This window comes from Rana temporaria, chromosome 7, assembly GCF_905171775.1.
Source record: "Rana temporaria chromosome 7, aRanTem1.1, whole genome shotgun sequence".
Classification (NCBI taxonomy): domain Eukaryota; kingdom Metazoa; phylum Chordata; class Amphibia; order Anura; family Ranidae; genus Rana; species Rana temporaria.
This window is the reverse complement of record NC_053495.1, coordinates 172,390,130-172,534,308: the sequence shown is the minus strand read 5'-3', so window position 1 is coordinate 172,534,308 and position 144,179 is coordinate 172,390,130. Positions and strand designations below refer to the sequence as shown.

Genomic DNA, 144,179 nt, shown 5'->3' with positions numbered 1-144,179 from the left:
TATATGTGTGACTTCAAAGTAGTTCATGCACTACTTCAGTTCGATTTTCATGCAGCTTGAGGGCCATAGACTTCAATGTTAATCCTCAGAAGTTGCATGAAAGTTGTATGTTTTACATGCAACAGTGGGTCTGACTTTGCAGAGGGACAAGAAGTCACATCTAAGCCGCATCCTTGCTAAAGTGCATCACAGTTGCACGCCAAAGTCGCGCAAGTGTGAATAGAGCCGATAGGACAAAGCATTCACTGATATTGTGAGAAGAGGGTGATAGACACACAAGATCCTCAAAATATGACCCGTTTTCTATTAAAATAGGAACTTATTATAGAAAATTGAAGCCTATCAGCACTGTATGGAGCATCAGTATACTGCGCTGTTGCAGCAGCAGGATGGGAACTTCCTGTTCACGTAACAAAATCGAGTTGAGCGCTGCTCAGCCATTCATGTGACGCTTTGTACTTTCTAAATACATACTGTCTCTGTAGTGGCCAGATGTTATGATCTCTGCCTTAGCCAATTAGAGCTTTTTATTCCTTTTAGAAATTGCAAAGCTTCCTGTGAATGGCTGAGCAGCGCTCAGCCTGACTTAATTTTGTTACAGGAGAGGGACGAGAAGTATACCGTGTGTAGGAAAAACTTCATACAGTGTGGACAGCCGCTGCGTTTGTTTGGACTATCTGGTTCTGTGACTCTTTCTTCTGGACCCTATGTCGCTACAGTATACAATAGTGAGCTAGGGATCAGGAAGGAACCGCATTGTGCTGCGGGGAACGCAGAGATCAAATACTCCCAAGTGTTGAATGTGAAAGTTCTTGAGTATCTCTTGAACAGAGCAAAGATCCAATGAACAAGTAGTACAAAGTTTCCCCTTTTACAGCTTTTTAACCAGTCTTTAACCCATACTTTTTGCCGGTCTTTTTAACACTTTATTAAAACTTGATATGCCCTATAATTATGCTTCTGTACTGAGTTTTTGCATTTGTCAAACAATCCCTGCTGTTTTTGCTTATCTTAGGGCACAGCCCGCAGAAAGAAGAAGGTTGTACACAGAACAGCAACAGCAGATGACAAGAAACTTCAGAGTTCTCTCAAGAAACTGGCCGTAAATAATATTGCTGGAATTGAAGAGGTAATGCTGTTTGGGATCAAGTGGAAGTCTGCTTCTGTTCTGCCCAATAAGCAAATATTTCACACTATTTCTATCCTCTGGTGTGGTGGCTACAGTTTTAAATGGCAAATAATATTTTTTATTCAAGTGACCTGACACAGACATCTTAACCAATTAAGCCCCAAGCCTCTTTCTGAGATTTGGTGTTTACAAGTTAAAAACCATTTATTTTTATTTTTTTGCTAGAAAATTACTTAGAACCACCAAACATATGTATTTTTTTTCTAACACCCTATAGAATATAATAAAATGGCGGTCGTTGCAATACTTTTTGTCACACCATATTTGCGCAGCGGTCTTAAAAGCGCACTTCTTTGGGGGGGAAGAAAAATCACCTTTTTTAATAAAAAAAAAACAGTAAAGTTGGCCCAATATTTTTATATATATATATATATATATATATATATATATATATATATATAATATATATATATATATATATATATATATATTGAAAGATAATGCTACGCTGAGTAAATTTATACTCAATATGTTACGCTCGTGGAATGGCAACAGACTTTTACCCTTAAAAATCTCCATAGGCAGCGTTTAATAAATTCTACAGGTTGCATGTTTTGAGTTAGAAGAGGTCTAGGGCTAGAATAATTGATCTCGCTCTAACGATCGCGGCAATACCTCACGTATAGTTTGACACTGTTTTAAAAAAATATTACATTTGGGTCACTTTTATTCCTATTACAAGGAATGCAAACTTCCCTAGAAAAAAGCATGACGGGTCCTCTTAATTATGAGATCTGGGGTCAAAAAGACTTCAGATCTCATATTTGGACTAAAATGCAATAAAGAAAAATGTCCCTTTTAAGAGCCATGGGCGGAAGTGACGTCGCTTCTGCCCTTTAGTGATATGGAGACGGGTGGGGGCCATCTTTCCTTCACTTGTCTCCATACACAGCAAGGGCGAAGACCCGATCGCCTCTGCCGCTACCGACGGCTCCGGTAAGCGTTGGAGAGCGACGGGAGGGGGTTCCTCTCACGCCACCGATAAAAGTGATTTTGCGGTGTATACGCCACAGAGACCACTTTTATCTTTTGACGGACCGCCCGCTGAAGAAGAGGATACCGGGGTTATGGTAGCTAGCTGCTGCCATAACAAAGGTATTCCTCTTCAAATAGCCAATGTATTTCAGTGGCGGGTAAGTGGTTAAAAAGACAAAATATTTATAAAATTGTGCATGAACTGAGTTGGATTAAAGGGAAACTATAGGTGTATAACTGTTTTTTTTTTTTTTGCAGGTAAACATGATTAAAGATGATGGCACGGTTATCCACTTTAACAATCCCAAGGTCCAAGCATCCCTCTCCGCCAACACATTTGCCATTACCGGCCATGCGGAATCCAAGCAGATCACAGAAATGCTCCCAGGGATCCTAAGTCAGCTGGGTGCTGACAGCCTCACAAGTCTCCGCAAGCTAGCTGAACAGTTCCCTCGGCAGGGTAAGGGACCTTCTTTGTCATCAATTCAGTCATTTCTTTACTGGGCTGTACTGGCATGTCTTTTATAGTGTATCCAAAAAGGGTTTAATTTTTTATGTTTTAGATAGAGTACGGAAAAGTTGTTATAACCCATGTCAAGTATTTTTTTCTGCCCGTCTCAATCGGGAGATAAGGATAGTAAATCTCTCCAAAGTTGGACATCTTTCCTAACTGTAGTCACCAGAGCAAGTGTCCGATTGGATAATGTCCCCACAAATCCTGTTGAGGTTGCAACATATTAACCACTTGCTGAACGCCCTATAGCAAGTTTACTGCTACAGGGACAGCAGCTGTGTGCCGAATCGCGTATACATGCGATTCCGGACTTCCACCTGCAGGGGGTGCTCTGCTTCGATAATTCACAGCAGAAGCCGATCTGTGGGTGTCGGGCACTCAATGTCTTCCAGCACCCGCCAATCGTCTGTAAAGTACACAGAACGAGGATCTGCCTATGTAAACAATCCCTGCTCTGACAGGGGATAAGGAATACATTCTGTGTTCCTGCAAAAGCACACATAATAAACACAAATGCTAGCTAGGCACACATTTAACCCCTTGATGAATATTATTTCAGGTACTTATATAGCGCTGTCAATTTACGCAGTGCTTTACATATACATTGTACATTCACATCAGTCCCTACCCTCGAGGGGGTTACAATCTAAGGTCCTTAACTCACATTCATAAACTGGGGCCAATTTTAGACAAGCCAATTAACCTACCAGCATATCTTTGGAGTGTGGGAGGAAACTCACAAAGGCACAGGGAGAACATGCAAACTCCAGCAGGTAGTGCCGTGGTTGGGATTCGAACCAGGGAACCTTTTTACTGCTAGGCAAAATGGTGCCCCCTAGATGTTTAACTCCTTCACAGCCAGTGTCATTCATTTAGTGACCAGTGTCATTGGTTCCCACAACGTATCATAATGTCCACAGTAATATAACAGTCTCACTATAAGTCTCTGATTACTAGTATTAAAAATAAATACATTTCCATAAATATATCCCGTAGATTGTAGATGCTATGTTTGTGTAAAGCAATCAATATACGCTTATTGGGATTTTTTTTTTAACAAAAACATAGCAAGTATACATATTGGCCTAAATTTATGAAGAAATTTGATTTGAAAAAAAAAAAATGACATTTTATTTTGGTACAGCATTGCATGACCGTGCCTTTGTCAGTTAAAATAATAAAGTGCTGTGTTGCAAAAAAATGCCCTGGTCATGAAGGGGGAGGTAAATCTTCCCCAGGTCAAGTAGTTACATTTGAACAGTGGTTACCAGGCCAGATAAAGCATTTGAATCCTGACACAGACATCAATAAAACACTGACTGGCGATCCACCTTTTCTGGCTCGATCGAACCAAAAAGGTAGATTTGGATACCCTTTGAAAAAAAAAAAAAAAATGATCACGTGATGTAAACAAAAGCCGGTAATCTTCTTCTTTTTTTTTTTTTTCTCACGTTTACAGCGTGAGAAGAAAAAAAAGCCGATCACCGGCTCATGTGTAAGGGACATCAGTCCCGAGGAGGAAGGAGGCAGTTCTGGATTTATATAGCGCCAACGGTACACAGCGCTTTACAATGTGAGGGCAGACAGTACAGTTAGTACAGGAGGAATCTAAAAGCTAATAGGGAGGAAAGTATACTGTATCTTCTGTACCAAAACAGTATAAATATAAGCTGAGTGATCATGTTCTGGTATAAGTGGAGTCATGATTAGTTCTCTTTAAAGCTTGGCATGCTCAATATTTTTTTAGTAAAATGCTGCAGACAGAATCAGCCACCAGCTTATGTGTAGTCTCTCATTGCGTTGGGTTTTCATATCGTTTTATACTGCAGCGCTTTTGCTGTAGCCATAAGGGCTGCCTAAGGGGTAATTTGGTGACTTGGTGGTTTAAAAATAGCCAACAGCTGCAATGTACACCCATGCTTGCCACTAAAACTATATGCTTCTATAAATGTGTTCTAAGTTGGGGACAGCTGTCTACAACCTGCATGCTTCAAATTGGTCATTGCGTTTCTTGTCAGTTGATATTTTCTAACTTATCCAGTTTTATTTTAACTGTTAGTCACTAGGTGGCATTATAACAATTTTCCTCTGTTTGTTTTAGTATTGGATAGTAAGGCACCTAAACAAGAGGACATAGAAGAGGAAGATGACGATGTCCCTGGTAAGTCATTTGTAAAGTCGCTAAACTCCAATCTTCCATCATTGTGTTGCTCCTCCCCCTCTCTTCCTGTCTGTCTCCAATGTTTCCATTAACATTCCAGTGTGGAATTCCAAGGACAGCTAGCAGGTGTGGCTTACCAGTGGCTGAATTTGTCCTAGACTGTTCTTGTGTACATCAAGGGCTGCTGAAATAGTAAAGCTTTTATGTATATGTTGTAATTCATGCTTTAGAGGCAGAAATTCTGGGGGCTTGCAAAGTTTTTTGCATTACTATTGGGGATTCCTGCCTTTCACAGCACTATGTAGAAATACAGTGGGATCCTCTTATTTATTTGGATTAACCACTTAAGCCCCGGACCAAAATGCTGCCTAAAGACCCAAGGGGTTTTTACAGTTTGGGACTGCGTCGCTTTAACAGACAATTGCGTGGTCGTGCGACGTGGCTCCCAAACAAAATTGACGTCTTTTTTTTCCCTGCAAATAGAGCTTTCTTTTGGTGGTATTTGATCACCTCTGCGGTTTTTATTTTTTGCGCTATAAACAAAAATAGAGCGACAATTTTGAAAAAAATGCAATATTTTTTACTTTTTGCTATAATAAATATCCCCCAAAAACATATAACATTTTTTTTTCCCTCAGTTTAGGCCGATACATATTCTTCTACCTATTTTTGGTAAAAAAAAATCGCAATAATCGTTTATCGGTTGGTTTGCGCAACATTTATAGTGTTTACAAAATAGGGGATAGTTTTTTTTTTTTTTTTTTTGCATTTTTTTTTTTTACTACTAATGGCGGCGATCAGCGATTTTTTTCGTGACTGCGACATTATGGCGGACACTTCGGACAATTTTGACACATTTTTGGGACAATTGTCATTTTCACAGCAAAAAATGCATTTAAATTGCATTCTTTATTGTGAAAATGACAGTTGCAGTTTGGGAGTTAAACACAGGGGGCGCTGTAACATTTAGGGATCACTGTGTATGTGTTTACTAGTGTAGGGGGGTGTGGCTGTAGGAATGACGTCATCGATCGTGTCTTCCATATAAAGGGGGTGACGCGATCGATGCGCCGGCACGGGGAAGCCGTGTTTACACACGGCTCTCCCCGTTCTTCAGCTCCGGGGAGCGATCGCGACGGAGCGGCTATAAACGAATAGCCGCGCCGTCGTCCCGGATCGCTCCTGAAGCCACGGGGACACACGGCTCTCCCCGTTCTTCAGCTCCGGGGAGCGATCGCGACGGAGCGGCTATAAACGAATAGCCGCGCCGTCGTCCCGGATCGCTCCTGAAGCCACGGGGACCGCCGCATGTACCGGGGGGGGGGGGGGGTCCCGATCGGACCCCCGACCCACGTCAAGCAGAGGACGTATATATACGTTGATGTGCCTGCCTGTGCCATTCTGCTGACGTATATGTACATGAGGCAGTCCTTAAGTGGTTAATGAATGGTAATGAGGGGAATTTTTTTTTTTTTTAGACCCCTTTCACACTGGAGGCGTTTTCAGGCGCTTTAGAGCTAAAAATAGCACATGTAAAGCGCCTGAAAAAAAGCCTCAGCTGCAATCCCAGTGTGAAAGTCCGAGTGCTTTCACACTTGGACCATGCACTTGCAGGGTGTAAAAAAAAAAAAAGTCCTGTCAGCAGCTTCTTTGCATCCCTTTTCGGAGCAGTGATTACATCGCTCCTAAAGTGCCCCAGCCCATCTAAATCAATGGGCAGCGCCACGGAAACCTTTTTAGCCGCTAGCGGGGGTTAAAAGCGCTCCGCTAACGACCGAAATGTGCCGCAGAAGCGACGGTAAAGCGCCGCTAAAAATGGCGTTGCCCTGGCACTTTCAGTGTGAAAGCACTCTGTGTAGTTTTGTATTCAATAAATATTTTTTAGATTGCTCCTAGTTCAGCTACCTAAATAATGCCCCTAATATCATTCCTTGGTTCTCTCTATAGCATAAACCAGACTCTGAGCTGTACAGGGTGTGTGTGTAATATATATATATATATATATATATAATATTTTTTTTTTACTTTTTAATTAATATCATGAATATGAATTGGTCTGCCATTATCGGCATCTTTTTGAAGCAGTATTAAAAATCCTGCTTGCTGCATTTTTGAACCATATTTGGCAAACCGCACCAAAAACACACCTCCCCATTGAAAACGTAACAAAAATGCACTGTCCCCCCCCCCCTCTTTCGCCACATAGGTAAAACCCCTATATTCAGCTGATGATTTTTGGCAGCTGAAATTTCGGTGCTTCACTCGTTTTCAGGCATTGGAGTTGCCAAAGGGGTTTTTTTTTTTTTTTTTTTGGAGGTCAACACAATTCACATATACAGCATGTATTTTGACTGCTCTTTAGCTGGAGTTTTTATTTTATTTAATTCAAAAAGCTGCATATTGCCGGTTACACCAAGTTCATTTGTAGTATTTTATTTCATAGGATCGGGTTTAATTGTTTACACTTTTCAGGTGTATGGTGGCTGTTCTAATTTCTTTTTCTAATTTTCTATTTCCAGAACTTGTAGAGAATTTTGATGAAGCATCGAAGAACGAAGCAAATTGAGAAATGTAAATCCTTGGAAGTTGACATGGACTTGATTTTAACAAAAAGCGAAACAAAATCAGCTGTGTGGTTCCAAAGTTTTACCATGGAACATCATGTGTTAATAGTTCCATAATATAAATATTTTGTATTTTAACAGTGCTACTGCAGCATTTTTCTTGCTGTTTATTTTGCGTTTTGCACTTCCCTCCCAGGACTTTTGGACAAAGGTGGGGAAAAAAAAAAAAAAAGTAATCGCAACGTTTTGTGTCTGCTCCACATAGCTGCTTGGTGAGCCTTAAAAGCTCTAGTAACACTTATATTGTTTCCCTATTCCTGTAGACCTAAAGGAAAACTTCTTAAAATTGTTTTTCCCTAAATCAATCTGTTTCCTTTTTTCAACATTTTAAATGCCAAGTTCACCGAGCACTAGTTGTATTTCTTGGGAGGATGTCCATAGGTTAAGTTACCCACAAACCTCTTGTGTGTTTGAGTACTTAGGTTTCCACAAGATCACTGCATTTGTATACACAGCTCCATACACTGTGACCCATTTTAAGTATTTTCCAAGGTGTGACCGTTTGATTGTAATACTGGTCCTGGTGGGTGAGAGGGGAAATCTTAAAATTCAAGTCCAAAATTCAACTTCTGGCCCATAGACAGCCTTGGCCACAAGAGTTTAGGATTTTCTGAAGGTGTTACGTCAGCCACCATCTGGTCTGGTAATCTATTTGGTATACTTATTGCTGGTTATTGCTCTCTTGTTGATTACTTGATTTTCCTCCTTTATTACTTTTATTCTTCTCCCTGTCCTTGAGCCTCTCAGGCTTTTTGGCAACCTTGTTCCTTGCAGAACATTATTCCCAGCCCCCAGACTTTTGAATATATCCGCGCTTTGGCTACCTTCTACTTCCCTGGTCCACTTATGGTTTCAAAGCGTGGTCATTGGGGGCAACAGAAACTACAGAAAGATGTACAGGGGACATGCTATTGTGAGACCATGATGAATGACGGATCCAATAATGCATCCATGCTTTTACTACTGTTATGGATTGTGACATAAAGGGCTATGCTTTTGTGGACAGTTTTCAGTAGCCTAAAAAAAATCTGTTTTATTTGGCTGAATAATGTTTTTTAAAGTAATTTAAAAATTATCTTGTTTTGGAACTGTGCAGTGTCTATTCAGCTTTACCATGATTAAATGCCTACCCAGGGGGTTTAAAATTCCCAGCTAGGTAAATGCCACTGTAAAACGGTGGGTCGTAAATGAAACCTGCTACTAAGCATTCAAAAATATCCCATGTAATGCTGATTAATTTAGATGTATGTTTCTTATGATTGCCCTATGGTGTAGAATCCTGTGATTTTTTGGCAGATAAGGATTATCTGGAGACTTTCAGTTTACTGAATCGTTAACTCCTGTAGCATTTACACTAAGGTCCTGTGTAGACCAGTCGTGCACACACTATTAATTGTACTTTGTCAGGTGCTCAATACAAAATAATTTCAGGCAGTCCCCGAGTTCCAAACCTCCAACTCGCATTCGACACGTACTTAAAGCGGTGGTTCACCCTAAAATCCACTTTCTGTCACTAGATCCAGCATACTGCTGACATCTGCAGTATGCTGGATTTTTTTTTTTTGTACTTATCGTTTTATCCGTATGTCTGCTCCGGCTCCGAGTGGCGTATCCTTCGGGGTATAGGCGTTCCTAAGTAAAGCGCAGTTGATTGACGGGCTTGGATAGTGCGTCACACCTTCCGGAAATAGCCGACGTGACTCTCGGCAATTTACGGCGCCTGCGCAGTCAGCTCTACATGGCAGGCGCCGTATAGTGCCGTAAGCAGCCGAGAGTCACGTCGGCTATTTCCGGAAGGTGTGACGTGCTATCCAAGCCCGTCAATCAACTGCGCTTTACTTAGGAACGCCCATTCCCCGACGGATTCCCTGCTCGAGCCGGAGCAGACATACGGATAAAACGATAAGTACAAAAAAAAGAGAAAAAAATCCAGCATACTGCAGATGTCAGCAGTATGCTGGATCTAGTGACAGAAAGTGGATTTTAGGGTGAACCACCGCTTTAAGAACATAGGCAGCGTGATGTCACGCTGGTCCTGGAAACTGTCTGGTGCCCTTCTTCTGGCTCACCGCATGCTGCCATCTACTGTCCAGTAGATCTGTGAGCAATCCCACATCACTGCATGGCCAGTTAACTCTTCCCTATGCTATCTAAAGTTAAAAAAAAATTTGGGCTGAAATTACTTAAATACCTGTTCCAACTTAGACCAATTGAACTTATAGCGAAGTGCCAGCTGTCTCTGTGTGTTTAAAAGTCAACAGCTACAAAAAGTGTAGTCAAAATTACCCCCCAAAAAAACGACATGCCAAATATGGCATGTCAGGAGTCCTTGAAACTAAACTTTCGGGTGGAACACCGCTTTAAGAACAAACCTACAGATCCTACCTTGTTTGTAACCCAGGGATTGCTTGTAGTAAAGAAAATTTGTCAAGAAAAAGCAGGAGACATGCCCCAATAGTTTAACAGACTTCAATCACACCAACAACTTCCTCTGCAACCAATATGGGCCATATAATCACGTTCAAGACAGGTGTTACATGCAGTACCCAGCTGAAATATATAGATACAGGTTCATGAAATGAGAGACTAGACTTCATGCTCAGTGTCACTGACCATATTCTCAAAAATAGAGTAGAAACTTCATGTGTTATGGTATATGTCCCAGACTTAAAGTAGAAGTCCACCCTAACACTAAAGTGTCTGCATCTACAGACATCCATGATCTAACACTAACCTATTCAACCCTGTAAAGATGGAATCCATATACATACTTTTTTTTGTTTATTTTTTTAAGCCGATCCCAAGTTGAGCGATAATCTGCGTCTTCACTGTGGAGGCGGGTGCAGAGGACACAGCGGACAATGGAACACTATGGGTGACGTCACTCCCCATTCATTTCTCAGCTGTTGTTGGCTGTGTCCTCTACAGAGATCGAATTGACTTAAAAAAGTATGTATGCTGAGATCTTTACAGGGCTAGATAGGTTAGTGTTAGACCGTGGATGTCGGTAGATGCAGGGAATTTGGTTTTAAGGTGGACTTGCAAAATTAAGACACATAAGTTGCTACTTGTAATGCCACCAGAGCCACTGGCCATTAAAAGCCACAGAGGCATTTATGACGTAGTTGAATATGGTAGTCTAGGGGAAAGCAGACACACAAACACCAGGTCACAAATGTCCCCTGTTAACAAGCTGGGATTGTGTATAGATGGTAATGTTGTGCTGTAACATTTCAGCTGGTAATGTCATAATGGTGCTGAGTACACTGCTGGGTATTCCAGTGGAACCAATCTTGCACAATAAATACATCGACTGTGATAACATGGTAAATGTCCTTAAAAGTATATGCATTTGTGGGCAAATAGTGTCATGTGGTCTTCTTACCCAGTGTGCTATAGTCCTGGCAAGGTCAACGCCATTTGGGCTGTAGGGAGCGTGGAAAGACATCCGTTGCAGCTGATAAAGGATTTCAAATACCAGTGCTATGGAGCAGCCTTTATCAAACAGGGTGCACAAAATGCCTAAAAATGATATACTAGCCCTTGACTAAAGGCTGCTTTTTAGTTGTAGTGAGTCACAGATTTTCATTGTGCACTTCTGGCTGCCAGGCGTCTTAACGACCAATGGCATCAGTTGATAAGGAGGATTCAGTCGCCTGCATAGCATTCTTGTTTGACCCTCCCTTGCCCCTTTCCATCAGCGTTGGGGGTCACATTAGCTGAGCGGTAGAGAGAAAAACATTGGAATACTAGCGAGTACAAGTTTTGTATTTGCTTTGAAAGAATAAATAGCCTGTAAAGTCCTACAGTACTTGTGGGTGTAGATGCATTATGTAAAACTATTTGAATAGTTTTTACATTTTAGAATGGGTACCTCAAGCCCATAATTTTTAAAGGGTGCCTTGAGCTTGTCTATAATTTTTAAAGGGTGGTTTGATTGAAAAAGAGTTGAGAAACAATGGTATGGAGTATGACTCGCTAGAGACTGTAAGTGGACACCTACATATTTATTTATATATATATATATATTTTAGCGGGATTGCGGCGAAAAAATCGGAGACCTACCGTAGCTGACACTTTATACTTTTTTTGCGAACCAGTGATCAGTGCTAAAAAATATGCACTGACGTTAATACAGTGTCACTGGCAGGGAAGGGGTTAACATCAGGGCTGATCAAAGGGTTAACAGTGTTCTCTCAGTGTGTTTCTATTTGTGTGTGTGTATGGGCTCACTGCATGGATACGCTTATCTGTGTTTCTGATTAGCAGAAACACTAGATCAGTGTCCATGCCATTCTTTCTCGATTGCAGGTGGCCAGCAGACTTTGCAACTGCCGGGTCTGCTGATTGGCCACAGGGGGAGCCAATCGGTGCGCGCAATTGCCCCCTGTTGGCCATTGACAAAATCGCTTACAGGTATGCAATTTCGCATAATAGAGCCACCTTGCTACAATATATGTATGGCAGGTGGTTGGGAATTGGTTAAATCTATGGCATATACTTCCTCCTAAAGGAGAATTGGATAATGGCAAATAACTGGTCTGGCCCAGAATAACCCCCTCCACTATCAGCTTAATTTCCTTAGTCGTTCTGATAAAGACTAATATACAAAATTAAAATAGTGCCAACGGTCTGTGCAGAACTTTACGGTATAAAGAGAGAAAGTACAGTTAATACAATGAAATACAAGAGGGCCCTGCTCATATGAGCTTACAATCTAATTGCTATTATGCAAGTTTATGGTTTCAGGTTCTACCTTTTCCTGTCACAAGGCACTCTACTAGATCTTTGTGTTTTTCTTGGTCTTTTTGTCATCAAGCAACTGTTTCAAGATCCACAAGGCTGCCACCAAGTCTTCTGTTCTCCAAGTTCTTTTAGTGGAACATTCCAGCCTCCTCTAAGAACGGCTTCACATGTAAGATTCTATAGGTGACTGAGTGACAGGCAGTCCAGAGTTCTATGTTGTTTTCTTAGCCGTTTAGCATTTGCTGTTTCCCAACCCTCATTTGGGTTGCTTTTGAATGTCCCAAAGGTTAAAGACTTATTGTGTTCCTCAGTGGATGAGAAAGAAGATTTTTGTACTAAATACAATTCTTTTAATGGATTCCATTGAGACACACAGGTCCCATACTCCCTTGTGTGTGATCATGCTCTCAGTACTGCTTTACTGTAAATCATCTGAGGCATGCTTGATGATAGGTGGGGTTATATGGGGCTGAACTACATATTTTTTATGTTTGCCAGTGTCCATTCAATTTTGCCTGTATGTGGCAGTATAACCCAAGGGTTAAAGACTTTTTATGTCACGAACGGGACTCCAAAAAAAAAAAGGATTTTTTGATGAGTCCTGTTATATTTGAACAAGTGTAGAACACAAGCTGAGTATTTATAAATTCTGTGTTAAGCGCTTATACCTGCAGGTGATTGGACGCTGCCGAAGCTTTTGAGGACATGCATCTTCTGGGTGTCTTCCCTATGACTACCCTACTCCGTGAGTCCTTGGTTTTTAGCTAGTGTCCTATGGTGATGGACCTCTTCTTCCTTTATAGATAAATAACTCTTAGGCCCTGTACACACGATCAGACATGTCCGATGAAAACGGTCCGCGGACCGTTTTCATCGGACAAGTCTGCTGGGAGCTTTTGGTCTGATGTGTGTACACACCATCAGACCAAATTCCCCGCGGACAGAAAACGCGGTGACGTGGCTGCGACGTGCGTGAACCAGGAAGTTCAATGCTTCCACGCATGCGTCGAATCACTTCGCCGCATGCAGGGGATTTCGGTCTGATGGTTAGGTGTACTAACCGACGGACAGGTTTCCACCAGACAAGTTTCTTAGCATGCTAAGAAACTTTTGTCCGCTGGAAAACTGTCCGCTAGGCCAGGGCTCAAAATGTCAAGTCCTGAGCTACTAGCAAGGCTTCAAGAGTTACTCGCCACCAGTTTCCCCACCTAATTCATACACTGCCCTGCGCCTAATTGCACCCGTAAACACTCCCTCATAGATTATCTCATGGAATGACAATGTTTTATGCAGAATCAAGTTACAAAATTAAATATTACCAACAACAACTTTAACAAAATGGGACAGGGCACTGGGGGCAGACCAGAGGGACAGGGCACTAGAACTGGGTCTCTTCCCCATTCTCTTGCTGTCTCCTCTGCAACTCCCATCCATCCTCTCTCTCTCCCATTCATCTCATCATCAGGAGCCTGTGTGTGCGGCTCCATGCTTGCATGTCCCCACTTCCCCTTTTATTCAGGCTGGCAGTGAGGAGAGGAGGTGCAGCACAGCGGGGAGTACAATCCAGCGCTGAGATCCACACAACTGCACAGCCATTGACACCATAGCACAGCGCACAGCACACATTGAGACCAGTCTGTTCACAGTGCTCAGGCTAAACTGTTGGACACTTACATAGAGCACAAGGAGAAGAAAACTGCACAAACTAGAAGGCTGCCGCTCTCATGTCAGGGCAACTTTCAGTGAGCGCTGCACCGGAGTGGTAATTTTTGCAATCCTCCACCTCACTCATTACTTTCTGCTCTCCAGCTACATTGGTCGGGGGGAGGGGGCCAGGCTCAGAGAGGTCATACTGTTGGGTCCCATGGCTTAATGAGAATTGTAAGGAGAGCACCTGTGTACTGCTCTGCCTGTGCGCGGCTCACCAGACTACTTTTCCCGAGCATGCACCTTTCCTCTTCGGCCGCCAATCTCATCGAGACTCTAAGTGTAGGCACAGATTGGTCATGCAGCCCTGTCATCACTCGCCCCCAGCTTAAATCCACTCGCCAAATGCTAGTGGGCGAGTGGAAATTTTGAGGGCTGCGCTAGGCCCTACACACGGTCGGACATTTCCGCGGACCAGTTTCAGCGGACATGTTCGGTCGTGTGTACAAGGCCTTAGCGTAACATGTTTAGCTTTCTTTCTAAATAGCCCACAGGGGCTTACCCTTACCTATAGCCATGATGAGAACCAGGCAAAAGCGAGCCACAGCAAAAACTCATAGGAAATTTTTTTCTGCTGAATGCCCACACAACTGCAGTGTGACGATTCTTCCCTTCCACTCGAGCAGGACCCGATTTTTAACACCAGTCTCTGCAGCTGACTCTAGTTTAATTTCAGACACACAGCAAGCAGGTTAGATGAAAAAGGACGATGTTTTGGCAACTATGTCACAGCTTCCCCAAACGGCCATTTCTGTCGAGGGTTCCAAAATGCCAGAATCCATCCCCAGTTCCACTGTCACTGCCCCATGTTTATATGCTCACTTGTACTGTGCTGAAAATCCTCACCATTGTCTCACTTGAATCCCCTTCCATCTCACCATGCCCCGTTGGGTACAAGGAGACTGACTAATTCCAAAAAGACATTCACTGTCCATGAACAAATTGAATAAACAGTTTATGACAATTGGGTTAATCCAGATAAAATATCACTCCGAAAATCATTGCTGGCTCTATTCAGTGAAACAGGTTAACTAAAAAGTTGTCTGTTCAGTAGAAGAGCCTGCAATCTCAGTCATAAACCTCTATACCAACAGAAGAAGTTCTTTCATTTATTGATTCTGCAAATAGGAAGTATGAGAAAATCTGTAAGGTGAACTTACACTGGATTCTGGTCCCCTTGTACCAGAGTCCTGTGATTCCCCTGCTGTCAGACAAATGGGATGCTGCTTCACCAGTCCTGGAATTTGAAATTCTCCTGGCTTTCCTCTATTCGCAGCGATGATAGGACAGGCTAGACTTATTCTGATTGGTCAGTGCTGTCTATGTGACCAATTAGAATGCCTCTTGTCCGTATACTCTGAAGGGTACGGATAGGAGATTAAAGTGGATGTAAACCCACTCTCATCCTTTCTAAAGTACTGCCGTAGTGCTGATCTATAAGGATATACATGTATCCTTAGCTGTCAAATGTTTCCTCTCTGTCTATTATAAGAACTGAAAAACTGCAGATTCTGTGGGTGAATCTGTTGTCTGGAGCTCTGTGGGTGGAGTTGTGATGTCAGTAGACTCCCTGCCCTCCTCTACACTCCCCTTGTCAACATGCATTTTTTCCTGTGTATTCCTTACACTAAATTCTGCTATGATCACTAACATCTAGTCAAAATCCAGAAAAGTAACCACATGACTTCAGAAAAGCAGTGGGCGTGGGAATTAAAAAATAATGCCTGTCTCCAGGCTAGTGCATGAGATATGTAAATAACCTGTCACTCACAGCAAGGGGGCAGAACGGACTAAGGTTTTTCTCTGTAAGTCCGTTTTGTTTCACTGAACAATAAGAGGATTGCTCATAGCTGTATTAACTCTGTGTGGAAAGACTGGGTACAGATGATAGGAAATCTTATACTCTACATTGTGACATCAAAAAAATAAAAATACATTTTTGGGTTTACATCCACTTTAAGCCATGAGGATTTCAACTCCCCTTACTGGTGTAGTGGCGTCCCAGTGTCTGACAGTGGGAGATCGTGGGACTCCAGTACAGCGGGGCAGGGGGTTCAGTGTAAGTTCACCTTACAGATTTTCTGTAAAGGTGAACATGCACGTTAAAGGCTCTTTTTATACTTGCAGAACCCAGCTCTACAAACAGCTATTGCTGTGATTTTTGTCTGTTACATTGCAGCAATATGGATTAGGGCAATGAACAACCAATGTGATCCTTTTTCCCTGGACCGTGCCTCAACTGACCAATTACAGCAATTGCCTCCTGCTCTGCTCTTTTGTATGAATGCCTCATTTGTGCCTTACACAAATTTACAGAAGGGCTCTAATCTCCATTTACATGCACAAAGTCTTGTGGTTCAAGGCCTGGTCAGCTGAAGCTGCCTGTAAAAGACTCCTCACAAATGTCCGTTGAGGAAGGGCATCTTTTGTGAAAACGTAATGACGAAACGCGTCTGGGAGGACGTGCAAGTGACGTCACCACGCTAAGGAGGAAGGGCTCCACTCGTTGCTGGCCGGCATTTGTTTTATAATGCTTGATTTTATCTACTTTTCTGTAAGTACCTTTTTATCTCTTAAAATAAAAACGAGTTTTACGGAATTACACTATGGTGCGCCCTTTCTCTACCTATGTCATCTGGATGAGCCTGTGATCGTGCCTGATGTCTCTTTCCTGAAACCTGTAACTCTGTGAAATCATTAATTAAAAGGCCGCGGCTGGGCTATAGCCGACTGCATAACAAGCCTGCCCTCTGGTGAGCGGCTTTTAAACTCGGTGGTGGGTCTTCACTTTCGTGTGGAAACTGCTAAGAGATCACGGTGGTGTTGTCTTCAGGACCATTTATTTGTTTTTGGGACTCAATATATTTATATGTATATTTGAGCCTGTGGGGACTTGGGTTACCACCACTTTTTGTGTTTTATTGTTTTTTGGTGGCGCAGCTTTATCTTTTATGTATCTTTTGTGAGGCACTTGCCAAATTTATCAAGTGTCGCAGAAAGTAGAATTCAAACAACTGCCCCTCCCCTCCCAGGATCCTTTACCTCTTTAAAACGCAGAACACCTCATTGCTCTACACAGGTTTCAACTTCAGAATCTAAGTTCAGCCCTCTTATTTCAGCGTAATACTTGACCCACAAGCTCAATAAGTTTTCCTAATGAAGGGACACCCTTATGCCACGTACACACGACCGTTTTTCATGACGAGAATTTTTTTTTTTTAAATTGGTCGTTAAAACCGGTCGTGTGTAGGGTCCAGAGCAATTTTCTCAACGAGAAAAATGGGCATTAAAAATATAGAACCTGCTCTATTTTTTCACGTTGTTTTTCTCATCGTGAAAAATGTCCGTGTGTAGACTTTACTGACGGGGAAAAAACGCACATGCTCAGAATAGAACTTCCCCTTTAGTGTCGTTGTACGTCACTGCGCTTTGCTCGAGCATTTTTAATCCCGATCGTGTGTATGCAAGGCAAGCTTGAGAGGAATCATGGTTGTGTGTACCCTGCGGCATCATCCTTAAAGGGGTTGTAAAGGTTCGACTTTTATTTTTTAAATAGGTTCCTTTAAGCTAGTGCATTTGTTGGTTCACTAACCTTTTCTTTCGATTTCCCTTCTAAATGTTTTTTTTCTTTGTTTAAATTTCTCACTTCCTGTTTGTCCTCAGTAAGCTTTCCACCATCAGCTTCCTGAACACCTTACTGAGGAGAAACGGGAAGTGAGAAATTCAGACAAAGAAAAAAAACATTTAGAAGGGAAATTTAAGGAAAAGGTAAGTGAACCAACAATGCACTAGCTTAAAGGAACCTATTTTGAAAATAAAAAACAAACCTTTACAACCCCTTTAAGAGTGGGGGGCATCTCTAACAGTCCACAGGCCATAGATGTCCCAGGCTTATGGGTTCAGTTGATTATAAAGGGGCACAAAATTGAGTTTAAAACTGTACCTTCAATGCTATCTACTCTCAAATCAACCAAAGTTTTCCCAAGGATAGTCAGATTTACAAAATACCCTGGACCAGCACGTGTCCTGGGGAAAAATACTGCCACTGCCCCAAAAGACAGATTCTATTCAAACCAGTTTACAGTAGCAAAGCCCAACAGGGGTTTTGTCTTATTCCGGACCTAAAATCTCTCAACAAATACTTTTAAATGCCAAAATTTAGCATGGAATCCGTAAGGTCAGTTTTTGCCTCTATGAGACAAGGGCATAACTGGTGGCTGTAGAAATCCAAGATGCCGATCTGCATATTCCCATGTATTCACCTCACCAGTGCTTTTATCACTTTCCAGTAAGACGTAATCCCGTCACACTGTCTTTTGCTCCGAGAGTTATCACAAGGGTCTTGGCATGTCGTCTTCTTGCCCTTCTAAGAACTCATAGCATGCAGGTCACGGGTTATCTAGATCGGTGTTGCTGAACTCCAGCCCCAACAGGTCATATTTTGAGGCTTTCCATTATTTTGCACAGGTGATATGATCTGTTTCACTGCCTTAGTAATTACCACAGTCATTTTATCTGAGGGAAATACTGAAAACATGACCTGTTGGGGAACCTTGAGGACTGGAGTTGAGAAACATTGATCTAGATGACCTTCTGAAGGTCGCCTCTCCCTTCCAGCTATCCAGAAATGTCCACAGGACAATTCAGATGCTTCAAACATCCGTTTGGGTGATCAAGTTCCAAAATTCTGCTCTACAGCCTTCTTTTTGCCTGGACACTTGGTTCTGATCCTGGATACAGACCAAGCAAAGGTTTTCCTTCCATAGAAGAAAGTGCTTTTTTTCTTCGATATTCTCCATGAGCGATCTAGGCCTCATGAAGGTCCTAGGAACACGGTCATATGTAGAAGTCAAGCGCCCCCTTATCATCTTGAAGCTAAGTGCAATAATGACGGCTCTGCAATATTGGACCTCCCATATGCAAAGACACCCAATCAGGGTGCAATCAGACAATGCCAAGGCTGTGGCCTGCATCAACCACAAAGGAGGCAACAGGAGTTATGAAGCCTTGGAGGAAGCAAGTCAGATAATCTCATGGATAGATACTCGCTCTACAAATCTCTGCTGTCCATGGAGTGAACAATTGGAAGGTGGATTACTTCAGCCTGGACCAAGGGGAATGGGCCCTTTGCCAAAACATCTTTAACCTGAAGCCACTGCAATACAATTGTATGCATTTTACCCGTGGTCTTAGTTCAGGCTAATTTATGCTCCCCCTTCCAGTATTCCATCTTGTCTGCTTCAGAAAATAGAGCAAGAGAAGAAGCCTGTAGTTCTCATTCCACCAAACTGCTAAGAGATGACCCCTGGCCTTTCCCAAACATGCCAGACCTGCTGTTTCAGGACCCTCTATTCTATTCCGTTACTAGCTTTAATGCCATGGTTGTTGAAGCCCAAATCTTAAAGGGACAAGGGGGCCTCTGAGTCCATCATTCCTACCTTTCTAAAAGCAGGAAAAGCCACTCCCATAAAAATCAGTTTTTATACCTTGAAATCCTACTTTGCCTGGGTATGAGCACAGATACTTATATCTTAGCACTTACTGTACTTCAAGTTCTAGTCTTACTTTATCCTCCGTCAACAGGCCTGGTGCTTGTGCTATTAAAGTATGCATTGGAGTTCCAGAAGATGTACACACTCTTTGGCAATAGGCCTGCCGGGCAGAGAGAACTTACATTAGTCAGCATCTGAGGTCTATATCATTATTGCAGAATGCACCCTGCCTGTAACTAGATGCAAGAACCCCAGCGCTTAGGGGAATGGGGAGGTAGCCCCATTTAAAAGCAATGAGTGACTGCCAACTCCTGCAGCTAACCATGCCCATTTGCATGTAATCACTAATGCAGTGATCAAATACGAGTGATCACATTCCTTGGGACCCAAGGAACACCCTTTTAACTCATCAGGTTTATGACATGTCTCTAACTTAGGGGTCTGTTGCATAGGGTGATATGCTCCTACTTTTCTTCCTGATTTTACTCTGATGTGGCTGCCTTTTCCCTATGCGTGATGGAACATTGCCTGAAGTAGTTACATTTGCGCTGAGCAATCATGAACGCACAACCGCTGCCACAATCTGACTTCAGTCGTCAGGAGAAGAGTCAAGTGGTGGGGTCCATAAAATACTGTCAGAATCTCACCACACCATGAAATATTTTTTTTTAAGTTTTCTAAACGGTAGGTTTTAACGTGAGCCTTTTACCTTTCTTTTTAATGTTGTACCTTCATTGGTTTAAAATACAGAAGGCAAGGTTCAGACTTGTGTATTAGACAATAGCAGAGTTGCACTATTTAAGTGATTAAACCATAAGTAACATTTAAAAAAAGTCCATAAATAAATGAAGGTAGTGAAGAATTTCTTAATCCTAGACACCATCCACCACCTAGAATTTGTGACCTCTAGAAGCACCAACACAGATAAAAGGCCTTGCTTACCAGCTCGCACAGACCTCCTATTATGGAAGGCCTTTGGTATCATCCGATTTCTAACGCACACACTGCACTTTGCATTAGAAATTAGCTTCAGTTCAGTATTCTCTGCATTGTGAATAATGATCACCTTGTTTTCTCCTTTTTGATTGGTTAAAACGGTGTAGCATGCATATCACTATGCCGTGTAAGATGCTCGCCGCTGACGCTACTGCGCATGCGCTGCTTTTAGACCAAAGAAACCGAGCGCAGAGCTGCTCCACACAACTATAGCTGACTCGGATTAACTCCTCACACGCCGCAGCAGCTGCGGGATATGGCGAGGGCTCACAACAGAGACACAGGCTCAGTGTTGCCAACCGTCCATATTTTTACGGACAGTCTGTAAAAACGGGCACTTTTTCCCTCCGTTCTGAAATGTCCGTGGTTGCGGGAATGTGCCAGTAAAAAAAGCAGAGATCGGTTCGGCTTGGAACTGCGCATAGAGATTGGAGGCAGGGGGTGTTAGTGGCAGGGGGTGATTGGAGGCAGGGGGTGTTGGTGGCACCGCAGAGGGGGATGGTGGCATCGCAGAGGGTGGGGATGGAGACAGGGGTTGTTGGTGGCACTGCAGAGGGGGATGGAGGCAGGGGGAGATTAAAGTCAATTGCAATTGGAGGCAGGGGGAGATTGTGGCACCACAGAGGGGGGTGAAGGCAGGGGGTGTTGGTGGCAGAGGGGGGTGAAGGCAGGGGGTGTTGGTGGCAGAGGGGGGTGAAGGCAAGGGGTGTTGGTGGCAGAGGGGGATGGAGGCAGGGGGTGATGTGACTAACTAATTGGCCCTTATTATATCGAAAACAACAACATTTTTTTTTTTTACCTTAACTACTTAAGGACAGCCTCCTGCTATTATACGTTGGCAGAATGGCACGGCTGGGCACATGTACGTATAGGTACGTCCTGTACTAGTACCCAGCCGTGGGTCGCGGGCGCGCTCCCATGACCGGGTCCGAAGCTCCGGGATTCCGGGACCCGCGGACCCGATCGCTGCTGGAGTCCTGCGATCGGTCCCTGGAGCTGAAGAACAGAGAGAGCCGTGTGTAAACACGGCTTCCCCGTTCTTCACTGTGGCGGCAGCATCGATAGTGTCATCCCTTTTATAGGGGGACACAAATCGATGACGTCACACCTACAGCCACACCCCCCTACAGTTGTAAACAAACTTCAGGTCACACATAACCCCAACAGCGCCCCCTGTGGTTAACTCCCAAACTGCAATTGTGATTTTCACAATAAACAATGCATTTTAAATGCTTTTTTTGCTGTGAAAGTGACAATGGTCCCAAAAATGTGTCAAAATTGTCCGAAGTGTCCGCCATGATGTTGCAGTCACGAAAAAAATTGCTGATCGCCGCCATTAGTAGTAAAAAAAAATAATTTATAAAAATGCAATAAAACTATCCCCTATTTTGTAAACGCTATAAATTTTGCGCGAACCAACCAATAAACGCTTATTGCGATTTTTTTTTTTACCAAAAATAGGTAGAAGAATACGTATCGGCCTAAACTGAGGAAAAAATTTTTTTTGATATATATTTTTGGGGGATATTTATTATAGCAAAAAGTAAAAAATATTGAATTTTTTTCAAAATTGACGCTCTATTTTTGTTTATAGCGCAAAAAATAAAAACCGCAGAGGTGATCAAATACCACCAAAAGAAAGCTCTATTTGTGGGAAAAAAAAGGACGCCAATTATGTTTGGGAGCCACGTCGCACGACCGCGCAATTGTCAGTTAACGTGACGCAATGCCGAATCGCAAAAAGGGGCAAGGTTCTTTAGCTGCATTTTGGTCCGGGTCTTAACCACTTCCTTACTGGGCACATATACCCCTTCCTGACCAGGTGAAATTTCAGCTTCCGGCACTGCGTCGCTTTAACTGACAATTGCGCGGTCATGCGACGTGGCTCCCAAACAAAATTGACAACCTTTTTTCCCCACAAATAGAGCTTTATTTTGGTGGTATTTGATCACCTCTGCGGTTTTTATTTTTTGCGCTATAAACAAAAATAGACCGACAATTTTGAAAAAAAAACAATATTTTTTACTTGTTACTATAATAAATTGCCCAATTTAAAAAAAAAAAAAAAACATTTCTCAGTCTAGGCGATACGTATTATTCTACATATTTTTGTTAAAAAAAAAAAAAAAAATCGCAAGAAGCGTCTGGTTTGCGCAAAAGTTATTGCGCTTACAAAATAGGGGACAGAATTATTATTTTTTATTATTATTTTTTACTACTAATGGCGGCGATCAGCATTTTTTTTCGTGACTGCGACATTATGGCGGAGACATCGGACACTTTTGACACATTTTTGGCGCCATTCACATTTATACAGCGATCAGTGCAATAAATATGCACTAATTACTGTATAAATGTGACTGGCATTGAAGGGGTTAACACTAGGGGGTGAGGAAGGGGTTAATGTGTACCCTGAATTGTGTTCTAACTGTGTGGGGGGAGGGGGGTGACTGGGGGAGGTGACCGATCTATGTCCCTATGTATAAGGGACACAGATCGGTCTCCTCTCCCTGACAGGACGTGGAGCTCTGTGTTTACACACAGAGCTCCACGTCTTGTCCCTGTAGCCGCCGATCGCGAGTCCCTGGCGGACATCGCGGCCGCCAGGCACTCGCATCGGCATCTCAGCGATGCGGCGAGCGCGCCCGCGCCGCTGGCTGCGCGCGCAGGCCGTAAAAACACGGCCACCCAGAGATGTAGAGCCACCCTGCGGCCGTACAAAGTCGTACGGCCGTCGGGAAGTGGTTAAGTGATTAATATCTACCTTAACATGCGGAGGTCGGGTCCGGTACATGCGGAGGTCGGGTCCGCTCGGGGAGCGATCCGGGACGACGGCGCGACTATTTGTTTTTAGCCGCTCCGTCGCGATCGCTCCCCGGAGCTGAAGAACGGGGAGAGCCGTATGTAAACACGGCTTCCCCGTGCTTCACTGTGGCGGCTTCATCGATCGGGTGATCCCCTTTATAGGGGAGATCCGATCGATGATGTCATTCCTACAGCCACACCCCCCTACACTAGTAAACACACACACAGTGATCCCTAAATGTTACAGCCCCACCTGTGTTTAACTCCCAAACTGCAACTGTCATTTTCACAATAAAGAATGCAATTTAAATGCATTTTTTGCTGTGAAAATGACAATGGTCCCAAAAATGTGTCAAAATTGTCCGAAGTGTCCGCCATAATGTCGCAGTCACGAAAAAAATCGCTGATCGCCGCCATTAGTAGTAAAAAAAATAAAAAAAAATAAAAATGCAAAAAAACTATCCCCTATTTTGTAAACGCTATAAATTCTGTGCAAACCAACCGATAAACGATTATTGCGATTTTTTTTACCAAAAATAGGTAGAAGAATACGTATCGGCCTAAACTGAGGGAAAAATAAAAATTATATATGTTTTTGGGGGATATTTATTAAAGCAAAAAGTAAAAAATATTGCATTTTTTTTCAAAATTGTCGCTCTATTTTTGTTTATAGCGCAAAAAATAAAAACCGCAGAGGTGATCAAATACCACCAAAAGAAAGCTCTATTTGTGGGGAAAAAAGGACGCCAATTTTGTTTGGGAGCCACGTCGCACGACCGCGCAATTGTCTGTTAAAGCGACGCAGTCCCAAACTGTAAAAACCCCTTGTCTCTTTAGGCAGCAATATGGTCCGGGGCTTAAGTGGGTAAATCACATTGCTATTTGCCTAGCGTACTTGTTTGTAGCCTAAATACTGAAATTTGCACCTAAAAATGTAATTTAGTAACTTTTGTGAAATGCCAGTAAAAACGTGGCTGCTCCAGTAAATTTCAAGTGTCGTGTAGGCAAAGCTACAATTAGAATCTACAGTGTCTTAAAGCGGAGGTTCACCCTAAAACAATTCTATACCATCCCATCCAGCATACTTCAGCGTCAGCTACAGTATGTTTTTTTTTTTATCGCTGTACTTACCGATTAATCGTTCATTTTCTTTCCTTCCTCCCGCGGGGAATAGGCGTTCCTATGAAGAGGCGTAGATGATTGACGTGCGTCTAAGGCGCGTCGCGCTTTCCGAAAATAGCCGTCCTAGGACTCGGCTATATACGGCGCCTGCGCAGTCAGCTCCTAGTCTGTGCGCAGGCGCCGTATAGCGCCATGAAGAGCCGAGTCCTAGTCTGGCTATTTTCGTAAAGCGTGACGTGCCTTAGCCGCACGTCAATCATCTACGCCTCTTCATAGGAACGCCTATTCCCCGCGGGAGGAAGAAAAGAAAATGAACGATTAAACGGTAAGTACAGCAAAAAAATAAATAAAAAACAGCATACTGTAGCTGACGCAAGTATGCTGCATGTAATGGTACATAGGTGTTTTTTAGGGTGAACCTCCGCTTTAAGGGAACTGGAAAGTGTCTGTATGTTACTTGAATAAAAGGTTCTTATACCCCCTCAGCGAGTTATGCACCCCTTTTCCTTAAAGCGGTGGTTCACCCTAAATAACAAGTTTCTACCTTGCCATTCAGCATACTAGCGTCAGCTAAAGTATGCCTTTATTTTATTTTTTTTGCGCCGTACTCACAGTTTAATCCCCTAGTTAAATTTCAGACACCCGCGGGGAATGGGCGTTCCTATGCAGAGGGGAACATGATTGACGGCCGGCTATGGCGCGTCACACTTTCCGAGAAAACCCGGAGTAGGACTCGGCTCTTCGCTGCGCTATACGGCGCCTGCGCACAGACTAGGAGCTGACTGCGCAGGCGCCGTGAAGAGCAAAGTCCTATTTCGGCTATTTTCGGGAAGCGTGACGCGCCATAGCCGGCCGTCAATCATCTTCCCCTCTGCCTAGGAACGCCTACTGAAACTTAACTAAGGGATTAAACTGTGAGTACGGCGCCGAAAAAAATAAATAAAGGCATACTGTAGCTAGTATGCTGGATAGCATGGTAGAAAAAAAAATATTTTTTTTAGGGTGAACCCCCGCTTTAGGCACCGTTGCTGGGTTTTCATACCAAAGTACATAAATGGACAGACAAGGCAAAATGTACAAACTGTAAATACGCTACCAAAGCATCATGTGCTATTTATATTGCCATGAGCCTTGACTGGCAAGATAGAATGATGCTCATATGGCAGTACTGTACCTCGTCGATTGTTGTGTGATTTTTGATGGCAGCTGAAAGTCTAAAATTATGAAGCTGCAAGCATACAACTGCTGCCACAAGAGGGAGTGCTACCTAAAAAATGCTCCATGTAGAATTCTTGGTTTAATTTATCATTGAACACACTTTATAATGCCAGATTGTCTGTGAGGAAGGCATTAAAGTAGAATTCTGGGCTTTACCTAACTAGACCTAAAACCACTCCTAACACCTATTCTGATTAACTTGTGTAAGAAGGATCTGTATCTGGGTCCTCTTTGTTGCCTCCCAGGTTCAGAGCTATTGGTCTTGCCTTAACACTATCCCTGTCTCACTGGGAGCTATCTCAATTATTTAGGTTGTTGGGCATCATTCACACTGATGTTTTAAAAGGCAGGCAGTGTCTGGCGTACAGATCACTGCGTTTTCCTAGGGCCAGGGAGCTGCAGATGGCACCAACAGCTGACCATAGAGGTAATTGACTGTACAGATTTAAATGTCAATGCTTTTTTTTCATCAGCATTCACCCACACTTGTGCATAAAACAGTTGTCAATTGGTAAATTATAGAAGACCTCAAGAGGGATGCACAGTAGCATAGGTGTGCGCAGCCTATTGCATTAGGGTGTGCACACCAAAGCTCAAACACACATGCGTGTGTAATATACCGTATATGGCAGTGGGCAAGTCAGTAGGGCTTTGTCAGCAGGGCAGAGATTGGTGTCTAACTTTTGAGACAGAGAAAGGGACTGAGGACAGAGATTCCCCAGTCCCTTTCTCTGCAGCCAGGCAGCAGGGGGAATCTGCACAGTACAGGGTGATTAGGGTGTGCCCAGGCACACCTTACACTCTATGTGCGCACGCCTATGCACAGTAGTACCACATTTTTACACCTCAATGCCCCAACATTTTGGTCCTGCTGTATTTTTTAAAGCCTATCGCAATGCACACTGAAGAAGTTGGGAGTACAATATACCCCAACATTTGTGTCGGTGGACGCCATAATAGTCCCAACATTGGTGTCAGTGGATGCAATAATAATGACATTCAACCCCCACCCCCCCCCCCCAAGCTTAACACATGTGAAACTGGAGCTCTGTGTGTTATTGTGGCGTTCTGTAACCCTAAGGCCTTGTACACACGGTCGGACCAAACCGATGTGACTGGTCCGTCGGACCGTTTTCATTGGTTCACCGCTGAAGTGGCCTGATGGCCTGATGTGTGTACACACCATCAGTTCAAAAACCGATCAGGTCAGAACCCGGTGACGTAAAACACACAACATGCTGAAAAAAACGAAGTTCAATGCTTCCAAGCATGCGTCGACTTGATTCTGAGCATGCGCGGGTTTTGAACCGATGCTTTTCTGTACTAACCATCGGTTTGGTCCGATCGGGCAGCGGTCCATTGGTTCGGTTTTGAAGCATGTTTTACAATTTTGGACCGAAGGAAAACAGACCGATGGCCTATACACACGGTCGGTTTGGTCCGATGAAACTGAACTTCGGTTCATTCTCATCGGTTCGGTCCGACCGTGTGTACGGGGCCTTAGTGTGAATCTCAGGACTTTCACTCTTTGGGATGCATTCTCTCCTTCACTCAATGGACAAGACAGAAAATAGGAATTTTGTACTCATCTTCTCTGAGTCCATTAAGGGACACAGGTCCCACCCCTCTGTTTTTATAGTCTCACTCTCAGTACTGAGGCATGTTAGTCACGAGAGAGGTTATCCTGGGCCAGCCTACAGTTTTTTTTGTGTGGGGTTCAGCTTTAAATTATAATGAGAAATGTACTGCCGTGCATGCTTGTTTCAGTTCAGTAGCTCTTTTTTTTTTTTAATCAGGTAATTTTTATTGAAATATTTTTGTAATTTACAAGACTGAGACAGAGAAAACATTCCCACTAAACATGTGGAGAAACAAAACAGACATTTTGAGAAAAAGAAAATTAAACAAAAAATTCAAATAAGATATGCATCTTCCAGATTTTACAAAAATGTTCATGTGAGACTTTCCAATATAGCAGTGGGTTGACAATGACAATCCACATGTGTCTTATTGGTAACAATTTAAAGCAATACCCTATACTCAATTTTTCGACCCTACCAGGTTGGCATGTGCAACCATTTATCCTAATCCAGGGACCTACACTAATTCTACCTGATCTACCTGACCATGGCTTGGTATCAAGAGATGCCCACATTTTCCACTTCTCATTAAGTGATTGAACAGTACTGACTGGCACATTCAAGGCTTTTGATATCTTTTTATATCCTCTTCCATCTTTGTAAAGTTTCATTACCTTGATACACAGGTATTTTGACTGTTCTTTTCTACCTCATTGTCTAGCCTGCTTAGTGCATTCATGTGAGAGCTAACAAACTCATTGACTATTTATACACAGACACTAATTGTGATTTAAAAAGCCACAAATGTGGGGAAAATATAACCTTTAATTTACATTTTAACCTGTGTGTGTGCCACCTTCTGTGTCTGTACCAAGGCCAAACTTTCCAGGGAATGTAAACTTTTTATCAGGGCCATTTGGGTGATTTCTGTTACCATTATGACTTAAAAAAGATCCAAAAAACTATGTGATAATAAATGGCTTCATGTGATTGCTATCCTTAAAGTGGAGTTCCACCCATTTTTTTATGTTTGTCTGTGCTGCATGCTCTAATCTCATAGTGTTATCATAATGGACAATTTTTATTTAATTTGTTGCTTGTAAATACATTTATTTTGTAGTCCTTCATTACTTCCTCCTCCTTATTTGCCTAGGCCATTTGCAAGGGTTTCTGGGATAGGCAGGATTTCCCAGTAGTCCTTGCAAACCTGACTGAAACCTATTACATTGCTTGTGCACTGAGCATGTGCGAGATATGCAAAGCTGAAATCCAGGAAGTCATACAGTCTGGCTTCATGATGCCCACGCTTAAGATGGCCACGGTCTATTTCTAGATTATAAACTATCTAAATGCTCTAACAACCTAACAAAACGGACCTTAGTTTACAGACTAACTTTACTAGAATACATTAAGCTTGTGTATTACAGGGGTATTTATATTTAAAAAGTGAAATTGTGGGTGGAACTCCCCTTTAAAGTGGATGTAAACCCCCCATACACCCAGTGAAGTGAACAGCCTCAGATGATACACAGAGATGAACCAACTCTCCCTACATAAGTTTTACATGTATATCTGCTGTCTTCACATGTATATACTGTTTAGAAAGTTGAGATCTTGTTAGGAGATTTTCTCTTTCTGGTTAACACAGAGTGTGATGTCTGGGCATACAGCCAAGATAGCTAATATTGCTGGCTGGAGGAAAGGCACACACCCCCTCTCATCATAGACAGAGACTCTCAGAGATGTTTTGTAATAGGACCTTCTCCCTGCTAATCTATTTTAGCAACCTCCCTGGACAATACACACAGTTTGGTCGGAAATTCTGACCGTGTGTATGTTCCATCGGACTTTTGCTGTCGGAATTTTTGCCAGCAAAAGATTGAGAGCTGGTTTTCAAATTTTCAGACGGAAAAAAATCTGATCAGAAATTCTGATCGCCTGTGGCAATTCCGACGTGCAAAATTCTGACGCATGCTAGGAAACAATTTGACGCATGCTCGGATACAATGATATTTATTTTGCACGGCTTGTCGTAGTGTTGTACGTCACCACGTTCAACGACGGTCGAATATTCAGAGAACTTTTGTGTAACCGTGTGTATGCAAGCCAAGCTTGAGCGGAATTTTGTCGGAAAAAAAATCCAAGGTTTTTTCCGCTGGAAAATCCGATCGTGTGTACGGGGCATTAGCTCATTGAAGAGAGATAACAAAATACTGCAGATATATGTGCCCAGATCAAATTTCATGAATCGGGTTTACATCCACTTTAAAGCGGTTGTAAACCCATTTTTTTTTAAATAAAAACCTGCAAGACAAGGGCATAATGATGATGTCACTCCCGCTCATGCGCGTGTTCCCGGCACTTTCCGACATATTTCCATTCAAGACCCAGCGCGGTCAGTGCTCCTGCTCCGTTGTCTAGGGCGCGCATGCGCCGTAGACATCGGTGTCTGATTCTCTGCAAATATCTCCTTAACCATGTAGGTTAAGGAGATATTGCAAACACCTACAGGTAAGCCTTAGTGTAGGCTTACCTGTAGGTGAAAGTATGATCTAAAGCCCTGTACACGCGATCGGATATCTGATGGAATCTAATCCGATGGATTTTTCCGTCGGATATCGCCCAGAGGCGATTCAGTTCGCATGTGCAGCGCTATATAAGTTTCTCACTCACACACTTTCATCAGTCTTGCCTACGCACCGGTCAAAAATCCGTCTGTGTCCAAACGCGGTGACGTAAAACGCTTAGACATGCTGAGAAAAATGAAGTTCAATGCTTGCAATGATTCTGAGCATGCGTGGATTTTTGACCGATGGACTTCCCCCACAGACGATCATTTTTTTCTATCGTTTTTTTACCCATATTAAAAATGTAAAACATGTTCTATTTTTTTTCACCGATGGAAAACAAACAAACAGTCTGTTTTCATCGGACAAACCGATCGTGTGTACAGGGCTAGAGGTTTTACAACCACTTTAAATAAAATACAGTTTTTTTGGCATGATCAGTCATATTTTCAATATTAATGCCAAAATGTCACAATTTCTGCCAGGGTATATAAGCTTATGAGCATGACTGTACATATATTTCAGTGGCTCATTAACTGCTTAAGGACCACCTCCTGCACATTTACGTTGGCAGAATGGCACGGCTGGGCACATGCACATACAGGTACATCCTCTGCTAGTCGCGGGCGCGCTCCCGCGACCCGGTCCGAAGCTCCGTGGCCGCGGGACCCGATCGCCGCAGGAGTCCCGCGATCGGTCTCCGGAGCTGAAGAACGGGGAGAGCTGTGTGTAAACACAGCTTCCCCGTTCTTCACTGTGGCGCCGTCATCGATCGTGTGTTCCCTTTTATAGGGATACACAATCGATGACGTCACACCTACAGCCACACCCCCCCTACAGTTAGAAACACATATTAGGTCATACATAACTCCCTCAGCGCCCCCTTGTGGTTAACTCCCAAACTGCAATTGTCATTTTCACAGTAAACAATGCATTTTAAATGCATTTTTTGCTGTGAAAATGACAATGGTCCCAAAAATGTGTCAAAATTGTCCGAAGTGTCCGCCATAATGTCTCAGTCACGAAAAAAAATCGCTGATCGCCGCCATTAGCAGTAAAAAAATAATAATTAATAAAAATGCAATAAAACTATCCCCTATTTTGTAAACGTTATAAATGTTGCGCAAACCAACCGATAAACGCTTATTGCGATTTTTTTTACTAAAAATATGTAGAAGAATATGTATTGGCCTAAACTGAGGAAAATTATTTTTTTTATATATTTTTGGGGGATATTTATTATAGCAAAAAGTAAAAAATATTGCATTTTTTTCAAAATTGTCGCTCTATTACCACCAAAAGAAAGCTCTATTTGTCGGAAAAAAAGGATGCCAATTTTGTTTGGAAGCCACGTCGCACTACCGCGCAATTGTCTGTTAAAGCGACGTAGTGCCGAATTGCAAAACCTGGCCTGGTCCTTTAGCTGCCTAAAGGTCCGGGTCTTAAAGTGGAAGTTCACCCGGAAAAAAAAATCAACAGTAGATTGGGCCTAATTACGGGAAGCAGAATCTGGTGTTTTATTTAAAATCAATGCAGTACTTACCTTTTTTGAGATAGATGTTCTCCCGCCGCTTCCGGGTATGGTCTTTGGGACTGGGCGTTCCTATTTGTTAGACAGCCTTCCGACGGTCGCATACAGCGCGTCACGAGTTGCCAAACGTTGGTGCGGCGCTATACGGTGCCTGCGCACCGACGTTCGGCTACTTTCGGAAACTGGCGACGCGCTGTATGCGACGGTCGGAAGGCTGTCAATCAAATAGGAACGCCCAGTCCCGCAGCCCATACCCAGAAGCGGCGGGAGAACATCTATCTCAAAAAAGGTAAGTACTGCATTGATTTTAAACAAAACACCCGATTCTGCTTCCTGTAATTAGGCCCAATCTAAGGTTAAAAATTGAGTTTTTGGGTGAACCTCCACTTTAAGTGGTTAAAGCTAGAGGGTTACCATCACAGCCAGGCAACTAACATCTTCAGAAAAAATGGTCAGCAGTAGTTTCGTACGATACGCTCTAAAAACAGATTTATTTTTAAATGTAAAATGTCACAAAGCATGACACTTGTATGACGATGTCACGATAAAAACAACCATGCCCTGAACTGTGTTGCATTCTAGTACTTAGAAATAATTTATGATGCGTGAGTCAGGTAATGACTTTCAACCAGGATGACACATGCGTCGGGTAATGGCTTTCAATCAGAACCTTCTCTTTGCTTAGTGGAAGTTTGTCCTCATCATCTAATGAAAAAAAACTCCACAAATGAGCTCATATCCATGCAATGCTGACTTCTATGCAGTGCTACCTAACAAAGTACCTTCTCTCAGTCTGCTTGCATAATGGCAGACTGGGAACATATGTTAGAGATGTAATATTTCACACAACACTGAAATTTAACATTCACTTACTGGAAATTAACAGGCTGTTCCTCCTCACGGTGAATAATAAGTACATGAAAGAGCAGTTACATAGAAATACTGTAAGTACAATGGTATTTTTTCTTATGATAACTCAACTTTGTCTGACTAGCGTGACTCCCTAGGGCGTTTAAATGTACTGCTGCCTGTTCTCTATAACTTACAGTGTATTTCAAGGCAGCGTGGAAACAAAGTAACCATTTTGTACATCTCCCCTAGCTAGGATAAACACAGAAACGATGTGCATTTCATTACTTCTAGGTTTGGCACTCACTTTCCCCCGGCCTCTATGGTTAGGGAAGAAGCTAATTGAGCACGATCTGTGTACCATTAGCCCGTCAGGAAAAAAACGTTGATTTTCCCGACGGGATTCCTGGCAAGCTTGCCGTGCATATAAACGGCCATTCAAAAGAACCACCGTTCTTTTCAATGGCAAGAATGCAGTGACGTCATTGACTCCAACGAGCCGACGTTCGTCACATTCGATGCCGTCGCCGCCATCTTGCTACACCCTACACTACCCTTGTATGCTACCACGCATGCGTCGAAGTCTCATCGAGCATGCGCGGGTTTAGCTGGGGACAGGTAAGCATACTGACTTACGGTTTTCTCAGCAGGAAACACTCTGCCGAGAATCCCGACGAGAAAATAGAGAGCAGGTTCTCTATTTTTCTCGTCGGGATTCCTCTGAGTTTTCTCGACAAGAAAGCATACACACGCACGGTTTTCACGGCAAAAAGCTCTCCCTGCAGCTTTCTTGCAGAGAAAACCAGTCGTGTGTACGAGGCTTAAGACTATTTCCGACATTTGGTGTTTACAAGATTAAATCTGTATTTTTTTTTGCAAGAAAATTACTTAGAACCCCCAAACATTATATATATTTTTTTAGCAGAGAATCTAGAGAATAAAATGGCAATTGCTGCAATATTTTATGTCCCACGGTATTTGTGCAGCGTTTTTTTTAAACGCAACTTTTTGGGGAAAAATAAATTGTCATGAATTTAAAAAAAACTAAAGCAAAGTTAGCCCATGTTTTTTGTATAAAGTGAAAGATGATGTTATGCCGAGTAAATAGATACCCAACATGTCACGCTTTAAAATTGCACACAATCTTGGAATAGCGACATACTGCCGTACCTAAAAATCTCCATAGGCGACGCTTTAAAAAAAATTAAATAACGGTTACCAGGTAAGAGTTACAGAGGAGGTCCAGTGCTAGAATTATTGCTCTTGCTCTGACGATTGTGGCGATACCTTACATGTGTGATTTGAACACCGTTTACATATGCGGGCGCGAATTCCGTATGCGTTTTCTTTGCTGCGCGAGCTCGCTGGGACGGGGGCGCTTTAATTTTTTCCTTATTTATTTATTTTTTACATTGTGTTTAAAAAAAAACTATTTTGATCACTTTTATTGCTGTCACAAGGAATGTAAACATCCCTTGTGACAGTAATAGGTGGTGACAGGTACTCTTTATTGAGAAATCGGTGGTCTAAAAGACCCCAAATCCCTCCTTTGCACGGCAATTCTGAATACTGTATTTTTTTTTAAAACCGGCGCCATTGGCAGCCGAGTAAACCGGAAGTGACGTTGTGACGTCGCTTCCGTGTTTACAGAGAGAAGACTGGCACAAAGCCGTTTCCAGCTTCGTACCAGTCTGTCTCTAGCCGGCAGAAGTGGCGGATCGAGGATCGGGTCTCCTGGTGGGACGGGAGGCCCGGTAAGAGTGGCGGGAGGGGGCTGTCCCCTCCCATTCCTCTGGGATAACAACTGAGCGGCTTTTAGCTGCATCGGTTGTTATCCCTGGAAAGCCGACCACTCACTTTAAAAAACGGTAACAGGATGATGCCCGCAGCTGGATATAACCACCTAAAACCGAGGCCGCATATATGTGTATGCTTGGCAGGAAGGGGTTAATGTAACGGAAGTGAGACATCAGGGATCTAATAGACCCCAAAGTCTTATTACAGGCAACCGGTGTCATGGATATGCAATAAAGTCTGGCAGCTTACCTGATCTCCATGTGTTCATTAGAGGCCTGACCCTCCTTCTGACTGTCTTTTATCACTTTCCTCCCTGTATTGCTCCACCTTAGGCCATCCCAGGAAGCCTATATTAACCACTGCACTGCTAGTCTGCTTTGCTGTTCAACCGTGTTAGCTTTAGTTCCTGTCTGCAGTGTGCTACGATTTCCTTCCTGTGTACCGTTTTTGGCTCGTCCATGACTTCTGCTGTTTGCCTGTGATCCTGACCTTTTGCCTGTCCCTCGGTTACCCTTGTCTGCCTGTTGCCCTGACCTCGGCTTACCCATCACTACCGCTTGTCCTGCTTGCTGCTTCCCCTCTCTCCCTGCGAAGCGTGACCTAGGGGATCCCAGGGGTCGCGACCTGGATCCAGCTGCGGCGAAGGCCATCCTCACCACTAGAGGCTCTGGTGAATTCAAAGCTGGGTCTTAGACTCCACGCCCTGGGCGATCTTGGGTTCACGCTTCCTCTCTAATCGCAGCAGTCGGCCATAGGGTTCACTACCCTGTGGTGCACCCCTGACCCCAACGGGGTGCACTTGTCACCTGGCCACAGGTGACCTGACAACCGGTTTTAGCAAAAAGCTATGTTGAGTGCCGCAAGAGCTGAACACAAGCTTGTGGAACCACAGGAACCAGCCGACCTACAGCAGTAAAAGTTTTTTTGGAGTTCCATCCTCGTTCCTCACTTTGTGGGTGTTGGTTCTTTTTACTTGTAACACCTGCCGGAAAGAAAAGAGCTATCACGGTTCTCCCGGTCCATTCCTGTTATTTGGATTGCCATTTACCCAGTGAGAGGTTACCAGCGAATGATTGTCGGGTTCCAGTGAGGTCAAGCTTGTGACCCTTCAGAATCGCCAGACCAGTCAAGCTGTTTCGTTTGGGAGCCTTCATGCCTGTATGATCTACTGTCGCTGACAGTTAGATCCGGGTAAGAGTATTCCATTCATTTCATCTACTTCTTAGAGCGGGAAGGAATGTTGGTTCCATGATGATGTACGCAGCATCTATCTTCATTTTATATTGATGGACACTGTTTCACATCACCTATATATTCACTTTTATGGACTTTTGTTCAATTTGTTTCAGTTACTCAGTTGCCTTTGAGTTTTTTTCAGTGATCACTGACTGTCCATTCACATAACTGAAACATTATAAACTGTGTTTACAACGTTTCAGTTTATGAATGGAGAGGAGCCGCTGTCTTCTCTCCATTCTTTTTTAGTGCAGCTGAGAAAGGGACTGAGAAATCTGTGTCCTTAGTCCCTTTCCCTGTCTCAAAGTGGAGATGTCAGGGGTCTGATTTTTCACCAAAGCCCTCCAACAGGGCTGATAAAAAAAAAAGAAAGAAAAAGAATTGCAATAAATAATAAAAAAATGAATTGTAAAAAATAAAAAATAAAAGAAAAAACACACTGACACTGTCCACCTCCCCCCCTTAAAAAAAGAAAGCATTGTAAAAAATAAATAAATAATAATAATAAATTGTAAAAAATTCAAATAAAAATTGTAAAAAAAAAAAATACTGACACATGAGATTTAATAAAGGATCTGTAATCGGTATTGGCGAGTGTAACGGAATGACCCGTGACAAACAGAGACTTTGGAAGGATGAGGGGTACTCCTGTGCCAGCGTCACTAATAACTGACTGAGAAATATTAATTAGAAATGACAGGACAGGGGACATTACTGAAAGCTCATATTACAGGATCTTGAGATATTGCAAAGTGTTGGTTTATTCTGACCCTACCGGTCAATAGAATGACTCTTTCAATGCTTAGCCCAGGCTATTGAGTTGTTAAATGAGGCTGGCTCCTGAAAGGCCTTTCATTGTGTGATAACACTGTTTAAAGCCTATTGATGATCAGGTGTGAATACCTTTCTGTTGGAGACAGACCGTCTGTCTAAAGATGTGGATTGAGGGGAAATCATTGTGTGATGGTGTTTTGTTTGAATTCTATTAATAAAGGAATGTGACTTCTCAGGTGTAGGGATTAGGTCATGTTAATTATAGAGCGGCGCCAAAATGTCTGGAATGTTTAGTAATTAGCCCATCTGAAGGTGTATTGAAGCCCCCCCAGTGTGTGATGTGTGGGTGGAGAGTTTGATTGTTCCTTTCATGCTTGAACTGTATAAAACCCTAGAGCGTACCATTAAAGATGTATTTTATTTGAAACCAGAACCCAGAGTTGTGTGTATCGGTTATTATGGGAAATGGGATGGATCGGGTCCTGTTGGTTGGAGTGTCAGATAAGCTGTTGTGGTTGATGGAAGGTCGTAAACGGTGGTGACCGTTACAGAGAGTACTTGAAAAAAACTATCGGTACTTGTACTCGGTCTTAAAAAAGTGGTATCGGGGCAACCCTAGTACAGAGATTTGCTGTTTTATGGGCGCACACAATTACGGCTTGACATGTTTGGCATCTATTTAGTATCATAACCTTACCTTATATATTTTACTAAAACTAGGTAATATATTGTGTTTTTGTGCTCTAAAAATAAATGATTTTTTTTTACAGAAAACTTGCTCTTGATAAACCCTTGCACTAATATTGTAGACATGAATAGCTAGATTCAGAGAGGGTGTCCTAACTTTGCGGCGGCGTAGCGTATCGCGTTTACACTACGCCGCCGTAAGTTAGCGAGGCAAGTACATGATTCACAAAGTACTTGCCTGCTAAGTTACGGCAGCGTAGCGTAAATCGGGCGGGCGTAATGGCGCCTAATTCAAATTTAGCTGAGGGGTGTGTTTTATGTTAATGGGGCTTGACCTGACGTGATTGACGTTTTTTTGGAACGGCGCATGCGCCGTCCGCCTACATATCCCAGTGTGCATTGCGGCAACGTACGCCGCATGGGCCAATTGGTTTTGACGTGGACGTAAATTACGTAAATCCCTATTCACGGACGACTTACGCAAACGACGTAAATTTTTCGAATTTCGACGCGGGAACGGCGGCCATACTTTAACATTACTATTCCACCTATTTGATGGAATAACTTTAGGCCTGCTAATGTGTTACGTAAATGGCGTATCTGTACTGCGTCGGCCGGATGTACGTTCGTGAATAGGCGTATCTAGTGATTTACATATTCTACGCCGACCGCAATGGAAGCGCCACCTAGCGGCCAGCCTAAATATTGCACCCTAAGATAGGACGGCGCAGGCCGTCGTATCTTAGATAGGTTTAAGTGTATCTCTGTTTGAGAATACACTTAAACTTAGGTCGGCGCAGATTCTGAGTTAGGTCGGCTTATCTACTGATACGCCGGCCTAACTCTATGTGAATCTAGCTAGAAGATTTTAAACTATTACCTTTTATTCTCCAGACTCTCTGCTTTCAGAAATCCTCGAATGTTTAGGATTTTTTACTTGTTAGCGGCGCAGTAGTCCACTTTTTAGGGGGTTAAAAAAAGGCGCTGAGGAGGCCATAGAACGCCTGTCAAATGCTCTCTGAAGAGCGATCTGAACGCGTCCCCTTCTCAATCCAAAGCGAAAAGTTTTGCCTCTACATATACTTCTATATTTTGTGGTCACTGACCAATGGCAGCCATGCAGTTGAGGAAAGTCAGAGAAATATACTGCATCCTGGTTCATGCCCAGTAATTGAATGGACTGCAGCCTCAGGGTCACCATGGCAACCAGAGTGTTTGGCAGCAATGGTCTCTGTGCCAGTCCTCTCTGCGCACCACGTGCCCCATCCCTCCTCTCTGCGGGCCGCCTGCACTGCTCCCTCCTCTCCGCCAGGGGGCGCCGGTGTCCTCCCGGCTGGTGCGCGTCCTCTCTCGTTCCCCCGCCTCTCCTCTCGTCGGGCCGGACATGGCAGTGACAGCGGAGCTGGGGGTACACGGAGCCGGGCCGCGCAGCAGGCAGGAACCGGACGGCGGGGAGAACAGGTGGCCGGTGGCCTTCCCTCCTTTGCAGCGCGGACTGTACTGAGGAGCCGTGTCGGCAGGCCGGGGAGAGCGGAGGACGGAGGGAGCCTGTGCCGCCCGCCCGGCATGAGGAGCCCCCTGGTAAGTAGACTGCAACAAGGGCACCGCCGGGCCACATACCGAGTCCGTCCCCTAGAGGGCAGCACAGCGCCCAGGTGACGTCACTGACCTCCCCGGGACAGATGGGACTCGCCTGCTGCAGGGGGACCACTAGTCCCAGCATGGACTGCCAGCTCAGCGTCCCTAGAGGGCACCATTGCGTCACCATTACTATATAGAGCGGGATGCCATCTGCAGGGGACTACAAATCCCAGCATGTCCTGATAGGAAAATATTAATTAGAGGGTGCAGAGTGTCTATGGGTAATCATTGACCTCTATAGTGAGTGCTGACAGTGGGGACTACAGATCTCAGCATGCCCTGTGCAGAATAACACTGATAGATGGTGCAGAGTGTATATGGGTAATCATTGACCTCTATAGTGAGTGCTGATGGCGGGAACTACAGATCTCAGCATGCCCTGTGCAGAATAACACTGATAGAGGATGCAGAGTGTCTATGGGTAATCATTGACCTCTAGAATGAGTGCTGACGGCGGGAACTACAGATCCCAGCATGCCCTGTGCAGAATAACACTGATAGAGGGTGCAGAGTGTCTATGTGTAATCAGGAGCCTCTATAGTGAGTGCTGACAGTGGGGACTACAGATCTCAGCATGCCCTGTGTAGAATAACACTGATAGAGGATGCAGAGTGTCTATGGGTAATCATTGACCTCTAGAATGAGTGCTGACGGCGGGAACTACAGATCCCAGCATGCCCTGTGCAGAATAACACTGATAGAGGAGGCAGAGTGTCTATGGGAAATCATTGACCTCTATAGTGAGTGCTGACAGTCGGGACTACAGATCCCAGCATGCCCTGTGCAGAATAACACCGATAAAAGGGTGCAGAGTGTCTATGGGTAATCATTGACCTCTATGGTGAGTGCTGACAGCGGGAACTACAGATCTCAGCATGCCCTGTGCAGAATAACACTGGTAGAGGGTGCAGAGTGTCTATGGGTAATCATTGACCTCTAGAATGAGTGCCGCAATCAGAGGAACTAAAAATCCCAGCATGCACTGCAAGAAATAGTGCCAATGGACCATGCCACTGTGTCTATGGGTAACCAGGGAGCTTAGTAGTAGGATGAACTACAAGTCCCAACATGCACTGCAAAATATAACACCGATAGAGGGTGCCACAGTGTCTGTGGGTAATCCCTGACCTCTATAACGAGTGCTGCAATCGAAGGAACTACAAATCCCAGCAAGGAATAATACTGCCACAGTGTCTATGGGTAATCAGTGAGTGCTGCCAACAGAGGAACTACAAGTCCCAGCATGCACGGCAAGGTATAACACTGATAGAGGTTGCCTATGGGTAACCAGTGGCCTCTATAGTGAGTGCTGGCATCAGGGGAACTACAAGTCCCAGCATACACTGTTCAGTATAATACTGATGAATAGTGTTAGTGTCTATGGGTGACCAAGGGAGCTCAGCATTTAGGTGAACTACAAGTCCCAGCATGCACTACAAGGAATAACACTGATAGGGGTGCCTATGGGTGACCAGTGACCTCTATAGAGAGTGCTGGCACCAAGGGAACTACAAGTCCCAGCATGCACGGCAAGGAAAAACACTGATAGGGGTGCCTATGGGTGACCAGTGACCTCTATAGTGAGTGCTGGGAACTACAAGTCCTAGCATGCACATTTAGGACTAATACCAAAGGAGGGGTGTCACAGTGTCTATGGATAACCAGGCAGCTCTATGGTGAGTGCTCAGGAGGGAGTTATGCAGGTCTTGATCTGTCCCATGTGTGTGTGTGTGTGATCCTCCCGGTCCCATTTATAATCATCTTCCCTCGGTGCTCTGAGCTGTACACACCTGTCCTAGCAGATCTGGGCTGAGTATTGCCCCAGTGCTGTGTTTATACCTGGACTGGTATAATACCCGCTTCATGTGAAGGTTGGCAGAGCATAACCCCTGTGTGAGCAGAGCAACATCTGCAGCTTCTTCAATGCCATTTACTTTATATTTCTAAGGACTATGTATCCCATGGTCTATTGCTGCCTGCAAGCAGTGATTCCTGTACTGACTCCGCCTCCTGAAACTCTTCCTCTCAGCACCTCTGTAGTTTAGATGGCAGGCTCTGTGAAATGTGGACAGGACATAGTGACCGAGTGTCTCAGGATTTAGGAAGTAAATGTGTGGGTCACAAAGTAACCCTACAAACTTTTAGGCCGTTCAAATAATAGGAGTAGGCTGCAAATAAGTGAGATACAACGTATATTGCAAATAAATGTATGATTTGAAAATCTGACCATAGATACATTAAGGCTCCATGCACACTGCGCTTAAAAAAACGTCTGTTCTCTTTGGAGTAAAAAACTTTCATATAGAGCATTTTTTCTGCCAGTGAGCTCCAATCAGAAACGCAAATGAGAAGGTTTTTTTTTCCTGCCTCTAAACGTTGATCTCAAAATATGCCTGTAAACGTCCCAATGTACATGGACACATAGGATAACATTGAGCTGCTTCTACAGGCAGAACACAAAACTCCTGTAGAAGAGTGTGCATGGAGCCTTATATCGACAACCCCTATGCAATCCGTTTTTTATTATTTTAGCACATCTAAAAACTACAACTACAAAACTGCAGGTAAAGGACCCAGGCAGTTTTTGCGATTTCGGCACTGCGTCGCTTTAACTGACAATTGCGTGGTCGTGCGACGTGGCTCCCAAACAAAATTGGCGTCCTTTTTTCCCCACAAATGGAGCTTTCTTTTGGTGGTATTTGATCACCTCTGCGGTTTTAGTTTTTTGCGCTATAAACAAAAATAGAGCGACAATTTTGAAAGAAATTCAATATTTTTTCCTTTTTGCTGTAATAAATATCCCCCCAAAAATATATAAAAAACTTTTTTTCCTCAGTTTAGGCCGATACGTATTCTTCTACCTATTTTTTGGTAAAAAAAAAATCGCAATAAGCATTTATCGATTGGTTTGCGCAAAATTTATAGTGTTTACAAAATGGGATAGTTTTATTGCATTTTTATTAAAAACATTTTTTTTTACTACTAATGGCGACGATCAGCGATTTTTTTTTTTTTTTTTTTAGTGACTACGACATTATGGCGGACACATCGGACAATTTTGACACATTTTTGGGACAATTGTCATTTTCACAGCAAAAAATTCTATAAAAATGCATTGTTTACTGTGAAAGACAATTGCAGTTTGGGAGTTAAACACTAGGGGGCACTGAAGGGGTTAAGTGTGACCTCATATGTGTTTCTAACTGTAGGGGGGCGAGGCTGGACGTGTGATATCATTGATCGTGTTTCCCTATATCAGGGAACACACGATCAATGACGGCTCCACAGTGAAGAACGGGGAAGATGTGTTTACACACGGCTCTCCTCGTTCTTCAGTTCCGGGGACCGATCACTGGACTCCAGCAACGATCGGGTCCCGCGGCCGCGGTCACAGAGCTTCGGACTGGGTCGCGGGCGCGCGCCCCACGGCTGGGCACTTAAAGAGGACGTACAGGTACGTTCCTGTGCCCAGCTGTGCCATTCTGCCGACGTATATGTGCAGGAGGCGGTCCTTAAGTGGTTAAATTATGGCTAGAATGTTGAGATATTACACTTTTAGGTTATCATTGCTATCATGTTAATGAGACTCTCGACGTCTTATTGTCATGGTGAAAATTGTCATCAGGGCTAAAAAACTGAATATGGAATTTCTGTTGGGTGAACTTGTTTTGTTAAATTGAAACTCCGGCTAAAGACAATCTTTAGCCCTTTGCACTGTAATAACGAATAAACACTAATACAGTGTGAGGCCTCTGCTTTGTTATGTAATACTCTTAGCCCCCTTCCACACAGGGACCGATCCATGGCAGCGGTCCGCCAGCTCAGCGGGAGATCTCTCTGTTGATATCCTCTCAGTCGGTGGATGACAGGTCCCTCTCTGCTCACTGAGTGGGGTGGAGCTTGTCGAGCGCCGCTGCTTGTCTATGGAGAGATCGGACGAAAATGGACAGCATGTCCGTTTTCATCAGATCTCACTCGATTCGATCCGCCAGGATGGATGGCGACGTATCGCCATCCGTCTCATTTTATCGGATTGGATGTCAGCGTTCACGGTCACCGCTGACATCCGACGCTCCATAGACAAGCATGGATCTCCTGTTCAGGTCCGCTTGAAAGAAACGACAGGTGGACCTGAACGGTCCACCCGTGTGAAAGGGGTCTTACTTTCAGTACGCTCGGCACTAAATGTTTGGTGCTGAAACTTCCAGCCCCGTCTGGAGTACTCGGATCACATCCAGCCACTCACTCACTCTGCAGTTTATCAATACTGAAAACAGCTTACCTTCTTTTCAGGGTATGCAAGGTGCTGTGTGTCTGGAGGAGAGCTTGTGGTGTTCATCTGCACCTCCTCCAATCTCAGAATGCCCTGCATACTTTTAAAAGAATGCAAGATGTTATCTGAATGGATGGGCTGCAAAGCGCGTGACTTGCAATTCTGGTTGGAGCACTCAGATTATGGTAAGTTTTGGCGCTGACTGTACTGCACAGGGAGGATAAAAGTAATAATATTACATAACACAGCAGCAGCCGCATATTGTACATACCGTATTTATCGGGGTATATCGCGCTCCCGCGTATAGCGCGCACCCCTAAAGTTGCCCCGAATTCCTGTGAAAAAAAGTTTTTTTGTACTTACAGTTTTGGTGTCTTGCGCGGCGTCCATCGGCGGCCTCGTCGGGTCCCGCGTCCGTCTGCGGCTTCGGGTGTCCTCTTCGTCGGGTCTGGCGTCCTCGCGTCCTCCCCGCTCGTTTCCCGCGCCGAGTTTGAATACTGCGCCGACATATACAGAGCGCAGTAGACTCGTGTATTGTCGGCAATGCTCGGCTACTCTCACGCTGACGTCCTGTACGTCCAGGACGTCAGCGCGGGAGGAGCCGAGACTGCCCGACAATACACGAGTGTACTGCGCTCGGTATATGTCGGCGCAGTATTCAAACTCGGCGCGGGAAAGCGGGTATCAGCGTATACCGCGCACCCACGATTTTGCCCTGATTTTCAGGGCAAAAAAGTGCGCGGTATACGCCGATAAATACGGTACTTCTTTAGCGTTCATTTATTTTTACAGTGATTTTTTTTTTTTTTTTTTTAATCCAAAGTTTAGCTTCAATAACTAAGAGAGGATTTAACCACTTGCCGACCTCCTCATGTAAATATACGTCAGCAGAATGGCACGGACAGGCACATGTACGTACCGGTACGTCCTCTGCTTGACGTGGGTCGGGGGTCCGATCGGGACCCCCCTGGTACATGCGGCGGTCGGCAAGCCTCGGGGAGCGATCCGGGACGACGGCGTGCCTATCGTTTATAGCCGCCCCGTCGCGATCGCTCCCCGGAGCTGAAGAACGGGGAGAGCCGTATGTAAACACGGCTTCTCCGTGCTTCACTATGGCGGCGCATCGATCGAGTGATCCCTTTTATTAGGGAGACTCGATCGATGACGTCAGTCCTACAGCCACACCCCCCTACAGTTGTAAACACACACAAAGTGAACCCTAAATGTTACAGCGCCCCCTGTGTTTAACTCCCAAACTGCAACTGTCATTTTCACAATAAACAATGCAATTTAAATGCATTTTTTGCTGTGAAAATGACAATGGTCCCAAAAATGTGTCAAAATTGTCCGAAGTGTCCGCCATAATGTCGCAGTCACGAAAAAAAACGCTGATCGCCGCCATTGGTAGTAAAAAAAAAAAAAAAAATGCAATAATTTTTTTTTTACCAAAAATAGGTAGAAGAAAACGTATCGGCCTAAACTGAGAAAAAAATTTTTATATATGTTTTTGGGGGATATTTATTATAGCAAAAAGTAAAAAATGTTGCTTTTTTTTCAAAATTGTCGCTCTATTTTTGTTTATAGCGCAAAAAATAAAAACCGCAGAGGTGATCAAATACCACCAAAAGAAAGCTCTACTTGTGGGGAAAAAAGGACGCCAATTTTGTTTGGGAGCCACGTCGCACGACCGCGCAATTGTCTGTTAAAGCGACGCAGTCCCGAACTGTAAAAACCCCTTGGGTCTTTAGGCAGCATATTGGTCCGGGGCTTAAGTGGTTAACTCAGTTTCAAGTGATTTTCTATAGGGGTGCACCGAAATGAGAATTCAGGATGCACTTGGCCGAAAACTGAAATGGACAGTTTAAAATAAAAAAAATATATATTTAATATATAATTGTAATATATTAGATAATTTAAATTCATGGTATTAATAAAAATAATATGAATTTATTTTCTGCCACCATAATTGCCTTTTCGGTCGATATGCCACTTTCACATTGAGCAGTTTTTGAAATGCTTTTGCGTTAAACATAGTGCAAGAAAAGTTCAAGAAAAATGCATCTCTTTAAATAGACACAAATGGAGCTTTCTTTTGGTGGTATTTGATCACCTCTGCGGTTTTTATTTTTTGCGCTATAAACAAAAATAGAGCGACAATTAAAAAAAAATTCAATATTTTTTACTTTTTGCTATAATATCAAAAAATGACATTTAAAATGTTTTTTTTCCCTCAGTTTAGGCCGATACGGCAATAAGCGGTTGGTTTGCGCAAAACTTATAGCGTTTGCAAAATAGGGGATAGTTTTATGTCATTTTTATTAATAATTTTTTTTTACTAGTAACAGTGATTTTTTTTTTTTTTGGCGGACACATCGGACACTTTTGACACATTTTTGAGAGCAATAACTCTGGAACCCTCATCTACGGTTACCTCTAAACTGTAGATGAGGTCAGCAAAGGCTTTTAAAGTGCCGTGTATGGACAATTTTATTTTTTAAAGCTATATGGACAATTTTGAGTACCAGATTTTGTCACTTTTTCACTGGCACGCGCAGTTTTATTGCTTGACTTGTTTGTATTTACTCATCAGTACCCAACCTCATCTTTTATATATTGCCAAAAAATTGGGTAATACTGTATATTAAAGTGGATATAAAGTGTTTCTGTTCACTAAATTTTATTGTATTTTTCACTGAAAATATGTGCATTTGGTAAACATGCACTAATATAACGTCACATAAAAAAGAGCAAAATGCAACCATTATATTCTCCAGGGTCTTGCTTTCAGAAATATTTGGGAGTTTTAACACATTTTCAGGCCTAAAATATGCATTTAATGCCTGAAATCGGTTCTGGTAGATAAGGGCCAGATTCAGGTACATTTATGTTGCTCTGCGGCGGCGTAACGTATCTGATTTACGTTACACCGCCGCAAGTTTACAGCGTAAGTGTATTGACTGATTCACAAAGCTCTTACCTATAAACTTGCGGCGGTGTAACGTAAATCCGCTCGGTGCAAGCCCGCCTAATTCAAATGGACACCATTTAAATTAGGCGCGTTCCCGCGCCAAACGTACTGCGCATGCTCCGTCGGGAAAATTACCCGACGTGCATTGCGCTAAATGACGTCGCACGGACGTCATTTGTTTAGACGTTAACGTAAATGGCGTCCAGCGCCATTCACGGACGACTTACGCAAACAACGTGATTTTTTTAATTTCGACGCGGGAACGACGGCCATACTTAACATTGGTTAGTCCACCTAGAGGGCATCCCTAGTTTTACGTGGCGTATCTCAACGGAAACTACGTAAAGTTAGAGCGACGGGTAACGCGGACGTTCGTGAATCGCCGTAACGAGTCATTTGCATATTCTACGCCAACCACTATGGAATCGCCACCTAGCGGCTGGCCTAGAATTGCATCCTAAGATCCGACGGTGTAATTCAATTACACCTGTCGGATCTTAGGACGGTCTATGCGGAACTGATTCTATGAATCAGCCGCATAGATACGACAAGCGTATCTCAGAGATACGACGGCGTATCAGGAGATACACACGTCGTATCTCTTTTGTGAATCTGGCCCTAATGCCCTGTACACACCATCACTTTATGTGATGAAAAAAAAACGACATTTTCTGTGAAGTAAAAAATTACGTTTTTGAAACTTCAATTTTCAAAGACGAAGTTGCCTACACACCATAGTTTTTCTCACAATGTTCTAGCAAAGCGAGGTTACGTTCTCACCACTTTTTCCATTGAAGCTTGCTTCATAAGTAGCTTCTGGGCATGCGTGGATGAAAAAACGTTGTTTTAAACGACGTTTTTTGCTACACACGGTCAATTTCTGTGAAGTAAAAAACGACGTTTTGAAAAACGACACATAAAATTGAAGCATGCTTCAATTTTTTTTGGTCGTTTTTTACAAGACATAAAAGGACGTTTTCCCCCACACACGGTCAATTAAAGTGACGTTTTTAAAAACGTCATTTTTTTTCATCACATAAAGTGATGGTGTGTACGGGGCATTAGTGTCTAAAATATAACTAAATGCAAAATCTTTTTTTTTTTTTTTGGACAGCGTTAGGTTTTTATTGCTTTCTGTGTCCCTTTAGGGAGATTCACCCTCTCTATGTGTCCCGTTATCAATGGGTGTAAAAGAAAATCCCACATTTTGGGTTGTTACCAGAACGCTAATAAAGGGGAAATATTCCCTTCTACCCCGGGGAAAACAAGGGCTTCCCTCACTTTAGAGGGATTTCCTCCCACTTCCCGTTTTAGTTATAGGACAGGAAGTGAAGGGAAATCTCTCCAATGGGACACAGATTACACAAAATAAACTGTCAGGTGTGATAACCCTCTCTTACTGTATCCACAATTATATATATATATAAAAAGATTACCTATAGTTCTACTTTAATGTAGGTTGTAGTATGTGTGAGAAGCATTCTGGGTGAGTGTGAAAATTTCCCTTGTGCAGAGTTACAATATATTGGAATGGATTGATTCCCTTTTCCCAGTGGTGATGTTAATGTACCACTGGTCTCATGATACGGAGTGGTGCCTTTTATTGCGGCAGAATTGATTTCTTATTAGCTGCAGTAAAAATAAAATGGAGGTTTTAAAACGTCACATCATAAATTGACATTATTGCTATAAATTATACTGTTTAGGTTTAGAACTTTTTCACTTATATTCAATAATATATCAATATTGATTGCCTTTTCAGATTTCTGCTTCTGTCATTTTGTCATCACTGACAAATAGTACCAGAATGATTTTGAATTAAAGGCTTAGTCCACCATTGTCGCCGTGTTTCATTCCTCACCCTCAAATTGCCCCCCACTTAGCCAAATCCCAGGGGGGGGGGGGGTTCTGTCTGAAGTGTCCTGCACAAATTCCCACCACAAAAGGTGCATGCAGTATTTTATGTAACAATTGTGTTACCATGAATTGTGTTGTGCTGCAACACAGGTGTGTTGGCAAGGTGTGCTTGGGTGCTATTAAAAATGAATGGCACACCAATGCACAAAACATGCATTACTGCAGTTTAACTGCTTTAGAGGAATACTTTGGGGTATTATTTTGGGTTCACAGGTTCCATTCCAAATTTAGTTTGTGTTCCAGACTTTTCAGTAGTATGAGGGCCACATTGTATATTTTACAAATATTTGCAAGTCTAAAAAATAAAAATCAGTTTTATAAATGAATTAATATTTAAATGAATGAATAAGTTTTACTTGGGGCTTTTTTGTAATCGCTATGATGTGACTCAAACTCCCTCAGGCACCCCCTTGCATCAAGGTCCCCATCAGAGTCCTTTGAGCCCCCCCTTCATCAGGTTAACCATCAGAGCCCCCCCCCCCCTTAAATCAGGCTCTCCATCAGAGTTTACCCCTCTTACATCATGGTACCCCCTTACCTTACACAGTGTGGGCTAGATTCAGCATTGATTTACGCCGGCGTATCTATAGATACACCGCGTAAATTCAAAGTTGCGCCGGCGTATCTTTTTTCTGTATTCAGAAAGCAAGATACGCCGACATTCGCCTAAGATACGACTGGCGTAAGTCTCTTACACCGTCGTATCCTAGGGTGCATATTTACACTGGCCGCTAGGTGGCGCTTCCGTCGTTTTCGGCGTAGAATATGCAAATGACCTAGATACGCCGATTCACAAATTTACATACGCCCGGCGCTATTTTTTTACGTCGTTTACGTTAGGCTTTTTCGGCGTAACGTTGCTCCTGCTATTATGAGGCGTACGCAATGTTAAGTATAGACGTCGTTCCCGCGTCTAATTTTGCATTTTTTACGTCGTTTGCGTAAGTCGTTCGCGAATAGGGCTGGACGTAATTTACGTTCACGACGAAACCAATGACGTCTTTGCGGCGTACTTTGGAGCAATGCACACTGGGAAAAAACGTCGGGTCACCACCCATTTGCATAAAACACGCCCCCCTCATACTCATTTGCATTAGGCGAGCTTACGCCGGCCCCATTTACGCTACGCCGCCGCAACTTACGGAGCAAGTGCTTTGTGATGTGTCTGCATCATAGAGCTGCACGATTTTTTCTAAAATGAGAATCCACAATTTTTTTTGCTTAGAAGATAGATCACGATTCTCGCGATGTAACATCATCTTTTACATTAAAACAAACAAAAAAATGGGCTAACTACTATTTTTTTTTTTTTATTCATTGAAGTGTATTTTTTCCCCAAAAAATTGCATTTGAAAGATGGCTGGGCAAATACAGTGTGACATAAAAAATTGCAGCAATTGCCATTTTATTCCCTAGGGTCTCTGCTAAAATATATATATTGTTCGGGGGTTCCAAGTAATTTTCTAGCAAAAAATATTGATTTTTAACTTGAGAAACAAGTGTCAGGAAAAGATTTGGACTTTAAGTGGTTAAACTTCTTGCATTTGCACACATAACTTTGCTCTATGAAGGAAGTTAGTTACAATGTTTCATGTTACAAACTTGGCAGACTGCCCAGATTTTTTCTTTACACAAAGAAGTTTATCTCTTTGATCTAAGAAGGAAGCATTAGTTACAATGTTTCCTGTTAAGAACTTGGCAGGAACTGTCCAGATATTTTCTTTTGACAGCTGAGTGAGCAGATAAAGTCTCTCCACTTGTTATATGAAAGAATCGGCAACCTCTGCATTGGAGATCGTCAGGGGGGTTGAATCAAAATCACAATTTTTTTCACAATTTTTTTTTAACGATTCATTGTGAAGCTCTACTGTAGCAGCGGGGGGTCTGCCTGGATGAAGTGCTGTTCTTCTTTGATGCAAACACTTTAGAGTATGTAAACCAAACATTTCATATTCCTGATATGTGCTTGCTGTACCATGTACTTGTATGAAGCAGTAACCCATTCTTTGTATCGCTTCCTTCGTGTGAAATTCCTGGTGTTCCTGCCAGTCCCTCTGCTTTCCTATTAAAAACTGACCACACTAGACATGATAACACACCATGTTCAGTTCTCTAGTTATGCTGGAAACCCAGTGTGCTCTCCTTCAATGATCAGACTGACACCCCTTCCTTTCCCTGCACAGTCTTTCACTGGGAAGTTCAGTGTGGTGATATTTCGTCTGCCCACCCCCCCAGATGATAACAGATAGTATGTGATCACTTATAGAATAGGGAAAAAAGTATATACAGTGGAACCTTGGATTATGGGCATAATCCGTTCCAGGAATCCAAAGCACTCGCATATCAAAGCGAGTTTCCCCATAGAAGTCAATGGAAACAAAGATAATTTGTTCCGCATTGACTTCTATGGCATGCAATACCGCATGTGGCCAGAGGTGGGGGGGCGCCAGGGAGTCTCGGAAATACTCGGAAACAGCTTGGCTGATCTTGGAAAGACTTGGAAACACTCAGGAATGGAGTATTTCCGAGTGATTCCGAGTATTTCCCAACGGCTCCGAACCGTTCCGAGTGCCTCCGGCGCCCCCGGACCTCTGGCAAAATGCGGTACTGCAAATCCCATTAGCTGGAATTCTGCTTGTTTTGCGAGACACTTGGAAACCGAGTCAGGATTTTAAAAAAAGTTGCTTGTCTTTCAAAATGCTCGTTAACCCGCATTACTTGTAAACCAAGGTTCCACTGTATAATTTTTTTAATATCTATACACAAATATTTTGCCTTTCGTTTCTATTTTAAACTGGATGGGTTGTTTTATAAGGAAGGTGATTGTTTACTATAGCTTTATCCACTTTTCGCCAAAAAACGGCTACAGCGCAGTCATTGCAGTGTGCATCGGGTGCGCTCTCTGACCGCTGTGTCAGCTGATCACAGATCGGGGTAAAGGGCCATCACAGTGGCCCTTTACCATGTGATCAGCTGTGTCCAATCACACATTAACAGACTTACCGGTTATCAAAAATCCTTTCCTTTCACACTGTCTGTGGGAGGAAAGAAAAGCAGTTAACCCGCAAGCCTGTCAGCACATCGTTTACACTGATTATCAGTGAAGAAGAAAAATTACTTATTTTCAAAATGTTAGAACAGAAACTTTTTTTTCTTTTCAAAATGTTTGGTCTTTTTTTGTTTGTTTATCAAAAATGACACATTACCAGGAGAAAGCTCTGTCTAAAAAAAAAAAAAAATGGGAGAAGGGGGTAAAAGTGCCCAGCATTGAAGTGGTTAACCACTTAAGGCCCGGACCAATATGCTGCTAAATGACCCAAGGGGTTTTTACAATTCGGCACTGCGTCGCTTTAACAGACAATTGCGCGGTCGTGCGACGTGGCTCCCAAACAAAATTGGCGTCCTTTTTTCCCCACAAATAGAGCTTTCTTTTGGTGGTATTTGATCACCTCTGCGGTTTTTATTTTTTGCGCTATAAACAAAACTAGATCGACAATTTTGAAAAAAATGCAATATTTTTTACTTTTTGCTATAATAAATATCCCCCAAAAACATATATACATTTTTTTTCCCTCAGTTTAGGCCGATACGTATTCTTCTATCTATTTTTGGTAAAAAAAATCGCAATAAGCGTTTATCGATTGGTTTGCGCAAAATTTATAGCGTTTACAAAATAGGGGATAGTTTTATTATTATTTTTTTTTTTACTACTAATGGTGGCGATCAGCGATTTTTTTCGTGACTGCGACATTATGGCGGACAATTTTGACACATTTTTGGGACCATTGTCATTTTCACAGCAAAAAATGCATTTAAATTGCATTGTTTATTGTGAAAATTACAGTTGCAGTTTGGGAGTTAACCACAGGGGGCGCTGTCGGAGTTAGGGTTCACCTAGTGTGTGTTTTCAACTGTAGGGGGGTGTGGCTGTAGGACTGACGTCATCGATCGAGTCTCCCTATAAAAGGGATCACTCGATCGATGCAGCTGCCACAGTGAAGCACGAGGAAGCCGTGTTTACATACGGCTCTCCCCGTTCTTCCGCTCCGGGGAGCGATCGCGAGGGGGCGGCTAGAAACGAATAGCCGCACCCTCGTCCCGGATCGCTCCTGAAGCCACGGGAACCGCCGCATGTACCGGGGGGGGTCCCGATCGGACCCCCGACCAGGCAGGGACGTACAGGTACGCCAATGTGCCTGTCCGTGCCATTCTGCCAACGTAAATGTACATGCGGCAGTCCGGAAGTGGTTAATGTGCACTGGCAGTCCTAGCAACCAATGTCAGTACAGTGACAACACACCCGGGGAACCGACACAGGAGACCAGAAGAGGGTGGTGGAGAAGGGGGTTGTGAATTGCTGGGGAGAGAAGGAGAAAAGGAGGCCATAGGCTGACCTGTGTGAGAGACCACTGATGCCAGCTGCGGGCAGGATACAAGAAATTAAAAAGCTATGGGTTGGGTGCATTTATTACCTGCTGGGTCACTGGTATCTCAATTTTGCCCCAAACGTTCTCTTTAGCGGCATCTGCCATAATAATTCTATATGAAAACAATATCTACTTTACATTGTCTGCACACTTTGACATTTTTCTGAGTGGTCTTCAGCTAACTTGTCACTAAATACCAGTGGCTTATTAACTTCGTAAGCCTAAAATCATTGGGATAAAACACAGGATGCCATTATAGGGTGGAGAACAAAATGCTTTCCTTAAGCCTCTGAGTAAACATCTTAAAGTAGATCTATCGCCTCTATAACATGCCTGTTTTGTCTCCTGAAGTTCTAATCATGGGAACGCTCTGTAGAATTCAGCATTCGTCAATGAAAAAGAAGCGGAGATTTAGCGAGCTTGGTTGTTTTAGTAAATTGGTTGACGTTTTAGTTATGTTGTTGACAGATCTGGTTTTAGCTGGTAGTACGCAACTAGAAAATGCATTTCCTGCAGAAAATGCGTGGGAATGCTGCATTGCTAAAGCTAACTGGATGAATAGCTTAAATCCATAAGAAAAAGTTGAAGAAGTGAGAATAGTTGGAAAATTAGGAATGGTTTTAAAATAAACATGAACTTCATTAAAAAAAGTTTGCAAAGAATAAGCCCAATACACACTCTGTTTAATTGATAACATTTCCAGAAATGATCACTAAACTTAAACAGCTTTTTCACAAAAACTGTAAAAGATATCAAACTGAAAAGATATAGCCGGATAGCTGAATATTTTGTGAACATTTTAACTAGATGCCAACCAGCCGCCGCAGTTCTACGGCGGCAGGTCGGCTCTCCTGCGCGAGAGCCCGTACCTGTACGTTGGCTCTCGACGCGGCCACTAGGGGCACATGCCCCCCCCCGCTCGCTCCTGACTCCCGCGCCCGGCGGTCGCGATCTCCGCTGGGCACCCGCGCGATTGCTCGTTACAGAGCGGGGACCGGTCCTGTCAGGGGAGAAATGCCTGACCATCTGTTCATACAATGTATGAACAGCGATCAGTCATTTCTCCTAGTGAGTCCACCCTCCCCTACAGTTAGAACACACCCAGGGAACATACTTAACCCCTTCCCCGCCCCCTAGTGTTAACCCCTTCACTACCAGTGGCATTTTTATAGTAATCGATGCATTTTTATAGCACTGAGCGCTATAAAAATGCCAATGGTCCTTAAAATGTGTCAGAAGTGTCCGCCATATTGTCGCAGTACCGATAAAAATCGCTGATCGCCACCATTACTGTTAAAAAAAAAATATTAATAAAAATGCCATAAAACTACCCCCTATTTTGTAAACGCTATAACTTTTGCGCAAACCAAGCAATAAACGCGTATTGCTAATTTTTTTTCCCGAAAAATATGTAGAGGAATACGTATCGGCCTAAACTGAGGAAAAACATTGTTTTTTTTATATATTTTTGGGGGATATTTATTATGGTAAAAAGTAAAAAATATAATTTTTTTTCAAAATTGTCGCTTTATTTTTGTTTATAGCGCAAAAACTAAAAACCGCAGAGGTGACCAAATACCACCAAAAGAAAGCTCTATTTGTGGGAAAAAAAGGACGCCAATTTTGTTTGGGAGCCACGTCGCATGACCGCGCAATTGTCAGTTAAAGCGACGCAGTGCCGAATCGCAAAAAGTGCTCTGGTCTTTGACCAGCAATATAGTCCGGGGCTGAAGTGGTTAAAGTTTGTTTGGCTTATGTAGGTGAAAGTATGAAGGAGCTGAAACTTTTGGGAGCGGAAGAAGATTTTAAGGATTTGAAGCATGCTCTCATTGACTTCAATGTTAAAAAAAAAGTGTTAAAAAGCTTAGTATTTTAAAAAGTATAAATAGTACAAAAAATATTGAAGAAGTTCCATCATTAGCTGAAAGAGCTGAACATAAGGGGTTGTAAAGGAAATTTTTTTTCCCCTAAATAGCTTCCTTTACCTTAGTGTAGTCCTCCTCCACTTACCTCATCCTTCCATTTTGCTTTTAAATGTCCTTCTTTTTTCTGAGAAATCCTCACTTCCTGTTCTTCTGTCTGTAACTCCACACAGTAATGCAAGGCTTTCTTCCTGATGTGAAGAAAGCCTCTTGAGGGGGCAAGCAGGAGTGTCAGGACGCCCACTAACACACAGCTCATTTCTCTATCTGCAAAGTAGAGAGTGTCCTGACTTGCCTGCTCGCCCCCTCCCCCCTCAAGAGGCTTTCTCCACACCAGGAAGAAAGCCTCGCATTACGGTGGTGCGTTACAGACAGAAGATCAGGAAGTGAGCAGAACAGGAAGGACATTTAAAAGCAAAATGGAAGGATGAGGTAAGTGAAAGAGGACTGCACTAAGGTAAAGGAAGCTATTTAGGGAAAATTTGTTTTACCTTTACAACCCCTTTAATGATCAAAGAGAGGCTTTATAAGTACTGAAGGAACATTGCTTGTATGTCCTAAAGATAGTGTAGTGGTTATGGTGTATGGCTTTGGTGTGGGCTTAGCAATTCAGCTATTCAGCATTCCCACGCATTTTCTGCAGGAAATGCATTTTCTAGTTCTTATTATTTTTATTCCGTACGTTTTTTGGCTCTGCGTAACTTTTTTTGATGGGGTAATAGGATGGAGGCAGTTTTTGATGGGCAATAGGGTGAGGGCAAATTGGATGGGGGCAATTTTGATGGTGCAGTTTTGGATGGGGGCAGGTTTGATGGTAGAAATGTTATGCGGCAGCTCCTACAAAAGGTAATTACTTTTTTTAAAAAAATGCTAATTAGTGGGAATGCTGATTCTCCCTTCATTTTTTTCTTACGGATTTAAGCTATTCATCCAGTTAGCTTTAGCAATTCAGCATTCCCACGCATTTTCTGCAGGAAATGCATTTTCTAGTTCAATAAAAACATTGTACCAGAAAATTGAAAACCTTCAGTGGATTTAAAGTAAGGCTTTCCTGTTTCAATCTGTGCAGGGAAGCTGATTCCTGGATTAGGATCCCTGGCCAGCAGTATCTGCATTAGCAGTCAAAACTTTAGAATTGTGCACGCCTGTGGAACAGCGACAAACGATGTAAATCATATTCGATGCTTTAAAAGCCTTTCCAGGTTACCACTTTAGATTTACACAGGAGGTTTAGTGCTAGAATTATTGTTCTCGATCTGACGTTTGCGGCGGTACCTCACGTGTGGTGTGATCGCTGTTTATCTACATACCCAACTATAGCCGCTAGCAGTAATCGTATTCTGCCGGCTGGGTACTCTCCACCCGTGGTGGAAGGAAGAAAAATTGGGCAGCTTAAGGGGAAGGGGGTTTACTGGATAACAACATTACTGAAATATGGCAATGCCCTTTAGCTAGAATCTGTGTATAATAAATCGGACTGTGGACAGTCTATTGAATTGCAGCTGCTTTTTACTTCACACTAAAACGTACAAGAAACTACCAAATGTATACATCCTAAGTCAGGATATCCCCACATTGTATTACAGTATGTATGATTGCAGTTTGTGTATAGAAACATTCAAGTACCGAACACTGAAGCTAACATAAACTATATTATAAGCAAAGATAATCCTTCATTTTAGCTGTTGTCAGTCTTGCTTTTTCCTTGTGATTAAAAGTGTGAAGGCGTGCGAGGATTGCCAGGGATTACACAGATGATGACAAAATCCCACATTAAGGTTTCATCTGGGCAAACAATCTCCTGTGCCATGTGAATAATATTTTTGATCCAGTACAGAGTGTTCAGTAAAACATTGGTAAGTTTAAATGCACAAAATGGGGGAAAAAGTAATTTTCTTTACTGCTTTGCCATCATTCTTTGCACTCTAGCAGTAACTTTTACCCCCCTTTCACATGGGGAGGACTCCGGCAGCGGATCCACCTGCAGCAGGTAATCTGTCCGCTGATTCCTGCTGAGCAGGCAGATGACAGGTCAGTGTCCGTTCCGCTTATGTAGATTAAACACGGACACAGCTTGCTGTTATCTATGGGATGGAAACGGACCGCCTGTCCATTTCCATCCAACTGTTATCCGATCCAATCTGCCAGACGGATGGGGAGCAGAATACCCATCCGTTTGTTTTTAGCAGATAAAATTAGATGTCGGTGGGTGTCCTTTAACATCCGACGCTACATTGAGCCTAGAAAACTTTTTGTCTTCCATTCTTTTTTTTTTTTAGATAATATATTTTTTTTTTTTACGGAGGTTTAGAACCTCTTTGAAGCGGAGGTTCACCCTAAAAACAAGTATATACCATTCAATCCAGCATACTGCCGACATGTACAGTATGCTGTTTTTTTTTTTCGGTTTACATACCGTAGTATAGGTATTTCCCCCCCCCCCCCCCCCCCCCGGCTTCCATGTATTGAATCCCGCGGGAGTGGGCGTTCCTATTCAGACACTAAGTGATTGACGTATGACAAAAGCTTTGTCGGTGCGCAGGCGCCGTCTAGAGCCGACTCGTAGTTCGGCTTCTTTCGGAAACTGGTGACGCGCATTATGCGCCGGGCGGGAAGCTTTTGTCATACGTCAATCACTTGATAGTCTCTGAATAGGAACGCCCACTCCCGCGGGATTCACTACCTGGAAGCCGGGGGGAATACCTATACTACGGTATGTAAACCGAAAAAAAAACAAAACAGCATACTGTACATGTCGGCAGTATGCTGAATTGAATGGTATATACTTGTTTTTAGGGTGAACCTCCGCTTTAAGCCGCTAGACTGTGACACTACATTGTGATATTCAATATTAAAGCCAAAGTTTACCTACAAAAACTCCCACAAAATAAGGATCTATGCATGGAGGAGGGGAGAATGATTGAAAGGACCGCCCCCCTTCATTTAAAGGACTTGTTTTATTCATAGAATCTGTAGTAATGGCTTTCTATGAAAGGAGGAACTGGGCAGAAAGGGCAGGTGTAGTCGGGAACTCTTGATGTAAGCCTGTGACGGCTCCTCAGTTCTATTAACCCCTGACAATCTGGAAGATTTCATGGGGGGGGTGATGTAGAATAACAAAGTATCGAACCAGGCAGGACTTCAGCAATGCAGGTTTATGTTCAAAGTATTAAAAAAGAAAAAGAGCCGCTTCTCCAGGTGTATGCTGATAACCTAAGGTGGAGTATCTCGTAGAGTGGCACCTCCGTGGGGAAGATGCAAGAAAAGAAATGGCTGCACATCCTGGAATTCGGATTGCCTTTTATTGTTCAAAGTGATAACACTAAAGACACCAACACGAGGTCACGTAGACGCATTTCACACAAACAATCTTTTGCTTAATCAGGTAATGATTAAGCACAAGATGTTTGTGTGAAACGTGTCTACGTGACCTCATGTTGGTGTCTTTGGTGTAACCACTTTGAACAATAAAAGGCAATCCGAATTCCAGGATGTGCAGCCATTTATTTTCTTACAAAGTATTACAAGATCAACTTGAACCATAATGGGTATTTTCTGTCAATTCTTGGGAACCCGTACACTTGATAGGGACCAGTCGGTCGAGCGGCCTCTGTTAACAGATGGAGGACTTTGGAATAAGGAATTCCGTGTGTTCTGAGATTCTCACGTACGGTAACGGTCACCGGTGGTCTGGACCCTTCACATGGTTTTAGGTTCAGGCTCAACCAAGTTTGTGAGGGAAATTCACCTGAGACCACACTCTGGAACAAGTCAAGAGGTTTCCCTATTTGAACCTAAAAAATGATTTGAACCTTTACAATCACTTTAATGTCATTGATGAAAATATTTTCGTCATCCTTTTTGTCAGAGACGTGTTTTCAGCGACGAAAAAAAGATGAAAATCAACTAGAATTTTCATCAATTAATGAAAAATCAATGCCAACTTATATCAACGAACAAAAACTGGACTTAAATGTGAGGGAGGTAATTCTTCTTCTTTTCTTTTTTTTTTTTTAAGTAGTAAGGGTAGGGGAGAGAGGGGCTCCAGACTTCCAATAGTGCAGCAAGATTTTATTCATATAATAAAAAAAAACAAAAAAACAATGGTAATGCAGTCACAGGCATCAGTGTGTAACAGGCATAGAATTTGCTTAATATTAAGCGGTCAGGATTCGCTGGCATCATGGAGAGACAAGTGGATGCCGTGATAAGGTCCAGAGAAGCTGTCCGAGCGTCTCCGCCGCGGGAACTTCAGAAGAACTGTGTCAGATGGCGCTGTCAGAAACCTGGATGCTAGTAGCCAATCGGGAACTGTTTCAGAGGCAAAATCGCACTTCCTTCATCAGCTGATAGAGGCGTGGTTTTGCCTTTGAAACAATTCAGATCTCTAAAATACAACTAAAATGGCATCTTAGTCAAAAGACTATGACTAAAACCTAATCGAAATTTGATGTAAAAATTAAAGTGATTGTAAAGTCTCGTGTTTTTTCTTTTTTTTGTTAAAAATAACAAACATGTTAGACTTGCCTGCTCTGAGCACAGGTTTTGCACAGAACAGTCCAGATTCTCCTCTTCTCGGGTCCCTCTTCAACACTCCTGGCCCCTCCCTGTTGAGTGCCCCCACAGCAAGCAGCTTGCTATGGGGGCACCCGAGCCGAGCCACAGCCCATATGTCCATTCAGACACAGAGCTGCCGCCCCGCCCCCTTTCTCTCATTGGCTGACTGACCTATATGGACAGCAGTGGGAGCCAATGCCGTCGTGCTGCTGTCTCAACCAATGAGGAGGTGAGACCCGGGCAGCCGAGACACTCCTGCAACACTGCTAGATCTAGAGGCACCTCAGGTAAGTTTTAGGGGACTACTGCACACAGAAGGCTTTTTATCTTAATGCATTAAAGTGGAAGTAAACTTCCATCTCTGAATTTTACCTATAGGTAAGCCTATAATGAGGCTTATCTATAGTTAGTGTAAACAATATATTTACTGTACATGCAGCCAGTGACAGCCCAGGTGGCCGTTCTTTCAGAGCCTGTTAACGGTGGCTCCAGTACATAAGCGCAGGAGGTACGTCATTGTGCGCTCTGGCCAGTCATAGAGTCGGGAAGCAAAACGAGTGAAGATGGGAGTGCCTGCAGCTCTGACATCTCGGTCCTGGAAGAGCTTTGTTTTAAGGTAATTTTAACATATAATGTGCTAGTATGTGATGCATACTAGCACATTCTGTTATTACATAGAGGAAGAAAAAAGTCCAGTGGTTTACAGCCGCTTTAAGATAAACCTTCTGCCTTTTTCAATCACTTTAACATTTGTTGGACAAATTAAAAAGTACTGAGAATCACTTTGATTTGCAGCTGGCGGCTCAAAAACTTTCAAACATTTTTTTCCTGCTCTTTTCATATGCCAGTTTTGATTCTGAATTTTTTTTTTGCAGAAAGTAAGTTCTTTGCTGTTACATTATTTTTATCAGGTCAAATAATACAGATCTTAGTCATTAAACTCAGAGTGTGATGTACAAGATAAAATAGCTTGCCATTATTATAACGATTGCTTATCTGTAAAACTCAGTTTCAGAATGTACTAGAAACCATCAAGAACGATGATTACAGAATTGCCACTTTTCTGCTGGTGTCAAAAATGTGTCACTTACTACGTACACTTATACTTCTCGCAGGAGACTACAAGAAGGAAAAATGAAGACAAAGTGGGAGAAATTTACAATTAAAATGTACCAGTAGTGACAGCAGAGCAGAAATAAACTGATGGCACCTACGTATCTGTAAAAGCTCAGGTCACCCAATATGCAAATCTTGACTTTCAGCTCTGACGTTTGAGCTGTGGCCCTTCCTCTTCTGGCTCCCATACATTACTATTGGTCGGTGGGGCTTTGCATTACATTGATGGACCATTAGGAAGAGGTGAAGGACAGAAGGTTGTGGACCAGAGCTCCATCGCTTCCCAGCAACATTTTGCTTATTTCTTTAACTACTAAAAGGGGTTGTAAAGGTTCCTTTTTTTCTTTTCTTTTTTTTAATAACAAACATATCGTACTTCCCGCCACTGTGCAGCTCGTTTTGCACAGAGTGGCCCCAATCCTCGTCTTTTGGAGTCCCTCGGCAGCTGTCTCGACTCCTCCCCGAAAGAGCTAACCCCCTTCTGGGAAGCGCTCTCCCAAGGGGATTAGCTTGTGGGTGCGCTCCCGTGATACAGTTGGCGACTGTATCACTTGGCCCCGGCGCTGCGTCATTGATTTGATTGACAGCAGCGGGAGCCAATGGCCGCGCTGCTATCAATCATCCAATGAATGAGCCGAGAAGCCAGCTCGTTCACGATGTGGGACTTTCGAGGGCTCAGGTAAGTTAATGGGGGGGGGGGGGGGGGGCTGCTAATCGTTGGATGTTTTTTTCACCTGAATGCATAGAATGCATTCAGGTGAAAACACATGTACCTTTACAACCCCTTTAAGGACCGTGTCCTGTACAAATACATCGGCAGAATGGCACGGGCAGGCAAATCAACATAAATATACAGCAGTTTAGATTTGCATGCTGCGAGCTCCGTGATTGCGTCCGCGAGACCCACAGACTCGATGTCCGCTGGTGTCCAATAATCGTGTGTCACGGAGCTGCAGAACGGGGGATGCCTGTGTAAACAAGCATCTCCCTGTTCTGCCTAGTGACAGGACACTAATTGTCTGCTCCCTCTCATTGGGACCAGCGATCAGTGTTGTGTCCTAGTAAGCCACACCCCCTACAGTTAGAACACATCCCTAGGACCCACTTAACCCCTTCCAAGCCCCCTAGTGGTTAACCCCTTCACTGCCAGTCACATTTACACCGTAATCAGTGCATTTGTATAGCACTGATCGCTATGTGAATGGTCTCAAAATGGCACCAAAAGTGTCCGATGTGTCCACCATAATGTTGGAGTCACGATAAAAATCGCAGATCGCCGCCATAACTAGTAAAAAAAAAATTATTAATAAAAATGCCATAAAACTATCCCCTATTTTGTAGACACTATAACTGTTGCGCAAGCCAATCAATTTTTTTATATATTTTTTGGGGATATTTATTATAGCAAAAAAGAAAAAATATTGCTTTTTTTAAAATTGTCGCTCTATTTTTATTTATAGCGCAAAAAATAAAAACCGCAGAAGTGATCAAATACCACCAAAATAAATCTCTATTTGTAGGGAAAAGAGGACGCCAATTTTGTTTGGGGGCCATTTTGCACGACCGCGCAATTGTCAGTTAAAGCGACGCAGTGCCGAATCGCAAAAAGTGCTCTGGTCTTTGGGCTGAAGTGGTTAAATAAACTATATTTACCTTAATTTGCCCCACCAATTCTGTATGAGACTAGTCTGCCAAAATATGGTTGCTGATCTTGTTGCAGCTGCACAACCCTTTTGGCCAAGAAATTACCTACACTGACTCCTCCTGAGTACAGCTTCTCATAGGAAAGAGTGAGGTGGCAGCACACATGGACTTTAAGTCGATTCAATGAGAAATGCCAGTGAGAGGCTATGCCACTCAGGAATGGGACCGCACAGTGATAATATACAGGTACATATTTATCCTAGTGAACTGCACTCAGTGGGAGTGGGTAAATAATTAAAGGACAACTACAGAAATATGAGCCTAGGGATCCTGTTTCTGCACTTTAGAAATAGCAACTTTTTTTTTTTATCTTGACAAATTTCCTTTGATAAGTCGGCTGAGGCATGTTGCCAACAAGCATGTAGGCAATGCTTTTAAAGTGATTTTAAAGGAATTTTTTTTTTAAATAATAACCATGTTATACTTGCCTGCTCTGTAAAATGGGATTGCACAGAGCGGCTTAACCTCCTCTTGTCGGGTGTTCGGCCAGTGCTCTTGGCTCCTGCTCTTATGGGGTACTCGTGCGTGCTTGATCCTGAGCTTTGCTGCCTGCGTCCATAGACACAGATGACACGGCTTGGCCCACTCCCTCGCCACAGAGGAGTAGCCGCTGCGGGACAGAGGTGACAGTTGCTCTTTAACTACTTCCCACCCAGCCACTGCACAAATACGACCGGGTGGGTGCACTCTCCTTCTGAGTGGACGCAGCGACGCTATCCCGATGCACTTATGTCACCCAGACACGGCGCATCTCAGATCGTCAGGAGGGCTCTGTGATTGGCCCTTCTGATCACATGACGGCCGTGTCCAATCATAGCCGTCATGTGATGTAAACAAAGAGCCGGTTGCTAGGTGATCGGCTCTCCTCACACAGAAGTCGTCGGTGAGGAGAGGAGGGTGGATCGCTGCAGCTGGCTGGTGATCAGTGAGTATGAGCATTTTTTTTCATCTTTTTACTCACTGATCACCAGTCTAGTGTCCCACACAGTGTAAAACACAGAAAGTAAAAAAACATGTCCCCAAAACACATGTCCCCACACAGTAAAAACACTTGCCCCCTACATATGTAACAGTAAAATCACATGTCCCCATGATCATTTGCACACATGTCCGTGATCTCCTGCACACATCTGTACATGATCATTTGCACACATGTCCGTGATTTCCTGCGCACATCTGTACATGATCATTTGCGTACATATGTCTGTGATCTCCTGCGCACATCTGTACATGATCATTTGCACACATGTCCGTGATCTCCTGCGCACATCTGTACATGATCATTTGCACACATGTCCGTGATCTCCTGCGCACATCTGTACATGATCATTTGCGTACATGTCCGTGATCTCCTGCGCACATCTGTACATGATCATTTGCGTACATATGTCTGTGATCACACAAACCAATTATTATACTCTTAACTGTTTTTTTGTTTACCAAAAACATGTAGTAGAATACATTTTGGCTTAAATTTATGACAAAATTAGATTTTATTGGATTTTTTCAAAAATAGAAAGGCGAAAATATATTTTTTTTGCAAATTTTCTTTCTTTTTTCCGCTTATATCGCAAAAAATAAAAAACAGAGTCGTAAATAAATAAATACCACCAAAACAAAGCTCTATTTGTGTGGATAAAATGATAAAAATTTTATTTGGGTACAGTGTAGCATGACCGCGCAATTGTCATTGAAAATGCGAGAGCGCTGAAAGCTAAAAATTGGTCTGGGAAGGAAGGGGGTGAAAGTGCCCAGTATTGATGTGGTTAAAAATTATGATTTAAATGAAGTTGATTTCAAGCCTTTTATACTAGAGATTTAAATCAAGTCCACCTTGCCCAGAACTATTGCCCATGTCACACAATTCACAGATCAGAGCCTCTGTTTGCTGCCGCTAATGAGAGCAAATTTATCTAAACGCAGCAGAGGTCCACAGCTACCCTGACAGCACAGCCTTCATAGGCCCACCCATGTAATGATACATGCTGAACGGAGATGACCTCATGCAGACAATGACCTACAAAAAGATTGTCATAACCATGCCTTACTCATCCAGCGTGATTCACAGATGCCGTTTGCACTGTCAAGTCAAAAACAGCTTGCTAATGTGTTCTATAATAACATACTCGCTTTGCATTCATGAAAACACTTTTTGATCAACACAAATGTCCCTTTTACGCATTTCAGCAACATGGTTGAAGCACAGAACATGGAAACCAGCATGTATGCTGCACAGACAAATTGAATATGTTTTATACCTTTTTTATTTTTTATTTTTTTTATTATTACTTTTTTTTTATATTGAACAAATGGATTCAGTTCTAGTGATGACATCAATTATAAATAATGAACCTGAAGCACAATTGTCTTGCTTTCATAGGCACGGAAAATATCTGCAAAATCTAAAAACCAACATAGGCTCTGCAATATGTGCATATTTTTCTCATGTTTTGTCTTTGTACAATATGCTGTAGGTACAGAAAAATACCTGCTGATCCGAACTACCTGTAGTGAGCGGACAATGCTGCCTATGCTGTACTGAAAAAAGTGTTGTCTGCCCTGACTTGTTCTTTGTTGAGCTATAGAACACCACACTTCTCATCTAAAAATGTAGATGTTCTGTAGTAGGGTTGTCCCGATAGCACTTTTTTTTAGGACCGAGTACAAGTACCGATACTTTTTTTCATGTACTCGCCGATACTGAATAGCGATTCGGTATTATTTTTTTTAAATGTGTCCCCAAATGCAGCCATGTCCCCCACAAATGCAGCCATGTCCCCCCACAAATGCAGCCATGTCCCCTCACAAATGCAGCCATGTCCCCCCACAAATGCAGCCATGTCCCCCCACAAATGCAGCCATGTCCCCCCACAAATGCAGCCATGTCCCCCCACAAATGCAGCCATGTCCCCCACAAATGCAGCCATGTCCCCCACAAATGCTGCCATGTCCCCAAAGAGAAAGCCAAGCCCCCCCCCGCCGGGGAACATTACAGCTTTCATTTGAATAGCTGTGTGTTCCCTGCCGCGCCTCGTCATATATAGCCCCTCCCCCTTGTCCGGGCACTTTGTTAGACAGATCACCCATCCAATCCTGGGACGGGTGATCTGTCTATCAAAGTGCCCGGACAAGGTGGAGGGGCTATATATGATGAGGCGCGGCGGGGAACACACAGCTATTCAAATGAAAGCTGTATTCCCCGCGCTGATCAACTAGGCGGCGGGGAGGGAGGTCTTGACTTTCTCTTTGAGAACTGCTCTGCTCCGCTCTCTGTCCGCTCTGTCTCTGCAAAAAAAAAAGTATCGGGTGAAGCATCGGTATCGGGACAACCCTATTCTGTAGTCCATCAGGGAAAAACAATTCTTTGGATCTCAGTGTAGCAAAGGCAGCGACATCAGCTCACTATAGGAAGTTAGGAGCTAACTGGATTTCCAGCAGAATCAACATGTAATTTATTTTACTTGCAGTATTATAGAACATATGTTTAGCTAATTTCATGAAAATCTGCTTAAAGTGGAGGTCCACTCTAAAAGAATCAAAAATTACATAAAAAGGCTATATATATATATATATATTAAAAAAATGTACTTACCAGAAACTGCTGTTGCTAGGCAGATCTTCCTAATCTGCTACTTCCTATACCGCGGCTAGCTTTTTCCTCGTTCTCCTCGCATTGTCTTCTGGAGAATGGGGCATGCTGTCTTCTGGGACCTGTGTCTGTCCCAGAAGACAGCTGGCCATTCACAAAGCGCCGCGCGACTCACGCATGCGCAGTAGAAAAAGGGCAGTGAAGACGCAAGGCTCCACTGCCTGATTCCCTTAGTTCGAATGGCGGCTTTGGCACCCGATCTGATGGATGAATCGGCCTCAGGGGGGCCGATATCGCAGGCACCCTGGACAGGTAAGTGTGCTTATTAAAAGTCAGCAGCTACAGTGTTTGTAGCTGCTGACTTTTAAAAAAGAAAAAAAAATCAGCTGGAACACCGCTTTAAGTATAACTTGGATTACAAAATATTTAGCTTTACTCAAATTAGTTGATGCGAAAATGAATACACCCCACAACAAAAACTACTACATCTAGCATTTTGTAGTTGACTCACCGACAGTCCCATTCACTTTAATGGGACTGCTGGTGATGCGGCAGTGACGCAACAAGGTGAGGGACGTGGCAGCAGCCGGTGAGTGGATAACCGCTAAAAGCTGCTACCATGATGGATCTGAAATGACAGGTGCTCTTTAAATGTATAAATGTATAAATAAATATAAACTCAATCTTGCTGGTAGTTGGAATCTTTAATATTTGCAAACAAAATAAAGATTTCCTATTTAGAATAATAAGCTGTCAGGTTAGTAAATATTCCCAAACTAGGTCTCTCTTACGGCCTGCTGCCATTTTGCTCCTCAAGGGAGGAATAAAGCTCTTCAATCTATGTGCAGAAAGATCCCAAGGTTTATAAGCTGCTTAGAAGGTTTAAAGGAGTTGGAATTATTTTATTTTTTTTCATAATAAGCATCCTTTACATGCAGACATTCCTCTTTTCACTTCCTCATTGTTCGTTTTTGCTCAGAAGTTGCTCTATTTCTTCTCTGTTCACTTCCTGCTTGTCTGATTGTTACTGACCACCGTGACGGGAAGCTTTACTGCGGTGGTCAGTAACGTGCTCCCCCCTCCTGGGAACTACATCTGTGTGGCAGGACGCTCTGCTCTCTACGTGTTATGCCGCGTACACACCATCACTTTATGTGATGAAAAAAAATGACGTTTTTAAAAACGTCACTTTAATTGACTGTGTGTGGGGGAAAACGTCGTTTTATGTCTTCTAAAAAACGACCAAAAAAAATTGAAGCATGCTTCAATTTTATGTGTCGTTTTTCAAAAGTGCACTTTTTACTTCACAGAAATTGACCGTGTGTAGCAAAAAACGTCGTTTTCTAAGACGTTTTTTCATCCACGCATGCCCAGAAGCTACTTATGAAGCGAGCTTCAATGGAAAACGTGGTGGAACGTAACCTCACTTTGCAAGATCATTGTGAGAAAACGATGGTGTGTAGGCAACTTCGTCTTTGAAAATTGAAGTTTCAAAAACGTCATTTTTTACTTCACAGAAAGTGTCGTTTTTTTTCATCACATAAAGTGATGGTGTGTATGCGGCATTAGAGACTTCAAGGAGGTGTGAATTACTGGGCGTGCCGCAATTCATACTGGGAAATGTAGTTCTTACATAAATGAGAGCAGCAAACCAGGAAGTGAATGAGAGAACAGAAACTAGAACGCCGGAGGTGATATAGATGAGAGAATTTCATAGGTATTTACTTGTTTTTTAACAGAATCATTACACTATTCTGTCTGTCTACCTTGCAGACATTAATTTTAGGCAATTTTTTTTTTCCTTTACAACTCCTTTAATTTTCATTTTTACTGCTTGCCCTTCCTCCTCACACTTGGAGCCTGGTACAGATGCATTTCTATTCAAACAATCATATAGTTTGTAGTGCACATAGATTTGCAAAACAATGGGATAAACAAATATTCCTGAACTTTGTTTTATCTCATGGTTACTGTGAAATTGTGTGAATGCATCATGCAGTGCATGTTATCTCGGCTTGCAGAGCTTGGGTTCATTGAATGAGTTTACCAAAAATGTCAATATTACAGAATATACAGCCTCATACTACATGGCTAAGCGCCATTTCATGGTGATTAAACTAAATTATTAATGTATCTTAAATAGATTTTTACTCCCAAAAGTAGTTTATTTAAATTTGAAAAAAATCCGCTTTTTTTTTTAGAAAGATAAAAAATTATTTTTATCCTCCCTGGTTTTGGGATCAAACGGATCCATTCACTTGCATGGTTGCACCCTACATTTTATGTCTGAATTTACTGATATTATCCAACTATCTTCTAGCTTCCTGTTAAGGGTGCACAGTTAATGCTTCGTCATCTGTCGGTTAATTTTGCATGTATTGGAGCCTTGACAAGCACATTCTGTGATGTAATGAACATAATTGGCCTGTTCAGGTAATTGTAATTTACAAGAGGGTTTTATATGCATTGGGGAATTGCACATTTTAACAAGAGGCTGAGGTTGAAAATAAAGCTTGTTAATTAGCTAAGATTGCTGAATCACAAAATGCTGCCAATCTGCATGACAGTTCAGAGGGATTTTTAAAATAGAACAATGGGAAAAAGTAACATGAACATATACTGTATGTTGTAGCCTGCATTAACACAGCAGTTTGTTTTTTACCTGTTTATCCTGCCAGTAGAGCTTGTTGATTTTTTTCACTTCTTTTAGGGATAGGTTTACATCTGTGCAGGTGGTTCCTGCTATGGTTCTGCACCAGCTCCCGCAGACGCAACAACCTGCACAGAAGAATGCAGGGGATGTGTGCAGGTGCCATTAATCCTTATTGCACACGCTGGAAATTGCTGCCGCATTGGGAACTGCACTTGCAGTTCCCGTGCGGACTGCGATTCCAGAAATATTGCAGGGAACTTTTTCCGGCATTTCAGGAGGCATGGCAGCCCATTTAAATGAACGGGCTGCTGTGCTGGTGTCTTGCAGAGCCACATCATTGTGAACCTAGCCTTACAGGGTGGCAAAGCTGTTTGCACTGTAAAAAAAAAATCACGGCATTTGTTGTCCTACTTGGTCGTTTTTAGGTGTACTTAAAGCGGATGTGCCATGGGGAAAAAATATTAAAAGCCAGCAGCTACAAATACTGCAGCTGCTGACTTTTAATATTAGGACACTTTCCTGTCCTGGAGTCCAGCGCCGATCGCAGCAGAGGACGACCGATCGCTCGTCTCTCTGCTGCTCCCCCCGCCATCCACGCTGAGGGAACCAGGAAGTGAAGCGCTGCGGCTTCACTGCCCGGTTCCCTACGGCGCATGCGCGAGTCGCGCTGCGCCCGCCGATTGGCTCACACGCTGTGTGCTGGGAGCCGAGTGTTCCCAGCACACAACGGGCGACAGACGGGAAGTCAGAAAAACCCGTCTTTTGCCCGTAGCGTGTGGCCGGAAGTGGGTGCAAATACCTGTCTTTAGACAGGTATCTGCTCCCCCCTCCCCCCTGAAAGGTGTCAAATGTGACACCGGAGGGGGGGAGGCTTCCGATCAGCGGGACTCCACTTTAGGGTGGAGAACCGCTTTAAGGGGGTTGTAAAGTCTCATGGTTTTTCACCTGAATGCATTCTATCCCAGTTTTCTTACCTGATCTTGAACAGCGATGTGGACGAGCACAGCAGCGCCAGTCAGTGTCTCGGGTCCTCATTGGCTAGAGTGATGGCAGCGGGAGCCGCTCCAGGTGAGTGAGTCTCTGGTTAATCCCCGCACACAGACACTAGTCATGCTAGCCCAGCTTGCATGCTGTGTAACATAAGGAAATGATTCCGGACAGCTGCACTTCCAAAAATCCTTTTATTGAAGCTTCATATGACAAGTGGTAATGACTAAGCGCTAACCGTTGTCGCTTGCTCCATCTGTCAACCACTTGTCATATGAAGCTTCAATAAAAGGATTTTTGGAAGTGCAGCCATCCGGAATAATTTTCAAATGTGATCAGTGAAAAATCTGGAAACTGCACTTGGTAAACACTGTGACAGGAGTGAAAGGGTTAACTGGGGGGGGGGGGGGGTGATCAGGGGGGGGGTCAAAGTGTTAAATATGTGCCTACTTGTACTGGTGTCAGTGTAGTGTTGGTGTACTCAATGTAGATGTCTTCTCTCTCGCTGGACCCAAAAAGAGAGGAGATGACATCACTTCCTCTGCCTATATTTACATTACTGCATGTCTTTTGGACAGGAATCACACCACATTTCTGTTCAAATTGCATGCGATTCTTTGCAGTGCGATTTGAGTCCATTCATTTTGTATGGGCTCAAATCATACAGCAAAGTTATCAGTATTGGAACATTTGCACAAGTAATGGTTCAACCCTAGCTGTAATAGGGGAGCCCCCTATGTTAGTGACAAATAATCTTTATGGAAACATTAGGATCAACCCCTAATATCTCCCCTGTCATTAGTAAAAGTAGATTTGAGGAAAGATACCTTTTTTGATCTTCTTATCTACCTGATGTCTTTTTGAATTTTGGCAGCTCTGAACCTGGAAGTATACAGAGCTAGGTACTTCTGGGTTCATTCTCATCAGGAGAAGATTGGGATTTCATGTTCCCACACTCTCCCAACTTCTGTGCCATTCTCAAGGCTTCCACAGTGGGCTACAGCTCAGAGGAGCAAGTGTATTCTTTGGGGGGGGGGGGGGGGCGCAAGCGAGATCACCTGCTGGCAGAGCCATTAATTTTTTTGTGGAAGGATATTCAACAATCCTCAGGATCTGACTTGAAGCATGGTGACGTCACTCTCACCCAAGTGGCGCAGGCAGAAGTTGAACGTAAGGTGAGGGTATTACCTAATAACAGGCTTTTCTTTTTCTTTATTGTGAGGTAGCATTTTGGGATGGGGTTGGCTTTACTTTAGGCTTATTTTTATGAGTCTGCACCCTCACAAAGGATTCCTAAGGAGCGCTTGGCTTAAAGGGGTTGTAAAGGTTTGTTTTTTATTTTATGAATAGGTTCTTTTAAGCTAGTGCATTGTAGGTTCACTTGCCTTTTCTTCGATTTCCCTTCTAAATGATTTTTTCTTTGAATTTCTTACTTCCTGTTTCTCCTCAGTATGCTTGCCCCCATCATCCAAGCTGTTGTGATGGGGGTTAGTCCGGGTGATCGCCCCCTCCCTTGGGGCTACATCCCTGCGGGGAGACACTGTGAACACATCTTCTCCCTGCAGAAATGTAGTCCCAAGGGAGGGGGCGAGCACGCAGACTAACCCCCAGCCAGAACGGCTCGTAGGATTGGAGCATGCTTACTGAGGAGAAACAGGAAGTGAGAAATTCAGACAAAGAAAAAAACATTTAGAAGGAATATCAAAGGAAAAGGTAAGTGAACCAACAATGCACTAGCTTAACCACTTAAGACCAGGACCTTTAGGCAGCTAAAGGACCTGGACAGATTTTGCGATTCGCCACTGCAACGTTTTAACTGACAATTGTGCGGTCGTGCGACGTGGCTCCCAAACAAAATTGGCGTCCTTTTTTTCCCACAAATAGAGCTTTCTTTTGGTGGTATTTGATCACCTCTGCGTTTTTTACTTTTTGCGCTAGAGCGAGAATTTTGAAAAAAAAATCTATATTTTTTACTTTTTGCTATAATAAATATTCCCCAAAAATATATAAAAAAAAACATTTTTTTTCCTCAGTTTAGGCCGATACGTATTCTTCTACATATTTTTGTTAAAAAAAATTGCAATAAGCGTTTATCGGTTGGTTTGCGCAAAATTTATAGCGTTTACAAAATAGGGGATAGTTTTATTGCATTTTTATAATTTTTTTTTTTTTTACTACTAATCAGCGATTTTTTTTTTGTGACTGCGACATTATGGCGGGCACTTCGGACAATTTTGACACATTTTTGGGACCATTGTCATTTTCACAGCAAACAATGCATTTAAAATGCATTGTTTACTGTGAAAATTACAGTTGCAGTTTGGGAGTTAACCACAAGGTGATGGGGTTATGCATGACCTCATCTGTGTTTCTAACTGTAGGGGGGTGGGGCTGTAGGTGTGACGGCATCGATTGTGATTCCCTATGTAAGGGAACACATGATCGATGACGCCGCCACAGTGAAGAACGGGGAAGCTGTGTTTACACACGGCTCTCCCCGTTCTTCAGCTCCGGGGACCGATCGCGGGACTCCAGCGGTGATCGGGTCCGCGAGTCCCGCGCCCGCGGTCACGGAGCTTCGGACCAGGTCTGCCGACATATATCGACGTAAAAGGGTCCTTAAGTGGTTAAAGGAACCTATTTAGAAAATAAAAACAAACCTTTACAACCATTTTAAAGGCCAGAAGGACAGAAGTGATGTAACAGCCCAGGTAATTGAAAACTATGCAGAAAAGCAATCTGGCCATGTTTTTGCTTAGGTAGGTTTTCCAGTCTCCCCAGTATAACCTTGCAATCCTTTCATACAGATTGCATGTAGTGGCGGAAATTCTTCAACTGCGCTAATCTCTCTTGTTGAGATTCGTTTTCCAAGCTCAGGGTGCTTTTGCTGATGGTGAACGGGTCTTGCTGTTTTTATAAATCTCTGGAATACCATGTTTTAGTCACATTCTGGATGGACATTGTGTTCCTTTCAGTGCCAGCTGGTGTTTTGCTAGTTTTTATTTTGTGGTGAAAACAGTTGATTGGTTATTCACACTCAGAGAAGAAATTAGTCTGCTTTATGTATAAACATAGTATGCATTCAAGTGCCTATTGTGAGTGAAGCTGAATGTGCTATGCAGGATCGCATTGCAGGAAGCTTTCCATATAATCCTAGTGTATGAAATAACCTAGAATTCTTTCTACTCCAAGTTTTTGAGTGTCATTGAGGTTTTCATGTATTTATGTGTTGGGTGGTTCTGGATAGGTATTGTATTGCATTGCACGAAGTAAACCTGTCAAATAGTACATACGTAAAAAAAAAAAACTGACTTAGATTACATTATTGCATTCATTAACCACTTAAGACCCAGACCTTTAGGCAGCTAAAGAACCCGGCCAGTTTTTGCGATTCGGCACTACGTCACTTTAACTGACAATTGCGCGGTCATGCGACGTGGCTTTATTGGTGGTATTTGATCACCTCTGCGGTTTTTATTTTTTGCGCTATAAACAAAAATAAAGCGACAATTTTTATAAAAAAAGGAATATTTTTTACTTTTTTCTATAATAAATATCCCCCAAAAATTATATAAAACATTATTTTTTTTCCCTCAGTTTAGGCCGATACGTATTCTACCTATTTTTGGTAAAGAAAATCGCAATAAGCGTTTATCTATTGGTTTGCGCAAAATTTATAGCGTTCACAAAAAAGGGGATAGTTTTATTGCATTTTTATAATTTTTTTTCTTTTTTTACTACTAATGGTGGCGATCAGCGATTTTTTTTTTTCGTGACTGCGACATTATGGCGGACACTTCGGACAATTTTGACACATTTTTGGGACCATTGTCATTTAAAATGCATTGTTTACTGTGAAAATGGCAGTTGCAGTTTGGGAGTTAACCACAAAGGGGCGCTGATGGGGTTATGTATGACCTCATTTGTGTTTCTAACTGTAGGGGGTATGGCTGTAGGTGTGACGTCATCGATTGTGTATCCCTATAAAAGGGAACACACGATCGATGCCGTGTGAAAGGGCCCTTACTGTCAAGCAATTATGTATAGTTTGTTTTTGGTTGACCTCCAGCCTTATTAACAGCTTCTGGACTGTCCACTGCATATTTACAGTGGCAGGGTGGCCCGGCTGCACGAAAAAAGCATCCCTGTACGTTGTCTCTACTTCTGGGACTGGGGCGCTCCTGCTGTGATTGGACACAGTGGAACCTATCGCATCCACCGGGACCCGCTGATCGTTGACAGGAGAGGCAGAACGACAGTCTGTCAGAGAGGAAAATTTAGATCTTGTGTTTCTGCTAAGCAGAAACACTGATCTCTGTTTTCCTCCAGTTAAGCCATCCTCCACACAGTTAGAAAGCACTCCCTAGGAGCACACTTAATGCTTTGATCGCCCCTGATGTTTTATAGCACTGATCATTGTATTAGTGTCACTGGTCCCCAAAAAGTGTCACTTGGTGTCGGATTTGTCCGCCTCAATGTTGCAGTCCCGCTAAAAATCACTGATTGCCGCCTTTACTAGTAAAAATAAAAATGCCATAAACATATCTCTTAGTTTTGTAGATGCGATAACTTTTGCGCAAATCAATCAATATACTGTTCTTGTGATTTTTTTTTTTACCAAAAACGTTGAATACACATTGGCCTAAATTGATGAAGAAATCTCGCTTTTTAAAAAAAAAAAAATATTGGATATGTTTTTTTTATCAGAAAGTAAAAAATATATATATTTTTTTCAATATTCTCTGCCTTTTTTTGTTTATAGCGCAAAAAAAAAACAAAAAATCTGCAGAGGCTCATTGCGGGCGGTATTACCGCGGTTTCCCATTGTTTTAAATGGGAAGGAGCGGTATACACACCGCTCCAAAGATGCTGCTTGCAGGAGATTTTTTTTCTCTCCTGCCAGCACATCGCCTCAGTGTGAAAGCCCTCGGGCTTTCACATTGAGAATGCTGGGCAATTTTTAGCGAAGTACCGCCTGAAAAACTTCTCAGTGTGAAAGGGGCCTTAAAATAACGCAGTGCCGTAATCACCAAAAAATGGCCTGGTCATGAAGGGGGTGAAACCTTCTGGTGCTGAAGTGATAAATAAGGGAAAATTTAAGATCGTAGGTTGGCTGGGTCCACCTTTGGTGCTGTTAGATATATCCTGTAGCGCCCCCTGCCAGTCTCGTATTCTTCTTTTCCTGATCCGAGATAACGTAGGCAAGGCATCCTGTCAAGATTTTCTGAGCCAGGCCTAAGCATAGGCTGTGCACACTCCATTCATTCCTATGGTGAGTTCTCTGTGCTCCGGCGGACTGTGTGGTCTGCTACTTGCAGCATTTTATAAGTGGTCATACCCTCTTGTGTTCACTTCCAATGCTCTATTCACAATAGCAGTTGCTTCAAGCTGTTTTCAAGTGTTTTGAAGCAGTCCTCTTTCCAAATGCCAGGAAGGTGTTGGCCTTTAACTACTTGCCGACCAGCCGCCATCATTCTACGGCGGCAGGTCGGCTCTCCTGGGTGAGACCCCGTCATATTACGTCGGCTCTCTTTGCGGCCACTAGGGGCGCGTGCGCGCTGCCGGAGGCGCGCGATCGCCCCCGGGCACCCGCGATTGCTCGTTACAGAGCGGGGACCGGGAGCTGTGTGTGTAAACACACAGCTCCCAGTCCTGTCAGGGGGGGAAATGCTGATCCTCTGTTCATACAATGTATGAACAGAAGATCAGTGTTTCCCCTAGTGAGGCCACCCCCCTACAGTAAGAACACACCCAGGGACAAACTTAACCCCTTCCCCGCCCCCTAGTGTTAACCCCTTCCCCGCCCCCTAGTGTTAACCCCTTTACTGCCAGTGGCATTTTTATAGTAATCCAATGCATTTTTATAGCACTGATGGCTATAAAAATGCCAATGGTCCCAAAAATGTGTCAAAGGTGTCCGAAGTGTCCACCATAATGTCGCAGTAGCGAAAAAAAATCGCTGATCGCCGCCATTACTAGTAAAAAAAATATATTAATAAAAATGCCATAAAAATACCCCCTATTTTGTAAACGCTATAACTTTTGCGCAAACCAATCATTAAACGCTTATTGCGATTTTTTTTTTTACGAAAAATATGTAGAAGAATACGTATCGTCCTAAACTGAGGAAATTTTTTTTTTATATATATATATTTTTGGGGGATATTTATTATAGCAAAAAGTAAAAAATATTCATTTTTTTTCAAAATTGTCGCTCTATTTTTGTTTATAGCGCAAAAAATAAAAACCGCAGAGGTGATCAAATACCACCAAAAGAAAGCTCTATTTGTGGGAAAAAAAGGACACCAATTTTGTTTGGGAGCCACGTCGCACGACCGCGCAATTGTCAGTTAAAGCGACGCAGTCCCGAATCGCAAAAAGTGCTCTGGTCTTTGGGCAGCAATATGGTCCGGGGGTTAAGTGGTTAAAGTGACTCTGCCACTTACATTTTTTTTAATAAAGCTGGTAATAAATATGAAGTGCAAGCTTCTAGAGGGGAAGTATCCTACCAGACTTTGCCTATTAGAAACTAAATATCACTTTTTTTTGGGTGGCCAGAAAATAATAATTGCATCTGTCTACTGTATAAGCTTGTAAGTGTTGCGATAATGCTTCTAGAGCTTGTACTGTCCCCACCCATGTGAAAATATGACAGTGTTTGCATATAAACAGACTGAGATTGTGATCTATTACATAACAGCCAAACAGTTCACAGCATGAGCTCATTATCACATGGGTTCACTTTACAATCGCAAGCCAGGGAATGCAATAACAAAGAAATATGCAATAGAATACTCTTAGATCTTGGTGAGTAGTTTTAATTTGGAGGGCTTCATTCACACCCGAGCCTGTCGATTTACTGGTGTTTTTCTGGCATTTTTTTAAGCTTTTTTAAAGCATTTTAGAAGTGTATTACAAGCCTTTTTAGATTTTCTGGCATTGTTATTTAGCCAATAGCAGACATCCCAACCTGCAAAAACTAATTTCAGGGAGGTGGCAAACCCATTTCAGGGAGGTGGTGCACCGCTCTATGCAACCTCCCCACCACCATCAGAGTCTGAAGAGTTCCCCTTCAGGACAGCGGAGACAGAAATTGGGCTCAGCCAACCTGCCAACAGACATTGGAAAGGGTCAGTGTGATCTGGATGCATACAGAGAAATGGGGGAATCACATGAAATTTGTACTCCCTCTTTGATCAGTGTCCCCCTGCCCCCAGACAAGGTCACCTGGGAGAATAATTGAACAGTCAGGATTTCCCACCAAATTTTCACCTTCCTCCCAGGTACCAGCACTCCTCTATAGCTCCCATGCTCCCAGTATGTGTGTACACCACTCAGGGGGGCTGCCTGTGTTCCATCAGATATGGTGACCTGCAGTTGCTTGTAATAACAGCTGCATCAGTTATTACAATAAATCCGACTGTCCGCTCTAAACAACGGTAAACGGTAAACACCCCGGTAAAACCCCTTAAAGGGTATGTATATTTTTTTAAATAACAAACATGTTATACTTGCCTCCACTGTACAGCTCTGGTCTTCTGGGTCGCCCCCCCCCTCGCCGCCGCCTTCTGCTGCTCGCCCAGGCTCTCCCATCCCACGGGAGGACCAAGCAACGAGCCTGCACGTCCCCCGGCTGGCCGAAGACCTGAACAAAGACGATGCTTCGTTGGGGTCTCAGATCTAGTAACCCGGAAATGGTGTCATGACCTCACTTCCCAGATTACTGGCATCTTAAAGGCACCAGTTTTAAAAAATAAAGTATTCAAAAACGCTGATCTTGACGTTTTGAATACTTTGAAGTGCAGAGTAGGGGTTTGGGGGTCTTATAGACCCCCCAATCTCTCCATAAAGAGTACCTGTCACTGTCTATTACTGTCACATTGGATATTTACATTCCTTGTGACAGCAATAACAGTGATAAAAATGTAAGATGACAGTGTAAACATTTTTTTCGATGTACAAAATATCGCCTATCGGCAGGAGAGGTGGCCGAAATATCGGTATCGTATCGGCACCAAAAAAACGTTATCAGTCGATCCCTAGTATGTACATTGTGAAGACGGGTTATGATTACAGTGATAATATATTTTGGAAGATAAGTTGTATATGACACATTTTTTGGGGTAGCATGTTATGGATGTAATGTGGGATAAAGACCCCTTTCACACTGAGGAGTTTTTCAGGCGGTACATCGCTAAAAATAGCGCTGCTATACCGTAGCAGGGGGTTAATACCGCACCACTAGCGGCCGATTCCCGCTGCAATCCTGGCGGTATAGCGCCGCTATTTTTAGCGGCGCTATACCGCCACCGCGGCTTCCGCTCCAATGTGAAAGGGACCTAACTATAAATTGAAATGCCAGTTTGTGGGCTCTGGCACTGAAGCAGGGAAACGGCAGACATGCCTTTGCTAAAACACAGCCAGATAGGCCCAGTCACCCCACAACATTTTTTATTAGCAGTGTCAAATTACTAGCCTTCTAGGCCTTGCTGGTAACCTTGTAAATTCTAGTGATATAAATAAGCAGAGCAGAAAAGTGCAGCCATCCCTAATTTTCAGGGCATAGAATGACGATTATCCATTTGAAAAGCGTCTCTACATGGATGACTGAATACTACCAACTACAAAATGCCTGTGATGGCCTCATTGCTGTAACAGGAATTGACATATGAGCTTTGACATGCTGTAAAATCTGTGATGTGTTTTACAGGCCATTGGGAGCCTCACTGCTTTATTCTCTCTTGCTCTGGTACTAATATATGTGAATTATGTGAGGTTAGAGGCCAAGTAGCTTCTTGCCAGGAAGCAAGGCTCTTTCTTCTGCCGGACTGGTGTGTCTGAGATGCAGTGAAAAGCCCTGTACACACGGCCGAGAATCCCCATCAGGAAAAAAACGTTGGTTTTCCTGACGGGATTCCTAGCAAGCTTCCCTTGCCAAGCCCTGTGTACAGACGGCCACTCAAAAGAACCGCCGTTCTTTTGAATGGCAAGAACGCAGTGACATCGACTACGACAAGCCGACACTCGTTGCATTCAATGCCGTCGCCGCCATCTTGCTACACCCCAGACTAACTGTGTATGCTACCGCGCATGCGTCAAAGTCTTATCGCACATGCACGGGTTTACCATACAGACGAACGGTTTTCCCATCAGGAAACACTCTCCCGGGAAACCCGACAAGAAATAGAGAGCAGGTTCTCTATTTTTCCGTCGGGATTCCAGTCTGTTTTCCTGATGGGAAAACTGCTGATGGTGTTCTTTCGGGTTGAGGTCAGGACTATGCAGGCCAATCAAGTTCCTCCACCCCAAACTCGCTCATCCATGTCTTTATGGACTTTGCTTTGTGCACTGGTCCAAATCATTTGGTGGTGTGGAGGGGGGTGGGATTATGGTGGGGGTAATTTTTCAGGGGTTGGGCTTGGCCCCTTAGTTCCAGTGAAAGGGGCGTCAGCATACCAAGACAATTTCATGCTCCTAACTTTGTGGGAAAAGTTTGGGGATGGCCCCTTCCTGTTCCAACATAACTGCGAAACGATGCAAAAATCAAGGACCATAAAGAAAAGGATGAGCGAGTTTGGGGAGGAGGAACTTGACTGGCCTGCACAGAGTCTTGACCTCAACCCGATAGAACACCCTTTGTGCCTGACCTCACAAATGTGCTTCTGGAAGAATGGTCAAACATTCCCATAGACACACTCTTAGGGCTCTTTCACACGGGTGGCCCGTTCAGGTCCGCCTGCCAGTTTTTTAGGCGGACCTGAACGGGCGCTCCGTGCTCCTCTATGGAGCCGCGGATGTCAGCGGTGACATGACCGCTGACATCCGACCCGCTCCGATCCGCCAAAGTGTGACGGAGGAAAAAACCTACTTTTCCATCCGTCTATCGGATCGGGTGAACACGGACAGACGGTCTGTGTTCATCCAATCCCCCCCATAGGGAGGAGTGGAGAAAAGACAGGGCGGTCCATGCACAGTGTGCAGGGACCGCCCTGTCACCTGCCGGCTCAGCGGGGATCAACGGAGCGATCCCCGCTGAGCAAGCGGAGGTTCCCGTGTGAAAGGGACCTTAATCCTTGTTGACAGCCTTCCCAGAAGAGCTGAAGCTGTTATAGCTGCAGGGTGGGCCAACGCAATATTGAATCCTACGCACGAAGACTGGGATGCCATTAAAGTTCATGTAAAGGCAGGTGTCCCAATACTTTTGACAATATAGGGCTGGATTCAGATACATTGGAGTATCTTTAGGGCTCTTTCACACGTCAGCTCAGTTTTTTTAGATCAGTTTTTTTTTTATCAGTCCGTTTTTCCATCCGTTTTTTCATCCGTTTTTTTTTTTTTGGGGGCTTTTTACATATTTTGATGAAAAACGGATGTTAGCGGATCGGATGGTAAACGGATCATCCGCTAACGTCCGTTTTTCGTCCGTTCCGTTTTTTGGACGGAAGAAAAATAGGGTTTTCTTCCGTCCAAAAAAACGGAACTTAACGCAGACGGATGCTAACGGACGTTAACCCATAGGGAAGCATTGCGGTCCGTTAACGGACGTCCAAAAAGCCCGCCTAATTCAAATGTGGATGATATGGGCGTGTTTTATTGAAATTCACTGTGACCCCACATATTTTACGTTTTTTACGAACGGCGCATCCGTTCGTGAAAGAATCCCAGTGCGCATGCTCGAAATTATGCCGCAAATCGTCATTGCTTTCGACGTGAACGTAAATTACGTCCAGCCCTATTCGCGAACGACTTACGCAAACGACGTCAAATTTTCAAAATTCGAGGCGGGAACGACGTCCATACTTAACATAGGATACGCCTCATATAGCAGGGGTAACTTTACGCCGGAAAAAGCCTAACGTAAACGACGTAAAAAAATGCGCCGGGCGGACATACGTTTCTGAATCGGGGTAACTACCGAATTTGCATATTCCTCGCGGAAATATACGGAAGCGCCACCTAGCGCCCAGCGTAAATATGCAGCCTAAGATACGACGGCGTAAGAGACTTACGCCGGTCGGATCTTAGGGAAATCTATGCGTAACTGATTCTATGAATCAGTCGCATAGATACGACCCCGGAACTCAGAGTTACGACGGCGTATCAGGAGATACGCCGTCGTAACTCCATTGTGAATCTAGCCCATAGTGTATATGCTTATAAGCTGCCCTGACCCCAGTAGACTGATTTTTCCTAAAGTGCAAACCGGCAAGGTTGGATTTTACTGGCTGATAGCAATTTTTCCTCCTGTTTTTACAGTAATAATTATTCAGCACTTTTAGAAATGTTTTCTCCGTTGTACAGCAACAAAAAGTTCAGGCAGTATAATCTCTGAGCCAGGCAACATGTGCTATTCTTGACAACAATGGAGCAAGCTGCACAAAACATAAGATACTGCAAGGGCATTGGCTTCATGGCATTTCTCAGGGCAGGTGTCTAAATAGTGACAACAGGGCTCATGCCCCAGGGCAATAGGCTCTCAACATTTTTGCATTGCCATAGTACTGTATACGAATAAAAGTTATCCTACTTGTCCGCACATTCTCCAGCAGAGCTGAGATTTGAACAGGGGACGTTAGTGCTGCGAAGGCAGGAATGTTAACCACTTTGTGCTGCTGCCTGGTTTTAATTAGAATGCATGCATTGTTTTTTCTTTTTTTAAATGTTCAAGTACCTTTTTTTTTTTTTTTTTTTTTTTTTTTTAGCATTGCTGAGCCTGGTTGCTAGAAGAAGAAAATGCACACATGGTGCTCTTTCTCTTTGGTTTCATTAACCAAAAAGGACATTGACTTTATAGTTAATTAAGTGTATCTGCTCTGGCCAGATTCAGCTCATTTCAACAATTAGAACTGAATTGATAACTTTGTTTCAATGACTGGATTAGATTGTGGACATTGCATCACTTGCACCATCAGCACTGAGAACATAGTGACTGCTGAACCCAAGCAGACCACTGTGTCGCACGTTCTAAGGACACCAGGAAAAGTCAATTATCTTCCATTATTGGATGGCTGGTCTGCGTAATTGTATTAAAGTGATATTAAAGGTTCAAGTTTTTTTTTTTTAAATAACAAACATGTCATACCTCCACTTTTGCACAGAGTGGCCCCTATCCTCCTGTTCTGAGGTCCCGCGGCTCCTCCCCACATTAGATAACCCTCTCTGGGAAGCTTTCTCCTGAGGGGGTTACCTTGCGGATGCGCTCCTGTGTCATACATTTGGTGTCCATTGACGCCGGGTGTATGACTCGACTGCGTCATTGGATTTGATTGACAGCCGTGGGACCCAATGGCTGCACTGCTTTCAATCTATCCAATGAAGAGCCGAGAACCTGTGGGGAGAGCGACGCGGGAATGGGGCTCAGGTAAGTAGAAAGGGGTCTTGGGGGCCAGGCACTGCAAGGTGTTTTTTCACCTTAATGCATAGGATGCGTTAAGGTGAAAAAACACAATGGTTTACAACACCTTTTAAGCCCGCTGCACACACACTTTTTTTTGTGCAACCAAAAAAAAAACAACTCACCCATCTGGTGGGGAGCCGCTGTAATAACCATAAGAGGATAATCCAGCGATCTCCCCCGCTAAGCTGTTGTGTTCTGACAGGGTGACGCCGCCGCCAGAAGACTCCGATCAGCGTTCTCTGCCATTGGCTGAGAGTGCGGATCGGGAGTCTATCAGCTGCTGTTTATTCAGTAAGCACGTCCGACCAGAACGGCTGGCTTCTGTCGGACAGACCAACATGCACACGGCCAGAATGTGGGCCGATATTTTTTGTACCAGCAAATGTCTCCCAACATTCTGCCCATGTATATGGGGCTTTATGCAAAAGTAGGATTTAGTTGAGTTGTAAGTTAAAACTTACCATTGTAATCAGGACTTTTTTTTCTGCAGAAACTTGGTGGAACTCCAGTTTCCACCACTTCCTGGCTCAGGCCCTTTGCTCCCTGCTCACAACTATCACTTGTAAACACAGGAGTCTGGCTTCTGTGTTTACAAATGACAACTTGTCTCTTAATGGCGCCCACAGATTTAATCTCCTGAGCAGCTCCCACTGAGTGCAGGACGAGGACAAAAGAGATGCAGGTGCCCAGGGTGCAGTGCAGATTCTGACAACTCCACTGGATGATCTCCCTGCAAGCGAAGGAGGCAGAGCCACCAGCAGTGTGCAGGGAGGTTCTAGAGGCGGCTGGGTGCCTCATCTTAATACAGCAACATGTGTATTAATACATGACATGTGGAAGATAGTGGAACTTTTAAGGAGGGAGGGAGAAGAGGGAGGCAGTGGAAGGGGGGCGTTTGCATGCAGAGGTCAGTGTTGAAGAGAGATATTGATAGGGAATTCGGAGGTAAGCAGCTGTATAAGAAGGCTGAACTTTGTGTGCAACACCTTAACTCTAAAATATGTATGTAGTGAACCCCAAACCCTGCACTCTGTGTGTAAATACATGATCCTCCTCCGTATGCTCAGCGGGGATCGCTCCGTTGATCCCCGCTGAGCCGTCGGATGACAGGGCGGTCTCCGCACACTGTGCAGGGACCGCCCTGTCTTTTCTCCGCTCTCCCCTATGGGGGGATCGGATGAACACGGACCGTATGTCCATGTTCATCCAATCCGCAGACGGAAGGAAAATTTAGGGTTTTCTTCCGTCTGCAGAATCGGATCATTGCGGAGGCGGACGAGATCGGGTGTCAGCGGATGTTCATCCGCTGACACCCGCAATCTCATAGGGACCAATGTATGTCCCTTTTTCATCCGCAAACGGGTGTAAAAGGGGCCCAAGTCACGCCCGCAAATGTATACAGTGTTCGAGCGAGAGCAACAATTAGTTTCTTCTAGGGGGTAATGCATAAGGTAAATACTTTCTTCTTTTTCCTACCTTTTTCTTGCTCTGCAGGCTGCCGAAATTTTTCTCTAAACTCCTTTGTTCCAGTTATGTGGACAAGCCCTCAGCATCCTCACTTACAGGACCACTGCAATTATCATAACCTGTTTAACACTTCATGTACACTACAGTTCCTAAACTCAACTTCATAAAAGCCTATGTGTCCATGTACACATAGGCATATACCAGAGTTTAGGAGACCTGCTGCAGTTACCCCCTCTTCTGAACGCAGAAGAATTGCATGCAGGATAGGAACATTTTAACCGCTCGACACCAGAGAACGCAAACCGCGGCAAAATCGTGGCGTGTTTTGCATTTTCCTATGGCCAGCGGTCATAGTGGGCTGTGTTGTGTGTACATGAAGTATTAGACCCTTTTTACACTAAGGCCCCGTACACACGACCAAACATGTTTGCTGAAACTGGTCTGCGGGCCAGTTTCAGCAGACATGTTCGGTCGTGTGTAGGCCCGAGCGTGCAGGATTCCAGCAAACATTTGCCCGCCGGGCCTTTTCCCAGCGGACAAATATTCCTGGACTTGTTTTAAAACAGTCCGCTGGAATCCTGCCCGCTCGGACATGTTCGGTAGTCTGTACAGACCTACCGTACATGTCCGAGCGCCCGCCATCCCTCGCATGCGTCGAATGACTTAGACGCATGCGTGGAAGCATTTAACTGGCAGGCCCGCCCACGTCGCTGCGTCATTGTCGCGGCGACACCGCGTCATCGTCGCGGCGACACCGCGGACACGCCCCGCGTATTGCTTACGCGCGGATTTCTGTACGATGGTTAGTACAGCCATCGTACAGAAATCCCCGGGCAGACATGTACGGTGAAAACGGTCCGGCGGACCGGTTTCATCGTACATGTTTGCCCGTGTGTACACGGCCTAAGGCAGCTTTCAGGTGTTTTGGCGCTGGAAATAACGACTGTAAAGCACCTGAAAACTGCCTTCCATGCTGTCCGAATGTGAAAGACTGAGTGCTTTCACACTGGGGCGGGGGTCTTGTGGGACGTTAGAAAAAGTCCTGCAAGCAGCATCCAGCATCTTTGTATACAACGCTCCAACAACGCCCCTGCCCATTGCAATGAATGGGTAGCGCTTCCGAAGAGCTGCAAAACAGCGGTTTTAACCCCTGCTAAACGAGCTGCACTTTAGTTCTAATGCACGGGCGGCCCCAGTGGGAAAGGGGTCTTAAAGTGGTTGTTAACCCAACCGTTCACAAATAACACTATCCTAAAAAAAATGCATCTGTATACCTTGCTTCAGAGCGCCACTCACATGACCGGCCTTCTCACTTTTCTCCCTGTCTGACAGCTGCAGCGGGCGGGGGCGAGATTCCTCCGCTGACATCTGTCAGGAGGAGGAGAGAGGCGGTCATATGAGTGGCGCTCTGAAATAAAGTATATATAGTAGTTGCATTTCTTTTATAGAACACAGACACTGGGGCAGCTTACAATATTAAACAGAAAGGATAGTGTGAACTGTAATTTTAGTAGCAGCAACAGGGGAGGGGGCGGGTAGGGACACAGCGCTGAGAGGACAGAGGAGGACAGGAGACACAGCGGATGACGGAGGCACATAACCTGACCACGGTGTCAGAGCTCAGCAGCCATGATACACCGTGGTCAGTTTACAAAGGGGAGGGCAAAACCAGGCAGGATCAACCATATATTTCAGGTGTTACAGGGGGACAAATTACACCACACAAGCACTGTGCTGTATAAAATGCTTTAAAGGAACAGCATCCAAATTCAACTGCACTTGTATTTTTTTATGGAGCGAAAAAAGAAGGAAACGGAAACAGAAACACTTGGGGGCAGATCCTCGTACAGCGGCGCATTTATGCGCCGGGCGTAGCGTATCTAAGATACACTACGCCGCCGTAACTTACTTGTTTTCAAATCCTGAAAGAATCCGCGCCGTAAGTTACAGCGGCGTAGTGTATCTTTGCCGGCGTAATGGCGCCTAATTCAAATGGATGTAATGGGGGGGTGTTTTATGTAAATACGCCGTGACCCGACGTAAACTACGTTTTTTTTAACTGCGCATGCGCCGTCCGTGGGGGTATCCCAGTGCGCATGCTCGAAATTAACCCGGAACAAGCCAATGCTTCCGACGGTGACGTCATTCTACGCAAATCCCTATTCGCGAACGACTTACGCAAACAACGTAAAAATTTCAAAATTCTACGCGGGAACGACGGCCATACTTAACATTGAGTACGCCTCATAACAGCAGCTTTAACTGGATCGCCGTAAATAGCTCATTTGCATACTCAACGCGGATTTCAACGGAAACGCCACCTAGCGGCCGCCAAAAAATTGCATCTAAGATCCCAGATGCCGTTGTATCTTGTTTTGTGGATACAAAACAAAGATACGACGCGGAAATTTAAAATTACGCCGGCTTATCAAGAGATACGCCGGCGTAATGCTTTTGTGGATCTGCCCCTTGGTTGCTATTGGCAATGCCCTTTTTTTTCTTTTATTGTTTTTTTTTTTTTTTTTTACAAGACGATTTGCAATACCCTTATTCTTGTAATTTTTGATAAGCTGCCTCACTACTCTTTTGGAGCTCAACATCTGCTTCTTCCAGTTATTCCTGCATTTCCATGTCATATTCTAAAATCTGTGTCATTTTTTGTGTCATTTCTTCTGAGAATTGCAAATGGGTCTGTGGTTTAATTTTAGCCAATGTCATTAATTTACGTCACACTCCTAGGGGCCTTGGTGCCAGGGCCATAAAGTCTTTTCTATAATTCTTCTACCATCAGTAGCAGAAGTGTGCTGAAAGTGACCCAACGTAATGAGAGCCATCTCCCAGAAAAAAACATCCTATGAATTGTTCTCTCTGACACGGCAGCTGAAACAATTTTATGTCTTTCTGTCAAAGAAAAGGACCTTTTTCCTGCTCATTACATTTAAGGGAGGCAATAAAATGCCATTCTGCGGAGGTTTGAGTGCCCTGAGAGCTCCTGTAAATGCATTTCAAGGAATCTGTCATCAAGATGAAGCCAATTCGCAAGGCAGGTCCCAGTAACAGCTTTCATTTTCAAAGTCTTGTTAATGCATATTTCTGTTACTGGTGTCAAGCCTCCTTTTTCAGTTTTATATTATCCAGTTTAGTTTCAAAGGTCTATTTTTGTTTTAAAGCGGAGGTTCACCCTAATAACATGTATATCTGAACAACTCCCTTATAGTCGTAACAAGTACTGTCTGCAATTTTTTTTATTTTTTTGCTGTACATACCTTGTAATCCATTTTTTCGATCTACCGTACTTCTCCCCGCGGGAGTAGGCGTTTCTATGCCTAGGGGGATTGTCATCTGGGAGGTCGCCCAGATGATTGACATTTGTTCCCCTCGGCGGATAAGGCCCCGCCCCCCGTATTGCGTAGGCACGCACGAGTTACAGTGTTTCCGAAAGATGCCAAACATGCAGAGCGCAGGCGCCGTATAGAGCCGACTCGCATCTCTGCATGTTCGGCTCACATGCAGAAGCAAACGCATATGTAATTTGCAACTGCAAATGTAAACCGTGTTCAAATTACATGTGAGTTAACGCCGGGATCATTAGAGCGAGAGCAATAATTCTAGCACAAGACCTCCGCTATAACTCTAAACTAGTAACCTGTAGACATTTTTAAAGCGTCGCCTATGGATATCTTTAGGTACCGTAATTTGTCGCCATTCCACGAGTGTGTGTAATTTTAAAGCATGATGTGTTGGGTATCTATTTACTCAGTGTAACATCATGTTTCGGATTATAGAAAAACAATTAGGCTAACTTTTTGAATAAACGAAAGTGCATTTATATATATATATATATATATATATATATATATAATTGTGTGTGTGTGTGTGTGTGTGTGTGTGTGTGTGTGTGTATGTATATATATATGTATATATATATATATATATATATATATATATATATATATATATATATATATATATATATATATATATATATACAGTGAGGAAAATAAGTATTTGAACACCCTGCTATTTTGCAAGTTTTCCCACTTGGAAATCATGGAGGGGTCTGAAATTGTCATCGTAGGTGCATGTCCACTGTGAGAGACATAATCAAAAAAAAAAAAATTCCAGAAATCACAATTTATGATTTTTTAACTATTTATTTGTATGATACAGCTGCAAATAAGTATTTGAACACCTGTCTATCAGCTAGAATTCTGACCCTCAAAGACCTGTTAGTCTGCCTTTAAAATGTCCACCTCCACTCCATTTATTATCCTAAATTCGATGCACCTGTTTGAGGTCATTAGCTGCATAAAGACACCTGTCCACCCCATACAATCAGTAAGAATCCAACTACTAACATGGCCAAGACCAAAGAGCTGTCCAAAGACACTAGAGACAAAATTGTACACCTCCACAAGGCTGGAAAGGGCTACGGGGAAATTGCCAAGCAGCTTGGTGAAAAAAGGTCCACTGTTGGAGCAATCATTAGAAAATGGAAGAAGCTAAACATGACTGTCAATCTCCCTCGGACTGGGGCTCCATGCAAAATCTCACCTCGTGGGGTCTCAATGATCCTTAGAAAGGTGAGAAATCAGCCCAGGACTACACGGGAGGAGCTGGTCAATGACCTGAAAAGAGCTGGGACCACCGTTTCCAAGGTTACTGTTGGTAATACACTAAGACGTCATGGTTTGAAATCATGCATGGCACGGAAGGTTCCCCTGCTTAAACCAGCACATGTCAAGGCCCGTCTTAAGTTTGCCAATGACCATTTGGATGATCCAGAGGAGTCATGGGAGAAAGTCATGTGGTCAGATGAGACCAAAATAGAACTTTTTGGTCATAATTCCACTAACCGTGTTTGGAGGAAGAAGAATGACGAGTACCATCCCAAGAACACCATCCCTACTGTGAAGCATGGGGGTGGTAGCATCATGCTTTGGGGGTGTTTTTCTGCACATGGGACAGGGCGACTGCACTGTATTAAGGAGAGGATGACCGGGGCCATGTATTGCGAGATTTTGGGCAACAACCTCCTTCCCTCAGTTAGAGCTTTGAAGATGGGTCGAGGCTGGGTCTTCCAACATGACAATGACCCGAAGCACACAGCCAGGATAACCAAGGAGTGGCTCTGTAAGAAGCATATCAAGGTTCTGGCGTGGCCTAGCCAGTCTCCAGACCTAAACCCAATAGAGAATCTTTGGAGGGAGCTCAAACTCCGTGTTTCTCAGCGACAGCCCAGAAACCTGACTGATCTAGAGAAGATCTGTGTGGAGGAGTGGGCCAAAATCCCTCCTCCAGTGTGTGCAAACCCGGTGGAAAAACTACAAGAAACGTTTGACCTCTGTAATTGCAAACAAAGGCTACTGTACCAAATATTAACATTGATTTTCTCAGGTGTTCAAATACTTATTTGCAGCTGTATCATACAAATAAATATTTAAAAAAATCATACATTGTGATTTCTGGATTATGTCTCTCACAGTGGACATGCACCTACGATAACCATTTCAGACCCCTCCATGATTTCCAAGTGGGAGAACTTGCAAAATAGCAGGGTGTTCAAATACTTATTTTCCTCACTGTATATATATACACATTAATAAAAAATAAAGTGTGTGTGTGAGGGTTCAAAGTACTTTTCTAGCAAAAAATACGCAACAAATGTCAGAAAAAGGCTTAGGCAGGAAGGGTTTAAAGTGGAGGTTCCACCCGAAAACTTAATTTTTAACATTAGATTCATGCTCATTTTGGGAAGCAGAATCGGGTGTTTTTTTAAAAACGAAGCAGTACTTACCGTTTTAGAGAGCGATCTTCTCCGCTGCTTCCGGGTATGGGCTGCGGGACTGGGCGTTCCTATTTGATTGACAGGCTTCCGACGGTCGCATACATCGCGTCACGATTTTCCAAAAGTAGCCGAACGTCGGTGCGCAGGCGCCGTACAGAGCCGCACCGACGGTCGACTTCTTTCGGCTACTCGTGACGTGATGTATGCGACCGTCGGAAGCCTGTCAATCAAATAGGAACGCCCAGTCCCGAAGACCATACCCGGAAGCGGCGGAGAAGATCGCCCTCTAAAATGGTAAGTACTACTTCGATTTTCAAAAAACTACCCAATTCCCCTTCACAAAATGAGCATCAGTCTAATTTTTTGGGTGAACTCCCGCTTTAAGGATGCTACTGCTGACGGGTATTGGTATGAACAATGGAAGAAATCTATCACAAGCATGCCTTGGATCTTTTGTATAATCCATTATTAGTTTGCACACGTTCACAGACTTGCCTTGCAATTCAGTGCAATGTTTTGGAGCGCAGGACCCTTTTATCAGGAATGTAGCATAGCCTGTAGCATGTCTTCAAGCAGTATAAAACCCAAAAACAAACCTGTATTATATTGCAGCTTACCAATACTTATATGTGATTGCTGCATTCGTTTTAATTTTTTAGGCTTGCTTGCTTTCTTCCATTTTCATCTTGTAATCCAGTCAGCAAGTCTGTTATTCAAAATTCAAGCTCTCCATCAGTTTACATGGATGAGACAAACTAGCTAACACTGGCAGGGGTGAATAAAACGATCAGCTTATATTTTTTTATGCAAAACCAAAAAAGGATTTTTTTAAGCTGTAACTGATTATAAAGTGTGAGCTGGAGTTTTGCTTCAGTTTTAGTGTATATACATCTAATACATTTAAAACGACTCTCTCTGTCTGGACTGACAATGCAGCTTTCTGCTGTATCTCCTTTGCTCATTCTGCCAGAGTTGTGTCTCTCTAATACAGGAGGTGTGTTACTGGCCATATCACCAGGTGAAAATGTAGGGGGGGAAAAGGGAATGCAGCCACCACATTTAATGATTGGTGAACTGCAATATATTACAGGTTTGGGTTTAATACCTCTTTAAGCATTTTGCTTGGATGAAATCTCTCTCTTTCTTGCACTGCAGTTCCGACAGTCTCGCTAAGCTTCACTAGAAACGTTCGCTCAGCTGCACATTGGTGATGTGTAACCATCAGGGAAATGTTTACTGAACTAAATATGCAGGCTGCCATTGCTGCCTCCTCTATGTAGCATTATGTATGTTTATAGTAACTTAAAGCGATTGTAGATTTCCTTTTTAATTGTGACTCTTTTTACAGGTCCAGACCTAAGCCTGAACAGTTCTTAACAAATGGAGAACTATTTTGAGGAAGAATCATGCAACTTGGACAAAGTCTTAGATGAGTTTGAAAAAAATGAAGGTACAGTATGAAACCTTTTCTTTTATATATTGTCTGTAAGGATGAGCTCCGGCGCGTTCGCACAGTCCACGTGCAGAGCCCGCCAGGAAGTCGGCACCGCGCTGCGCTAATCACAGGCAGGGAGACATATTCCTGATGTTGGTATAAGGAGAGGTACTCGTCAAACCAGAAACTGTGATATCGGCCACATCCCTGGGTGACATATAACAGGAAAGTGTATACCCCCTAGATGGGACTTTGTAAGCCAAGCACAGTTGAGTATAAAAACAATGTTTATTTGGACAGAGTAACATGTTAGAACTTGGTACAAACGCACTGTGTGCACCTAAGTACATATAAAAACAACGAAGTGCACATAAACAGTAAAAAAAACACCAAAGACAATGTGTGTGCCAATGAAGGCAGAAAATTCACAAAACAACAAACAAACCGTGCATAACATAAAAGCACTCTCCAATGGGCGAAGTAGAGTAGCCCGACGCGTTTCTGGTTTTATTCAAAACCCTCATCAGGGGCCACAGGAGCAGAATATTGCAGGTTCCAGTTCACTGGTCGGATGGGAGTGGATCTCACCCAGGATCGTTCAGGCTTAGTCCAAAAAGGTGTTTCAGGGGGAGGATGAAACTATAGCGTCCAACCCAGCCCTAGCTGCCTATTTCCGAGAGGTAGAAAATGAAAGGGAACTGCCTTAGGAAAAGTTTTGGAAATTTGGGCAGGACATTACGTAGCTGGACATATACCAGCAGGTCCTGGGCTCTTTCATTTTCCCTCTCTCGGAAATAGGCAGCTAGGGTTGGGTTGGACGCATACACAAAGTCACACAAATCTTGTCGGAAATTCTGACTGTCAAGAACGCGGTGACGTACAAGACGTACAACGACCCGAGATCAATGAAGTTCAATAGGCAGTTCAGCTCTTCTGCTTGATTCTGAGCATGCGTGTTTTTTTGTGTGTTGGAACTGCATACAGACGAGCGGATTTTCCGATATGAACTTTTTCCGTCGGAAAAATAGAGAACCTGCTCTCAATCTTTTGTTGGCTGAAATTCCGACATCAAAAGTCCGATGGAGCATACACACAGTCGGAATTTCTGATCATGTGTATGCGGCATTAGAACAACAATACCCTGTAAAAGAGGTTGAATCTTACTTCTCCAGGGAATAGTGAGCGGAATCTTCACTGTCTATCCAACATATAAGAGGAGTGATAGCACTGTTCATCACACCTGGAAGCATCAGATGGTAGGGGCATGCAGAGATCCTCAGGAAGGCGACGGAACATTTTCCATCTATATACTAGCATTCTGCAAGGGAAGTGCATTTTAAAGGCCACTGAACCCCAATGTGATGGTGAATCCTAATTTCCATAATTTATTCCTCAAGCTATACCATGTAGTATAGTAGATTGACTGACACTAATGAGCAAAGCCGGGAACAAACAGGTGCTGGCTGACAGATCTTGACTGGCAGAATTCTTGGGTAAATTTTGTTTATTTTGGAGATATTGCTTCACCCCCTTTTATCCAAAGTAAAAATAGCAGTTTGAAAGGTGGCAGACTGATCGCAATGTTGTATTCCAGGTCACTGTTAGTATAATATTTTTTTTTTGCCCTTTTACTTGACTCCTCTCAGTGTTGCTTGGCAGGATGAGAGCGCGCAAAAGAACCATCAGCATTATGTATGTAGATTTTAAATCCCATGTGTGGAACTCCAGTTTGCCGTTAATAAAACAATCTTAAAGGCTTATCAACAGATTTACAGCCCTGCATAAAATCAGCATCTAGAAATAGCCGTTTTAACCTTGTGTTGTCTCCCAACTTTGTACTGAAGGTTATTCCACAGAAATAATGATTACCATCATCATAGTTTTCACTGAAAACAACATGCACCTTTTTTTACTGCAGTGATAAATATGCATGATAGGAGTTGAATGACATGCTAAGGGACTGCAGGCTCCATGGAACCATCATGGAGGTTTCTGGCTGTGTGCATTTTATAGGTTAGTCAGGGGTGATTACCGTATATACTCGAGTTTTTCAGCTGAAAAATGCCCCCCTCGGCTTATACTCGAGTCACCTTTTTGTGCCAGATCTCCCAGACTTTGGGGACCCAGTGCCGGCCAGCCATAGGTCCCCTTGGCACACATGTAGCCCCACTCTTCCTCTACAAGTGTGCAAAGTTTGTTGTCAAGGGACCTATGGCTGGGGAGCACCGATTTTTTTTTTTTTTTATTTTTTTTTTTTTTTTTCCCCCTCCAAGGCCGGGCACCCCTTCCATAGACTCCCATGTTAAATAGTAATTTCTCTGGTGACTTTGGGGACCTGGTGCCGGCCGGCCATAGGTCCCCTTGGTACACATGTAGCCCCCACTCTTCCTCTACAAGTGTGCAAAGTTTGTTGTCGAGGGACCTATGGCTGGGGAGCACTGATTTATTTTATTTTTTTAAGGCCGGGCACCCCTTCCATAGACTCCTGTGTTAAATAGTCATTTCTCTGGTGACTTTGGGGACCCGGTACCGGCCGGTTGTAGGTCCCCTGGACCCGGAACTGGAACACATGTAGCCCAATTTCTCCTCCTACAAGTGTGCAAAGTTTGTTGCCTGGGGGACCTACGGCTGGGGAGCACCGGGCACCCTTTCCATAGACTCTCATGTTAAACGTCCGTCTAGTGATGGGCACAGTGATGCAACGTGAGGCATGCAGATGGACACCCTAGGCTTATACCCGAGTCAATACATTTTCCCATTTTTTTGTGGTAAAATTAGGTGCCTCTGCTTATATTCGGGTTGGCTTATACTCGAGTATATACGGTATAGAAAAAGTAGAGGAACAGTAAAATGTGCTTGAAAGGTGGCTATTGGCACCTGCTTGCTATGGTTAACTGTTCCACATTATTTTCTTTCTTCTAGTCTCCTCTGCACAGCAGGACCGACACATTCCAGAACCACCTGACCTCCTAAAAGTTAATATCATTGCATTATTTTAATAGCAATTTTAATTAGGATCAGAGGACTCGCTTCTTTCCTAATTCTTAAAGACTCTTTCGCCTTTTAAAAAAAAATGCCCAACTACCGTGTTTCCCCGAAAATAAGACCTACCCCAAAAATAAGACCTAGCGCTATTTTACAGGAGAGCTGCAATATAAGCCCTACCCCCAAAAAAGCCCTAGTTTAAAATGCTTGGTAAATCCTATAATTCACTCTATTGCAGTTATAATGTACAATGTGTGTGTTTCTGTAATATAATTGTGGGAAAGAGAGATCCGGCGGCTCACAGAAGCGCAGAGCGGCGCTATAAAAAAGGTATTTGGCACAATGATATTACAGAAACACACACATTGTACATTATATACTACTGTAATAGAGTGGATTATAGGGTTTTACAAGCATTTTAACTCTGTTGACACTGGAGAGAGAGAAGACAGCACATTACATGGTAAGACCTACCCCGAAAATAAGCCCTACTGTGTCTTTTGTTGCCAAAATTAATATAAGACCCGGGCTTAAACACGGTATAGGAGCTTGCTCACACTCAACTGTCCTATGCACGTTTCTTGAATATTTGCTCTGTTGAAGTGAGATGGCTCCCCAATTTATTCAAACATCTGATACTTCTGGAGACAGAAGTGATACAGGAGCCACAATAAGTGACAGAGGAAACGGGCATCAAACACTTCCAGGAAGTCTAATGCCCCGTACACACAATCAGGCTTTTGCCCAGCCAAACTAACATCGGAATTCCGAAGGAATTCCATCGGAGTAAAAGAGAACATGTTCTCTATCTAAATTCCGATGGCATTCCTCAGAAAAAAGTCAGATGGGGCATACACACGGTCGGAATTTCTGATGGAAAAAGTCCGTCAGACGGTAAAGCGCCGCTAGTTTAAGCGGCGCTTTACCGTTGGTAAATCCTATAATTCACTCTATTACAGTTATAATCTTAAATGTGTGTGTTTCTGTAATATATTTGTGGGAAAGAGAGATCCGGCGGCTCACAGAAGCAGAGAGCGGTGCTATAACGAAGGGACCCATATTGTTAGAACACCGGCTCTCCTTTCCTCATGCTGTGACAGCCTGAGGAAAAGGAATTCTGATACCTGGCAAGTTTGTTTACATGTGATCAGCTGTGATTGGACACAGCTGATCACATAGTAAAATGCCTGGTTGGGCAGCTGGTTCTGGGAGGACATCCATAGACGCCTTCCCAGAGCTGGATGACCGTGCTGTAGTCGTCTTTTGGCTATAGAGCAGTCGGGAACTAATTACTGCAGAGCATTGCAACCATGACCTTGTACATACAGGTGCAATGCATAGGCTCCTGTATTTACATCTCAGATCAGGTCCCTAGGGAATTATAGACCTTATATTATGGAGCTAGAGGAAGTAAACAATGGACTACAAGTATGGCAAAGTCACCACACTTGTGCTGATGCTCTGTGAGTCCCTCTGCTGCGGTTGCAGATGGGGATGTTTAATCTTCCGATTCACATGTCCCTCTCAATAGATGATGTGACTGTGTGGGATGAGCTGTGCACAATCTCTGTAAATTGTAAAGAAATACATCACTCCAGGAAATGCATAGCACGATTCAGGTATGTGAAAATTTGGGAAATGCGTCCATGTTTCATGTTAAACCCTAAATATCAGTGTAATGTAAAACATGTTCTTATGGGTGGACTATGCATTTAAGTACTATATTTAAACATCAGTTTATCATTTGGTTCCATTCTTTTCAGATGAAACTGTTTCACCAAGGCTTCTGGATGCTAAGTGGAATCAGATCCTCAATCCACCTTCCCACCGTCTGTCGGATAACTCGACATTAGACAATGTCACCAAGACGATCATTGATATTGAGGCTCACCTCAAAGACCGATCACCCCGCCTGACACCTAAGACACCCTGTTCCAACGGAGAGATCAAACATCTAACCTCAGAGCTTTCCGTCATGGTGACGGAAGGTACCAACATGGCCGAAGACCAGCTGGCTGACCGCAAAGACCAGCCAGAAAATGTTTGCAGTACCACCACTGTGCACTGTGGAGAGGAGTCCATTTTAGGAGATGTTACCCTTAATAGTAGCTGTACTAACGGTTCTAATGTGAGAATGTGCTCATCTCCTTGCAATAGCCCTACAAGTATGTCTCTTGATAACTCTAAAAGCACACACAGCCAGATTCTTGGTTTAGACTCAAAGCAGCCTCCACAAAACAGTACTGACTGTAAAACAGTGCTTAATGCCTCGGATGATAATGAAATTAGTGTTTGTGCTACCATGAAGGGACAGAACACTGTAAATGTTGGTGTGTTCACAGATGATGGTGTTGAAGACCATAAAAGTCCACCCATTGAGTTTTCTCTGGAGTCTGATGGTCTCCAGCTTTCTTCTAGTATACTTGCTGTCCCCAACTTACAGACTGAAAATAAGGATCTCCGTCCGCCAGACAGTCTAGATCTCTTTAGTGCTGCAACAGAAGATACCATTTGCAATGAAATGCAGCAGAAAACCTCCCTATTTTTTTCTCTAGAAAACCAGCTTGCTAATGAGTTTGCATATGAAGTCAGTCCAGCAGTCGTTGATCATCTTGTCCTAAATGATGTTCAAAAGGATAGATCTCCCAAACTCGTGGTGGAGCATTTTTCAGAATCTTTGGTAACCAATGGGGACTTGAATGCGACAAAAGTTAAAGAGAATCGAGAAAAGAGCGAACTTTGTCTTGGAAGCAATCAAAACAAAGAATTGAGTAATGATGTCTTCTTGGACAGCTCTGTTAGTGTTGGCGCTGAGGACAGGAGCCTGGCTAATGTTGATGCAGTTGCAGACATGTCATTGTACAATGGGTGTGATTCCTATGGAATGCAGAACCCAAATGTAGCTCGTAACCCAAAGAGTTTGCCGTCAAAAGAAGATTCTGTGACAGAGGAGAAAGAAATTGAAGAGTGCAAGTCTGAATATTACACCAGTGTTTACGATCAGCAGAGGGAGGACGATGCTCTTGAAGCAAGTGGACTTGTGCTGAACATCAGTGGAGACCAAATGAAGAACCACCTGCATGGCCTCTGTGGCCAGGTGGCACCAGGGCATGGGCAGACCTCATCAAAACCGGCTGGCAGTATGCAACCTCTAAGCGTCCCCTATGGTGGAGCGCGTCCAAAGCAGCCAACTCATCTGAAGCTGCAGATTCCAAAGCCATTATCTGATATATTAAATATTGACTTGGTTCCCCCCAATGCTGGCTGCGGCTCCAAAAACAAAAATGACCTGTTAAACAAGTCAAATCAGAGTGATAACATGGTCTCAGAAGCATTTCATGAAGAAGCTTGTCTACGCAGCCCAGTTACTGATGCAAATGGTGACCTCCTAGGAGATTATAGGGGCCCCCACAGCCCGTGCCTTGCAGTGTCCCCAGATAGCCCTGATAATGACCTCCTAGCTAGGCAGTATAGAGTTTCTACCTCCAAGCCATTCACAACACTAGGGGAGGTGGCTCCAGTCTGGGTCCCTGACTCTCAAGCACCAAACTGCATGAAGTGCGAGGCTAGGTTTACCTTTACCAAAAGGAGGCATCACTGCAGAGCATGCGGCAAGGTATGTGGAACTAAAATTGTTGTTTTATATGTTGTTTTAACAGGTCTGACAAATTCATTATGAGCTTTGTACCTCTCCTAGACTTTTCTTCTCTTAAAGTGGGGGTTCACCCAAAAAATAAATATGTAATATTACATCTAGCAGAGCCAGCATAGTAAGGGCATTTACTTTCGGCTGTTTTTTTTTTTCTTCGTACATACCTTTTATATTCTGTTTTTGTCCAGGGCTTCCGGGTTCTGATGACTGCGGGACTGGGCGTTCCTATCCTTACGTTCGATGATTGACGGCTTGTGAAACGGGTGACCTGTCGCACAACGCGCGTCACCAGATGTCGGGAAATAGACGAGCTGCGAGTCGGCACTATACGGCGCCTGCGCAGTCAGCTCTACACGGCGCCGTATAGTGCCGACTCGCAGCTGGGCTATTTCCGGAAATCTGGTGACGTGCGTTGTGCGACAGGTCACCTGTTTCACAAGCCGTCAATCATCGAACCAAAGGATAGGAACGCCCAGTCCCGCAGTCATCAGAACCCTGAGGCAGGGATAGGAACGCCCAGTCCCGGAGTCATCAGAACGCGGAAGCCCTGGACCAAATCAGAATATAAAGGTAAGTACGGAGAAAAAAAAAAACTGCCGAAAGTATATGCCCTTACTATGCTGGCTCTTATGTTAAAAATTTGTTTTTAGGGTGAACCTCCACTTTAAGTCATATGAGATACATTGTTGTGCCCTCCACTGTTTTTGAGGGAAACAGGAAGTCTGATATAAGTTACCCAGATAGTAACTGCTGGAAAGCAAATATCGTATATTGTGTGTAGTCTTGTTACTCCGGTAGCAAAATTCCACTCAACTTTAACTTTCCCCAGACTTGGTATAAAATAGGTCATGCATTTTTAGTTTAAAGACCAGTTCACTTATACAAACAACTAACTGCATTGGACCATTCCTAGACCCCTAACCTAAACAATTCAAGAAATTCCACATCCAGATTAGAGCTGCACGATTTAATCGGATCACGATTATCCCCGCCTCGCCATCTTAACAAATCATTTTCCAGATTCTATGTAACAAGTGCAGAGTTCTCTGCTCACGGCTGACAGCTGTCTAAAAAGAACAAATTGAGGCAGCCTGCCAAGTTTGACAACATCGCTTAGGTGGAGATAAAGAGATACATTGTAGCACTTAGTCCTTTTAGATCAAAGGAATGAACTTCGGTCTGTAAATGAGGGAAGTTTAACCCACTTAAAGACTAAACCTTTTCCTGACATTTGTTGCTTACAAGTTAAATCTGTATTTTTTGCTAGGAAATTACTTGGAACTCCAACTAATTTAATATAAGTGTAATATATATATATATATATATTTATGCACAGCGATCTGTCAAACGCAACTTTTTGAGACAAACGCGCTACTGAATTGATAAAAAATTCAACCGTAAAGTTAGTCCAATTTTTTTGTATCATCTCGCTGCGCAGCGAGAATCGTGATCTTTATTCTAAGCAAAAAGATGTGATTCTCATTTTGGCCAGAATCGTGCAGCTCTAATCCAGATGTTTACTTATCTCAGCATAAAGCCACCTCCAGGCCACAATTTACTTCAATGCTGTCTGCGCAATGAGCTCTCATACACTTGTATAGGGCAGTCTTTAGATTTGGGAATATGACCCTATAGGACAGGGATATGCAATCGCATGCGATCTTATGTGGGTGTCAATGTTAGATTAACAATACCCCGAAAAGGCTCGCAAAAGGCAGTGCGATTGCATGCGGTGTCCAACGCACAGGTGTGAATTTCTGGCCATTTCAGCAGAGACCGGCTGATATTCGATCCATTTATGGGCAGGTTGATTGAAATCAAGTTGATCTATCGTTCAACGTGGGTACAACCAGCATGTTGGATCTCTAGCATGCAATTATTGGCACAGGGAGATTTCTTCTTTGTTTTGGTTGTGGGGCTGGGAGGGAAGATAATTCTCCCCAGTGGGACACAGATGGTAAAAAAAAAAAATTGCCAGGAGTTATACTTTTGCCTTTTTATTCTATGCAAAATGTTAAATAAAAAATTATTTAGTTCCAAGTTTGGTTTTATTTTTCTCTCATCTCAAGGTTTTCTGTGCTGCCTGCTGCAGTCTCAAGTGCAAGCTACTATACATGGATAAGAAGGAGGCCAGAGTGTGTGTTATCTGCCACTCGGTGCTCATCAATGGTGAGTGCAACCTCTGCTATACAGGAACACACAGATGACCCTACTGTGTAGAACACTTTCTGCAATCTTCTTTTTTTTTTACGTTACACATCTGACTGTAGAATCTTTGTATGATCTACTTTAGATTTACCAAAGCTGTGTAATATGAGACCCCCCCCCCCCCCCCTAAACTATCACTTTGCATCCGGATAGGCCATTGCACTACATAGTTTTTGGTAGATCTAAAGGAGATTGTACAGTTAGAAAGTGATGCTTGCTGAGCCCTAAGCCTGGTACACAATACTAGTCTATTTTCGTATAACCCAGCGGGTTGAATGAAAAAAAAAAACTGACTGCTCAGGCTGGAGCCACTGTACTAACAATTCAATGTTGGTGATCACAGCGATCTCTCCTGCTGTGCTATTGTGTTCTGACAGGGGGTTGCCTATCCTGTCATTGGCTGAGATCGAGAGCCGATCGGCAGACCTTTTTTGGTAATTTCCCTTCGACAGAAGCCGACTGAGTGAGTGAGAAACGTATATAGCGCAACACATGCAAACTGAATCGCCTCTGGGCGCTTAGTATCCATTCCCTGAGTAAACTTTTTTTGCCCTCAGAAGAGAAGAGTTTTGGGAGCTGCGGTGGCTCAACACGATTGGCACTGCGCTGACAAGCCATTCACCTCTGCAGCTAGGGGTTCGGATCCCGGTCTCGGCTACATGTGAATGGAGTTTGGTGGTCTCAGCCCGGCTCCCGGTGGGTGTGCTATGCGAGGTAAGCCTGTGCTTAGTACGCCCACCCCCTCCCACAAAAACCACCACACTTACACGCACTCGAAATTGGGTTAACATGCACGCACTTTGACCACGCGGTCTCTAAAAAGAGAGGCGAAGGACTAACGGGGCTGGTTGAGCGGGCTAATCCTCTCACTCCCTTATAGGGAGTCCCTCTGCCCCGTTGGGCTTCAAAGCGGAGCAGGTAGGGCGGGCTGTGTGGGAAGACACACCCACCATTGCCACCCGGGGCATGGAGAAAGGTGGCAGATTGCCTCTGGGGGAGGCCTGCCTACTCCCAACTCCTGCAGTCCGGCTCCTCTCTCGAGTACACGCACAAAATACACTTAAGAAGAGAAGGGTTTTGATTTTTCCCTCTGAAGGCTAAGTAGTTCACCTCCAGTCGGATGCTGGTTGGTAGAGCGTTCCATAGTCTAGGTCCTTGGACTGCAAATCTTCGTTCTCCTTTGGACTTGTATCTGGCTTTTGGGACTGAACGCACTCCTGTACACATGGGCCAAATGTAATGTAAAAGAGCTTTACCAAGTGTGATTATGCAAAGTCACCTTTATCAGTGATTTGCGAAGTCCCAGAATATTTGTCATTTTGTCTCAGGACGTATTCCACATACTGTGCAGTGTATTTTATTTTGTAAGTAGAGCAGTATACCCATATAGGTTATGGTGTGAAGGTTCTAAAGCCTAAGCATTCTATGCATTAAAGTGATACTAAAGTCTCTTTAAAAAAATAAACATGTTATACTTGCCTCCTCTGTACAGTGGTTTTGTACAGAGCAGCCCGGATCCTTCTCTTCTCAGGTCCCTCCTCTGTGAATCTGGCCCCTCCCTCCTTTTTGAGTGCCCCCAGACCAAGCAGATTGCTATGGGGGCACCCGAGCCATGTTTCCATTCAGACAAGGAGACGCAATTCAACCCTGCCCCCTCTCTCTCCTGATTGGCTAACTGACTTGCATGACCGCAACATGGGTCAATGGCGTCACTGTTGTGTCTCGGGCAAATCAGGATGGAGAGTCCCAGAAGGGCCGAAGCACTCGTGCTCATCGCTGGGTAGAGATGGGGCTCAGGTAAGTTCTAGGGGGGATACTGCATACAGAAGGTTTTTTATCTTAATATATAGAATGCAGTAAGGTGAAAACCTTCTGCCTTTACAACCACTTTAAGGTAAAAATAAATAAATAAATATATAGATTTTATATATATATATATAATCTATATATCTCTCTCTATATATCTCTCTCTCTCTCTCTATATATAGATAGATAGATCTATATATATATAGATCTATATATATAATCTTTATATATCTCTCTATACATCTCTATATTTATCTCTCTCTCATATATATATATATATATATATATATATCTCTATCTATCTATCTATCTATCTATCTATCTATCTATCTATCTATCTATCTATCTATCTATCTATATATATATAATCTCTTTCTATATATATATATATCTGTCAAGAAGCCCTCACTCATATCCTGTATGGTTTGCTGTTATACTCCATAGAGCCACGATTTCCATACAATACACTGATGATGGCCAAATAGCCTGAAACAGCTGTATGCAGTTTGGAACAAATTGTTTTATAAAAGGCTATATATTTGCACTATAAAACAGGTACTCTATGTCCATCTAGCTAGAGAAATAAAATGAGGAATAACCCTCCTTATTTTTGGGATATCTGATGAGATGAGACATGGGAATACCTTCGGTTTTATGACTTTCCTGCGCTACACACATTTTGTAAATCCTTTTTTTATTTTATTTTTTATTCCTGATTGCTTTCACTGTGTATTTCAGCTCAAGCTTGGGAAAACATGCTCAGTGCATCAGTGCAGAGCCCAAACCCAAACAACCCTGCGGAGTACTGCTCCACCATCCCCCCTATGCAGCAGGCCCAGGCATCAGGTGCTCTCAGCTCCCCGCCTCCAACTGTTATGGTGCCTGTGGGTGTTCTGAAGCATCCGGGAACTGAAGGTGAGGATCCCACTTCTACAAAAGTAATACATTTTAGAACGTTTGTAAAAATACACTTTACTTGCAACTAGTCATCTTAGCATTATTTCACATTATTTTCTAACAAGCGGTAACAAAAACTTTAAGCAAAGTTCATGATGATGATTATGTTTTTGTTGCTTCTTGTTGAGAGGGGAGTACATTCCAGCAGCTCTTGTAATTCCAGCCTCCATGGAAGGTGTGTCATTTCCTCAGATTCCATTCTTTCCCCAGAGGCTTTTCACTACTCCATATCATTGTTTGTATTCCACTGTCTAGAACTTCTGCTGTACAGCCAGCCTGTATACCCTCTCCAGCATAGGTGCTTAACCACCTAATACCCAGGCCAATTTTGACACTTCGCTCCTACATATAAAAATCCATAATTATTTTGCAAGAAAATTGCTCAGAACCCCCAAACATTGTATATGTTTTTTTGTAGAAGAGACCCTAGGGAATAAAATGGGGCAGTCCCCTCCCGCTGCTTGTAATAACAGCCGAGCGGCTGCTGAGCCTCATCAGTGGTTGTTGCAATAAAGATGACCGTCCGCTCTGAAGAACGGTATCGAGGTGATGCATGCAGCTGTATGCAAAACGACGGTAAAACCCCTTGAAACAGTATCGGTAATATCGGTCAGTTTTGTAACCGATACTTCTAAAAAAGTTAATAATCGGTCAATCCCTAATTTTAACTATGAAAGTGGTTGTAAAGCCTCAAAGTTTTTTACCTTCATGCATTCTATACATTAAGGTGGAAAACCACCTGTGCTGAAGCCCCCCCTTTTTTATTACCTAAGCCCAATCTGATCCCCGATGTACATGAGCGCATGGGCACTCCAGGGAAAGCAGCTTTCCCTGTGGGCACCCAATGAAGAGGAGGAGCCTGGAGTGCCGGCAGGGGACCCCAGAAGAAGAGGATTGTGGCTGCTCTGTGCAAAACCATTGCACAGAGCAGATAAGTATGACATGTTTGTTTTTTATTAAAAAAAAGGGGTTTAAAACCACTTTAACATAAATACTCTTGAAAGTGGTTGTAAACCCTGGTTAAAAAAAAAAAAAAAACCCTGCACGACGACAGCATAATGAGCTAGTATGCATAGCATACTAGCTCATTATGAATTACTTACCTGAGATCGAAGCACCCGCAGCCATCCTCGCCCTCGCAGCGACCTCTCTCCCGAGGCTTACTTCTGGGTATCGCATCTCCGGCCCTGTGATTGGCCGGAGCCGCGATAAGGTCACTCCCGCATGCGCGCGGGAGCGGCCGGTAACGGCGCGTCTAATTGACCAGCGGCATGCTTCAGTGCGCATATGCCGATGACTTCGGCACATGCAGACACGGGGGGATATCTCCTAAACCATTCAGATTTAGGAGATATCCAGGGTAGCTACAGGTAAGCCTTAAAGCGGATCTCCACCCTAAATAAAACATAATCTCAAACTTAATAATGCTCCTGAACAATGCTGTATCCGATATGTGCATCTAAAAAAACGTTCACTGTACCTTATAACCAAGATAGGCTTCCGGTCTGCAGACATCGGGTTTCCGTCGGGTTTTCCATTCTTTCCTGTCCCGCGCAGTGTCTTCTGGGAGCTTGTGTCATAGCTCCCTTGTTATCATATTTGGCCCGTGTTAGAGGAAACATTGCGCGACTTCGTCCAGCAGGAAGTGACGCGCGATCTAAACAATGGAAGGAGGGCGGTTATTTGAAATCTCTCCATTAGACAGATCCACCGCAACAAGGAAGTGCCGAGCTGTGGGCTTATGCCCACAGTTAAAATGGAGCAGGAACCGGATGGAGGAATATAAGTTGTTATTTGCCACTGTATAGCAGCGGAGCGGCCGGGGGAGACAGTACATGTGAGTAGCGCTAATTCGGGTCATTATACTTTTAAAGAGCCATTAAAAAAAAAACGTTTTTGGGGTGGGAGATCCGCTTTAATATAGGCTTACCTGTAGCATAAAGTGTGTTGTAAGGGTTTACAACCACTTTAGGCTACATGTACAAAAAAATGCCAAAATATCCTAAACTCAAGTTTAGGGACTGCCAGTATACATGAGCCCTAAGGCTTTGTTTTCTGTCAGGATTTTATGGTTGGTTTGGTTTTACATGCAGTGCATTTCTATCCAGGAGTAACTCTTTTTCTATCAGCATTTATAGCTCTACCAACCGTTGATATTAGATGATTGTTTCACAGTCACCGAGATAAGCTGGCATGATACCATTAAAACCTTTATGAAGGTGCAACTAATGACACGTTCTTTCTGTCCAGCCAGTCCTGATACTTGTGCAGCTCTGTCATACAATATAACCAGCTTGATGACCTGACTTTTCTCTACTGCAGTTACAGCTTGGTCACCTCCCTGTCCCCAGCCTATAATGGGACAATAAAAGAGGAACAACAGACTGAGCTCATCTCTCTGCTCTCTCTGCTCTCTCTTCCCATCAGCGGGTTCTTTATAAGCCATTGTGAATGCAGCACCCCTAATTGGCCCACTTTCTTGTCCAGTCTGAGTTCTAATGTACAAGGGATTAAAGGAAGCTGTTACCAATCCAAAATTACAATAGATGCATTTAACAATAGTCAAATTTTTCAATTAACACATACCTGCATTGGTTTATGTTATTTTATATAGATTTAAAGCTGAACTCCAGGAATTCAACCACTTTGTAAAACTTGCTGGATTATTATGGGTTAAGTCCAATGAGGTGCATGCCACCTTGTGTACTTATTTTACTTTACAGTTTACATTTTTACTGAGTGCCAGGAGTACAGCTATCACTATACGTCTGGTGCTCCATCACTGGAACTTCTTGTTTCTGCTTCAGCAGGTGCAGAGTTGCATGTAGCCTCTATGCCTGCCCCTCCTCTCCTGCCCAATCACAGAGCGTTTTGTATTATGTGAACTAATTTACAAAATACAAAGGTTCCTGTGAATGGACAGCAGAGGGGAGGGGTGAGCAGAGATGCTGTGTATGAAGGTTTGCTTTTCAGGGTCCTAGACTATGGAACGCTTTACCAACCAGCATTCGCTTGGAGGAAAACAACCTGACTTTCAGAAGACAGATCAAAACTCTGCTCTTTTGATGTCATGAGACACGAACAACTAGCGCCCAGAAGCGATTCAGTTCGCATGCGCCGCGCTTTATAAGTTTTTCATTCATTCATTCATTCATGAGAAGATGGCGTCTCTCCTGTTAGCGTGTCGGGAGTATGATGATAGCTGTACTCCCGGTGCATAGTAAAACTGTCAATTGTAAATAACAGAGGTCCAGGAGGTGGCAAGCGCCTCATTAGACCTAACCCATAGTAAGCCAGCTAATTTTATAAAGTGACTGAATTTCTGGATTTCGGCTGTAACAAGATTCGAGGTCCACTGTGTAATGGAATTTTATCCTTGCAGGTGAAAGATAAAAATAAACACTGTCATATCGTTTTTGTAGGGTCACAGTCCAGAGAGCAAAGGCGAGTCTGGTTTGCTGATGGTATCCTACCTAATGGAGAGGCCGCAGACGGAGGGAAAGCAAATGCAGCACCTGCTGGAAACTTGACAGATGAAAATGATGCCAACAAATCCACCCCAAGCAACTCCCCTACTTTAGAGGCAGGTTGAAGTGTGTGGCAGGTGCAAGAGTAGTGTGTCCAGCTAACATACCAGTGATGGGTTGCATGTTCAAAATACAAACTATGCTGTACTTGGGTGTGCACATAGGGTTTCCACTTCTTATGCCTCCCTGAATAACTATTGGGTTCTCCAGTTACTTGGAAATTATAGTTGTATGTAGAGGATGTGTAAGTAAATGCTTGTCTGCTACTGTGCAACAGGAAGATTGGAACACATCTAAAACTTCTTGTATGACAATTAATCCCTGAAGGAAGCATGTTTTTTTAGTGTACAGAGACTATAGTTGTCAGTGGAAATCCCAGTGTGACATTAAAGGTTAAGTTCACTTTCTTTTTTTTTGGCATTTCTTAAAAAAAAAAAGTGCAGGTAAATAAATGTGCATTTCTTTTTCTTTTTTCGAGCCTGTAAAGCCTAACACAAGCAGGGTACAGCAGATCGCTGGTCCTGTGCAGGTCTCCTGCAGACTTGTCAGTGTATCTGTGCGCCCATACAGGCAAGCAGATACACGGACAGGAAGAATCAATGAACTACCTCGGCGTTCCACAGCGCCGTGGTAGTTTATTGAGAACTACAAGCCAACATCCACAAAGGTTGCCGGGACTTTTAGGTCATTCATGCGCAGGGCTCTGTGTATGAATGATGCGGCCGTGTGGGTGGAGTCCTGCACGGCCGCTCTGATTTCAAAAGCAGACATCTTGTACAGGGAACTTCTCCCCGTACTGATGTCAGGGGGGGTTGGGCAGTGGCTGCAGCATTGTGAACATGTTACATGTTCCCACCCTAAAAACAAACGTCTCTTTTAAAAGGAAATGTAAATATTTTTTTTGAGTGTGGAATCTGTCTTCTTTGAGGAAGATTATCCCTAACTTCACACTTGGTGAAGTAGTTACAGAAACAGGGAATGAAGGGAGGCTCAAATAGGGACTCAGTCACTAATAAAGAAGGGTTAGAACTTCTGTAGGCTTTTCTTGTTTTCATCCACATTGGGGAAGTTTTCCTCACCTTCTTACCCTGTAACTCTGCTCAACAGGACAGTGAAGTGGGGACTTGGACAAGCAGTAAAATCTTGATAGAGGTGCTAATTCGTTCCACTCCCTTTAAAAAGTTTTGTCAGAACTGTATTACTGCTTGGCAGGTTTTTCCTAACCATTTGCTGCCATGGTACAGTACAGAAAATGTTGGAAAATCCAAGATCTGTGAATTGTGACAAGAACGAGTGTGAGGGAAATATCTTGGAACGTGAAAATCTATTCCATGACCACTGAGAGGAAATATTTTCTTTGTAGTGATCTCCTCTTGTTTCCTACTTTTTCTTTGGGACAGGCAGTGGAGATCTCGTTGGGGTCTAAATCATTCCCTACTCTTTCCAAAACTAAATATAATTACTATACATACACTTTAAGTTTGCTTTCCTTTCATGATGACTTTTTTCACGATTGAGTAAAGCCATTGATTTATTTATTTATTTTACTTTTACAACATATATTGGATGTGGGATAAATTAATACAATTGTCAACATTGTTAATGTATTTCTGTTTTTGGCTAAATAACAAATGATTCTGTATTTCATCTTTGTGTTTACATGCAGGCTGAGAATATATCTGGATTCTGTGGCAGTATAACACAGGTGGGCAGTGCAATGAACCTTATCCCAGAGGATGGTCTTCCCCCTATCCTCATCTCCACTGGAGTCAAAGGAGGTATTTTTTATTTTTTTTTATTTTTGCAGTGTTCAGATTTATACCCACAAACTTGCACATTATAGCCAATTAAAAATCACTGTTCACCTGTCTGACTTCAACAAATTCATTCTTGCCATGGGTTCCTCCCCTATCACATTTGTAGTTTACCTTGTGCTACTTGAACCCCTCCCCTTATCCACCCCCTAGCCCTTTAAAAGAACCCAAATGCCACTGAGGTGGAGGGGGGCGTTACGATGGTAAAGTGCATCGGGAACTTTCCAGAACATTTTAGTCACTGTTCTGGGAGCGTGCAGTAAACTTTACCTCTGGATGCATATATGTGGCTGTGACGGAATTAGAATATCCCCGTCAAGCATTCCCTTCTTCCCATAAAAGCAAATCACCCCAATATTCCACGAGGAGGAATATTCCTTGAATCGCCCAATAAGCCACACATGAGCCCAATCTTACTGCTGGAACAAGACAGACTTTAATGGTACAACACACAGCTTATATGTAATTTACCAAACTGTTACAATGACAATCTCCGCCCCTCACACAGTGGGGGCTTCCATACAGATTATAGGCAGACACTTCGGAGTCGACCCTGACAGACACATTTCTTTAGATAATGACATCAGTGAAGGTTATTACTAGTTGTACAGAATACGTTATCTAGACAGCCTGGCCCCGCATATAGAAGAGATAATTACCACAATGAAGCAATCAGAATAATTAACACGAGCCACTTCTAATCACAGTAAACAGTAAACACAGGTCTCCATCACACAACACACTAGATCAATTACCCTTTGAAATAGGACTGGCTGAGGAAGAGTCATTAACATTTCAATCAGCCTGTTAGCAGAGGAGTGAGTCACACCTGAAATCACCTTCCCTCTAACACACACACACAGCATTAAACAAGCAGGGAGAATTACACTGAAGCATATGCTTCACAGTGGCCACTCAATGTTAAAGTGGATGTAAACCCCCACATATACACAGTGAAGTGAACAGCCTCAAATAAAACTCAAAAATGAAACAAATCTCCCTACATACATTTTACATGTATATTTGCTGTCTTCAGCTTTATATACTGTTTAGAAAGTTCACATCCTGTTAGAATTTTCTCTTCCTGATTTCACCAGTGGGTGTGGATTCTTGCCATACATTGTGAGACAGCTGATTGGAGGAAAGACACACACCCCATCTCCACTTAGGCAGAAAAAGGAAAAATCCATGCAGAGCTGTGAATATGGTATAGTGGTCCTCTGCGGTCCTATGTGATCTGTGTTATCAATAATCCTAATTGGATACCAATAATTGTTGCAAAACCTAGTGATTTCACAAATACACGTGCATAAATAAATGAATGATTGTGCGCTATTCCATCCTCTGTAATTTGAATAAACAATGTAATATAAATGTGAACAAAAATCTTACAATAGTGACTGAAAATCAATAATCCTAAATTAATAAATTCCCAATCTACTAATAACAGTGATAAAGTCTAACAGTGGCTGAAATCCAAATATTAGCAATGTGATCAATATGCAGTCCTTCAATATACAGATCCAATAAATTCCTTAGTATAGTTTCCAGAGAGTCTATGCACAGCCACCAACACCTCAGTGCTCACAGCACTCTCACCTCATATCCACAGAATATAAGCCTTGAATGCTAATGGGGCAAGCCGTTCCCTCCTCCTGGGGAAACATTTTTTTACCTTTACAACCCCTTTAAGGATGGTTCACTTGCTTCTGACATTTGCCTCTACACTGTGTGTTTGAAAACTTGTTTGTATAAGCAGTTGTCACATGCAGAACCAGTTTTCTAATGTTTATTTGTTATACTGTAGTGTTTTTCATGGAGATACTGAGAATAGTTTGACAGCTCTGCTGGTTTGATGTGCTTTATGTGTTTTTGCTAGTTTTAGTTACACTCTTTAATTCCATTGTTTTATTTTACCCTATTACTTTGTTGTTTGGTTCTTAAAGTGTTTCTAAACCTATGTCTGGTCTCCCACAGAACATGGAAATGCAGTCGTTTTAGTAAATATAAACTGCTAAATACCTTTTTTTCATTAGCAGTTAGAGCAGTCATGTGACTTCTATCATTGTCTGGTTAAAGCTTTTCCTATAAGGCTGCAGGACCCCTGTCTGGACAGTGCTGATTGGCCTTGTGCTGATCACATGCACTCCCCCAAGAAAAAAAAACTCTCTAGCAATACACCAAACTGAGCATGTGCAGCTTGCCCCCTAGCCTCTTTTCTATCAGCAGATAGATTGTGACTATGGATGAAGGGGAGCATCAGAGAAGACTGGACCTTTTTACACAATGCAGAGGATTGACCCATTAGGTTCCACACTGAATATAACAAGCATGCTTTACTGCATATACAGACTTCAGGGGGGGGGGGGGGGGGGGCATTTTACGTTTGGACTTGTAAAGTTGTATTGCATTCACAAAGGGGTTACGTCTCACCTAATAAGCATTGGAGAAGGACCCTAGAGTTCACCCAGGGGTCTGCAAATGACAAATATATAAAAAAAATATATATTTTAGCCCTGAACATAATTAAGCAAAATGTATACAAAACACTCTACTTTCCCTTGGATTTTATTTTAAAACATTGTTTATACAAAGCTCAATACTAATAATTTCCCCACATGTTTTTTTCCCCAGATTATGCAGTTGAGGAGCGTCCATCCCAGATGTCAGTCATGCAGCAGCTGGAGGATGGTGGTCCGGATCCTTTGGTCTTTGTCTTAAATGCAAATCTTTTAGCAATGGTGAAGATTGTGAATTGTACGTGTTTTGTTGTTCAGTCTGTGGAATTTTACACCCCTAAAGTTGTTTAAATAACCCGTATACTTTTATTACTTTTGCACATTAACTTTGTCACTTTCATCATACTCTCCTTGTTAGGAGTCATTTTCCACTTGTCACAACTACTTGAGAGTTTGGAGAATGGAGCATGTGGAATCATTCGGGAAACATGGCATTTGTTACCAACTTAAGGACCGCCTCCTGCACATTTACATCGGCAGAATGGCACGGCTGGGCACAGGCATGTACCTGTATGTCCCCTTTAAGTGCCCAGCCGTGGGTCGCGCGCCCACGACCCGGTCGGAAGCTCCGTGGCCGCAGGACCCGCGGACCCGATCGCCGCTGGTGTCCTGCGATCGGGTCACAGGAGCTGAAGAACGGGGAGAGGTGTGTGTGTAAACACACCTTCCCCGTTCTTCACAGTGGCAATGTCACTGATCGTCTGTTCCCTGATATATAGGGAAAGGCGATCAGTGAAGTCACACGTCCAGCCCCGCCCCCCTACAGTTAGAAACACATATGAGGTCATACATAACCCCTTCAGCGCCCCCTAGTGGTTAACTCCTAAACTGCAATTGTCATTTTCACAGTAAACAATGCATTTTTATAGCACTTTTTGCTGTGAAAATGACAATGGTCACAAAAATGTGTCAAAATTGTCCAATGTGTCCGTCATAATGTCGCAGTCACGAAAAAAAATCGCTGATCGCCGCCATTAGTAGTAAAAAAATATATATATTAATTAAAATGCCATAAAACTATCCCCTATTTTGTAAACGCTATAAATTTTGCGCAAACCAATCGTTGAACGCTTATTGCGATTTTTTTTTTTTTACCAAAAATATGTAGAGGAATACGTATCGGTCTAAAATGTTTTTTTATATCTTTTTTTGGGGGTATTTATTATAGCAAAAAGTAAAAAATATTGTTTTTTTTTCAAAATTGTCGCTCTATTTTTGTTTATAGCGCAAAAAATAAAAACAAATGCCACCAAAAGAAAGCTCTATTTGTGGGAAAAAAAGGATGCCAATTTTGTTTGGGAGCCACATCACACGACCGCACAATTGTCAGTTAAAGCGACGCAGTGCCGAATCCCAAAAACTGGCCAGGTCCTTTACCTGCATAATGGTCCGGACCTTAAGTGGTTAAAGTGTATGTAAACCCTAAAGCTGTCGGGGATTGGACGAATTTTAGATTAATGTGTTTGACAGAAGCTGACCCTTAGAGGTTTTTTACCTTAATACATTGTATGCATTAAGGTAAAAACTAAGGGACCCCAAAAAAGGATAGGGGCTGCTCAAAATAGCTGTACAGAGCAGGTAAGTATGACATGTTTGTTATTTTGGTTTAAAGTAACTTTAGGAGCCAAGTGCATTTCCAGCAGATCTAGAGGTATGTTGCTGTACTTGTAGGTTCTTTAAATAATAAAACACATGCAAAGGTACATCTATTAGAGAGATGTACTGCATTTTTTGTTTGGTTTTATTTTGCCTCGAAATATGCTTTAATACTGTACTGTACTGAACTAAAATTGACAGTTATAGAAAATTCAGCATTCTGGGTACAGTCCAAAAGCTTACATTGAAAAACCTTAAATAGCACTGTATCCACAACAAGACATATAACCAAATGTATGTGTATACAAAGCACCCTTAGATTTAACTTTTCTTGTCATTTTCTTTGAAATGTGCATTCACAGGAGCACAATTGGGAGACAGGGACAAGTTCATTGTAACTGTAACGGGAAGTACCTAAAAAGAGAAACCTTTATGCGTCGTATACAAGGGGGCAAAAAAGTATTTAGTCAGCCACCAATTGTGCAAGTTCTCCCACTTAAAAAGATGAGAGAGGCCTGTAATTGTCATCATAGGTATATCTCAACTATGAGAGGCAAAATGTGGAAACAAATCCAGACAATCACATTGTCTGATTTGGAAAGAATTTATTTGCAAATTATGGTGGAAAATAAGTATTTGGTCAATATCAAAAGTTAATCTCAATACTTTGTTATCTATCCTTTGTTGACAATGACGGAGGTCAAACGTTTTCTGGTAGTCTTCACAAGGTTGTCACACACTGTTACTGGTATGTTGGCCCATTCCTCCATGCAGATCTCCTCTAGAGCAGTGATTTTTTGGGGCTGTCGCTGGGCAACACAGGCTTTCAACTCCCTCCAAAGGTTTTCTATGGGGTTGAGATCTGGAGACTGGCTAGGCCACTCCAGGACCTTGAAATGCTTCTTATGTAGCCACTCCTTCGTTGCCTGGGCAGTGTGTTTGGGATCATTGTCATGCTGAAAGACCCAGCCACGTTTCATCTTCAATGCCCTTGCTGATGGGAAGAGGTTTGTACTCAAAATCTCACGATACATGGCCCCATTCATTCTTTCATGTACACGGATCATTCGTCATGTTCCCTTTGCAGAGAAACCGCTCCAAAGCATGATGTTGCCACCCCCATGCTTCACAGTAGGTATGGTGGTCATTGGTTGCAACTCGGCATTCTTTCTCCTCCAAACACGACGAGTTGTGTTTCTACCAAACAGTTCTACTTTGGTTTCATCTGACCATATGACATTCTCCCAATCCTCTTCTGGATCATCCAAATGCTCTCTAGCAAACCTCAGACGGGCCCAGACATGTACTGGCTTAAGCAGGGGGACACGTCTGGCACTGCAGAATCTGAGTCCCTGGCGGCGTAGTGTGTTACTGATGGTAGCCTTTGTTATCTTGGTTCCAGCTCTCTGCAGGTCATTCACTAGGTCCCCCCGTGTGGTTCTGGGATTTTTGCTCACCGTTCTTGTGATCATTTTGATCCCACGGGGTGAGATCTTGTGTGGAGCCCCAGATCGAGGGAGATTATCAGTGGTCTTGTATGTCTTCCATTTTCTAATTATTGATCCCACAGTTGATTTCCTCACACCAAGCTGCTTGCCTATTGCAAATTCAGTTTTCCCAGCCTTGTGCAGGTCTATAATTTTGTTTCTGGTGCCCTTCGACTGGCAGTCACCGCTCTCTACTCCGAGTGGAGGGTGGAACTGAGCGATCAGTGGTGTTTGATCGCTCAGTTTTCACCCACCTAGAGGAACATAAGATTTTATTTATTTATTTTGTTAAAGCGGGAGTTCACCCGAAATTTTTTTTTTAACATTAGATTGAGGCTCGTTTTGTCACAGGGAATCGGGTGGTTTTTTTTTTAAATCGAAGCAGTACTTACCGTTTTAGAGATAGATCTTCTCCGCCGCTTCCGGGTATGATCTTCGGGACTGGGCGTTCCTATTTGATTGACAGTCTTCCGACAGGCTTCCGACGGTCGCATACATCGCGTCACGAGTAACCGAAAGAAGCCGAACGTCGGTGCGGCTCTATACGGCGCCTGCGCACCGACGTTCGGCTACTTTCGGAAAATCGTGACGCGATGTATGCGACCGTCGGAAAACTGTCAATCAAATAGGAACCCAGTCCCAGTCCCGCAGCCCATATCCGGAAGCGGCGGAGAAGATCGCTCTCTAAAACGGTAAGTACGGCTTCTATTTAAAAAAAAAACACCCGATTCCCCTTCACAAAACAAGCCTCAATCTAATGTTAAAAAAAAAGGTTTTTGGGTGAACCTCCACTTTAATCCATACTTCTCGTTTAAATTTGACCTAGACATTATTATTAAAATGTGAAGTTGTATTTTCATTGGCTGTAACTCATGTAGCAGCTATTCGATTTTTCTCCAAAAAAAGATAATACTAATGACATAGGGTAAATGATAACTGCTTGGTACAGATGATTGTTATAACACTAGGTATGCAGCGTATACTTCACCACAGTAAATATCCCATGTATGTCTACAGAGAGATGAACGGGTTCCAATAAGTGCTCAGTCTTTTTTCTTTCTGCAGATGTGAACAGGAAGTGTTGGTGTTTCACCACGAAAGGCATGCATGCGGTTGGCCAGGCAGAGATAGTCATCCTGCTGCAGTGTTTGCCTGATGAAAAATGCTTGCCTAGAGACATCTTCAGCCACTTTGTGGAGCTCTACAAAGAAGCTTTGGCAGGTAAGATGGGGATTTATGTGACTAGGTTTACTAGGCGCTGGTCTCTCTGATTCCTGAAAATCAGACAATGCAATGTATTGTACTCTGTATTTTAATATTCTAAAAAGTCCTGCCCCTTAAATTTTTGCTACACTGGACTTTGTTACACTAAAGTAGTATTAGATGTGATGGCTGCATTAGTTTCCTATTTAGATGTTCTTTCTTTTATTTTTATCTGGTGAGCCATCCAGCAAGTCTGTTGGTTTTTTAAAAGCACAAGCTCTCCTGCAGAATGATCCCGTTTACGCGGATGAGACAAACCACTTAACACTGACAGGACGCTTACACAATGATCCACTTTTATTTATTCATACAAGACCTTTATCCCAAAAGGAAAAGAACTGTTTACTGTAACTGATTATAACATGTGAGCTGGAGTTTGGCTTCAATTTGTTAGTGGTTCTAAGTCTCCTAATACATTCAACACTCCCCTCCCCAACCCCCCTTCCCAGACAGACGATGCTGCCGCCTGCTGTGCCTCCTGTTCTCATTCATCCAGAGTTGTGTCTCACTAATACAGGAGGTTTGTTACCTGGTCAGATCACCGGGTGAAAACCGAGGGGGAAAAAGCCAAAGAAAAGAAAACTGATGCAGCCACCACATCTAGTGATTGGTAAGCTGCAGTATAATACATTTTTGGTTTTGGGTTTAATACCGCCTAACTTGTAGGGTAATTACGGTTAATCATAACAATAAAGAACATGAGAACTGGTGAGAATTCTGAATTTGTTAGACTTTAAAACCCATCAGGTTTAGGCACATTGTATACATGGTACACTGTGTTAAAACAGTATTTATTATAGCAAAAAGTAAAAAATATAATTTTTTTTTCAAAATTGTTGCTCTATTTTTGTTTATAGCGCAAAAACTAAAAACCGCAGAGGTGATCAAATACCACCAAAGGAAATCTCCATTTGTGGGGAAAAAAGGACGCCAATTTTGTTTGGGAGCCACGTCGCACGACCGCGCAATTGTCAGTTAAAGCGACGCAGTGCCGAATCGCAAAAAGTGCTCTGGTCTTTGACCAGCAATATGGTCCGGGGTTTAAATGGTTAAAGGCTGCTTAGTAATTTACTCTGTGGCCTTACAACACTGAGTTCAGTGCCGGAATAGTACCTGCAGAGAGTTTGTATGTTTCCCCATGTTTACACCAGGTGATTTAGGTTTCAGCCACAGTGAAAAGTTTACAGATGTGTGTGTTTGCTTTCTGGTGCATGTTAGATTGTAAGCTCCATCAAGTAATCCTCTTAATTCACATTATACAACTATTCCTTGTCACTACAGTCATTGATTGGCCTTCTAAAACCTGCACCTTGTTTTTACCACCCACCAGTACTTCAAGTACTTTCACTTTTAAATTTGTCTCTTTCATACTAGGTAACATGGTGGGGAGCTTGGGACACTCTTTTGTGAGCCAGAGTTTCCTGGGCAGCAAGGAACATGGAGGATTCCTGTATGTGACACCCACGTATCAGTCTTTGCAAGATTTGGTTCTCCCTGCTCAGCCCTACCTTTTTGGAATCCTCATCCAGAAGTGGGAGACACCATGGGCCAAGGTTTTTCCCATGCGTCTTATGCTGCGTTTGGGAGCGGAGTATAGATGTGAGTACCTAAATATATTGTGGAAAGACTCATCATGTAGCTTTCTGGTAGGCCTGTAAAATCTTCTGGATCAACCTCTTATTACAGGTCGTCACCTTTTAAACCGTATTTGTGGTCCAATGTAAAATGATATATTCATTTCCACATTGTATATAAATTATTTCTAGCCTACTCCAATTAATCTGTACAATGTTGGCGTTTGTTAACTTTACGTAGATCCCTACACAGTTCTGCTACACATATCCACAATGCCCTGTAAGTAGGCACTGCTGTGTCACACATTTCTCAGATCCTGCCTTCTAAGCTACAGAGGTGCTGAGAGGAGGAGATATAGGAAGCACTGATTGTAGGCAGCAAGGTACCATTGGTTATGTTGTCCTTTAAAATGGAACGTAAACAGCAGATGAAAATTGGCGAAAAGAGATGGTCAGCAGACAAGCAGCACTCACAACATGATAGGAGATTTTTCAAGTAAGCTTATATCGGAAAGTCATTAATAATTATTGTTTATATTGCTATTGCAATGTTAATGTTGTAAAGTGAAAGGGTATGCTGTGATCATTGAACCCCTTTGAGGTCATTTACACATCCTATAAGATCCAGACAGAGTGGATTCCTGCAGCAAGAATCTGCTGAGTCATCTGCATGTACAGTTGTGCTCATAAGTTTACATACCCTGGCAGAATTTATGATTTCTTGGCCATTTTTCAGAGAATAAGAATGATAACACAAAAACATTTTTCACTCATGGTTAGTGTTTGGCTGAAGTCATTTATTATCAATCAACTGTGTTTACTCTTTTTAAATCATAATGGCAACAGAAACAACCCAAATGACTGATCAAAAGTTTACATACCCTGGTGATTTTGGCCTGATAACATGCACATAAGTTGACACAAAGGGGTTTGAATGGCTATTAAAGGTAACCACCCTCACCTGTGATCTGTTTGCTTGTAATTAGTGTGTGTGTATAAAAAGTCAGTAAGTTTCTGGACTCCTGACAGACCCTTGCATTTTCATCTAGTCATAGGTGTGCACACAGGGTGTGCCTAGGCACACCCTCATCACTTCGTGTGGCACAGATTCCCCCTAGTTTAGACCCCTTATATTTCACCAAAGCTCTCTAATGGGCTCCTAAAAAAATTGTCAAAAAAAAAATAATTTAAAAAATAATTACATTTTAAAAAATAATAAGAAATTCAATTATAAAAATAAAAACTACTGACACCGTCCACTGCCCTACTGACTCCAATCTCTGCCCTACACTATCTATTGTGCCACTGACTCGTTCTTACACATATATGTTTGAGCTTTGGGGTGCACACCCTCATGCAATAGGCTGTGCAAACCTATGCATATAGTGCTGCACTGACGTTTCTGGATTTTGCGTCATGGGGAAAGCAAAATAAGTGTCAGAGGATCGATGGGACAATGTAGTTAAACTGTATAAAATAGGAAAGGAATGTAAAAAGATATCCAAGGAATTGAGAATACCAATCAGCAGTGTTCAAACTCTAATCAAGAAGTTGAAAATGAGGGGTTCTGTTGAAACCAAACCACGGTCAGGTAGACCAACTAAAATTTCAGCCACAACTGCCAGGAAAATTGTTCGGGATGTGAATAAAAACCCACAAATAACTTCAGGTGAAATACAGGACTTTCTGAAAACATGTTGTGTGGCCGTTTCAAGATGCACAATAAGGAGGCACTTGAAGAAAGATGGACTGCTTGGTAGAGTCACCAGAAGAAAGCTATTACTACGCAAATGCCACAAAGTATCCCGCTTACAATACGCCAAACAGCACAGAGACCAGTCTCAAACCTTCTGGCACAAAGTAATTTGGAGTGATGAGACCACAATGTTGATTTTTGACCACAACCATAAACCCTACATTTGGGGAGAAGTCAACAAGGCCTATGAGTGAGTGAATAACTTGTATAGCGCTACAAATGTGAACTAAATCGCCTCAAGGCGCTTATTTCCCTCCAAGGCGCTTATTTCCCTCCAGTGTCGTCCTGATCCTTCAGAAGAGGTGGGTCTTAAGTTCTTTCCTGAAGGCTCAATGGTTTTCTTCCATGTGGATGTTTGTGGGTAGAGCGTTCCATAGCCGTAGTCGATTTGTAGCAGGACTTCGGGATGTGGAGGAGGTTTTTTTGAAAGGTACACTATTCCTACTGTGAAACACGAAGGTGGATAGCTGATGGTTTGGAGATGTGTGAGCTACAAAGGCACAGGAAATTTGGTCAAAATTGATGGCAAGATGAATGTAGTATGTTATCAAAAAATACTGGAGGAACATTTGCATTCATCAGCCAGGAAGCTGCGCAGTGGAAGTACTTGGACATTCCAACATGACAATGATCCAAAACACAAGGCCAAGTCGACCTGTCATTGGTCACAGCAGAATAAAGTGAAGGTTCTGGAGTGGCCACCTCAGTCTCCTGACCTCAATATCTTTTAGCCACTCTGGGGAGATCTCAGACGTGGCGTTCATGCAAGACAGCCAGAGAATGAACAGGAACTGGAGGCTTTTTGCCAAGAGGAATGGGCATCTTTACCATCTGAGAAGATAAAAAGCCTCATCCACAAAATATTTCAAGCTGTCATTGATGTTATAGGGGGCAATACACAGTTTTAAGAACTGAGGTTTGTAAACTTTTGATCAGGGTCATTTGAGTAGTTTCTGTTGCGATTATGATTTAAAAGGCGTAAACACAGTTGATTTGATAATAAATGGCTTCAGCCAAACACTAACCATGAGTGAAAGAAACATTTTTGTGTTATCATTAATATTCTCTGAAAAATGGCCAAGAAATCATAAATTCTGCCAGGGTATGTAAACTTATAAGCACAACTGTAATTGCTGGATATGTGGATACATGCAGACAGCCACAGCGCCTATTAGCCTGTCATTGCTTTGTACAGGCTTCCTTGCCCCAGCTGTCTGTAACCACCTATGATTGAAGCCGCAAGAATCCACTCCCCCCCCCCTTTTTTTTTTCTTCTTCTTTTTTTTTTTTTTTTTTTATATATGTTTCTGAAATCCCTAAAATACTGTGTAAAATTGGAAGTAGTCATTGCTCAGTAGATGTAATTAAGCTCCGAGCTTTAAAAGAGTCATTAATGTTGGTCTGAGCTAAAGTCCGCAACCTAAACTGTACTGATCTGGTATGTTTTTTTTTTTTTTTTTAACAGGTAAAAGTCTGGAAAATGTAGGCACTTTATTGTAGCTATGATCAGTAAGGAACTGTAGGAACAGGCTTTCACCTTTTTAACCTTTGCTGGCTCTTTTCCATCTCCGTGTTTTAAGTTGCTAGTGTTTCAAAGCAGCCTTCAGTGAACGATTAGGCCTCGTTTATACAGGCATACTACAGTGTACACGAGGGATGAGCTCCGGCGTATTGGCATACTCCACGTGCAGAGCACGCCAGGAAGTCGGCGCTGCGTTGCGCTAATCACAGGCAGTAAGACATTGTCCCGATGCGCGGCTGCAGAGATCTGGAAATGTCTCACTGCCTGTGATTAGCGCAGTGCTGACTTCCTGGCCGGCTCTGCACGTGGAGTGCGCAAACACGCCGGAGCTCATCCCTAGTGTACACTCATGCAAGGGCTGCGTTTGCCCACATTGGGATGCACAGGTGTTGCATGCATCCCCATGTAGGCAGTCCCATTTACCGTATTTATCGGCGTATAACACGCACAGGCATATAACACGCACCCTAACTTTAAGAAGGAAGTTTTAGGAAAAAACTTTGCAGAGTCCCTTGCGTATAACATGCAGGCACAGTTTACCCTCTATTTTCAGGGTAAAAAAGTGAGTGTTATACGCCTATAAATACAGTATATCATTTGGGACACAATGGCTGCACAAACACGGCTGGTCCTAGTTTGACAGCCATAATCAAAACTAGAGCGTGCAAAATCTGGTGCAGCTCTGCAAAGAAACCTATCGCCTTCTATTTTTTTTTTTGGTCAATGCTTAATTGAATAAACTGAAGTTAGATGCTGATTGGCTACCATGCACAGCCGTGCCAGATTTTGCACACTCCAGTTTTAGTAAATAAAGCCTACAGTCAGTTTTGAGAGCTGTGCACTCACATGGCTGTCAGCTTGGGATCAGCAGTTGTGTCTGTGCAGCCACTGCATCCCATCTGACATGAATGCGACTGCCTACATGGGAATGCACAGAACAGCTGTGTGAACAAGGCTTAGGCACTCTTATATTGCTTAGTATGACTAGAATCATTACCAGACAGGGTGTGTCCTTATAGATTGTCTTCTGTTTCCACTTAGTGTATCCATGTCCGCTGTTCAGTGTCAGATTCAGAAAGCCTCTGTTTGGAGAGACCGGCCACACAATCATCAATGTCCTGGCTGTGAGTGTCCACACACCAGTCTGTCTTCAGCCTGAAGTAATATGACATCCACCTCTGCTTTCTTTTCTCCTTTTTGCTCTCCCCTAATTTCCGTTTACTCTCTTACACTAACCCTGCATACAGAGGGATTGTTGCATGTCATTTGTGATTCCAACACTAGCCGTTGCTGGATTGGCAGTATACAGGATATAAATGGGTACAGCAGAGAAAGCTGGGAGACGTGCTTTGCATGAAGGCCCGTCTCCATGATTTTACGCTAAATACCTGTCGGTTGGGAGCTGTCGTTGTCTGACTTGCAAGCTGCATATTAATTCCTCACCTCACTTGCAAGAATGATAGACAGAGGGTTCACTGCCTTGAAATAAACATGCGATTTTGTGAGTCAGACGATGGCTGCCCTGATCTGAAATGTATTTAGTGTGATATGATTTCTTTTAGTTTAGTGCTGCGTGCCCCCATTTTTCTTTACATGCAAGCCTTACTTTCGGTCTTTCTTGTGTTTGAGACTGGCATAGTCTCCAACATAATTGTTGCATGACTCGCATACCAGCTGGATACTATGAAAATAGATTATTTTTCAAATGTTTGGCTACTTTTACACTGCTCCATTGCAAAAATGCTGTAAAAACTTAAAAAAAAAAAGGGGGGAATTGAAATCAAAAATGCACCAAAACACAACCATGAGTGCGTATTTTGTTTATACTTGTAGTGCTGCTCCAAGCAAAAAAGGAAGATATATATTGTCCCGCTGGTGCTCAGGAATGGGGTGCCCACATATCACCATCCAGTAGTGTGTGGTATGCTTTGAATAATCGCCACTCTCCTAGTTCAGTCATATGACTAAGCCCTGGTTGGTGGGGTGAAACATGTCAAAGGGTGTGGCTTGTGAAGCGGTGTAAGGCTGTGGCCATCTCACACATGTTAACAACATAGACTGGACTATGAGAGTGGTTATTTCTCTAAGCGTACTACGCAGATGCATTTTGATTTTACAGCATTTTCCATTCATTTCAGTATGGTATGTTTGCTGCTTTTCATTTTTTTTTGCCTTCAGTCTTCTCTTCTACAATGTCTCTCATATTCCACATTCATCCAAAACTTTTTTCACCTGTTGCATAGCTATTGATGAACATCCCCAGCACTCATTTGCGCTGGGTACTGGCTCCAATAAGGCTCATCTACGCCTCTCAATAGCACCTAAACAAAGAAAAAAATTAGAGCAATGCATAGATGTTTACCACAGTGACTTCTGGTGTCTGCATGGAGTGTGTGTGTTCTTCCCATATTTGTTCAGGTATCTTTTAGATGCTTTTAATTTTTCAACTAGTCCAAAACATAATACTAAGTTGGCATCAAAGTTTAGGTGGTCTGCTTATAGCATCAGCACCAGGTAGAATAATAAAATATACAGCCAAAACAATCCGGATTGTTGCCTCTTTTATTTCCTCCTCTGTGCTTCACACAGAAAACCGTTTACATCAGTTCTGGCCTGTGAAAGCACTTAATAAATTGAAAGACCCCCACCCCCAACAGTCATACACACATATTAAGAATAAGATTGAAGAGTTAAGAGAACTATGGGATTTATAAAATAATAGGTGCTTCCATGCCTAGCATGGTCAGTTTCCTTTAATCTGATGCATCTGTACCCTGCCAGCTCTGAACTTAGAGCTGAGCAATCAGAGACCCCTAATTGCTCAATTTTCAGCATTCTGTGAGCAGAGAGCTGGCGACTGTCTTAAATCTGATGCTGCATCTGTACCCTGCCAGCTCTGAACTTAGAGCTGAGCAATCAAAAACCCCTGATCGCTCAGTTTTCAGCATTCTGTGAGCAGAGAGCTGGGGGACTGTCAGTCACCGTCTCTCTGCTCTGCCCTTCCAGTGCTCACTGGAGCGCTGGGCTGTGGAGGGGATGGGAGAGGCTGGTTCGGCCTCTCAGCAGATTGCAGAGAGGCTGAGCTAGCTGTCGGTCCAGGTTTCTGGGCGTATACCAACCAAATGGTTGGGATCGCTTCAGAGCTTGGACTGGCTCTGTGACTTCAGTCGACAGTGGGCTTTGGCCCGCTGTCGGCTGAAAATGGATAACAGGATTGCAGAAAGGACTGCACTCTTGTGATCCATAGGAAAGTACAGCCAATATACTTCTCCTTTAACTTGGCATTCTGTTTTTGGATTGGTTGAGAAAACGCATGCATCTGGGGAATACCTAAACAAATATGGGAAGAACATACACACTCTATGTAGACACTAAGGATGAGCTCCAGCGTGTTCGCATAGTACACATGCAGAGCCCGCCAGGAAGTCTGCGCGGCGCTGTGCTAATCACAGCCAGGGAGACATTTCCCGATGCTTGGCTGCAGAGATCGGGAAATGTCTCCCTGGCTGTGATTAGCGCAGCGCCGTGCAGACTTCCTGGCGGACTCTGCACGTGTATTATGCGAACATGCTGGAGCTCATCCTTAGTAGACACCAGCACGCAAGATGAAAAAAAGGTCTCCTGAGGTAGCAATAATTTGTAATTGAATTATAAAATCTCTATAGCCAAGATAATATTCCTTTAATTCTTCCACCTTGCTTATCCTCTTTCCACTTTGCCTTTAAGCCTAGTACGTATAGGCCTAAGTGTGCAGACCATTGGTCTTCACTTGTTCCCCAGCTCTTATCTATTGTGTTGGATCCTTCACTATTACATAATGTTTGCTGACCTCTTGTCCATGGGAAATGTCTGCCGTCCTTTGGCATAGCATCGTTGAAACCTTTTCAGATCTTTATTTTTCTGTTCAGTCTTTAAACCCAAGACCATCCGACTCTGAGACCCTATAGCATGGATGACTGTTTCTAGTCGGGTACATTTATTAACCCTGTAGTAATTTATATTTGGCGCTCAGTTTAGACTACTACTATTATCATTAGACTATTTTGAAATTAATTCTTCTTAAAAAATAAAATTGAAGCTTTAAACATGAAAATATGAATTTCTATTTATAAACCTAGATTCGAATGCTTAATCAAGAATACATGGCAGACCTGCTTCATCCCTTTCCCTTCTCACTCTCTGCTTATATTTTTCACATGAAGGATTTCCGCAACTACCAGTACACTCTGCCGGTGGTTCAAGGCTTGGTGGTGGATATGGAAGTCAGAAAAACCAGCATTAAAATTCCCAGCAATCGATACAATGAGGTATTTATTTTGTCATGGCTATACAGTTTTAGAAAGAAAGATACTTTTCCTGCCTTTTTCTAAATCAATCTTCCATTTTTCTTTTAAGGCTAACTCCACCTATGTCATAAGTCATGCCAATATTTAGGGTGTAACATGGTGACAAACTTTTTTTCTCCCTGTAGCAGTTGTCATGTTTTTTAATCGGTGCGGCTCTGCTTGGCTTCACAGCCATGTCACAGAGATCTGCAAATTAATAAAATAGTCCCATCTGCCAGTGCAGTTGAAGTACTTGTAGTTCTCAATGGAACATGAGCGCAGTGATCACTACTCTTGGTACAATGACACCTCCTCCAGCTTTCTAGCTCAAAGTCAGTACCTTTAGCTGGAGGAATTTTCAGCAGGAGCCTAGAACTGCACCTGCAATCCCACTGATTATAGTTGCAACGCTTGACAGGCTTATTTGCAAAGAAAAAAAAAATCAATTTTCTTTTTTCTTTTCTGCAAATGTGGGTCTAGGAATCCATGCAGGCTGTGCAGCTGGGGTGCTCAACCTTTCACACTGGGGCGACTCGTCAGGCGACGCAGCCGCCTGACAAGTCGCGTCCCATTCTAGTGAATAGAACCGTTCTAATAGGAGCGACGCAAGTCGCTCCGACTTAGAAAAAGGTTCTTGTATGACTTCGGGGGCGACTCGGGGCGACCTGCATTGACTTCTATACAGAAGTCGTTTTGCAAGTCGCCTTAGAAGTCGTCTTCAGGTCACCTGGCCGAGTCGCCCCCGAAGTCGTGCCGCCCCAGTGTGAACCGGCTCAGAGCAGGGGCCACTTAAGTGATTTTGTAACCGGTTGTGGGCCAAAATGAAATGAAATTGTTCAGGATTTCGATTGTTTATTATTTTTTAATAGCATAATGAGTATTTTAAACCACAATCGGGATCATTATTTTCCGTGAGACCAATCCTAGTTGGATTTTTACCCACTGTTTATTCACAATCACAAAAATCTTTTTATTTTTTTAACCAGATCACCATTAATCCCAGTCTCGCACTCAGGTGTGACCAGCTGAACCATTGTTGCAGCCTTCACTATATCAGAGTTTGTGCAGTCATCCCTTAAATTGCCAGAACAAGGACTGTAGACAATCTAAACAAAATTCAGTCCAGGAAAGACATGCCCTAGTAGTGCAATAAATGTGTTTACAAGATAGAATGAGACATAATGCACTCACATGCTCCCAAAATGACACCAAGCTCATTGCACAACTGTGAGAATCCACTTTCAGAATTCATGTATGGATGCCATGAGATGTAATCCACTCAGCTAAAGGCTCCTCTTCCTGTGTCTGTGTGCTTGGAAGGAAAGAGAAGAGTGAGGAGCCGGCAACAATTGCACCTTGTGTATGACAGCTGCCGGGATAATGGAGGACTGGCAATCATTCAGTAGAGTGACATGTACCCAAAGCAGACTGTGTGGGTTGCCATAGGTTTGAGGTTGCGGGCCATATCAGATGGCTCCGTGGGTCATGGGTTGAGCATGATTGCTGTGCAGGGTCACAAGGAATAATATGAAGACACTGGGGGTTAATTACTAAAGGCAAATCCACTTTGCACTACAAGTGCAAAGTTCACTTGGAAGTGCAGCCACTGTAAATCTGAGGGGGACAAGCAAGGAAAATAAAAAACAGCATTTTAGCTTGCACATGATTGGATAATAAAATCAGCAGAGCTACCCCTCAGATTTACAGCGGCTGCACTTCCAAGTGCAATTTCATGTGCACTTTGCACTTGTAGTGCAAAGTGGATTTGCCTTTAGTAAATAACCCCCACTATCTTGCATATGTTTTAGGCCAGGTCATGCTCTGTTTTTTCGCATTGTAATGCCGCGTACACACGGTCGGAATTTCCGACAACAAATGTTCAATGTGAGCTTGTTGTAGGAAAATCTGACCGTGTGTAAGCTCCATCGGACATTTGCTGTCGGAATTTCCAACAACACATGTTTGAGAGCTAGTTCTCAATTTTTCCAACAAAAGTTCTTGTTGGAAATTCCTACGCATGCTCGGAATCATTGAACTTCCTTTTTTTTCTGGCTCGTCGTAGTGTTGTAAGTGACCGCGTTCTTGACGTTTGGAATTTTCGACATTTGTGACTGTGGGGGTTATTTACGAAAGGCAAATTGACTTTGCACTACAAGTGCACTTGGAAGTGCAGTCGCTGTAAATCTGAGGGGTAGATCTGAAATGAGGGGAGGCCCTGCCGATTTTATTATCCGAACATGTGCAAGCTAAAATGTTGTTTTTTATTTTCCTTGCATGTCCCCCTCAGCCCTATAGCAACTATACTTCCAAGTTCACTTGTAGTGCAAAGTGGATTTGCCTTTAGTAAATAATCCCCCATGTGTATGCAGGACAAATTAAAGCCAACAGTCCGTCGAAAAAAAATCCACGGTTTTGATGTCGGAATGTCCGATTGTGTTTATGCGGCATAAGAGTGTGTTGCTTTTATCTCCTAGATGGGAGTTTATAAAGAACATTTTAAAACATGTTCATTCTTTTCAGTTTATGTCCGCCATTTACTGAAGGCTCAAATAAAACAAAAATATATAAAAAGTACAGGGGTTCTGTTAGGATCTAGTATATATGAGGTCTTTGATATGTTTGAGTCTTCAGTGATCATGGAGGTCAAGGATGGGCAGACAAAACCTCATTATTTTCTTGATGTAAATCAGTCTCACTGAAAGACATTGTGTTCTCTCTACTTTTTTTTATAGATATATTCTATGTTTTATGCCTATGGATGCTGTGCTGTACACATTATGATATCCTTTGCAGCTTTGTCTCCGTAGGACATGCTGGTATTGTTTCGGTCAGCTCTATAGTTATCATGCTGCTTTTCTCCATTCCGTTTTCTGTACTCGTTTTACTTGATTTGTAGATGATGAAAGCCATGAATAAATCGAATGAGCACGTCCTGGCTGGAGGCACATGCTTCAATCAGAAGGCTGACTCTCACCTGGTGTGTGTGCAGAATGATGACGGCAATTACCAGACGCAAGCCATCAGTATCCACAAGCAACCGCGTAAAGGTGAGGACAGTTGTGTCTGTCTCGTGTGGATACTGAAGATAAATAGCCTCTAGTAATTTTAGAATTGGTGTCTAATGTTTATTACATTTTATTGAAAGTTTTAAAAGAGATTTACCACTTTCATATACAGTTAAAAGGCTTTGACTTGTGCCTTGTTGCAATCTGGGTGGTTCTTTTTGCTCTGGGCCCACTTTCAGTCAGTTGTGTTCCAGATATAATAAGCTGCCTCCAGATTACTGCAGCTTTTTTTATTTTATTTTAAATAACGTTTTTATTGTTTTTTAGAAAAATAAAACAGCAGAACATTGGTACAAATATGGCAAACGGACATTGGCATGAATGACATTGTAAAAATTCCTAGCAAGCAAGCGTTAATGTCATGGAAAAACAAAAACTGCGCCAATACCGTCCCAACCTCTATGCTACAGGCAGCAGCTGGCGTGCGATACACAAATTGGCAATAGAAACAAGAAAAAAAGCCGCGCCACAAATAAGTCTATTGAAATCAGCAGTCTCTGAAAGTGTGATAGGTAGAAACATCCATAAGTGAATAGATTGTTAATAGCATGTCCATGGGGTATGCAGATTAATTACTTGCAGAAATACTTCCTACGTTCCACACCACCAAGTGACACATAAAACAAAGTGCACCCTCCACCGCAAGAAAGAGCCGCTTACCAGAAGGCAAGCAATACGGTCAGATGGCTATAACCCAGCCGCGGCCTTTAAATTCCTTGGAGGTTTCCAAATGAGGGCAGACTATTTTTGGAACGTGATGGCTGACAGCTCCAATTGGTTCAGGTAAAACAAGAAAGAGGCGCACATAGCGTAACTCCATAAAACTTTAGCTTTTATTAAAAAGGTAAAAGATATACTCACAAACGAGCACTTGATATCGGCATAAATAAAAACATTGCCGGCCGGCATACAGGAGCCCTCCTCCTCAGCGTGGTGACCTCACTGCGTAACCTGTCAGACGCGTTTCGTCACTAGTAGGACGTGACCCCCATTGATAACGTCCTACTAGTGACGAAACGCGTCTGGAAGGTTACGCAGTTGTCTAGTCTGTCCCACAGTCTTGGCGACATTTTCTCCATTATCTCTATGTCTTTGACCTTAGCATAAATGGCCTCCTGTGATGGGGGCACAGTTTTCTTCCAGTGGAGGGCTATTAAGCACTTTGCCGCCGTGAGAACGTGCCCAAGCAGTTTTTTGTAGGGTTTCGCTATTTTTGGTTGGGAGAGACCTAACAGGAAGAGTTTTGGGGTCAAAGGTATGGGTGCCTTCCAAGAGGCGGGTCAGTAATTGTTGTGTTGAGGTCCAGAATGGGACTATTAAGGGACACGTCGAATAAATGTGGAAGAGCGTACCTCTGGTTTGCTGACAACGCCCACAGCGATCAGAGGTGGAGGGGTAGACTTTATGGAGTACGTCCGGAGTCAGGTACCAAAAGAAGAGAATCTTATAGGTATTTTCTTTGTAGAGGGTACATAAGGAGCTCTTGGCAGCCTGACTCCAGACCGCCCTCCAGGCCTCCTCCGGGATCTCCTCTCCCAACTCCCTCTCCCATCGGACCATATATGCATGTTTGCCTTGGGCCTGCATGGAGTGTGCTTGTTCAGGCTCTCATATATGTCCGAGATCAGTGCCCTGCGTGAGCGGCCCTCAAGTACAATGCATTCAAATGGGGACGGCGCAGAGAACTGTAGGCTTTGGGGCTATAGTTTGGGCATAATGATGGATCTGTAAATAGCTATAAAACACTTGTCTGGGAAGATCATGTTGCGATTGAAGCTTGGAGAACGGGAGCAGCGTACAGGACCTGGGGTCCACCAAGTGTCCGAAGTGGAAAAGATTCCGCGAGGCCCAGGGCCACGACATTTGATGAGTGAGACTAACTGGCACTTTGGGGTTGCATAGGAAGGAGGTCATCGGTGAGCATTCAGATTTAAGCTCATATTCACGGGTTAGCTTCCGCCACAACCGCCGGAGCTGGGACATAGACCCTAACAATCGACCATACTGCAGCTTTTGTAACCACTTGCCCTCTTTAATGTAGCTCAGTTTCTGTTCAGAAATACATTGATTTTAGTGGGCTTTAAAACTAGAGCAACCTCAAACCTAAAGACAATTGAGCTACTCTGAGATTTCTTTCAGCCTCTGCGATGCTGTTTTGCAGTCTAATAGGTGAGGGAATTCAGAATGGGGTGAGTCAAGTAGAATGCACTGAGGTACAGATTGTGGCTTTTATTTTAAAGCTGATATCCATATTAACAGCTACTGTATTTATTGGCGTATAACACTCACTTTTTTACCCTGAAAATAGAGGGTAAACTGTGCCTGCGTGTTATACGCAGGGGGCTGTGGAACGTTTTTTTCCTGAAACTTCCCTCTTAAAGTTAGGGTGCGTGTTATACGCCTGTGCGTGTTATACGTCAATAAATACGGTAGTTATGTCTAAATAAAGTTGAAATTTTTTAACACGTTTAGCTGCCAACTGATTTACCAATTTTTGTACAGTCAGTCTTCAGTCTCGAAATCCAGGCTTTCTTAAAGTGGTTGTAAAAGCTGTTGCAGTAGCCCCACACACCGCTGTGACCGGCGACATGTCTCCCGGCATTATTCCTGGGTTCGCTGGCTCCGGGCTGTGATTGGCTGGAGCCGCGATGATGTTACTCCCACGCATGCGCGTGGGTGCTACCTGTCGCGGCTGCTGAAAAAAACGTCACAAGTGGCCCGTTTCTTCAGTGCATATGCGCCAATGACGCCGGCGCAAGCGTAGATGGTAAACGTCTCCTAAACCGTGCAGGTTTAGGATATAGTTACAATACCTACATGTAAGCATTATTATAGGCTTACCTGTAGGCACAAGTGGTGTAACAGAGTTTACAACCACTTACAACCACTACAACCACTTTAAAGGCATTGTACACTTCCAAATGTTTTTGTTGTTTTAACAAAGTATTAGTGTCGTTATATTCCTTGTGCCATGTTATAGCTGTAGTTTGCAGTGTCTTGGTGGATTGATTCCCCAATGTCCATGCAATAATACACCTAGCTTTTCCCTATTCTATAAAAGGACAAAAAACTTTTGGGTCATAATCTACGCCTCACCATCACAAATTGTGCTAATTATGATGAAAGATTGTATGTTGATCTTTCTTTTAATTGTTCTGCCTGCTTTTGTCTGATCTAATTAATCCGCTTTCACCTGAAGAGCACTAGACTGAGAAGGCCCAGGGATTGTTGGATATGTAGTTTCTTAGGCCCCTTTCACACAGGTGCTCCGATCAGGTCCTGCCTGTCAGTTTTTCAGGTGGATCTGATCGGACGTTCCATGCACCTCTATGGAGCGGTGTATGTCAGCGGTGACATGTCCGCTGATCTCCGCCGGTATCCGATCCTGTCTGTGAAATCCACATGGATGGAAACACTATTTTAAATCCATCTGGAGGGTCGCATGAAAACAGACAGGCGGTCCATTTTCATCTGATCTCCCCATAAAGGAGAGCGGGGCTCTGACAGGTCCGTCTGCACAGTGGGCGGAGATGGACCTGTCATCCGCCCGCTCAGCGGGGATCAGTGGGTCGATTTCCCGCTGAGCAGTATAGCGGACAAGCCCATGTGAAAGGACTCTTGGACTACAGACCGAGGTCATTCATTAACCTGTGCTCTGCTGCATGCCTCATGTTTGTACACAAACTGAAACTTCTGACACTAGAATGTGAATATTTACAATACCATAGGACAAATAAAACTAAATGATCAATGCAGGTTAAAAACACAAGGTGAAGGTAGGATGGTATAAAAAGTCTTTAACAACGTCCAGCCGGGAGGCTGTCATATGACGTCCTGGACTTTAAGTGGAGATATCTGAATGATGCATGCAGGCATCATTCAGATATCTTCTTTTTTTTCAGCCGGCGTTCCCTGCAATGTAAAAGTCATCATAACAGCTGTTTAGCAGCCTAATTGCTTTTACAGGAGACAGGAAGGGATGTCATGACGTCGCTTTCGGTGACGGCAGATGTAAACACTGTTGTTTTTTTTTTTTTTTAGCTGGGAAGCTTAAAGCGGGGGTTCACCCTAAAAAAAATTCTAACATTGTATGGAGCCGACCTACAGGGAGTGCAGAATTATTAGGCAAATGAGTATTTTGACCACATCATCCTCTTTATGCATGTTGTCTTACTCCAAGCTGTATAGGCTCGAAAGCCTACTACCAATTAAGCATATTAGGTGATGTGCATCTCTGTAATGAGAAGGTGTGTGGTCTAATGACATCAACACCCTATATCAGGTGTGCATAATTATTAGGCAACTTCCTTTCCTTTGGCAAAATGGGTTAAAAGAAGGACTTGACAGGCTCAGAAAAGTCAAAAATAGTGAGATATCTTGCAGAGGGATGCAGCACTCTTAAAATTGCAAAGCTTCTGAAGCGTGATCATTGAACAATCAAGCGTTTCATTCAAAATAGTCAACAGGGTCGCAAGAAGCGTGTGGAAAAACCAAGGCGCAAAATAACTGCCCATGAACTGAGAAAAGTCAAGCGTGCAGCTGCCAAGATGCCACTTGCCACCAGTTTGGCCATATTTCAGAGCTGCAACATCACTGGAGTGCCCAAAAGCACAAGGTGTGCAATACTCAGAGACATGGCCAAGGTAAGAAAGGCTGAAAGACGACCACCACTGAACAAGACACACAAGCTGAAACGTCAAGACTGGGCCAAGAAATATCTCAAGACTGATTTTTCTAAGGTTTTATGGACTGATGAAATGAGAGTGAGTCTTGATGGGCCAGATGGATGGGCCCGTGGCTGGATTGGTAAAGGGCAGAGAGCTCCAGTCCGACTCAGACACCAGCAAGGTGGAGGTGGAGTACTGGTTTGGGCTGGTATCATCAAAGATGAGCTTGTGGGGCCTTTTCGGATTGAGGATGGAGTCAAGCTCAACTCCCAGTCCTACTGCCAGTTTCTGGAAGACACCTTCTTCAAGCAGTGGTACAGGAAGAAGTCTGCATCCTTCAAGAAAAACATGATTTTCATGCAGGACAATGCTCCATCACACGCGTCCAAGTACTCCACAGCATGGCTGGCAAGAAAGGGTATAAAAGAAGAAAAACTAATGACATGGCCTCCTTGTTCACCTGATCTGAACCCCATTGAGAGCCTGTGGTCCATCATCAAATGTGAGATTTACAAGGAGGGAAAACAGTACACCTCTCTGAACAGTGTCTGGGAGGCTGCGGTTGCTGCTGCACGCAATGTTGATGGTGAACAGATCAAAACACTGACAGAATCCATGGATGGCAGGCTTTTGAGTGTCCTTGCAAAGAAAGGTGGCTATATTGGTCACTGATTTGTTTTTGTTTTGTTTTTGAATGTCAGAAATGTATATTTGTGAATGTTAAGATGTTATATTGGTTTCACTGGTAAAAAGAAATAATTGAAATGGGTATATATTTTTTTTTTGTTAAGTTGCCTAATAATTATGCACAGTAATAGTCACCTGCACACACAGATATCCCCCTAAAATAGCTAAAACTAAAAACAAACTAAAAACTACTTCCAAAAATATTCAGCTTTGATATTAATGAGTTTTTTGGGTTCATTGAGAACATGGTTGTTGTTCAATAATACAATTAATCCTCAAAAATACAACTTGCCTAATAATTCTGCACTCCCTGTATGAGACCGACAGTATGCTGTTGTTTTTTTATTTATTTATTGCGTACATACCATTTTAGGGCAGTTTTCACACCCGGCTTTCCCGCGGGAGTGGGCGTTCCTAATCACAGGCTGTGATTGACGTGCTTCCGAACGGCGCATACTGCGCGACACGAGTTGCCGAAAGAAGCGTCGGTGCGCAGGCGCCGTATAGAGCCGCACCGACGTTCAGCTTCTTTCGACAACTCGTGACGCGCAGTATGTGCCGGTCGGAAGCACGTCAATCATAGCCTGTGATTAGGAACGCCCACTCCTGCGGGGGAGCCGGGGGTGAAAATCGCCCTAAAATGGTATGTACGCAAAAAAACAACAGCATACTGTCTGTCTCATAGGTCGGCTCCATGCAATGTTAGAATTTTTTTTTAGGGTGAACCCCCGCTTTAAGATGATTTTCAAGGGTGCCTGCCAGACCTCTGTAAATATATATTTCCTGCTTTTGTTTTAATGGCTACACAACTGGTTGTTTTAATTTTTTGTCTGGAGTTCTGCTTTAAGTAGAAAACCTCCTGGATAACATAATACAAAGAAGAGTTCTCTACAGTAACTAAAGGCAATTATTTGGTAGCCATCTGTCATCTACTGTATATGCATACATGCTTTCAATAGCTGAATTCTTATTCCCATGACTACTGCACCCATTTGGCAAACCATTTTTTCCCCCAAACTTGTAATAATCTTCTGACTTCTTCTGTGTTGTTTCAGTGACTGGTGCCAGTTTCTTTGTCTTCAGTGGAGCCCTGAAGCCTTCATCTGGGTTCCTAGCCAAGTCCAGCATTGTAGAAGGTAAGTGCTTTCAATGCGATAATGAAACATGTGACTAAAATACTTTATATTTACAGTGTGTACATTTCCACCAACAGCCAGAGCCCATTGACTCAATGCCAGCTTCTAGAGAGGACCAATGGCTTCCTGGATTATTGCAACCCCCTCCTCCCTTCTTTACAATGTTTTTTTAAACTGAATTTCACCTCAAACTGGACCTATATTCAGCGTTCACTGCAAGCTATGTCAACAGTCGCCAACATAAATAGAAAGTAATAGAAGTGCTGAATGCCTTACAGTTAGAGCTGCACGATTAAGCGTCAAGAATCGTTATCGTGATCTTTTTCCCTTTGCGATTCTTGACACAGGGTTTCACTATCTTTGACATGAAAATAATTTTCTCTCTGCACTTTGGTATGCAAAGAATTTCCTCTCTGCTCTCAGCCAAAAGTCAGTCTGGGCAGCCTGCCAAGTTTTGAAAACATTCTTTATTAGTGGAAAGTTAAGTCTAAACATTGTATCACATTGACTTCTGTATGTAAATTAGGAACGTTTAACCACTTAAACGCCAAACCTTTTTCTGACAGCTCTTTTCAAGTTAAAATCATTAATTTATTTTAAGAAAAGTATAAGTGATTACCAACATTGGGACCTTACATTAAAATTGCTCTTTTGGCTGAATAGATCCAAATTCTAACAGGCAAACTCCATAATATTGTGGAGGGCCTTCCCAGAACACAACAGGATGCTAAAGCCACAAAGAGGAGACGGGGAGGGGGAGCATCTCTAGGGCCGAAACAACTAATCGATTACAATTTTCATAATCGATTAATCGGCCAGTAACATAATGGGGTTAAAAAAAATTATCCCTTTATAGTACAAAAAAGCAAATGGCTGCTGTAAATATTTCTTTCACTGTCCCACAGTAAAAAAATGAACCCCTTGCAGTAGGGATTATTTGCTCTTTTTGTACTTTTTTTTGTTTTTTTAACCCCATTATGTTACTAAACATCTCAGGCCGCGTTCACACCTCTGTTTTTGGTGCTTTTTGCAGAAACACACTACTATGATTTTTTTTTCAGCTGCTGCGTATTTGGAAAGGACAAGGACTTTTTAACGCAAAACGGTGCAATTTTGTATTTTGGTTCAATATACTTCAATCGAGAAGCTTCAGAAAAGCATGTAATGTGTTTTTGTAGCAATTTGTGTTTTTTAATCTGCCCAACAACAAATAATCGAACAACAAACGAAACAATAATCGGCCAACTAATAGATTATGAAAATATTCGTTAGTTGCAGCCCTAGTTTTATCTCTGCTGGAGTGCCCACTATCAGGTGGCAAAGGCTTATGTTAAAAGCATATTATGAGAAGTACTGTATTTGCTGACGTATAAGACTACCTTTTACACTTAAAAAAACTGGCCAAAAATCAGGGGTCGTCTTATACGCCGGCTCAGCTGCTCGGATGCCTGCTGGATGTGCGGTAATACTGTATGTAGCTTCGGCTACATACAGTATATACCGCTTAGCCAATCCCGGTGAGCGATGTATTCAAATGAATACAGAGCCTGCTCGGATTGGAGTAACAACCTCTGCCAATCCGAGCAGGCTAAATACAATAGCCTGCTCGGATTGGCTTTCAGAGTCAGAGAGGCGTGGGCTGATGATGTTACAGCCTCTGCCAATCCAAGCAGGCTTTGTATTCTTTAATAAAATACATTGCTCGCTGTGATTGGCTCCAGAAGGAAGAAATATAAAGCATTGGAAGGGGGGTCGTCTTATACGGTGAGTACAGGCAAAAAATCGTGAAAAAAATATTAAATTAGGGGGTCGTCTTATACGCCGGCAAATAAGGTACTTGTTTTTTGTCCTCTTTATTTGGAAATCATGCCTTCTCTTGGGTTCCTCTACTCATCTTTATATCTCTATCTGGTGGGTCAGATGGAGTGATGGTCCAGATCACAGCAGAAAGCATGGATGCCCTGAGACAAGCTTTGCGGGAAATGAAGGATTACACCATCACATGCGGGAAGGCAGATGCCGAGGAGAACCAAGAACATGTCTACGTGCAGTGGGTGGAGGATGACAAGAACTTCAATAAAGGGTAAACTTGCATTTAAAATAAGCTTCAGGAGTTAAACTGTCTGAAAAAAAAAAAAAATTATTGTCCTTTGCAATAAAACATTTTTATGTGGGTGAATTTGCAAATCATTTTTTTCACTGAGCCTTAAATTTGTTTTGCTCGTTTTTCAACACACAATTATGTTTTAAATTGAGGCACAGAGCCAAGAGTAAAAATGAACTCCACTTGCAGTTCTCCCTTTAGTTTGAGACTAGTATACAGACTGTGCTCTATTAGATTTGTTTTTGTTTTTTTTGCAGAGTTATCAGCCCTATTGATGGGAAATCCTTGGAATCTGTCACCAGCGTCAAAATATCCCACGGCTCAGAGTATAAAGCAAATGGGAAGATTATTCGCTGGATAGAGGTAGGAATTATCACACGTTGGGGTGAAGCGGACCCTGGTTCTCCATTATAAAGTCACGTTTGTTATATTCTAACACAAAAAGTAAAATTAAGGTGGAATTTTGTTGCCATGAGTGACAATAGCTTACCTCTTCGCCCAGTCATCTTCAAGGGTTTGGACTCTTGATTGCCCAGGATAACCTTCTGCGCATGTGCATGATATTTACATCATCCCAACACAAAAATATGCTTAAAGCGTACATTGAGCTGCTCATGTGTACATCAGTGTACACTTTGAAATACAATTGCTAACAAACTTGTAAGCGTTAACTGCAGAATGTGCATCTATTGTTTGATGATGAGGAGTTTTCAGTTCCCTGGCTGTACTAAACGACAAATACAGCGCTCTGCATAAATGAGTACACCCCAACAGATTTGTCAGAAAATCTTTACTTTCCTTTCAGAATCCAACATTTTCTATGGGGCACTATACTACAAAATACTCACTGCGGGCTATTGATGCGGTATTAACCCCCGCTAGCGAAAAAGGGTTAATACCGCCCGCAATGCACCTCTGCGGAGGCGCATTGCGTGCGGTATTACCGCGGTTTCCCATTGTTTTAAATAGGAAGGAGCGGTATACACACTGCTCCTCTCATCGCTCCAAAGATGCTGCTTGCAGGAGATTTTTTTCTCCCCTCGGGCTTTCACATTGAGAATGCTGGGCAGGAGTTTTTCAGGTGGTATTTAGGCGCTATTTTTAGCGATATACCGCCTGAAAAACTCCTTAGTGTGAAAGGGTCCTTACACAAAAGATGAAGGCTACCAGAAGGTCAGCAAAGCTTTACTTATCAGTCAGAACACTGTAGCAAAAGTGATACAAAGATGGAACTGCAACCATCTCAGAGACGTTCAGGACGTCCACAGAAGTTAACACCTCGACAGGAGCTTCTTCTGATGAGAAGGGTTGAAGAAAATCGGCATGCAAGGTAACTGCAGTTGGCTAAAGAAGTAGAAAGCCGAACTGGGGTTATTGTTTCCCGTGACACAATATGGTGTACACTTCAGAGGAATGGCATGTATGGGTCGCAGCCACCAAGAAAGCTTCTCCTAAAGTCCATGCACAAAAAAGTCAGCCTAAAATTTGCCATGGATCATGCTGAAAAAGAAGACTATGACTGGGACTCTGTACTCTGGAATGATGAGACCAAGATAAACGTTTTTGGAACTGATGGCTTCAAAGCTGTATGGCGGCGCAAAGGTGAGGAGTACAAAGAAAAATGCATGGTGCTTACAGTGAAACATGGTGGTGGCCGTGTCCTTCTGTTTGGCTGCTTGAGTGCTGCTGGTGTCGGGGAGCTGCATTTCATTGATGGTATCATGAATTCACAGATGTACTGTTCTGTATTGAAAGAGAAGATGCTACCATATTTCCGTGCCCTTCATCGTTGTGTACTTTTTCAACATAATGTTCCAAAACACACATCTAAGGCCACTGTTGCATTTCTGAAAGAACAGGGTTAAAGTGATTTCAGTGGCCAAGTACGTCTCCTGATCTAAACTCAATCAAACACCTATGGGAATTCTGAAGAGACAAGTTTAAAGGGGTTGTAAAGGATTTTTTTCCCCCCTAAATAGCTTCCTTTACCTTAGTGCAGTCCTTCTTCACTTACCTCATCCTTCCATTTTGCTTTTAAATGTCCTAATTTCTTCTGAGAAATGCTCACTCCCTGTTCTTCTGTCTGTAACTCCACACCGTAATGCAAGGCTTTCTCCCTGGTGTGGAGAAAGCCTCTTGAAGGAGGGAGGGGGCAAGCAGGTGGGTCAGGACACTCTCTACTTTGCAGATAGAGAAAGGAGGTGTGTGTTAGTGGGCGTCCTGACACTCCTGCTCGCCCCCTCCCCCTTCAAGAGGCTTTCTCCACACCAGGAAGAAAGCCTCACATTACGGTGTTGAGTTACAGACAGAAGAACAGGAAGTGAGGATTTCTCAGAAGAAATAAGGACATTTAAAAGCAAAATGGAAGGATGAGGTAAGTGAAGGAGGACTGCACTAAGGTAAAGGAAGCTATTTAGGGGGGAAAAAATGTCCTTTACAACCCCTTTAACATCACTCTCCATCCAGCATCCAGGCTTTAAAAACAGGCGTTCTTGAAGAATTTAAAAAGATAGATGTTGCAATATATCGCCAACTTGTTCATTCCATGCCTAGAAGACGTGGTGCAGTGCTTACAAATCATGGAGGTCATACAAAATACTAGATGTAGTAGTTTTTGCTGTGGGGTGTTTTTTTGCATCAACTAATTTGAGTAAAACTGAAGATTTTATAATCCAAGTTATATTATTAACCTTACTTTCATGTAATGAGCTAAACAAATGTTCTCTAAAACTCAGTTTTGTCAAAATGTTGGAAATTGTTCTTGTGTTTATTGAGATTTGATTAAAATCTTACTTTGCAAAAGTGGTGTATTCATTTATGCTGAGCATTGTATGTCACTGTATGGTAAGGCTATAGCAGGTTTATTCTCCTAGTCTCTTTCCTTACACTCCACCTTAAAACAAAATCAAGAGTGAAAAAATACCTTTCCTTTTCCTTCTGCTTTCCGGTGCTGGCCCAGTGACCAATACTGGGAAATAAACTCTTTATACCGTATTTATCGGGGTATAGCGAGCTCGCGCGTATAGCGCGCACCCATAAAGTTGCCCGAATTCCTGTGGAAAAAAGATGTTTTGTACTTACAGTTTTGGTGTCTTGCGCGGCGTCCATCGGTGGCCTCGTCGGGTCCGTCTGCGGCTTCGGGTGTCCTCTTCGTCGGGTCCGGCGTCCTCCCCGCTCGTTTCCCGCGCCGAGTTTGAATACTGCGCCGACATATACCGAGCGCAGTACACTCGTGTATCGTCGGGCAGGCTCGGCAACTCTCGCGCTGACGTCCTGTACGCTCAGGACGTCAGTGCGAGAGGCGCAGAGACTGCCCGAAGATACACGAGTGTACTGCGCTCGGTATATGCCGGCGCAGTATTCAAACTCGTGGCGGGAAAGCGGGTATCGGCGTATACCGCGCACCCACGATTTTGCCCTGGTTTTCAGGGCAAAATAGTGCGCGGTATACGCCGATAAATACGGTACCTTGATTATCAATATTGCTCAGTGGCAGGTGATAAAAAGTTGGCGTAGAGGGTTATAGGTCTGCCGTAAGCAAAGCCTTCTTTTGAAGGAGTGATATTATTTTTCTGATATTATCTTTAGCATTGGTTCCTCATGCTTTGTGTTTTTTTTTTTAATAGGTATTTTTCCTGGAAAGTGAGGAGCAACAGAGCGGCCTTAGTGACCCTGCTGACCATAGCAGATTAACAGAGAATGTGGCCAAAGCCTTTTGTCTGGCACTATGTCCACATTTGAAACTCCTTAAAGAAGATGGAATGACGAGACTGGGACTGCGGGTCACTCTGGACTCTGATCAGGTGACATTTCTTTTGTTCTTTGCAAACGTGTAAAAAGCTGAAGTCCAGGCTGGTATAGAGGCAACTTCATTGTCCAATCACAAGCTGGGGGCAGGGAGGTGAATTAGCTCTCTTTTTCATCTATTGAGTTGCACAGGAAATATTGAACCTTTTGGTTAATACTGCCACCTACAGGAGGATTGGACGCTTGCAAAAAAACTGTAGAATTGATGTGAGGATAGGGGTTTTCACTCCAGGACCTTCTCCATGGGACAGATCCTCTCCTTCCTTCAGTTGGGTGGCCAGCATTTAGGTCTCGGCACCATTAGTCTCAAGTCTCTGCTATTTCCATTATGTTTCAGAGACCACTGACCTCTCACTCCTTTGTTAAGACCTTTTGTTCAGGGGGTCTCCCATTTTGGTTTTCCCCATCAGTAACCCTATGATTTGGTTGGTTCTGTATCTGGTTCTCTCTAACTTTCAGAAGTCACTGATTGATTCTATTGGAAACTCTTTGGTCTTTGCATAGGGGCAAGGTGGTGTTCTTTCCTATGAAAGTCTGTCTTTCACCTTAACAAGTACATTGCATTTATGGTCATTCTTTCTGTATTGTTTTGCTACAAAACTAAGGCACACTTGTAGTAGAGTCATACCCTGGGCTTGCCTATAGTTTGCTAGTGTACTGCCGTCCTTTTAGGTGGTAGTATAACTGAAAGGTTTAAAACTTCCTTTGTCCCTCAGTGGACTCTAATGGATTTTAGGGTAAGTACAAAAGTCACTGACCCTTTTATGAGACTACAGCAAGGACAGATCTTGTATGCTCTTGATTTGTACACAGCTTGCTGTCTTGCAGGGTTGTGTAAATCTCAGGACTGGATTGACAGAAATTAAAATCCTTTGGTACATGAGACTATTCCTATATACAGTACAGACCAAAAGTTTGGACACACCTTCTCATTCAAATAGTTTTCTTTATTTTCATGACTATGAAAATTGTAGATTCACACTGAAGGCATCAAAACTATGAAGTAACACATGTGGAATTATACATAACAAAAAAGTGTGAAACAACTGAAAATATATTTCATATTCCAGGTTCTTCAAAGTAGCCACCTTTTGCAGCAGACAGATCTCTAGAACTGGTAAGAGGAGACTGTGTGAATCAGGCCTTCATGGTAGAATATCTGCTAGGAAACCACTGCTGAAGAAAGGCAACAAGCAGAAGAGACTTGTTTGGGCTAAAGAACACAAGGAGTGGACATTAGACCAGTGGAAATCTGTGCTTTGGTCTGATGAGTCCAAACTTGAGAACTTTGGTTCCATCCCCCGTGTCTTTGTGCGACGCAGAAAAGGTGAACGGATGGACTCTACATGCCTGGTTCACACCGTGAAGCATGGAGGAGGAGGTGTGATGGTGTGGGGGTGCTTTGCTGGTGACACTGTTGGGGATTTAATCAAAATTGAAGGCATACTGAACCAGCATGGCTACCACAGCATCTTGCAGCGGCATGCTATTCCATCCGGTTTGCGTTTAGTTGGACCATCATTTTTTTTTTAACAGGACAATGACCCCAAACACACCTCCAGGCTGTGTAAGGGCTATTTGACCAAGAAGGAGAGTGATGGGGTGCTGCGCCAGGTGACTACCTCTTGAAGTTCATCAAGAGAATGCCAAGAGTGTGCATTTAAGGAAGGCACAGTGCCATCCCTGTTGAAAGAGGGCACAATCCAGCCCATCTTGAAAAAACCTAACCTGGATCCCAAGGACCCAACTCACCGCCGTCCCATAACAGGCCTAAATGTTCTCTCCAAGATAATGGAGAAAGTAGTGGTACAACAGCTGCAACAGCATCTAGATACCCACAATCTACTGGATCCATTACAATCAGGCTTCCGTCCCGGACACTGGACAGAAACGGCCTTACTCAAAATATGGGACGATGCCCTCGAGGCCGCAGACGAAGGAGAATCCTGTCTCCTGGTTCTGCTGGACCTAAGCGCAGCCTTTGACACGGTAGACCACAAACTGTTACTGATGCGACTAGCCAAGGTAGCAGAAGTCGCAGAAGGTGATTTACCATGGTTTTCTTCCTTTCTTGAAAACCGATCACAAACAGTTAAATTGGGTTCTTTCACGTCGGAAAAGCGCACGGTGTCATGTGGAGTCCCCCAAGGATCCCCCCTGTCACCGGTGCTTTTCAACATCTATCTTCGCCCTCTCTTTGATATTATCAGTAGCCAAGAACTACTCTATCACTCTTATGCAGACGATACGCAACTGTATTTTCGCATCTGCAACAAAAAGGATCATCATCTCAGTTTAGAGAAATGTCTCTCTTTGATAGAAAACTGGATGACTAAGAGTTATCTTAAACTCAACAGTTCAAAAACAGAACTCCTTATGTTTCACGCCAGCCGAAAGAGTCAACTGGCAACAACCTGGACACCCCCGCCCATTCTGGGCCAAATCATCACCCCTAGCTCCAAAGTCAAAAGTCTCGGGGTCATCTTCGACACCTTCATGACAATGGACGGACAAATAGGGTCAGTAGTCAGCGGAGCGCACCATCTGTTGCGCCTACTACGCAGACTTATTCCATTTATCCCCAAAGAAGACGTAGCAGTCGTGGTGGGAACAATCGTGAATTCCAGACTGGACTATGCTAACGCCCTGTACCTCGGACTCGCAAAGTACCAAATCTCCCGTCTGCAAGTCGTTCAGAATACGGCCGCCAGACTGATGACTGGGAAAAAAAAATGGGAATCAATCTCACCTTCGTTGAGAACCCTTCACTGGCTGCCAGTAAAAGACAGAATTGCATTTAAAGCACTCTGCCTGACACATAAGTGCATCCATGGGAAGGCTCCGCAATATCTTTGCGACAAGATAGAACCTCACAATTCGAATCGCGTTCTGCGATCCACCGACCAAAATCTGGTCAGGGTACCAAAAACCAAATACAAGTCCAAAGGAGAAAGAAGGTTTGCTTTTCAGGGTCCTAGACTATGGAACGCTTTACCAACCAGCATTCGGTTGGAGGAAAACCACCTGTCTTTCAGAAGACGGATCAAAACTCTGCTCTTTTGATGTCATGAGACACGAACAACTAGCGCCCAGAAGCGATTCAGTTCGCATGCGCCGCGCTTTATAAGTTTTTCATTCATTCATTCATTCATTCATTTTTCATTCATTCATTCATTCAAGCAGTAATCAAAGCAAAAGGTGGCTACTTTGAAGAACCTAGAATATGAAATATATTTTCAGTTGTTTCACACTTTTTTGTTATGTATAATTCCACATGTGTTAATTCATAGTTTTGATGCCATCAGTGTGAATCTACAATTTTCATAGTCATGAAAATAAAGAAAACTCTTTGAATGAGAAGGTGTGTCCAAACTTTCGGTCTGTACTGTATGTAATTAATCTTCTTTGTATTTCCGGGTAGCAGGAAGTGCGCTGCTATTTTTCAGGAGGAATTTAATATAAAATGTATATTTTTCTGGGTACAGCTTAGATGCAATTAACATTTCTAATTCAGTGCCAGTATAAGTATCTTGTATTTTGTTTTGGCTGAGTGTTGACCTCAAGAATGAACTAATAAAAGAACCGTGCAGTAGAATTCAGGGCTTCTTTTTTGTTTTACAGGTTGGATACCAAGCAGGAAGCAACGGTCAACCTCTACCTGCTCGCTACACCCATGACTTGGACAGTGCCTTGGTGCCAGTGATTCATGGGGGCACATGCCAGCTGAGTGAGGGCCCGGTAACCATGGAACTCATTTTTTATATCTTGGAGAATATCTCATAGGGATGAAACAAGCATCTCCTCACAAGCTGTCGCCAGCTGAAACATTTGCACTTTAATCATGGAAGATTCATCTTTTTTTTTTTTTTTTGCTAATACTTGTACTAGGTCAGAATGCAAGGGGTGAACAGCAGAACGCTTTAAATCTTCTATGCATAGCCAATGGAAGGTGCCAGACTGCTGATTGGCACTGCATTTCCAAGCCCAGAGATTTTACAAACGCTTAAAGGCGATCTTGGATGAGGCAAAAGGGAGGAGAGAAAAACTTTTGTAGGTGCAAAAGAGACAAAGAAAATCCTAATTACAATCAGGAATCTCACGTTGACCTCATTGCAACCATTGCTGCAAACTCTTTTGCTTGTGTTTATGTTTTACTTGTTCACCTTACTCAAGTTTACACTGTCAAGACCAGCCCTGAACCATTTGTCCTGTTTGGTTTGTAACCCCCACGTACAATGCATGGCTAGGAGACACAGCCTGTAACATCAATCTCATAAACCAGCCTGAGCGCATGAAACCAGCTGCCAATTGCCAGGCTGAGTCTTCGCTTGCAGCTCCAGCAATATCTCTTTCTTTTATTTTGTACAATTCAAGAGCGTACAAGATCCTATCCTTGCTGTAGTCTCATAAATGTGTCCGCTTTATCCATCAGCCTACATAGTGGGGGGGGAGGACGCTGTTACATACAAGAAGCAACTCTGAAAATCATTATGCGTTAAGCAATGTCAGAACTCGTCCAGCCGTTGCTACTGGCGGAAGGTAACACGTTACTGTTTACACACTACATGTTTGTCTTCAAGACCGCATACTGCAGTCTACAATTCACCTGAGCATTATGCTGTCGTTTGCAGCATTTGTCACAACGGAAATGCTATCAGTTTTACTGTGTGTGCCCAATCCGGCTCCCACCTTTTGGCTCAGGTCAGGTGCCAGTTGGTTGGGCCTGACTGCCGTCTACTGTGGGTCCTGGAAGATGTTTACACAGAACTGTGTTTGACACGATACACAACATACAACTCTTCCAGAGTGACCATTATTTAACGCTAAGTAATACTACTTCAGTCTTCTTTTTAATTTATTTATGTTCATTCATTGTGATACCATTTTGTTTTTGCAATTTTTTGGGGGTATATTTTTTATTTCTGTTAGGCTTCAAGCAAACATGTTCAGCGTCCAGATGTTGGGTCTGTCCCGATTTTCCATTTCTTAAGGATCTCATATGGTGGGGGAATGAGGAAGGGTACCACCAGGTAGTGATTCATACTACAGGCCTTTTTGTTGCTTCCTCCTTTAATTTAACCACTTGACCACCGCCTCATGTCAAAAAGACGTCCTGTTTTTAAAGATGTATATCTCGGTAACGGCAGCAGCTGCTGCCACAACCGAGGTATGCATCTTTAGTGCCGACGGTCCTGTAAACGATAACGGCGGTCTCCGCGGCGGATTCGCCGCGAGATCGCCGTTATCGGTGGCGGGAGAGGGCCCCCCCCTCCTGCCGCTCTCCCGCGCCTTCCGCCGCTTACCGTAGCCGTCGGTAGCGGCGGAGGAGATCGCGACCATCCGGCAGCTGAGCGGAGACGAGACTGAAGGAAAAATCTCCTTCGCCCGTCCCCATAGGCTCTGCTGGGCGGAAGTGACGTCAAAACGTCAGTCCCGCCCAGCGTCTTAAAGAAACATTTTTTTTTTTTGTCATTTGAAAAAATGACATTTCCAAATTTATTTTTATTTTTTTGCATTTAAGCCCAAATATGAGGTCTTTTTGACCCCAGATCTCATATTTAAGAGGACCTGTCATGCTTTTTTCTATTACAAGGGATGTTTACATTCCTTGTAATAGGAATAAAAGAGATATTTTTTTTTTTATTTTTTTATTTCAGTGTAAAAAATTATAAAAATAAATAAGAAAACAAAAATTTTTTTTAAAAACGCCCCGTCCCGACGAGCTCGCGCGCAGAAGCGAACGCATACGCGAGTAGCGCCAGCATATGAAAACGGTGTTCAAACCACACAAGTGAGGTATCGCCACGATCGTTAGAGCGAGAGCAATAATTCTAGCCCTAGACCTACTCTGTAGCTCAAAAAATGCAACCTGTAGAATTTTTTAAACGTCGCCTATCGAGATTTTTAAGGGTAAAAGTTTGACGCCATGCCACGAGCGGGCGCAATTTTTAAGCGTGTCATGTTGGGTATCATTTTACTTGGCGTAACATTATCTTTCACAATATATAAAAAAATTGGGCAAAAATTATTGTTGTCTTTTTTTTTAATTCAAAAAAGTGATTTTTTCCCAAAAAAAGTGCGCTTGTAAGACCGCTGCGCAAATACGGTGTGACAAAAAGTATTGCAATGACTGCCATTTTATTTCCTAGGATGTCTGCTAAAAAAAATATATATATAATGTTTGGGAGTTCTGATTAATTTTCTAGCAAACAAATTGTGATTTTCACATGAAGGAGAGAAGTGCCAGAATAGGCCTGGTGGTCAAGTGGTTAAATACTGACAGTGGCCTATTGGGAGGCACCCACATTGCA

General features: G+C 43.1%; 2 protein-coding genes across 5 annotated transcripts in view; both read left to right on the top strand.

Moving 5' to 3' along the window:
• BTF3L4 (basic transcription factor 3 like 4) overlaps positions 1–7,764 on the top strand; it is an 18,733-nt gene extending 10,969 nt beyond the window's left edge. The window contains exons 3-6 of the mRNA XM_040360481.1: positions 1,016–1,129; positions 2,423–2,624; positions 4,780–4,839; positions 7,359–7,764. Of these exons, the coding sequence (XP_040216415.1) occupies positions 1,016–1,129; positions 2,423–2,624; positions 4,780–4,839; positions 7,359–7,405 (423 nt within the window). The 3' untranslated portion in view covers positions 7,406–7,764. The remainder of the gene's footprint in view (positions 1–1,015; positions 1,130–2,422; positions 2,625–4,779; positions 4,840–7,358) is intronic.
• Positions 7,765–37,922: 30,158 nt separating this feature from the next.
• Positions 37,923–141,739, top strand: ZFYVE9 (zinc finger FYVE-type containing 9). Of its 4 annotated transcripts, none has more exons than XM_040360477.1 (18): positions 37,923–38,151; positions 89,325–89,426; positions 94,160–96,012; positions 98,118–98,217; positions 100,801–100,977; positions 104,442–104,602; positions 106,213–106,324; positions 108,995–109,117; positions 113,028–113,183; positions 114,600–114,824; positions 119,119–119,201; positions 122,280–122,384; positions 125,299–125,449; positions 131,877–131,957; positions 133,878–134,040; positions 134,319–134,424; positions 137,688–137,864; positions 141,490–141,739. In XM_040360477.1, exons 2-18 carry the CDS (start codon positions 89,357–89,359, stop codon positions 141,649–141,651), a joined length of 4,005 nt encoding a protein of 1,334 aa, XP_040216411.1. In that variant the 5' UTR covers positions 37,923–38,151; positions 89,325–89,356; the 3' UTR covers positions 141,652–141,739. The 4 variants fall into 4 exon arrangements, with proteins under 4 accessions (XP_040216411.1, XP_040216410.1, XP_040216414.1 ...); XM_040360476.1 differs by having other exon boundaries at positions 119,119–119,237; XM_040360480.1 differs by lacking the exon at positions 100,801–100,977.
• Positions 141,740–144,179: the final 2,440 nt, after the last annotated feature.

Coding starts and splice junctions, on each gene's coding strand:
- ZFYVE9 (XM_040360476.1), top strand. CDS start 89,357: ATGGAGAACTATTTTGAGGAAGAATCATGCAACTTGGACAAAGTCTTA. Junction 114,825..119,118: donor TTTGGGAGCGGAGTATAGAT/GTGAGTACCTAA, acceptor GTTTCCACTTAG/TGTATCCATGTCCGCTGTTC. Junction 122,385..125,298: donor CCAGCAATCGATACAATGAG/GTATTTATTTTG, acceptor CTTGATTTGTAG/ATGATGAAAGCCATGAATAA.